The sequence below is a fragment of the Centroberyx gerrardi genome, chromosome 18, assembly GCF_048128805.1.
Source record: "Centroberyx gerrardi isolate f3 chromosome 18, fCenGer3.hap1.cur.20231027, whole genome shotgun sequence".
Lineage (NCBI taxonomy): Eukaryota > Metazoa > Chordata > Actinopteri > Beryciformes > Berycidae > Centroberyx > Centroberyx gerrardi.
The window spans coordinates 4,192,953-4,310,297 of record NC_136014.1 but is presented as its reverse complement, the minus strand read 5'-3'; the positions used below and the strand labels follow the sequence as shown (position 1 = coordinate 4,310,297).

General features: G+C 43.3%; 1 protein-coding gene across 7 annotated transcripts; it reads right to left on the bottom strand.

Moving 5' to 3' along the window:
- Positions 1-2,392: 2,392 nt before the first annotated feature.
- On the bottom strand, positions 2,393-99,146 carry afdna (afadin, adherens junction formation factor a). 7 transcript variants are annotated; one of them, XM_078289709.1, is made up of 37 exons: positions 98,897-99,146; positions 68,261-68,456; positions 67,885-67,997; positions 66,129-66,286; positions 65,735-65,895; positions 64,328-64,485; positions 63,086-63,170; positions 62,543-62,686; positions 58,116-58,210; positions 57,179-57,429; positions 53,915-53,984; positions 53,599-53,669; positions 53,395-53,456; positions 51,876-52,081; positions 49,618-49,638; positions 46,214-46,359; positions 45,307-45,401; positions 44,918-45,183; positions 44,654-44,797; positions 43,977-44,175; positions 43,367-43,473; positions 38,379-38,459; positions 27,583-27,648; positions 27,399-27,472; positions 25,234-25,352; positions 24,130-24,330; positions 23,270-23,361; positions 21,069-21,266; positions 20,675-20,846; positions 20,083-20,488; positions 19,088-19,347; positions 18,289-18,503; positions 17,506-17,685; positions 13,656-13,790; positions 10,153-10,705; positions 5,808-5,892; positions 2,393-4,394 (listed from the first exon to the last, which is right to left on the bottom strand). In XM_078289709.1, exons 1-37 carry the CDS (start codon positions 98,996-98,998, stop codon positions 4,238-4,240), a joined length of 5,844 nt encoding a protein of 1,947 aa, XP_078145835.1. In that variant the 5' UTR covers positions 98,999-99,146; the 3' UTR covers positions 2,393-4,237. The 7 variants fall into 7 exon arrangements, with proteins under 7 accessions (XP_078145835.1, XP_078145838.1, XP_078145839.1 ...); XM_078289712.1 differs by having other exon boundaries at positions 10,378-10,705; XM_078289713.1 differs by having other exon boundaries at positions 10,606-10,705.
- Positions 99,147-117,345: the final 18,199 nt, after the last annotated feature.

Below are 117,345 nucleotides of genomic sequence, written 5' to 3'. Positions count from 1 at the left end.
ACCTCGCTAATCTAAACCCTGTGGAAGAGAGCACATTAAAACCAGTTCAATATTTGGGGCAAAGATTGTTGATTGAAAAGAGTAACAAAACCCTGTAATTTGCCCTAATTGCACACATAATCAAGGAAATTTGAAGTACTAAACCAATCAACCAAATATTTTTCCACTCTCTTATTTGCATTTATAAGTAGTAGTAGCTGTAGTTTGGATAACTGAGGTTTGGATTCATTAGGTTCTTCTCTAGTACAATGTCTGCTTTTGTAAATGTGTTTACATTAATAGGGCACATATTCTGATTATGGGTAGTTAATCTAAAGTACAAATTCATTTTGTTTATAGCTCTGTTGGTGTGTACTTTAATGAGTGTTCATGTTGGATTAAATGGTTCGTAGTCCTTAGTTCAGATGAAGATCGACATGTTTTTGAAAAGGTTAACTAAATATAAAAAAAATCCTGTCAGCTTTCTTTGACATGATTCTGAAGCGGACATTTTTTTTGTTTTATACTTCATATGAATTCAAGAGACGAAACACTTTTTTTACGTGTAAATAGGCCTGCTCTCATTTTGAGTTGAAACGGTGACCTGTCACAGCAACTGCAATTTTGGTTTTCATTAAAATGTTATTCAAAAGAACACTGTTTTCAAACAGATGTTTCATTTCGGATTTATTGTGCTTCTAACTGTTTGGTTTGGTCCAGAATTAAGTTCACCTGACGTTTTGCTTAATGCCATCAGTTGAATAAAATTTGAGTTGACCAGTTGATCCTTATTGTGCTCTCACATACTTTCTACTGGTTTATATAAGGCAGCAGGGTGATGTAGTGAGTAGGAACCCCAAATAGAGCCACATTGGCCTACACACCCTCATTTGATCAGATTTAGTTCCAGGGATCATATGGGAAGATTTTAGTTGTTAATTTAGTATTGAATTGTAGAACTGTCTACACTGTATGTGGTGAAATCTAGGATTGCAGTAGTCACTCATACATTCTGTAACTCGGATCATTTCTAGTGAATGCAGTTTTCATGTTGCTGGTGACCTCCTGTAACCCTTTCAGTGACCACCAGGGGTCCCCAGAACTCAGTTTGAGCACCACTGCATAATGCAGCTTTAGTTTTTTCACTATTATTTTTTTCATGCTGAAAATAGACATAAATGAATAAATGGTGCCATTGATTTTCTCCATTGAATAGACGTTTGTGTGGAGAATAAATTAGATGATTTAGAGCAAGACGGTATGTTGATGTTTCAACACAGAAGAGAAAAGGTTTCTGTCAGAAGTGGGATTCGAACCCACGCCTCCAGGGGAGACTGCGACCTGAACGCAGCGCCTTAGACCGCTCGGCCATCCTGACTTATATAGACATTTTTTGACTGTGACTATAAATAGTAGTTCTATGATATGGTACGTTAAGCGCTCGTATATTACGTTAGTATGTACAAATGTCGCTGTTGTTTTATTGCTGTTTTAGGCTGTATTGTCCGCTGTAAACAAACAAGCATTATGCAGACCTACGGAAGCCCTTAGGAGAAAAAAAATCGGGGTTGCCCTCGCAGTATTTTCGACACATTAACTTCACTGTCTGTATGGTGTCACAGGTAAGTTACTGTATTGCCTCTAGCTCCATCGCTATACCCTTCGTATAATTTATTCATGTTTGTAAGGCGTTCATTATCTCACTTGTAACTTACTGCACGAGCTCCCAACGCCTTTCCCCTATCCCTTTTCTTGAGACGTTACATTTAATAACTGCCACAATTGCCATGTTGAAGTAGACAAAACACCTATTTTTAGCGTCCAAACCGTCTGAATCTCCTTTCGTAATCAGAATACAGTTAACAAGGCTTTCTTCTGGCTAATATCATGTTCATGTAGGACCGGAATGGGAAACATTTGATTAATAACTTATACATTTAAAACTTCCCACCACTATTTCTTCTTTCCAAGGATGTATTCTTTATTTTCAAAATCGTTCGTACACACGGCAAGTAAACATTCTCCAGCAACTCGGCAAACTCCTTTCCTTGTCTCGCTATCCGAGTTGGTTTCAAATATTATTTCTGTTTATTTTATTGTAAAGGATTTTTCAAAATAATGATACTGGTATATAATGCCGAGCATGCAGTAAAATGTGAAAATATGTCAACAAAACTGAATAAAATGTATGAGATGCATATCCTGTTTACTTCCGGGTCATTTTGTTTGTTACTGTAATAAAAATGTACATAGAAAAATAAGGAATACCTCAAACACTTCCCATTGCACCAAAATTACAAATTAAAGTATGATGGCAAGGCTAAAAAAGGAGACAATAAAATCCCATCTTGCTCTGCTTATAAAACCAACACTATATTTTTATTGGAATAAAGAAGACACCAGTTCCAGCCTGCACTGTTGAAAAATCTGTATTTATTAATGATTTACAAAAGGCTAAACATGAAACCATTTAAATGATTCAGTTCATTTTGAAACCTAAAAAGGAGTTGTGGGGGAGAGAGGGGGGACGTGTCTGTAGTGTTTTTACAGGTCAGTTAGAACAGCATCGCATCTCATCGTGTAGAATCAGTTTTTTTTTTTTTTTAATGGAGGCTCCTGAAAGAAACGAGATCCACACACAGGATGGAGTCACTCAAAACAAACTGCAGAAAAGCAATACATCTGAAAAAAAAAAAAAGATCACTAAGTGGATTTGAAGTGGATTCCTTTTCTACATCGGCGCAGTAGCAGCGGTGGGGGGGAATATGATTATGGAATATTTCTATAATCATATTTCTATAATCCTAAGAAACCTCTGGATCTCCCCCACTGCTTTGATGTAAAAAACAAATACATCTCTGTCTCTAGTGTTAATAAAATACAGATTGCCATAGTACAAGAAGTCCCAAATGTAGTCCATTTCTTACAACAGTTTGCCGATACATATTTAGTATTAAAAACAAAATTTGTGCAAGTATGTTTTTTCCACAAGGTTTTGAAATAAATATCTGTAATGCAAACTAGTTGGATTTTTCTTTTTTTTTTCTTTTTATTGTGAAAACCAACACTGAAGTGTATTCCCATTGTAAGTGACAGTGTTCCTTTTTCTGCCTTAAATGTAGTGTACAGTCGGTCAAATTCATCTCACACAACTCCGCAAAAAAAGATGACTATTCAATTCAAACAAAAGAAAAATTCAATAATAAAAGAGTTAATTAGGGGGGGTAAGAAACATTTAAAATACTTGTTAACTCCATAGACAGTGAGGACCAGAGGGAAGACAATCCAGTTTTTTGGCAGATCTTCCGACTTGGCTCCACTGAAAATGTAGGGAAAAAAATGCCCCTGTTGGACCCTTTTTGTCACCAAATGCTTTATCACATTAGTTCTGCGGGTTTTCTTTTTTATTTGCCAGGCGGGGTTTCTACAGTAGTAAAGAGTGAGACCCAGATATTTACAGTAATGTTGTGCACTTAAAAAGATCCATCTCTGGATTTAAAAGACCCTCCGCTGGAGAATCTTCCCGAGTTTAATCCGAAAATGACAGCGACAAAAATTTAAAAAAAAAAATTAAAAAAACCACGCTTGCTTGCTACGGAATGAAATAACAGTGTTTTCACTCACTGAGAATTTTAGTAAAAAAAAAAAAAAAAAAAAAGATTGGTCTGGAGCTCAACCTTGGGCATTGATGTCAACGAGAAGAAATGAAAAGCGTGATGCTGAAAAAAAAGAGCATAAAATAACACCATAAAATAGTTCGCATTTCAAGCTATTTAAAAAACAAAACAAAAAAAATGTAAAATGCGCAAAAAACTTTTTCCCCATCCCTAACCCAAGAACCATTTTACGAACAAAAATATATCCCCCTTCGTCATCGTGTGATTCTCAAATTTTCAGATCTCACTAGATATAATTAAAACAATTTTTTACAGTGCTTTACCATTATATATCTTTGATAGATAAAGGGGGGGGGGGGGGGGGGGATTTGAAGCCGTAAGTGTCTCTCCTATTGCAACGATACATCTACGTTGTACGTGAATGGTCCAGTTATTCAATGATTAAAAAAAAAAACACAAATTGAGGGAAAACAACACAAAAACGGAGGAGACGGTCAGCAGTGGGGGGGAAGTGAACGCCGGCTCTCTCGACTTAGGTGTTTCCCGGGAGCGTCTTAACGTTAACGCGGCGCTGGTGATGTTAGTGTTAAGGTGGTGTTCGGGGGGGGGGGGGGGGGTTGGGGTGAAAAAGGCTGAAAGGTCTACTGCTTGGTGTTGAGCTCGTTCTCCAGCTCCATGAGTTTGCGCGAGGCCTTGACCTTGTTGGAAACCTCCTTCCCCTGAGAGAAGAGACGCTGGCGCTCCTTGAAGGTCAGACTCTCCGGAGCTCCGCCGGGGTTCGAGTTCTCCTGCTCCTGACTGTGACACACACACACACACAAAGACACACACTTTGTTTCCAGCCTTTGAAATCATGCGGTAGGTAGGGTTAGACCAATATTTTGAGCTGATATTGTACTTTTATTAAAAAATCAGATCTGGTCCAGTCAGTGTCGTCCACCTCTGTTTTTATTTGTTTGGCCTCTTGTTGTAAAATGGAAAAGTGTGTGATGTAAATATGATAGGTCACATAGCCCGACACGATTATTGATGGGCAGAGTCGATGTTAATATAATATGTTGACACCATACACCTGTTACACACGAGTAAGGCATCGCCCAAAACGTCTGTGTGTTTCAGTGGATTGTTGCTTCACAAATAAAAAATATAATTGTAAGAAGAGAACTGTTAGTGCTCGCCTTACAAATTTATTGTATGATGGATATGATGCAGTTTGATTGATCACATATTTATTGCAGAATTTATCAATACTACACTGGTTGTATATGGGAAGACCTGAACCGGAACTGATTTTAGTGAGACATTTTGATTGGATTCCACACAAGTATTATTATTATTATTATTATTAGTAGTAGTAGTAGTAGTAGTAGTAGTAGTAGTAGTAGTAGTAGTAGTAGTAGTAGTAGTAGTAGTAGTAGTAGTCGAAGTAATAGTAGTAGTAATTAGCTATAGTAGCAGCAGTAGTAGTACTAGTAAGAGTACTAGAATCAGAATCAGAATTATTTTATTATGCCTATATTTAAGTATGTTTGCACATACAAGGAAAGTGACTTGGTGTGGTTGGTGCATAAGGTACATAAATATAGAAAAATACAAGAAATATCAAAATATTAACAACATATATACAAAATATATACGATGTATTGCACATGTTAATTGTAGCAGTAGCAGTAGTAGAAGTATTAGTAGTGGTAGTAGTAGTAGTAATAATAATAATAGCTTTAGCAACAACTAGTAGTAGTGGTTGTAGTACTAGTAGTAGTGGTTGTAGTAGTAGTAATAGTAGAAGTAGTAGTGGTTGTAGTAGCAGTAATAGTAGTAGTAGTAGTAGTAGTAGTAATAATAGTATTGGTAGTAATAGCAGTAGTATTAATACTAATAATAGTATTATTATTAGTAGTAGTATTATCCTGGCTTTCAGTGGAGAGTTTTAGTGTCTCATGGTCTAAATGGTTTCAGAGCCTTTCCACCCAGACTAAATAAAATCTGGAGGAAACACTTAATACTGTTTTTTTTCTAGAAATGTTTTTTTGGCATGAAAATTGTCACATTTAAAGATACTGAATATTGGGACAAGATATCAGTTATCAGGAGCTTCAATCCAAGAAATATCCATATCAGCCTTCCAAAACCTAAAGAGTAAAGAGAGGACATGAACCAAGAGGAGGGTTTAAATAGGAAGTGGAGAGGACAGGAAGAGAAGAGCCTCACCTTTTTGTCCATTTGTCTCGCGGGTCCTTGTAGACTTCTCCTGATCCTACAACTCCTGCTGTGTTTCCAGTGTACGAGTTAAATCCTGTCCACGGTTGAGGAGTCACAGCAGACAGACAGAGCAGCAGAACATTAGTCAGTATCATTCATCCATAGCTTGTACTCGCTAAAACATCTCATCTAGAAGCTGCTGGGTGCGAGCTGTAAAGATCCTGGTACTACAGCACTGGACTCTTGGCCTATCTTAGTTTGAATAACTACTAGAAACAATAGGGTTACTTTAATTCATAAACGAATTGCAGCTATGTGGGTTTGTGCATCTTCAACCGCACAGAAACCTAGGTAAACCTAAAACCAGTTAAAGCCTAAAACAGTATCCAGTGTCCAGAGACGCTGGTTACCAGTACCCAGCAGCTTTTCCAGTCTACATCACCAGAGTTCCCACAGACCAGCCCAAGCAGGAGGAAGGGAACGAGTGCTGGAGAAGCATTAGGCAGAGAGAACTGGGTTTCGTTAAACTAGAGCGGCAAGCCGAGAAAGAGAAAGAAAGCGTTAAAAAGCTGTTAAAAAGGGCCATTCCGAAGCAGCAAAGTGGTCTGTGGAAGTGTTGGGTGGGCTCCGAGGCCAAGGTCGCCGTCAAACATGCCTGGCTTCCACTGCTAATGATCTGGAGCCCCATTTGCCCTGAAGCATCTGCATGTTTTTATAGTCTTTGTTCAGTCATTACAATGGAATAAATATGAACTTGGTGGCAAAAATGCTTTGTGGAGGCAGGAACTCCTCGTCTTTTTCTCCATTTGACCTGCTGTTTAGATCCAACACTGGATTGAGTTTGTTGGAGCTACTTTTGGAAGCAAACAATCCAGGAATTCAAGATCGAATTCAAGGTAAAGTCTACAGTCTGTGTGTGAGGAAAACCCTGCACAGATGTAGATCCCTTAAAAAAAACACCACTGGGTGATATAGGGCTCCAATCCAAGCCAGTAGGACTATGATGAAGAGGCTGACCTCGACCTTTGACCCCAAACGAAATGTTACTCAGTTGGCTCACGTGTCCCTGTGTCTTTCCTGAGCCTGGACCCAACCACAGCAAAATCCAGGGCATGTCCAGACACAGAAACCTGGCTGGACCAAACCAGATCTGTTCCAGCGGTTCTCAATCATGTGCCACCGTAACCCAAGAATCTGCAGGTTTTTATTCCAACCGAACACTACCAAACAGCAGCCAAGTTCACTAGTTAGTTCCTCCTCTCTGGTTTAAGGTGTGCTAATCAGTGAAATCATCTGCTGTAGTGTTTGGTTGGAATGAAAACCTGCAGACTCTCGGGTCACCATACTAAACCCTCGGCCTTAACTCCACATGGTTGCGTTCCTAAAAACACAAGCAAGAGTCCAAACGCATGTCGTTTGATGTTTTTCTTGCGTTCTGGATGAAATGGAAAGGGGTCGGAACAGTTCAGACACAGCGACGGGGTGTGAACCCAGACGGATTGATCGAGCTGGCAGCGCCCGGGCCTTCTTTTGGTTTTTACAGAGCAAAAGCAAGAGATCAGAGTGTAGTTTGGGACGGGCCCAAGCTGGGTCCCACTTCAGCCCGAAACCACATAAACACAAACTGGCTGAGAACAAAGTAACCACAAGAGGAACAACCCTCTTTCAAGGCCAGTAACATTCTTCTATGAAGCCAAAGGAGATGTAAAATTATACTTCTGGCGCTGCGATTGAAAATTCTTCAAATTCACCAAGACGTTATCCAATGGTCTTTATGGATTCTCAAAGGTTGTGAATATTGTTTTTCTTTTACTCTGGTTCAGCTACTCTTGGAGGCCGATGGATCTCATTGGTTTTTCTGTACCAATACAAAGTTTTTTTTAGATCGGCCTCCAAGAGTAGCTGCATTTGTTCTTCCTTTCTAGCCTTCTCTAGTTCTTGCACCTTGGTTGTAAGGCAAGATAGCAACAGTTTTGTTTTTCTTGTGCTTTTATTCTGATTCAAGCAAAAATCTCTCGATTTCAAGAAGTGACCACATTTTATAGTCAGATTTGACCGTAAAATGTTCTTCGAGCTGCCAGCTGATCAAATCATCCGCATTGAATGTATTTGGTGGTTTATACATCAGGGAAGCCGGAGACTCAGGTGCCGCTTGGTCACCTGAACCGCCACAATGCCCTGTGGGAATTGTAGGAGGTTAGTGAAGCTGCAGCGTTAGACGACAGCATCACAACTACAGCAGACAGACAGGCAGAGGGAGAATACATAGTCTGACAGGAGAGATGAAGGGCAGCCAAATCCATTGGCAGAGCCGAAACAGGTAGACAGACAACCAAGCACATAAATGGGGGGGGGGAAAGGCTGAGAGGACGACTGACGCTATGGAAAGGCAGAGTAACAGACAGATCAACAGACAGGGTGGAAAACAGACAGGTAGACAAACAGCGAGCGAAGACACAAATAAGCACCAGAAACAAAGGAAGACAGCAGGGTGCAGCCTGGTGGAAGCTGAGCACAGGCAGTAAAAAGCAATAGACATCAAGCCGGTTACTGGGGGGTGAGCTGCTGGCAGCCACAGTGCAGTGTTGTGTGTCTATGGTGTGTGTGTGCATGTGTTGGGGGGTGGGGGGTGGGGGGGGCATGCAACTGTTTGACTGTTTTTTTATTTTGAGGGAGGTGGGGTGGGTGGGACAGGTGGTGGGAGGTTAGTGGGCTGTTTTCCCGAATTTTGAGTGAGGAATGCAACACAACGTTTCCTATGAGGCCCATATGGTGTTTTGATATTTCATATGCAGCAGGGAGGGAAGAGCTTTGGACTGAAGGTGCAGGCAGCCTGGACCTCAGGAACACATTACATTCAGACTGTGGTGCATTCGTGGCTCTGTTTATCTGTGGCTGTTCAAAGTAAAAAAAAAAAAAAGGTGACCCTGACTTCTAGGGTCCAATTCAGGAAACGGAGCCTTAATGAAGCTTGGCTGGGCCAATGGACTGAAATTAAATTTGCTTAACACTAGAAAGGCCAATGGATTGTGGATTTTTCTCAAGGAGGGATATAATTATTACTACGATTTTGAAAATCTAACAACACTGGCTTGTACAGAACGTGGATCTAGGAAAATAATGGATTGACATTTTTGAAAGCAGAGATATTTCAATTCTAAAATTCAAGACAGCCGTCAACTGACTGCAGCTTGGCCTCTCTGGTGTTAACTGTGCAGATGTCCCTTTCCAACACTGAGGTCTTCTGAAGAGAAATAAAGATACACATCTTGACACAACATTTGAGATGGATAAACCAAGCCATTCTCTTTTGCATATGCTCTACATTAAGACACACTACATTTGACCTCATAATAAACATGTAAGGCCTTTTGAGTTTAAACACTGTGATGTTATCACCGTTTTCTTTGCAACAAAGTATGGCCTGAGCATGACCTTTAGTTTTCCACTGCTAGGAAAGCTTCTCCAGTTAAATTTGTGGGGCTGTAACTGTGAAGTCCCAGTAGGGCCGACTGTGACCAGATTGAGTCGTACAGATGAAGCTCACAGTTTTATCTAGCTTGTTGCCTGGAAGACTTTAGCCAGAAGCCTTTTCAACAGCCACAGACAGACAAGACGCCTCTCACTCAACACATCGCTGCTGTGTGCATGTTTATATGTATGAATGCTGATTCCTTATTGGCCAAGTTGAGTGATTGATGGGTGTGTGAAGCCAATGGTGTGTCTCCTTCCCTTAAAGCCAACACCGCTAAGCAGGGCCACGGGCCGCCCCAAGCAGCAACCAACCAATCAGACACATAGGAGGCGGCGAGCGACAACACCAACAGTACTATGATTGGCTCTGATGGGTCTCAATCTGCAGCGAAAAGTGGTGGGGCAATTATCAATTGCTTTTACTGTCCGCTAGTGCTGATCGGAGTGATTGGAGGAAGATGAGGAGGAAATTACTGGGGACAGGAGTAGGTGTTCAAAACAAAACAAACACAAAGCTTAACACAAAAAAAAAACAAACGCAATCTGATTTGCTTGAGGAGAGGGAGTGAAAATTTCAACACATAAAACAAAGAACACAAACCGATGGGTGACAGGAAATTGAATTACAACTCGATTGGCAACTACAGAACAAAAAAAGGCGAATTTGGAGAAACAGAAAAAAGAGGACAAAGTAGAGGGGGGAAAATAGAAGGGCAGAACACCTCTCTACTGAAAAACAAGGTAAAAAGAAACACAAAATAGCACTAAAACCATGAAGGAGTGACTAGTAAATGAATAGATGAGTGAATGAGAGGGAGGTATGGAGGCTGTAGAGGGCGCTGTGGCGAGCCTGACTCCTCTCTCCTCTCTCTGTTTCTACCTTTATAGCCTCCTGGGGGGATGGAGCTGGGTTTGGCAGGAGGGGGGGGGGCTGTACTGTTGGAGTTGTTGAATGGCGGCTGGAACGAGCTAGACAGGAAGATGCCGTCAGAAAGAGGGCGGGGCTTGCGCGCAGTGGGCGGCGGCAGAGGTTTGCTGTGATTGGCCAAGGCGGTGGCCGGGAGGTCGCCGTACGACTTCCGGGTCGCCGACAGCTTCACCTGACCTGATTGGCTGCCGCCACCACTCCCTGCTTTGGTGAGTTCCTCCCCTTCCTCCTCCTCTTCCTCCTCGCCCGTGTAGGAGACAAACTTGGCGGTGTAGAGCGTGTCGGGGGAGGCGACCTGGGTTTTGAGGTAGGAAGTGTTTCTCTGTGGCGGGGGTGGGGGGGTGTTAGTGGGGTTGGGTGGGGCGGGGGGGTGGTATTCCCGGGGCAGGGGGGGCCGGTACAGACCGGCCGGCTCGTCCGGCGTCAGCAGCTTTCTCTCGGCCTCTTCGTGCTGCCGGCGCCGCTCGGCCTCCAGGCGGGTGTAGTACTCCTCCTCCTGTCTCCTCTAGGGGAGGGACAACCTGTTAGTAAGCTCTCATTGGCTCTCATCTCAGTAAGGGAAACCCTAATTGGCTATCAGCTAGGGACACAGCAAGGGACCCAACTGTCAGCAAGCTCCACCATCACTGCTTCTACTTCCAGTAAGGACCAGTCTGATAGGACACACAGAGCTCGTTTAACTGGTCCACGTTCTCTACCAGTCTCATGTCATACTGGTACAAAGACCTGGTCTACATGGTCCACCCTGTCTACCAGTCTGAAAGGAAACAGTCTACCTGGTCCAACCTCTTTACTAGTCTCATAGGTTACTGTCCCAAAGACCTGGTCTAACTGGTCCAACCTCTCTACTAGTCTGATAGGATACTGGCCCAAAGACCTGGTCTAACTGGTCCAACCTCTCTACTAGTCTGACAGGGCACTGGCCCAAAGACCTGGTCTAACTGGTCCACCATGTCTACCAATCTGATAGAACACTGGAACAAACTGGTCCTGGACCTGAACTGGATCTGCTCTAACTGGTCCACCATGTCTACCAGTCTGATAGGATACTGGCCCAAAGACCTGGTCTAACTGGTCCACCATGTCCACAAGTCTGATAGAATACTGGTACAAAGACCTGGTTTAACTGGTCCACGCTGTCTACCAACCTGTTAGGACACTGGTACAAGCTGGTCCTGGACCTGAACTGGACCTACTCTAACTGGTCCACCCGGTCTACCAGCATCTCCCCTTTCCCTCAACACTGGGTGTATGCATGTGTGCACACTATATGTGTCCATATGTGCCTAGGTCTCCATGTACGTGTGTACTTTATGAGTTGTGGGTATGTTTTTGATTCCAGCCCACCCAGTCCCAGTGGCTGAGCTCTGTCTACACTCCCAGCACATGGGAGAGGCCTCTGATGTTATATGAGCTGCATATACATAAAGCTAGACTGGTGGAATGTGTTTGGTTGTCTGGGTTTGGAGCCCAGCCAGTTGGCCCCAGTCAAATGTTCCTTGATCTTGGTGCTTATGATGTCAGATTGTCTTCCCACTTTTGGTCAATTTTGTTTGGGTAAGTCTGTTTTGGGCTGGATGCAGTCAAGATCTTGTCCTGTCCTCGCCCTGACTAGCTCTGTGGATAGCCTGCCCATTCTCTAGTGTTCTGTTTGCATCCAAGCTGCCTGTGTTGAATCAGTTGGAGTCTGGCCAGAACTGGGTGGGGTTAGTGGGTGCGTGGGTCTGAGTGGGTGGGTGGGTGTTTGAATATGCATGGGTGGCTGAGGGAAGGTATAGATTGCCTGTGTGTGTGTGTTTGTGTGTATACTCTGGTATGAACTTCATATAAAGCGGGAGGTTTTGGGAGAGGTGGGAGGGTGGGCGGCATTCCTAAATATAGTTTCTGAAGCGATGCCAGATGGAATGGTATAAAAAAAAAAGTAAATAAATAAAAAAAGAAAATCATAACTGCTTCCCAACAAACCTAAGATGCGTAAAATAAAAATAAATCTCCTGACTCACACTGACAATAACAACAACCAACAACAGCACGATGGGAGTCCCATGCTTAAGGTGGGTGGGGGCACATAACATGACACAGCAATACATCACGTAGGGTGGGGAGGTGGGGGGGCACAGGATGAGGACATGCAATTGGACATCTTTACAATAAACATTAATCAGCATCAGAATAATAATTGTAGTCATCACCATCGTCCTTAAAACAACATGTCGTCCTTTTCCTTAAAGACACAGTTTGGAAGTTTTTAAGGAAAGCCCTGTTGCCACCAAATATCTATATGTAACTCTCCATTAAAGATTGCACATTTTAAAAGCTATAGCTGAACAAGGCTCTCTGCAATGATGGGCTGTTCACAGAGGAGCAATAATGATTGTCCCTGTGCAATCCATAATAACGTTTAAAAATGTTTGAGAGGTGTTTCAGTGCTTAAAAACGTACAAACTGCATCTTTAGGTGGTGGCGTTCAAATCATCTCCAACTCCTTCCTAACAGGGTTTTTAAACAACCAGTGGTCTGACAGCAATGATAGGTTCACAGAACAAATGCACCAGCATAATGTTACCATGGTGAAATCAACGGATACAACACAGTGGTAAAACACTGGGTATGCTTGATTTAAAACACAGACAGAGATGGGTGGGTGGACACCAGCTCAGACCACTGGAAATGTAAAAATTCCCAAGTACAAAAACAGGTACATTTTAGCACTGGCTAAGGCTTCAAATATTTCCATATTATCACATTATAATTGTAAGACGTTGCTAGTCCGAATAAAGTCAGTAGCCTGGACAAAGAAAACAAACACTAGGCGAGTCATAGCATAGATTCTAGGGTTAGACCGATATATTGGGTTGATTGACATTTTATTTAAAAAAATGGATATCAGCCAGAATGTCATCAATCTCTGATATGATGGAATGAGGATATAATTTTACTCAACAGCTTCAGGAGTGTCAGTCTGTAAAACCTGCAATGAAACCTGTGTCACTCTGCCTTCAGGATCTCTAACTCTAATTAGTCTGGCTTTCAGTGGAGAGTTTTAGTGTCCCATGATGGTCTAAATGCTGTTTCAGAGGCTTTTCCACCCTACAAGAATAAAATTCTGAATGTAGGCACAAAATATGGGTAAAAATATTGTCCTTCAAAAACCCATATCGGTCGAACCCTAACAGATTCCCATCTTAAGTCTTTTCTAGCGCTAAGGTATGACAAGGCTGGCTCAGAATGGCTACAATATCATGATAGAAAATCCAACACATAATAGATTACTGTCTTAAGTCCTGTCTAGCACTAAGATATCGCAAGACTGGCTCATAAATGGCAACAATATTATGATGGAAAATCCTATACATCCTGCAATCGCTAGTTTTCACAAGCCCTGAAAAGGTATCTCTAGCCTCACAACTCCTGTACTTTCTATGACTATCAAAAAGACAGGCGGGCAGACAGACCTTCTCCTCGGTCTCTCGTCTGGCTCTCTCTTCCTCCCTCCACCTCCTCTCCTCCTCCTGCTTGGCTCGCTCCTCCGCCTCCCGCTTGCGGATCTCCTCCAGCTGCTGCTTGCGCCGTCGCTCCTCGTCCTGCAACTGATCACACATACAGACATGCACACGCACAGACAAACATATACACGCACACACACAGAACAACATGCCGAAAGCCAAGCAAAGACAGGCACGCGTTAGTATCATCTTAATGGTAGGGCAATTCCTACACCAGCTCTTTGCACGAACCCATAGCCAATGACTCCGTTCAGCTGATTGGACACTAACGAGTATTGATATGTTGCCTAAGGTGAGGTAGGTTGGATTTGTCTCACAGGACTGCTCATGAGGGGAGGAGTAGTGTGCGCTGCAAGCACACAGCACAGGCTGACACACTGCTGAACATGCAGATGGACACCAACAGCATGCAAGAAGAACAACAGCAATCACAATTGGGCAGGGCAAAAAGAGGACAGCCCTCTTTCAGCTACTTAGGGTGCACTTGATTTCATTTAATGTGTATTATAAGTGTGATAATAATAAGGTAATGGCCCCGCTGAGCAGGAGAGGAAAGCTAAATCAAGCATACCTGAAGTAACTGCAAGCTATGGGCTGCTGCAACAATATTCTGATAACAATACAAAATCCCACAACAAACACAAGGTCAAACCAGATGGAACATTGTGACACCACATGGTGAAACACAAAACAAACAGACCCTTTCTCTGGGCTGGACAGTTGATATAGATAGGGCATGAAGATGCTAAGCTGGTCACACATGAATTAATGGATGGATGGATAGATGGATGGATACCACAACATCATGATGTGGCCCCGTGCAGGTAGCGCCAGCGGCTAAGAGGCATAATAGACTCATGCATGGATCCTGACCTGGACACCCCCTGCGACACATTCAGCCATGCAGCCGCCACCTCGATCTGCACTCAAAACATCACTGCTGCCTAGCTTCATACCAACCACAGCTCTACTCCTCTACATGTGCGAACAGGCTAGATATATTACTACGGCTTTGATGTTTTGGGAAACACTGAGGTTTCGATATTGGGAAACAGTGGCTTCGCTTGCCGTTCCGCAGCAGTAGTTGTTTTGAGTGGACAAAGAGACGGACAGCTCCCCCAGCCAACCAGCATCAAGCACCCCAGGACGGCTCATCCATGACCGGCTGCTCCTCAGCTAATCATGGCTTAGTCCCGCCTCCAACCCCGACCCAAACCCAATGAAACGACAACAGTAGTCCAGATGTGAGGGGGGGGGAGGGAGGAGTCAGAATGAGCGAATTGGAAACACGGGTGGGTGGGCAGTCCAGACAGGAAACAGGAAAAAACAGGAAGTGATGTGGGGTAGAAAGAGGATATTTGTCATTAACTGGAAGAACGTACCAAGTCTAGAACAGAGATAGCTGGGACAGCAGTCTGCTGCTGAAGAGAAGAAGAGAATAGAACAGAGAGAGCAAGAAGGGAGGGGAGATAGAGGGTAAAAATAGAGAAAAGGAGGGAAGGAAAAAGGAAGACCCAAATACAGAAAACAAAGTAGTGGAAGAGAGGTGTCAATAAAAATAAATCAATGTTAGGAGAAAATAGGAGAAGAGCAGGAGGGAAGAGGAAGGAGAAAACAGAGCAAAAAAATAAAAATAAGAGAGAGCGGAGGATGAGAGAGAAGAGGAGATAAAGTGAAAACATTGCTGAAGGTCTATCTCTCCTCCGTTGGGCCGATTAGTAGCAGTCAGCAAATTCCTTAACTGGCCACATCGATCCACACACCCCTATATCGAACCACCTCCCACCACATCCAATCACACTCTGCCACATCCTCACACATCCAACCACACCAATCCACACTCAGCCACATCTGACCACACTATATCACACCCTCCCACATCTAACCACATTCAGCCACATCCGACCACGCTATGCTAAATCCTCATACATCTAACCACATCCAGCCACTCTCAGCCACATCTAACCCACATCCAATCACATACAGCCACACTCTGCAACATCCAGCCATATCTAACCACACAGCCCCATCAACCACCTAACACCACTTCCAGCCACACACCCCTACATCGAGCCACCTCCGACCACAACCAATCACACTCTGCCATATCCCTGCACATCCAACCATATCTAACCACACTTAGCCATCTCCCGCCACATCCAACCACACTATGCCACATCCTCATTCATCTAACCACATCCGCCACATCTAACCACACACCCATACATGAGGCCACATCCAGTCACATGTAACCACACTCAGCCACATCTAACCACACTCAGCCACATCCAGTCACATCTAACTACACTCAACCACCCCCCTACACGATACACTATACCACAACCTCACACATCCAACCACATCCAGCCACATCTAACTACACTACATGAGGCCACCTCCCACCACATCCAGCCACACTGTCACATCCGACAACATTCTGCCACATCCTCATACATCCAACAACCTCCAGCCACACCTTGCTACATCCAATCACGTCCCGCCACACTCAGCAACAGTCAACCACATCCAGCTACACTCAGCCACATGTGACCACATCCAGCTACATCCCCTTCCTGGGGCCACCTCACACCACATCCAGCACCATTCTGCCACATCCTCACACATCCAACAACTTCCAGCCACACCCTGCTACATCCAACTACATCCTGCCACACTCAGCAACAGTTAGCCACACTCCGCCACATCCCACCACACACAGACACATTCTGCCGCACTCAGTCGGTTTCAGAATTTTAACTCGATTGGGATATTTGGGACACTGACATTTGAGAGCCGTTTTGGTGCAAGAAGGGTATTTGGTCAGTCAAAAAGGATTCCATTATGATACCATTAATCATCAACTTGCCTAACCTATACATTAAAGTACAGAAAACTAGGATTCCTGTGATACATACGCACCAGAGCTCTAACCCTTGGTTGCGAAGCTCTTATACATCGGTTTCTAATTAAGGCACAGTTTGCGATCAGTTTGTAAAAATAAACAGAGCTGCACCTTAAGGATATAAAAGATATACAGATTGTCTCCTTAAAAAAAAACAGAGTGTGTAGAACCTTGATAAAATGGGACCAGTGACATTATGGTCATGGTTCGATGTTGCTATGCAACACAGCTCTTATGCTGCATTCACGTTATATGGGAAAGACAGCGGATACAAGATTCTACTAGAAAGATTTCAGGTCGTTTTTGATGGCATTTTGATGGCCTTGGACAAACACCTGAGCACTTCTAAGTTGTTGCCTCTGTCAAGTCAGACAGTTATTCCCATATGACATGAATGCAGCATTAACAACATCCTTGCCTGCCTGTCCAACCCCGCCATCCACCCCTCCAGCCAATCAGATTTAAGCAGCTCAGCATGGCGAAGCGATGACAGAAGCATGTTGCAGATGCACATTGCAGGACATTCATAGTGAGAGCGCTGCCATGGGGGAATCCATTTCCCCTTCTAGCATTTGAAAGTGGATTCTGGTTTTCCCACCAGCCTGGTTTCCTGTGGCTCGCCCTTCCTGCTGTACTTAACTACACATCTGACTCTCAGAACAATGGGCTATTGATGGGCAATATTACTTGAAAAACAGAAATCAGAAAGCTTTTTTTCCCCTCCCAAAACAGCCTTTAAATATTATGTGATATCCTAGCTCTCCTGTCTTTAAGCCTCTTCTAATGGCTTCAGCCCTTCCTGTAAATATGAAACATTTATATTCCATTCTAGATTAACTAGGTTTTTTTCCATTATTCATCTTGTCGTCCTCCCCCCTATCTATCCATCCAGCTCACCCTGGCTCTCTTCTCGGCCTCCAGCCTCTGCATGATCATCATGGTGTCCACATCCTCATCGTCTTCCTCCTCCTCATCTTCGTCGCTCTGCTTGGACTCCTGCAGTCGTTTCTGGAACTGCCATTCCAGCATCAGCTTCCTGAGGCGGTCGCTCTCCTCTGCCGTTCGCTCCGGCTTCGCCTGGGAAGGAAAGGATGTTTACAATGGTACTATCATCTTCTCAGAATAATAATAGCAACAATAATAATAAAACAAAAATAGGACTTCTGAAACAGACAATGCTTATAAACCCGAGAAAAAAAACACTGTTTTGCACTGAATTTGTCCGAGATGACCTGAGGTTATTTGTGCTCAAGGCGGAAATGTTGAATTACACATTTTTCATGTCAAGTATGAAACTTGACTTAACTTTCATTTGTCACCCCTAAACATGAATTAACTAAAATGAACTAAAGCCCCATTTGGAGGTAATTAGCATTATAAGGTAGCCAAGATAATAAAATATTAGCCACGCTTTTCTGTTATTGTACTCATTGCTTTAGATGTTTTTTAGGTGTGTAGTTTGCTCGGACGCAAACATCACTGCACACAAAGCCTGCTAGTCAGTTCCAAAACAAACAGCATTCGCCAGTTCAACATGGCATCCAAAAAGGGCAAGAAAATAAGGCGCTGGATCAGAGAGGAAACTCTTGCGCCTTATCTCAGTGTGAGCAGAGCCACATTTTCCCTAACTATCCTGGAGAAACCAATGGTGTACGAATGGGTCTTTAGTCTGTACCCTACCTGGAGCTCCTGGATCTCCTTGTCCAGCAGGTCGACAATGTGAAGCTGCTGCTGTTTCTCGGCTTTCTCGCGGGCGTCTCTCTTCCAGGGGTCTGGAGACAGGCTGTCGCTGGATGACAGCTCCTCTTTACTGATGGTGATGTACTGCAGGTCTCGCCTCTCGATGGTTCGCGGCTGCTGCTGGGGTAGCAGCTCCCTGATCACCGTGTCCATGCCTACGGTTACATTACATTTCATTTTAGGCATTTAGCTGATAGTAAGCAGTGCCAAAGCTACCAGGGTTCCTAGACAGTTTAAATCTCAAAATTCCATGCTTGTTCCAGATTCACAAAAAATCGTGATATTCGATATTATCGAATATCGTGATATTATCGAATATCGGCCCAAGCCTAACAGGTATGTAAGAGACAAATTACATATAGGTTCAAAATCGGCAAACTTATCCTTTAATCTTCACAGCAACAAATATCAGAATATATGAGATGACGGGGCTCTAAAACCACATAACATTTTTCTTTACGTTAGCAAACTATTTTTTCCTACATTTCCAGACTTTTCAAACCTGTGTAGAAACCCTGGGCTACAGCACCCAAAAAAAATATATGTTAACCGATTTTATTTAATGCAACACAAAGAATGGATCACCTAGCCTTAAAAATCAACATGATATTAATGGCACTATTAATCATTAAGCTACTACTAAGCTCGATAGATGTGAAAAATCTTAACTAGACTGTCAGGGTTTGAGGCACAACTTTTGAGGTGCAAAATGAAATAAAGACTGATTGAAAAGTGTTACCAGGGGGATTGGGGCCGCTGGCTGGGGGAGGCACGGCGGACCGAGGCAGGCTGGCCAGCTTCTCCGGCCTGGATGGGGGGGGCTGGGGCTGGGACGGGGGCTGGGGGGGGAGGTAGGGCTGGGGCGTGGCCACAGAGGATGGCGGGGGCTGGTGGTGGGGCGGAGGCATGGCTCCTCCGTTGTTGTGGGGCGGGACGGGCATGACGGGGTTGGCCCGGATCTGACCCAGCTTCCGTTCCTGCTCCCTCCTCTTCCTCTCCCTGGGAATCATCATCAGCATCAACATCATCATTGTTGTTATCACCGTACTCAATTAACTGTCCGATATAAACAACTTTAAATGTGAAGTACAACTGTAATACAACCATTTTCAAGTGAAACAATAGGGCCTGCTCCATTAGGGTGTGCCGGTGCACCGGTTTTGGCCCGGGTGTTTCCAATCCATTTAAAAACCACACATGCCAGTACTGCCTCTCTGAAGGCTCGGCAAGAACATCGAGGACTCATGGATAACGAAACAAAACCACACGTGCGGTGCGAGCATGGCCAGCAACAGTCAACTGATGATGTCGTTCGGGCGCACACACAACCATAACTGTTCTCCATGCTGGCAATTATGGAAATGTGTTGGTTCAGATTCAAGGGATGTCTCTGAGTCAGCTAGGCCAGCTACAACCAGGCTTTTCCTTTGTTTACTCAGCTGTCAAGTTTGCCGACGATGACGTGTTTGTCACACTACACCCCATTAAGTGGTTTTCTCCGCCCTTGCCACTACGTAATGAGTGGTGCACCGGCAAAACCCTAATGGAGCGGACCTACAGTAAACATGTCATCCCCCATCAGTGATGCAATCCCCGTTTAGACCAATCAGGAACAAGTTCTAGAAATGTGAAAAGGTCAAAGTTTCATCGTGGGGAAACAAAAGTCACTTTACAGCATATATATACACAAACTGCGTGATATTTGCGGAGGGCAGCATTTCAAAGAGACCCCACCTCTCCTCTTCCAGGCGAGCCTTCTCCTTCTCATACCAGCGCTGCTGCTCCTCGCGCTTCTTGCGGTCGGCCGCCTGTTGGGCCGTTACCGCGGTGACGGCGGGCGGCGGCGGGAGAGGCAGGTCGGGCTGGGGGTCGTAGGGATCATAGGGGTCGGGGTAGGGCGCCGGCGGCGGGGGCGGAGGAGGGGGCAGGTCGGAGCGGGAGGGCGGCTGGGCGGAGTGGGGCGGCGCGGAGTGGGGGGCGTTGGGTGTCTTCCAGCGGCCCGGCCCGGTCTTCTGGTTCTGGGTCTTGTTGGAGGAGGAGGACGAGGCCGAGAAGTTGAGGTGCTCCTGGCTGGAGGTGGACGACTCCAACGAGGAGGAGACCTGCTGCTGACCGGACCAGTGGTCAGCTCCACCCACACCTACAGACATACAGACTGTCAGTGGTCAGCTACAGACACACAAACACTGGCAGTGGTCATCCTATATTTTGGACCCATTTAGAGGGACCCAGTTATTACATTATCAGGTGCTACAACCCACTTTCCCTTTGTCTTTTCAGCCTCTTTAACCTCCTTCCTTCTGCTCCTTTTACCCCATTCCCTCACCTCCTGTTGGACCTCTCTGGTAGTCCAGGTCCCGGTGCTGGTAGTCCAGGTCTCGGTGTGGGTAGTCCAGGTCCCGGTGCTGGTAGTCCTGCTGGTAGTGCTGCTGGACAAGCTCCTCCGGCCTCAGACCTCCTGCTGGGGGGTACAATTCCTCCTGGGAGTGGGTCACCCGCTGACCGAGGGAGGGAGGAGATAAGGACAAATTAATATGTGAAACAAGTTGGAAAAAACATCCTGTAAAATTACCCATTAGTAAAATTCCCTGGAATTCCCCGGAGACTTGATCAGATTCCTTGACTTTCCCTGTCTGGAACACACCTCTCTAAATTCCACGATATTCCAGATATTCCGTGACCAGTGGGAACACAAGACAGTGTTTTTGACAGCGCTCTACCTGCATGCTGTTGTTGTGGAGGTTGTCGGCCACAGGGAGGCGCTCTCTGTCCTCCATGGCTTGCCAGTGCTGTGAGGGCCCCTGGCCGGGGCCCACCACCCGGTCCTGGCTCTTGGAGGCCGGGATAGTGAAGTACTCCCTGGGGTAGGTCTGGGTGGGGATGGGGTAGGCCTCTGGACGGGGAGGGGAAGGCTCATCCTGAGGGAGGAACGACACCAGAAAACAACTCTTACTCTGTGGACAAAATATTAGGGACACCTTCCTAATATAAAGAGGCTTCACGTAGCATCTTTAAACATCAATATATCATTGTCAAATTAACTGTGATGCCTCAGTGTAATTACTGTACCCACTGAGACCATGGTCGAGATAATTGGTAGCCTCAATCTCACGCCAGTAGTATTGTTAACGGTGGTGCATCTCAACATTAGGACCACATTTCCCATAACCCCCCACCCACACACACACACACACTCCCCAGTGTCTTTACTGAACAGGATACGCATGTTAGAAGTGATTTTTCCATTGGTCTTCCACTCCTTCCACTATCTACCATTACCAGAAACTCTGAATGCTTTTGGAGGCTGCCAATCTTCTCAGTGATGCTCTCATTTGTTTATGGTAATTATACTAATGTTTCAAAATGAATGTGGTAATGATACATTAATACATGTCTCGGTTGTTTCCTCTCCATCTGGCATCTGGCATCAGGCATTTCGCCTGGACTCACCTGCTCAGTCTACTTCATAGAAACTGTAGTTGGGTTTTTTTAATATTTTGTTCACTCAATATATACTGATCCATCTAGAAAAAGGGCTCTTGAAGTCCAATACCAATTGTTTTGTTTTATTTTGCGCTGATAGTCAAACTCTTTAAATTTGACCATTTTCATGCCAAAAGTATTCAGTGTTTGTCAGGTGTATGAAACTGACTGGCCAATGTCCAACTTTGAATAATAATCCAATATTGGCTCGATATGTGGGTACAGAGATATAAAGCCTAAGGTGCTTGCATGCACAGTGGACCACAAACCACTGTTTGACAGACTGACTACAATGTGCTGGTTATGGTAAAAACAGATCGAGACTTCAAAATGATGCAAATTGGTCATTGTTTTCTGATAGCATCAGCGTCTGATGGTAAAACTACAAAGATGTAACCACATGACCACAACTGATTAGCTAATCAGTGATAGTGGTTAGCGCTTTACTCCTTGATTAGGATTTATGACGTGGTCAACATGAATACGGCAGATGGAGAACAAGCCTTTGGCTTTAACCATGAATGATGGCTCATAATCTTACTAGGAGAACTGTTTCGGTTGAGTGTATTCAAAAAGACTGATTCAAACCAGCAGTTATAGAGGAGCCATTTGAGAGATACTTTGTGTAACCAAACCCATTTCTGCAGCTACATTTTATTAAATTACATTAAATGATGTATTCTACTAGAGCTACCTATGAGGAGTTAATCACATGTATGCATACTTTCCTTTTCACCTCTTGTCTGTGTCCACTACATGACATATAGAGGGCTGGCAGGTGGTTTCAACACACCATAGCTGGGAGTAGCTGATTGTATTTATAAACAAACGACCGTCTCAACTTCCATGGAATCTCATTATTTCATCAGACACGTTGATTTTGTGTTTAGATAATGTAATCTTATTAGCTAGCTAACCACAGTATCACTGTCTTGTTAACACATCTCATTTGCCTAGTAGCTAACATTACTAAGCTAGTACTCAGTAGCGGCTACTAGTTGCATGTTAACATTAACATTGGTTGCTTTGCTAAAATAGTTTGTCTAGTTAGCTAGCTAACAAAACCAAAAACCAACAGGTTGTTAGGTTAACTGAGCTGACTCTTCTCAAGCTACAACTCAAGAGTGTTTTGGAGTAGAGACTAGAGCTAAAGACAAGACAGTTTACTGTGTAACCTACATTTGAAAACATTTTTACTTATAACATGAAAAGGCCTACAGCCTCTCTCCAACAATCTTTTTCAGGTATCTCGCTATTTCTAGCCTGGTTGTTCTATATTTGGACATTATTTGTACACAGCCAATTCTCTAGCGGACCTCCATGATGGTGCCAGTGTCTAGACGCTGTCCTGGTGTGTTAGTGTCACTCTCTTGCCACCCACTCTACTGGTACATTCCACCCCAGGGTGCTGCCGAACCACGTTGCTATGGTTACTTACATCGGCACAGAGGTTGCCGGTGGAGACGGAGGTGATCTTGGTGCCGGGTCCTCCGGGGTACACTGCCTTGCCTCCAGGACTCTGGCCCTGATCTGGTGAGGAGGTAGGAGTCACGATCATTCAAGTAGAGTTCAGAACATTCAAGGCAGTACAACAATAAGTAAAAGATTCAAAAATACATATAATTTAGTTATGAATTAGGGATGTGCATGAGTAGACACATCCTCAGTTACCGAAAATGGGCAATGAAATCGACTTTTGACATGCAGATTTTTAAGAATGGATAATGCACAAGAATTACTTGTTTTCCTCTCAAGAAATTAGCTCAAACATAGTAAGCTAGGGTTGTGATTTTTTCGATTTCTTTATGAAATTTCTGATCAGATTTGGGATCCTATTGGGGTAATTTTTGTTGAGATTTTCCTTAGCCATTAATATTTGCTTAATTCAGATGGCCCTGTTATGGAGAGCATATAACTTACATTGCGAGACATTGGTGTGACAATGGATAAAAAGTGTCAATTTGATTTGACTCTAAAATTCATGTCACAAAAATGCCCATCCCAAATATGAATGAACGAATTGTTGGTTTGTTAAGGAAGTTGGCCGATCACAGCCATCAGTACAACAGCTTTGGGTCTGTTTAGTCTCACAGCATTGAATGAGACTTCGCATTGAAAGAGGCTCGAGAGTTCTGAATGACGTCTTGTTTCTCAACTTCAAGTTCACCAAGTTCAAACGGCTGCTGCATTTCTAAAAACCTCCAGCCGGCTCCCAATTTTCCCCCCACCAAGTAAAGACTTGTTTCATTGTCTTCCCAAGTGTTTCACATATCTAAAAAAGAAAAGAGGAGTGCTTACTGGCTACGTTGGGGCTGGAGCGGTGGTCGGCTCGGTTCTTGAGGAGCCGCTCCTCGCCGCTCATCTTCTTTGGTTCGGGGTAGGAGTCCCAGCCAGCCTGCGGGCTCTCTGGCGAGCCGTTCTGCACCGAGCTGTTGTACAACTCGAAGCCTTCGCTCTTTGGTCGCATCTTCCCGTTCTTCTCGCGGCCTCGGTCCGACGCTGGATAGAGGAGGGAATATAGAGAGGACAAAGAGAGTGGGAGAGAGAGAGAGAGGGAGTGACAAAAATGATGATTGGAGATCGGTGATGAATTAGAACTGACTTCTAACAGTGACTTTACATAAACCAGCTTAAGGCTGACTAGGGCCCGTCCAGTGTCCAGTGGTTACACACCACTGTCTGCACTGGAACGCACTGCGGTCTGGGGAATTTGGGTGGAACGCCCCTTCAGCGTCACACTGGACCACAGGCCTGCTTGGCCAGAAGACTTCCTTAATGAATATAAGGTCACATTCCAGCAGACAAAGACCAGCACACAGCCAGACACCCAGTAAACTGTGTGTGTGTGTGTGGGGACACACACATTCAGGCTCTCACACTCACACACAGAGCTAGCCGTGGACACAAACAGTCATTATACCCTCAGTCATGCTAGCTGGAGTTTTACTGCGCTACAGAGAAGACAACAAGGACACACTTTGTCTGGACAAGTCTGCTTCCCTTCCTCTGATATATCCTACCACGCACGCACGCGCACGCACGCGCACGCACACACACACACACAGTATGTCTGCAGTCATCCAGGACCTGAAAATGAGGTATGGTGGGTGTGATATGAGGATAACTTACATTTATTTGTCTTTTTTTGACATTTTTAATGAAACCTGGATTTGAAGTTAAGACAAATTTAATAACCAAAATAAAGAAACTAAGAATTAAATATATATTATGTATTATTATTATAGTATATACCCTATATTATAGTGGATACCCTGAAAAAATACACCAATATTTAGCAGACAGCCTATTAAAGGGCTGTTGGTTTGAATAATTGTGCCGGTAGGAAGTTTGGGTGTGCGTTAGTTAGTGTGTGCATGTGTGTGTGTGTGTGTGTGTTCTTACCTCTAGGCATCATGGGGCTGGGCTGGTTGAGGAGGGTAGCCAGGCCGTGGTAAATGGCTCCCTGCTTGGCCACCTCCAGAGTCACCACCGATCCCGTCCTCGTCATCAGCTCTGCCGCCCTGAGCAGAGAGAGAGAGAGAGAGAGAGAGAGAGAGAGAGAGAGCATGACGATCAAACTCCAGCATCACAGAATCCACCAAGCTTTTTGCTAGATTGTCCCATTAGTCAACTTAGATGTAAAGTGATGAGAACATAGACACCAAAATCATCCATGTGTGCCTGGTCATTTTAAGTGATATGTAATTTTAAATGATATGTGGCTAGGTCTGGTAATTTTGTGTAGACTGCTAAAATCGAATGGAAAAAATGGGTAATGTGTTGAACTACCAGGACCACTTTCCCTGTTTCCATAGCAAGTGAAGGTGATGGAGGATGGGAGACTGTGTACACCAACAAAATCGGCAGATGAATACATGGTTGCTCACCTGAAATAGTCCCAAAAATAAACCTGCTACATCAGCTATTTTGTGTTAATGATTTCATTTTTAAAATGTATGAATCTATAGGTCATATAATAGAAAACAATGTTTTATTACTAAAAGGTCAGTCTTTTTACTTTGGATAATACTAGTAGCCTACTATCACTGAACATAGTGTATGCTAAACACTATGTATGCATAGTGTATATAATGTATGCTAAAGTGTTAGCATGGAGCCTACTATCACTCAACACAGTGTATGCTAAAGTGTTAGCATGTAGCACCAGACCTAGATGTAAATGGTGTGTCAATGGACAGGAATTAGAACAGCTGGCCAAGTTGCAAAGTTGTTCATTACTGTCCTTAAACTTTCACTTTCTGTATGTATATACCGTATGGCCTTCTGTAGACCTGCTAATGTTAATTCAATGCACATTTCGCACATTATGTATATAAGCTGTAAATTCACTATTTGTTAGCTTCATATTCCCATAACTGTACTTTTCATTCATACATTTCTACTTAATGATAGTGACATGTTGGAATTGTCAGTTGCATTGTGCTTAATACCATATTTGCCATGTTTGTATTTATATTCTTTGCTGTATCCTATTATTTTGCTGCTGTGGGGCTCATTAAAATGTCATCTAATCCTATTTTAAAGCGTACAAATCAACATGAATTCCCTATTTTCACCAGTCACTATGGAAAAGCACTGTTAATGTTGCTGCCTATTGAGCTGGCATGCCAACAGGCAAAGTCCCTTGTTATGGACCAGAGGAGACAGGGATTGTAATTGTCATCGCCAGAGACCCACTTCACTCTAATTTGGATACAATCCTGCAGTGACATACACACGCGCACACACATACACACACACACAGCACCCATGTTAATTGCTAGACCACCACGTGCGCATGCGTCCACACAGCCCAGACTAAATCCTATAAGTGGTTGAAGGGCAGATCTAACAGGGTAATGAGCCATATGTCTTTGATTGAATGGGGCGCTGGGAATGTAACTTCAACTGGTTCCCTCTGCTTGATGTTGAGCAGAAAACAGCCTCCAAACCCACATTTGGAAACGTAACACGGTTTCAGCTTCTACATACATACACCAGATCTGAGTCAAATCACTGCAAACCATTCTTATTGTTTGTTATAGACTGCTAGGAGTAGTGGATGAGTGGTGTTTGCCACACAGGACGATACAACGACTGTCAAACTGTTAAGAAACTCACAGGAAAGTATCTGAAAGTCACTTAAACTGTTCTGTTTGAGAGTAAAACAATTAAAAGAATGATTTGCGAATCTTGTTGGACTCACAGTAGGCAATAACACTGAACACCAAGCCTGTACATGTTGACGGGGGAATAACACTGGATTAATCTGAGTGGGGCGTGAGCCACTAAGTACTTCACTGCGGTTTCCAAAACACACACACACCCTCTTCACCACCTCCACCAGCCACTAATGCTGCATTCCAGAGATGTCGGAAAATCAGAAATACTAGGAGAAATGAGTTTCAGCATCATATGACCTTAAATCTATCAACACACCTGTGTAGCAAATGGTTAAACATCTACATTTCCAATGGAAAGTTGCTCTTACAGCTGCTAGCTAACATAAGGATGGGTCTGTTGGTGTGCTGGGTGACCGGGGCGTGCGATTGGTCGGCTGTTCTTACCTCTCCTGTGATAGGCCGACCAGACTGCGACCGTCCACGCTCAGCAACTGGTCACCCGCTGCTAGACGACCGTCCTATACATACACACAGAGAAAGAATGAGTCATTGTGTATGTTGCTCCTCATAATTTCAGATGCTGTCATGGTTCCAGTATGTGTGTGTGTGTGTGTGTGTGTGTGCTCACCATGTCAGCGGCTCCTCCTTTGACGACAGACTTGATGTAGATCCCCAGTTTCTCCTGACCAGCACCCTACAGAGAGAGCAACAGAGAGTGAGTGAGTGAGTGAGTGAGTGAGTGAGTGAGTGAGTGAGAGAGAGAGCGAGAGCGAGAGAGAGAGATATGAATCTATGTGGAAGCAGAACCAGCCATGCATCCAATATATGAAGAACAGCTGGTTTCAGCACAGAAGCACCAGTAACCATCCAGTAGCACTGACTGCTTTATTACCAGCTGGACCATGGGGGGGGGGCAGCACTGCCAGGCCCCAGTCACAGCAACAAACACAAGAAACACACCTATTCAAAGGTGTTGACATCTCAGGTTACACACACACACAAACAGCACAAGATGAAGAAATTGTTTCTGCTGCACTATTTCAGTGCTACGAAAACCGTCAATTCTTGGCTCTGACAGTAGAAATCTCCCTCGAGTTTATCGATATGACAAACTGAAGCAATCCAGGACGTTACTGAAGACTAGCAGCGGTCAGACATCAAGTCAAACACATTTATAAAGTGCTTTTATGTTCCATTTTACTGTTTATAGTCTATTTTTCTGCTGTATCCTATTACTATTTGCTGCAACATCGGTCCAATTTCCCCACAGGAATCAATAGCAACGAAGAGCAGAAATACAGATAAAAAACAAGGGAGCACAAACACATTGCAATTTTAAGATAAAATGCCAGAGCCTGTGTGTGTGTGTGTGTGTGTGTGTGTGTGTGTGGTTTTCCTGTGAAGTGGGGAGGTGCAGTGCAGTGCAACAGACTGTTGGCGTATTATCAGACATATCACACACCCGCTACACCATCTTGACATGTTTATCCTCTGAGTGCGTGTGTGTGTGTGTGTCTGTGTGTGTGTGTGTGTGTTTGTGTGTGTGTGTGTGTGTGTGTGTTTGTGGACTGGTAATGTAGAAGAAGAACCAGAAACCAAGTATTTCAGCAATCTTCCTTAGGACAAACACTCTACTGTTAACTTGAAATGTTAAATGAGTCAAAAGGAAGAAAATAGCATCCTTTCAAAACACACTGAATGAAGCTGCAACTTCCTTGCTCTCTTCTGTCTTTAGGCACACACACACACACACACACACACAAAGCCCAGAGACATGAATCACAGCATGTCTATAAACTCGCTCATAAAGCTGTGGAGTCGATTAATGAGACTCCTAATTGCTGCCATTCGTCAGACCTGGCAACGTGGCACTAGGTGTGTGTGTATGTATGTAAAGACAGATCTCGTTAAGCAGAAGCAGGGGTTATCCTCAGGTTTACGGCTCTTGCTGTTTGCAGCTCAGATTTACGGACTGCTTCAACTTCTGTGGTGCACAACATCAAGAAACCAGTCCACATCAATAGGGAGGAGGAACCGGCTAGGCTGGTTATGGGCAAGATTGGTAGATCCAGTTTACCCCATGACACACCATGCCACAAAGTACCAGAAATTATACCAATATTCTATATCGATATAAATACAGATATTTTTTTTTATTTTTTTATCCCAGGTTTCTAACTCTCTATAATTGTTTCCCCCAGAATTGTATTCTTGTTAAAGCCTCTGAAACAGGACTTAGACCATCATGGGACACTAAAACAGTATGAGTTTTAACCAGCTAGCGTCACCTAACACTAGCAGTAGCTAGCAGACACAGCTAGCATGAACAGTTTGACTGTAACAGAAGTACCACTAAGGATATGAAGCATAATCTTAGCGTATTTCTAATACTAAAGATCAAGACTGTAAATGTTGATGGTTAATAAAAAATTCAACCTACTTAGCTTGGAGATAAATATAATGTAAACATCATGAAGTAGCTGACTGCTAACATTAGCTAATGTTATGGATCAACATCAATCCAGTTTCTGCAGCCTCTGATTTGGACCTTCTCCAACTCTGTGAATCTCTATATCCACAGATAATTACCAAATGGGGGCGTGGCTTTTCATAAACAGGCATATAACTTCCGAATGGATTCATGCAACAATATGAAACTTTATGGAAAGGTTGGTCATGGGGCAAAGAATTACTGATTAAATTTTTACACCGATTGGCCAAAGCGGGGCGTGGCAGCGGGCGTGGCTTCTCATAAAAAGGCATATAACTTCGGACTAACATATTCACGCATGTAACGGATTCACGTAAAACCATCAGACTTTGTGGCCTATCAGCAGACATAAGAAGAGGCAAAACCCTCCATTATTGGCCCAATCAAACATCACGGGGACACTGGAGAGCTCATTTCCAGTTTAGACATAACCGCTGTGCTAATTTTTCCAAAACTTGGTCCAGTGGTAGAAGGGCAGCACTAATGGCAACTGAACAGATATAGAGCTGATTGGCCATGTGGTGCTGGGATAATGAGCTAAAATGCTTAAAAGTGGCTAGAATTTGAACAGCAGATCTCATGTCCCATTTCAGGTCCAGTCATGAAAATGTGAAACAAGTTGGTAATGTGGCATGGATGAAATTATTAACTTTTGGTGAAAATCTGACATGTGGAACTGGCATATATTGACAATTGCATAGCGTTGGCGGAGGTATGCGCTCTACTGAGTGCCATCTAGTTCTAAATGTTTTGTCCAAAGACCAGCTGAGTTTGCCTCTGTTTCCATCTGCTTCGTATGACTGATATCAAGTATGACCGCCGTGTGAATAAAGCAAATGGAGTTCTGTGCTGAGTTGTGTGTGATCTTGAATCTGGAAATGGCAACAAACTCGACACGACTTCCCCCCGCCTTCCCTGCCACTCCCTCTACACTCCACAGGAAGTACTCTGTGTCCCAGTTCCTCCAGGACAGGAAGACAGTGTAGACATCAGGCCGTGAAACCATTTGACCCACAGTGTTTCAGCTTGCTCTGTACATGTGTATAATAGTGAGGCTGGATTCATGAAGGCTTCCTGTCTGGGACGTTCAGAACAGGAAGAAACAGTGAAATCATTGTGTGCAATTTATGTCTGCTACATATTATCGACCAGCCTCTGTTTCATATGGAGCTGAAGTTTCATGCTGTTATTCAGCGTTTGTCACACACACACACACACACACTCACAATTAGCCACCTGGGTGACAAATACTGAACACTAATGACAGACTTGTGTCAGCACCCAGGCAGACAGACAGACAGACAGGCAGGCAGGCTTTCAGCTGTCCTCTATATCACTGGTTGTCAAATTGGTTACTAGTACTTGACACATAATGTAATAACGTTATGCAAATTAGGTGATGACTGCCAAGAGATCACAGCGGACGAGGAGAAGCTGAAGCTAAAACTCACCTTCATAATGGAAGAACTTGCAGCCTTTCTCTAGTTTAGATCCAGGAGTCAATGAAAACAGTCTTTGTACTTCACCAATGTTCATTTTGGGCAGGTGGTGGAGCGATTTAGTGAAGGCCATAGTAGGGCTGGGCGATGCATGATATTGATATTGTGATATGAGGCTAGATATCGTCTGGGATTTTAGTTATCGTAATATTGTGAAATAATAAATGTTACTTCTTCAGAGTTATATTATAAGTGATACAATTTTCTGAATGTATTAGCCTGTTCTGGCTGAGTAAAATGAACAATGATTGGCTTTACCGGCTCATCATAACCACATTACTTATTACGGATTACTAAGGATCATTACTAATTTTAAAAAATTTCTTGGGTGTAAATATCTTATGAAAGCAGGAATGCTCATCACCAAAATATCATCATGTTATCCATATCGAGGTATTTGGTCTAAAATATTGTGATATTTGATTTTGTTACGGCCTATAGCTTAATTTTGTAACTTAATTCACTGGAAATGATCTCAATTGTTCTTATTATTTTTATTTAACCTTTATATAAACAGGTAAGTCCCACTGCAAGACTTTTGGAGTCAAATCAGTCAAATCAAATAAGCAACTATCTGCAAGAAGCTATCGCTTTTTATTCACAGCTAATGTTAACTTTGTTGTAGAAAGATGTTTTTAGTGAATTTATTTCACCTTTAAGCTCGCTTGTCAACAGCACAAACTGAATTTAAAGTCATGCTAAAAGCACGGCTCAATTGTTTCATTTGTTTTTTCTTATGCTAGCACCTTGGAGGAGCTTCAACGTTACGACAGGCTTTTTAGCCGTTTGTATTTGGGGTCCCCGACATGAGACATGAGAAAACTCGGTCTATATGAGCAGATGTCTATGGAGTAGAGCTGCTTAACCCTTCATTTCCTCTGGAATAACCGAAGCCTGGAGCTACAGCTAAGCTAGCGTTAGGTGAAAGACAGTTTTGCGCACATGCAAAACGGCATTCTAGACATGTATCCACAAATGTAAAAGACATAGGCATGTTGAAACACACACACACATACACCGCCAAACATGTATAGACAAACAACATGGGCATGTTGAAACATGCGCGCACACACACACACAGGTCTGTTGCTATAATGAAGCTATAAAACCAGTAGTTGAGGGTGATGGGGGGATGTGGGGGGGTTGAGGGTCTGGGGGTCAAAGTGAAACCAGATGTGTTGCTCGTCACACACTGTCGTCAATGTGATCTGAACGCACGCACACACACACACACACACACACACACACACAGGCTAAGCTCTAGCACACACACTAAACCACCCTGAGATATTACACTATACACCTATAAACCCTCTCGGTTATCTACATTCCTTTGAACACCACCCTCAATATGGACCAAGATTTACTGATGGACTTATTAGGGATGGGTGCAGTTGTCAGTATGTGTGTGTGTGTGTGTGTGTGTGTACATGCCTATGTTGCCAGATCCCCTATCAGAATAGCTGGAATACCTGAAGCAGCCTTGATTTACTGTGCGTTCAATGGACGGCTCTGTTACTTAAGGTGCCCCGACTTGACAGATCAAGCGCACATCAAAGCTGCCGGGCCGACATTTTGAGAGGCATGGCCTGAGGGATTCGGCTGCTTCAAACAGGCTTCCCACCGTGGCCCTGATGGAAAACTCCATGACTTTCCATAACTAACTCACAGTTAGTAAAAAGAATAAGAAGAGAAATAAGGCTAAAAACCTATTCATACTTGTGTGGAATCTGATCAAAATGTCAGGTTAAGGTCTTCCCACAGACAACCAGTGTAGTATTGATCAATTCTACAATAAATATGTAATCAATCAAACTGCATCATATCAGAGGTGGATGACACTGACTGGACCAGATCTGATATTTAATAAAAGGACAATATCGGTTATATATCCCTCACCCAAGTTCTGACCAGGAAAATCACGAGTCAACAAAAAATCCATACGAAAACCAAAGAAAGTGACACGATGTGACTAAATTCAAGTTACACAATGGGTTCTGAAGTGTGTCTTCCACCTCAGCCATTCTACCACTGACTGACACAGTTGTAAAGAATACGGTACATGCATCTGTTAAACAGGTCTAGACTGCAAGATGGAGAATATTATTCACTGGTTTGGCCCATGCAGAACCTAAATGAAGATGAAGTGGGGAAACAGCAGTGACAAAAAGCTGCAAACCATTCATGTAGAAGAGCAGACGACAAGTTGTTAACACAGAGATGGAAACAAAGGCAATGAACAAGACAAAGCGACTAATCATGTGATATTTCAGACTAATTGCAGATGGTTTCACAGCGGGGGGGGGGGGGGGGGGGGCTGTGTGAAGAATTCGACTAGTCCGGCCAGCGAGCCTGAGCACACTTTTAGGATTAGAGCCAAGATGGACACATGTTCTCTTCCACACACACCTTGTAAACACCTCCTGCCCTGCCTGCAGCCTTTCAGGAAAGCGTGTGTATGTGTGTGCGGTACATCCTCCCATTGTTCCAGCCCTCAGAGGGAGGTAGCTCTCTCACACTATTGTTCCACTACTGGTACTTATTCTTCTATCAGCTAACAAACACACACACACAAAATTTACTTCAAAAAACACACTAAAAACATTCCAAAACGTTTATTCTCAAATCAGAATGTCGTTTTATTTACCATGAGTATTGGGCTAGAAACATCCTAGCTCTGATACGTTCCATTCTCTCTCGCATGAACAGAACTCTACACCAAACTCCATTCAAAAATCTGGCAATTTAATGCTGCCTTGCTCATCGGCAAAGGCACATACCTAGTAGAACAAAACCTAAGAACTTTAACAACAGCACATTATTTCAATAGATATATATACACCGAATTGAAAAGTGGATCCTAACGATTTGTAAAATGTTTCAAGTGTTGTTCTACCATGTATATACATTTGCCAATAAGCAAAGCAGAAGTAAACCGCAACATTTTTGAATGCAGTTTGGTGTGAGGTTCTCTCTTGTATGGAATGTTATATCGTGGCTAGGAGCATTCTGAATTGGCTTGCAGTGCACCAGTTCAGCCGTAGTAATGAAATGATACTGTCACACTACAACTCGGCTCAGTCGTTCTGCAGCTGTAAAGAAGGAATGTTCAGTTCTTTACTGCGATGGAGGAACGAGTAAACACAGCAACACAGGAGGAGCAGGGCTGTGTTTCCTCAACTCCAGCTGGGAGGAAGACAGAGACAATACCATGAAACACACACACACACACACACACACACACACACACACACACACACACAAGCCCAGGACTAGGGTTCGACTGATATTGATGTGAAGGCCAATACTGACCTGTTTAACACACTGCACTCTCCCACTTTTCCAAGTATTCAATGTTTCAATTTTATTCTTGTCAGGGTGGAAAAGCCTCTGAAACAGCATTTAGACCATCATGGGTCACTAAAACCACCCCCGACTACTTATAATAATAAAAAATAAAAAAACATGCACGCATACTTGCCCGGGATCAAAATGTCTCAATCAATTCAGGTTAAGGGCTGCCCATATACAACCAGAGTAGTATTCATCAATTCTACAATAAATATGCAATCAATCAAACTGCATCATATCAGGACCAGATCTGATTTTTAATAAAAGGCCAATATCAGACCCATATACTGTATCAGTCTACCCTACCTAGGACATCACACAACGACCTTTGTGTGTATACCTTAGTTTAACCATTAGCAGAGTGGCCCTGAAAGCAAACATGGACAAGACCAACCAATAAAGCTTACAATTTAGGACACATGGCAGCTCGACGCTCGGCTACCATTAGTCACGTCTACAACAGTTGACCAGCTACTGATATTAACAGTTATAACTAGTGTCAGTTTGTTAGCACAGACAGTGTGGGAACCAAGACAAGAAAGAAGAATTCAATGTTGAAGTTCAATGGGGAAACAAGGAAACAGGTCCATCAAGAAATGATGTGAATGGAACATACACACCCTTTAACTGCGTTACACACACGCTTCGATTAATTTATTTATAGTATATAGTGTTGACGGCACACACACACACACACACACACACACACACACACACACACAGATGCTGTTACCTGGTCTTTCCTGCCCACCACAGAGAACCACATGTTTGCGGCAGCAGGTCGGTGTTGTCCAGTCTAGACCAGTTCACACTGGGACGTCCAGACTGGGACGTGCAAACACACACCTCCTTTGATCCCAGAGAACACACACACACAGCTTCAGCCTGCTAACATGCACTGACAAGTCCAAAACCTCCTTACAATTACAGTGGCTGGGAATAATCCGCTCGGCAAACCTGCTACATTGAAAACGACTACTTACTGCTGGAAACGTGTGCTAAAAAAGTTCTGTAACTTCCTACATGTATGCTAAAAAAGTACTGTAAATTAAAAAAGGACTGTAAATTTTAAAAGCACTGTAAATTCCTACATGTATGCATATAAAAGTACAAGAAATTCCTACACATATGCTAAAAAAACATATATACAAAAGTAAATTAAAAAAGCACTGCAAAGTCCTATATGAGTGCTAAAAAATAAGTACTGACATTTTTAAAGAGTACTCCCAATTCTTACAAATATGCTAAAAAACAGTACTGTAAATTCCTGTAGGTGTGGTGAAAAAAAAATTCCAGTAAATTTTAAAATAGTGCTGTCAATTCCTACAAGTACGCGGAAAAAAGTTCCTGTATAAAAGTTGCAGTAAATTCTGTAAGAAGTTCCCAAGTGCAGTAAATTCCTTCAAAAAGTTCCTAATTGCAGTGTGTTCGTTAAGGCGCAGCGAATCCAGTGGTGAAGCGTTTGGCTGGGATGCCGGCTAGTCAGACTGAGGTGGAGCACTGCTACAGCTCCGCCAGGCAAATACCACACACACACACACACACACACCCCCACGCACACACACACGCAGTTATATAACAGAGCGGAGAGCTCAGCCCAGTTTGGGTTTGCTGAGAATTCAAGCAGCTGCCTGTCAAAACTCCCTCTCTCTCTCCCCGTCGATATCTCTCTACCTCTCTCTCTGTTTTAACCCCTCTTGCCTACCTGTTTTCCCCGCCTGACACACACCCTTACACACACACAGCTTTGAAAATAAACATAACGGGGAGATTCCCACAGCACGTCCTTCCTTCCCATTTTTCCTCTCTCCACACACACAGGAAAACTCTAGACTTAAGCAGGAAACTCACTCCACTGGCGAGAGAAAGAGAAAGAGAAAGAGAGAAAAAGAGAGAGAGAGAGGTTAAGTTTTGCACAGTGAATGCTTCATCATCCACACCCATGCCGACTGCTAACAAACCTCAGCACTAACATCAGGAGAAGTTTACTCCAAAATCCATCTATTTGTTCATACAGAGCAGGGCTTCCCAAACTTTTCCATGTCAAGGAAGCCAAACAGACAGGTTTAACACCACCGACCCCCGTATGCCAACATGTAGTCTAGATTTGGCTTCATACGGAATGACATCTGGCCAGTAGGTGCAGGGTTGCCCGCTGTGGATTTCTTTGCCAACTCTGCTTCAAGGGTCTATGTGTCATTTCTGGTCCAATACTGGCCTCAATGGTTCAGCAATGTCGTTACAACAACAAATCAAGGCTCGGCTGCTCCTCCGCTGCGTAATTTGCTAATATGCAAGACAGAAAGAAATGGACAAATTTTTGAATGGACCTTGACCTGACGTTCTCGCTACAAACAGCGCAGAGACGTTAGCTGTAACAAAAGGCTAACGCTGAACACAATAACAAAATAATGAATTAGAAAAAGTGTAGGAGATTTTTCTAGTGAGGTTAGCCAACGTATTTAGTCATGGCAGAACTGTTATTTTCGTGCAAATTTGTTGCGATTGGTTAGCTAGACGGCTAGCTAGAATGCATAACATTAGTTTGCGGAGGACTGCGAGTCCAAGCCAAGTGGGGTTTTTTTGGGGGGGTGGGGGCGTGTGGTAGGAGGGCCTTCAAACAACAACAACAACAACAACAACAGCAACAATAACAACAGAGCGTACTAGTCATATTATGCTTCAGGAAAACAGAAATATTACACATTTAACCTTCAAAACATGAGAGAAATGGAGCTTGTTAGCCAACTCTCCATATCATAACATACACCTCTTTTAACACTAAATGCCTCCCCAAAATATTCTCATATTTTTATATCAAAAATACTTTTACTTCCTAGAAAACGGTGCATTTTTAGAGGTAACTCCATGCCATACAGAGAGAAAGTAGGCATACATAAAAATTCCAACCAATAATATGACAGATTTTTGTAAGCAACATGCAATGTCCTCCGACGTTCTCAGTTCAACACCAGCCTGGGACCTTTGTTGCATCTCATCCCATCTTTCCTGTCTCACTTCATTGCCAACTGTCAAATAAAGCCAATATCCGAAAAAGTAATCTTAAAAGGGTTTTGGACATTATGATGACATCATGCAGTTTGCTAAAGATGTTGCTGTATTCACCCAAATCACATCGCCTTGACTATAAACTACTGTGAGAAAACCTGAGGTGGGGAGAGTGAAACCTATGAACAAAACAGTCATCCTCATCCATAAAGATGAAATTGAATTACAACAAGGCAACAGTCAACATGTCGCCCCCCACCGATGACGAACTGTTAAAAAGGTCAAAGGTTCAAGTCTGTTATACAACAAGGTAAATCCATTTTGTAGGGCCATTTGCATTGTCTGCTAGTCGTTTCCTTCGTATTTGTGGTGCTGCATATTTATTGATTGTCCAAATGATGCAGTCAAAAGCCTTGAGGGGAGGGAAAACTTGTTTTCAAGAAACTCAAAAATCCAATATGGCATACATTGATGGTCCTGGAGATAAATCTGTAGAGCGATGTCCAACAATGTGTGAACAAATTCATGAATAGACCAATCCACAGTACCATTCAAATTCAAACCCCCCACCCTCTCCCATTATGTGGGAGAAGACCAAGCTAAACATCATGTTGTGTATTTTTGTCCGGGAATGATCCAGAACTCTCTTTGCAAAGTCATTGTTTAGTCTCTGTACTGATGTCAGACTCAACAGTGAAAGCAGTCCATTTAAAATAGCTGCCTTTTCTGTCAGCACCATGTCGCTCAGCCTAAAACACACACACACACACACACACACACACACACCCGACACAAATCCAATGTGCTCCGTCTCGTCAGCCAAGAGAAAAACATCCAGGTTATTTTTGGATTTCCTGTCAAATATCTGTCAAACCTTCAGCGCTCTGCTTTGGAAATTAAAAAAGAAAACTTCTGTCTTTAAAGGCAAGTTTTGCAACAAAAGAAATTCTTGAAAAGCTCAGACCGGTTTTTGGATGAAAGACTCTCCATACACACACACACACACACACACACACACACACACACACACACACACACACACACACACACCGACTTTCAAACAGTTTTTCCTACCTTGGCGGCCACGATGCTCAGGCCCATGCCGTTGTGCTTCTTCAGAGTTACCGTGACAACCTCCGGATCTTTCCTCATTGGCTGAAAAGGGAGATGGACAGGAAGGACAGAAGGTGTGAGGACCAGACCTCTATGTGTGCGTAGCAGCTCTGGAAAACTCAGTGAATGTTTTCTAGTATGTTCCTCTGTCTGCCTCTACAACACTATGAAGGAAAATAAGATTGTGGAGTAACAGAGGGAGGGATGAAGGAGGGAGGGAAGGAATGGAGGAGGGATGAAGGGGAAAGGGGGAGACCGCAGAGGAACCTGTGGTGGCTGGAGTCAAGTCAAGAATGAAAACCACATCATGGCTATACACACACACACACACACACACACACACACACACACACACACACACATACACTCTAGGGCTCATTTGGGTAGGGCTGGGTGACTGGGTGGGGAGAGAGAGAGAGAGAGAGAGAGAGAGAGGAAGCGGGAGAGAGAAAGACAGAGAAATAAAGGTTTCCCACACAAGGAGAAAATATACTGAGACTGAACAGTCTCAAACAAGTGCGTGTGTCAGAGTTGTGTGTTTGCAGTATGTGTGTGTGTGTGTGTGCGCACGCATCTTAGTTGTGTTGCCATCATTGTGTGTTGTGGGTCAGAACTCTTTGGTCTAGATGCCAAAGCAGTGAGTTCATTATTCTGCAGGAACACCCAGAACCTAACAAAACAACAACTACAACTACACTATAACTACAACTAGATCACAACTACAGCTACATGATTACAAATACAAGTAGAATACAATGACAAGAATACAGCTACAGCTAGACGACAACTATGGCTACAAGACTACACAACAACTAGGCTGTAACTAGACCACAACTACAACTAGATTACAACAATTAGACTATAAACAACAGCTAGAACTAGACTACAATGACAACTACATTACAACAACTAGGCTATAACTACATCTAGGCTATGACAACAACTACCGTAACTAGACTACAGAAAGACTACAAGTTACACAACTACAACTAATGGTGACCTTACACCAAACGACTTTTCAAGCGATTTCACTGTCGCAGTCAAATTTCCAATGTCGGAATAAAATCATGAGAGTTTTGCTAGAGTTGTGGCGCGTTCCCGTTATCTCGATCGTTTGGTGTAAGTTTTTGCTGTCTTAAGTCAGTCTTTTTCTCGTCTTGACGTTCCGATAAAATCAAACATGTTTAATATTATCGGAAGTCTTTAGTCTTGGCTCATGCAAATAGTGAAGTTCAATGACAAAGTATTCTAGTGTATGGTAGGCAGTCTTTGCAAAATCTTATAGTCTGTGACTAAAAACTCAGTGACTTATGACACATTGGGCCTCATGCAAGAACCACTCGTACGCACAGATTCATTCTTAAATCACTCGCACGAGCGATTTACGAGAACTTGCCGCATTCACCAATTTTCTCGTATTTAGAATTTTCTCTTAGGTACGAACAAAATTTACGAGTGGTCCAGACCTGTCGTACGAGTCACGTACAATCAACCTGCCGTTCTCCAAAGCAAAAAAATAAACTTCGTTGTTGACTAATGGATTGTATCTCTGTCACTTTGAAGGAATGTTGAGTTTGAATATATAAATGACACTGTAAAGTAATGTATAATCATGTTGAGATTAACCAGTACAGTGGTTACAGCAACAGGAAAAATAGCAAGGGAGTTGCTGTTGGCTTTTTCAAAAGAAGGTAGTGCGTAGCCTAATTTATTTTCCCAGAGCCGCATAAAATCTCATAAGTATCCATGCGGGTTACATAGTAGCCTATAAGTGCGCTCAATACAAAGACAAAACAAAAAACTCTAATAATTGTCAGGTTGTTTGACAAACATTCAGATGAGACAAAGGCAAGGTTAGATTGTATTGGGGAAAATACATTATAGAGGGAGATAAATCTGATTTCTAGGCTATTTTACTCCAGTTGATAACGTTAATGTGGGTGCAAGTGAATCTAAACTTTAAAAAGAGAAATGGCTTTAGGTCTTACCAGGTTGAGCTGCAAGTCGCTGTCCAGGGCGACATCGCTGGACACCTGACAGCTATATCACCAATTATGGCAGGTATAGGCCTATTCTTTCATCTGTCTGTAACGGAGAATTCCTCCTGGCCCTCCTGTTGCAGTCATGGGTCGTCTTGCTTTTTGCATCTAATTTCATGTCAAGCCATTTCTTTTTTTTATTTCTGTGACGGTGACCTAACGACAAATCACTACAGTCCTATAATATTCCTATAATACTCCGATATGGACTTAAGAGTGTCTGTGGTACTCAATAGTGAGTTTATAGTGACCTTATCATGGTATTTTTGTCTTCTGCAGTATCACTATAATATTCCTATAGGGAATTATAGCTTTGTTGGGATATTTATTTAGTATTCATCTAAAATGTATAGGAATACTATAGTTGTTTTTCGTAACAGACGACACTGCATTAACAGTTATTTTCTCCCATTCCTTGGCTTTAGCAGGACCTTTGGTTCCACTATTGAATTATATTAAATATTATATGCTTTGGTTGACTTATTTCTGGTAGTAGGACTTCAGTCTCTGAGCTGGTAGACTTCTTCTTAGTCTTCCTTGTCATTTTTATGAATGAAGCTTCCCGACATATGGGCCGGACGCCTAACCTTATATGGCATTATTGGGGCGTCAATTATGCAAATTTACAATTCTCATGAACGCGCGTTCATTTAGAACAGGTGCCATTCATCATGTTTACGCAGGTCATTTACGACTGTTTTCTGAAGATACGAGCGTTTGGTGAATCTGACGTGGCACACTCGTACGAGTCCACCTCACGAAAAAAGTACGAGAAATTTACGATAAAAATACGAAAATGTTCTTGCATGAGGCCCATTGTCTTTAGATGTGAGCTGGATGTGAGAGGGTGTCAGACTTTAGTCTTTTAAAAGTCTCTTTTCAAAGTCTTCTAGTGTATGGTAGGCATAATCTACAACTAAAACTAGACTACAACAAGGCTACAGCCACACTACAACTAGACTACAACTACAACAAGGCTATAACTGCATTACAACTGGACTACAACAAGGTTACAACTGCACTACAATTAGATTGCAACAAAGCTACAACTACAGTATAACTACAAGACTACAACTACACTACAACTATAACTAGACTACAACAAGACTACAACTACAGTACAACTACACTACAGCATTACAACTAGAATACAACTACACTACAATTACAACTAGACTCTAGATGAGCCTGGCCTCACCCTCATTAGCCTGCCACAACACACACCATTAATCACGTGTGTGTGCATGTGTGTGTGTGGGGGGGGGGGGGGGAGAGACGCCTGTCCTATGTCGAGACTGCAGTCATGAAATAGTAGAGCAGGGATAAACAGACCAATTATAGAGGAAGTGGCTCTGTGTGTGTGTGTGTGTGTGTGTGTGTGTGTGTGTGTGTGTGTTACGGTGAACAGAGGTCTATCATTTACTGTTCTCTGTTCACTAACTAACCTCTGTAGTGTGAATGGTGTTGATTAAATCCTGTGTGTTTGTGTGTGTGTGTGTGTGTATGTGTGTGGTCTCACAGTTGAAGGCAGTGATTACAGTAACTTGAGAAGGGGCAATTTAACTTTTCATAACAATCTTCGCTCACACACACACTGGATCCAGATCTCAACTCAAAGCAACTTTCAGGTTCAAAACCTTTCTAAAAACAGTCAAACCATGTCAGTCGCGCGGTAGAATTTTCTACAACTCAGTTTCTCCCCCCATCCCCCCACCCCCCCCCCCCGCCCCCCAAATTAGAGTTTTTTTAAGAATTTTTGGTCACGTCTTGACAATTGTAATTCTAACTAGCTTGAATTCTTATTGAGTGACAGCTATAACAGCCTTTATGTTTAGTAGGAGCAATATGCTAACATTATACACGATATCCTTAGTGCTGCTGCTGTGTATGCTAGCTAATGTCAGCGCTAGGTGACTAGCTGTTTAAAACTGCTGTTTTTTTGTTTTATTTTGGTGGGGGGGGGGGGGGGGGGGCTGTAAGGTTTCCCCAAAAGACATATAAATCAAATATATATCTATCTGCTGTGTGAATAAAGCAAATTTTTGAATCCTTTCCCCCATTTGTATTGGTACTGTCACCTGTCTGGAGGTCGAATATTGCCCAGCCAGTTTTGGTCGGGAAGCCAGGGTAACAAACGGTGGAAAAACAGAGGCAAAAATATTTTAGACTGTTTTATTTGCATTGCTGTGGTATCCTCTGCTTTTCCTGAATAAAAATACATAAAATCATAACCCAGCAGACCGCAAGTCCTACTGTTTAGTCCTGACGAGTTTTGGTTCAGAAGTCAGCTAAACTAGACTGAACATAGTCCGCTTTCTGTACATGAGAATGAATGAGATGAAATATTGAAAATGAACAGTCACGATACTATTTAACGGATCTTTTTTTTTAAAGAATGTTCGAACCTTTATCAAAATGCTCTTGGAAGACGAAAACCTTGTAAATCCAATTATGGTGTTTTCTTTTTTTGTCTTGTTTTATGTGAATTGAAAGGAGGGATATGAGTGTTAGAAGGCAGATTTAAAGCTAAAATAGTGGTACTAGGGACTAAAGTGGGTGAACTTAAATCAAAGAAAAGCCACTTCAATGTGACGCAGAGTGATCACTCTTCCCTGTAGACATCAAAGTTGAAAAATATATGGTCTAAAGTTATTCTGCTGTGATCAAAGATCCTGTAGCCACTTTTTTAGGCTCTCTGCTGTCATATCTATGCTTACGTTTCCACAGCCACGATGAGTCAGCATTACTAAATTTGACCAAAGTCCTCTGTGGCACTAACTTTACCCAGGATGCCCCAATGGCCAACACACACACACTTAACCACTTTGTGTGTGTGTGTGTGTGTATGTGTGTGTGTGTGTGTGTGTCTGTGCGTGTGTGTGTGTGTGTGTGTGTGTGTTAATGCCCTACCATCTCAGAATTGTCAGCAGCAGAGAAGTGGCTGTCACAGTCGGCTCCTTCAAAGTGGATGGTCCAGGTACCGGGCGAACGGGGATGGGGCGTTAACCGACAAAAACCTAGCAGAGAGAACACACACACACAGTGTCATTTACATGAACGCTGAGTCATAAATGTAGGTTCTCTATTGCGTAAATAAGAAAAAGAGCAGACTCTCAAAACACAAACCAGCTTGACTGATCGATGTTTTGATTGCCACTGTGCGTGTTTGAGTGGCAACATGGCTCTGCAGGTACGTTGAGTGGATCTGCAAGTATTTTAGGGGATTTCTAAGTACTTTGAGCGCATCTGCAGGTACTTTGAGTGGATCTGTAAGCATTTTAAGGGGGTTTCCAAGTACATTGAGTAGATCAGCAGGTACTTTGAGTAGATCTGCAGGTACTTTGAGTGGAACTGCAGGTACTTTGACTGGAACTTTGAGTGGATCTGCAAGTATTTTAAGGAGATTTCCAAGTACTTCGAGTGCATCTGAAGGTACTTTGAGTGGATATGAGGTACTTTGTGTGGATCTGCGTTTTTTTTGTTTTTTTGTTGAGTACATCTGCAGGTGCTTTGCTCTTACCTCTCTGCAGCAGCGGATCCAGGAAGTCCTGCAGGCCGTTGGGGAGACTGCGCACCACGTCGCAGGAGTAGCCGTCCTCAGGGAGGAGGAAGGGGAGCTGGAGGTCGGGATCCTCCTCCAGCTGAACCTCCCTCCCATCGCTCCTCGCCAGCTCATCTGCTGTGTTCTCTGCCACCGCCACCACGTGGTCTATCAGCTCCTATACACACACACACACACACACACACACACACACACATACCACAAGCAGCAAACAGGTCAGGCAAGGTGAAAGAGCTGGCGATGATGCTGGTCAGCTGCTGAGATAGGCTGGTTCACTAGAAATCTGTACAGCACCGGAAACTGATGCAACCTCATATGAGGAAGGAATGTATTCAATACATCAAATGTATTAACAAGAAGACAGTGGTGGTTACCTGACTAGATACTATGGTTAGCTAACAGATATTATCTTAACATAAATTCCATTAGATCTATCATTAATTTTGGTCGGCAGCGAAATCCAAACAGAAATTGACTGTGTATTCCATGCTGTTCAGGCCACCAGAGGGTGCATTATGTCAGCTGAAAACCCTGTATATTGTGTGTATGCATGTGTGTATGCATGTGTGTGTGTGTGTGTGTGTGTGTGTGTGTGTGTGTGTGTGTGTGTGTGTGTGTGTGTGAGAGTGTCGTACAGGCGGGATATAAGGCTCATCGGGAGCACAGTGGTAGTTGGTCATGAGGGCATGGAGCTGCAGGGAGTTGAGTTTGAAGCAGGTGTTGTGGATGTTCTGGACGTCCTGCATGGAGTATTTGTCCATGGTCAGCAGGGTGGTGGCCTGGAGGGGGACAAACAACACAAACAAAAACAGCTCATTCTCTATCCCATATATCTGCAAATCTATTTATGAGCCTAACCCTAAGTTTTACCCCTCCTTCCCTTGTTATGACCCTCCTACCTGTACGATGCGGCTGAGGTGGCAGTCGGCGGCCAGCTCCAGGCCCTGCTTCTCCGCCCAGGCCTCGATGTGGCTGAGCTGCTGGCGGAGGATGGCCCCCCAGTAGTGGCAGCACAGCCCCGACTCGGCCTCCGTCACCAGCTTGTTGAACAGCCACATGTTGATGAAGTGGAAGAGCTGTGAGAACAGCTGGATGGTCAGGGCGGCGTTGACCCGACACCGCCGGAGCAGCGACATCGCCCCCGTCAGGGTGTGCAGGACGTCCTCTGGAAAGAGAGGCAAGTATTACAAGTTTTGATTTGACTCTAGGTAGGAATTGTAGGTACTGCTTCTATGTCATTATTGGACCGTATTAGTGTGTGAGCGTGTGTGTGTGTGTGTGTGTATACCTATTTTGGGTCTCTGTGGGTTATGCTCCTCGGGGTCGTCCAGGAAGGCAGGCATGTAGTTGTTCAGGTCAGCCTGGAGACAGTGGACCAGGTACCTGCACACGCACATAACAACATTTCAATGACTTACAGGCTATGTTTCCATGCAGGCTAATAATGCCATCTTAACGTGATTAAGACAATGGTCTGAATGCGGTTTCCGAGCAGCATCTCACTGCGTCACATCCTTCTCCGTGTCAACTAACCCAACAATCAAATAAAGTCATGTAAACTCGCATTAATAGGGGAAATCACGTCACTTCAATCCCTGTAAACACTTCAATGGATCTATTGTGTTAATCTGATTATTCACAGTAACGGGAGTATTGTGTGCATGTAAACCAACGTTCAGCTGGCGGCGGTGAGGCGAAGTCCAGTGTGGATCGCTAATGTCGCTTAATCATTTTCCACTTAGCTCGTTAGCCTGATTGGTGTAATTTCCTATAGGCTAACATGTGGTTTCCATTAGCTGTGATGGCGTACAGGGAGACAGGGGACAGGACTGGGGCGGGCTTGATATTTAACTTTGGTAAAACTTTTTTCTTGAAGAGTTCATGAACCACCTACAGTAAAATGGCTGCTCTGACCCATAGTCACCTTCCACTTTAATTTAGTAAACACAGTCTATAGGTTATACTTCTAACACATCTACACATGACAACCTAGAACCAGGTAATGTTATTTCATTCTTTGTTCCTAGGTCATACTTCTCAAGATGTAATTTCGCCGGTTAGTAGTTACAGACACACACATGTCCTGACTTTCCCTGGCCGGAATACACCTCTCAAAATTCCATGATAGTTCCATGACCAGTGGGAACCCTGACAACCCCCCCACCACACCCCCACACACAACCACACAGACTGACTTGAAGGCCATCTGGACAAGGTGGGCGAGGATGTCCTGGGCGTCCAGCGTGACGCGGCTCAGGTCTCGGTCCTGCTTGACGAAGTTGAGGAGCTCTGAGGCATTGGCCATCCAGAACGCCAGCGCCCCCGCGATGTTCTTCTGCTTCTGAAATGCACCAATCACAGCCACACAAACACACACGGGGAGGGGGGAGGGGGGGGGGGGGGGGGGAGGAGAGGGGTTAGAGCAGCAGCAGCCAGTAGACACTGAGAGAGTTAGAAAAGAAGGGAGGAGAGGGGGTTTCTGTTTGATTGGCAGCCAGAAGGAGCAGCAGTTACTTCAGGGATAGACTCGTGCCCCGCCCACCCCTCTTCTTTAAGCCCTCCCAGTCCCGACAGGTGGAGTGGTCATCACTGTCAGTCACATTAAGACGTTTAGTGGAAGAGGTATAGCCTCTATAACTCTGTGTGAGGGAAGTGACATCAATGACCACTGCAGTTGCAACTCCCTTCACCAAGTCACCAGACACCAACCTCCTCTGGGAACTAGTCGGTAATGCCGACTAGATTGGATTTTTCCAATCCATTGGTAAGCTAAAACATACCGAAAAACTAGGGTTGGACGGATGAAGGCCGATACAGATATTTTTGGATGGAATCCGCCAAAAGACTAGTCTTTGTGCCAATATTCAATATCTTCAAATTTTACCATTTTCCCGTCAAGTAATTCCAAGAATTCATTGTTTCCTCCAGAACTTTATTCTTCGGGTGGAAAAGCCTAACCGCATTTCAACCATGGGACACTAACCGTGTGTTCGCACTGTGAGCAACGCGATCACCAAGTCACTGAAGGTCCATTCATTTCCTATAGAGCTGAGAGACCAAGGAAACTCGGCCAATGTGTGGATGGTCAACAGACTTGTCGGCTGAAAAAGGCTGGTCATGACCAAACTTTTCGCAATCATCAACAGCCAATCAGATTACCGACAGTTCCTTGTTTCCGATACATCTGCCTGGCAAGTGCAAAATGGACTATTCAAACTTCCCAGTTCTCTACAACTTTTATTTGAAGGACTACAGGAATAAACGTCTCAAAAACAATGCTTCGTTGGGGTCAATAGGTTTTTTCCATTAATGCTATCTAATCAACACTTGCTGACTAACCATGTTAACTCATCAAAACGATGTAACATTATAAAAGGCAATAAGAAGCATTGAAAAATATATGATTTGCCTGTAGACAGCTGTAGCTGCAGATGCTACTACATAGATGCAATCAGAGTCTCTGGCAACGGCCACAATCGGTCAGAAGTTGCTCACACTGTGAACAAACAGTGAAACCCAGGATAATAATGCTAATATCGGAGGATAATGAATAACATCATTATCATAAGTGGCCGACACGATCACATATCAGTTTTTTAATAAAAGGTCTTTATCGGCCCCATGTATCTGTCCAACCTCAGTGGAAACCAAGCGCTGCCCTAATATTTTTCTCATCCCAAGATCAACAGGGGGCAGGACAGAGCTCAGTGTCTGGGGAGCTGATTGGTTAATATCCCCGTCACTCAAAGGGGGAGGGTTGTGCGAGGCCCGCCCCTCTGCACTCGTCTATCCCCGCCTTGAAAAACAGAACAAATAAACGAAACAAAAAACAAAAATAAGGAACTCCCTTCATTCAGAACAGCCAGAGAAAGAGAAACGGAGCGAAGTGCATCCAAAAAGAACGATGACAAAAACATATCGAGAAAACCTTTAAAAACACAGACAGACAGACGGATGGATGGACATATTAAATCAATTTCCAAACAGACGAATAAAGCGGAGGAAGTGGAGGAGGTCAGTGGGGCGTGACTTGTCTCTCATCCACACTGTTGAGTAGGAGAAGCAAGACGTGATGTCACACAACATGGATGCCAGAATTAAAAAGATGGAGCCACGATGGGAAAGAGTGGTTGCTTTGGTTTTGGTTTTTTGGTTTTTTTAGTACCAGGCAGGTCCAGGAAGCTGAATGGAATTAGTTGGGTTGATGTTGCTGTTGTTGCTTAGTTTTCCAGCTGTGGGAGGACGCATTATTATGGCTTTATTTTACATTTCTGTTAGAATGGAGAAAAAGAAGCAGCAGCAACAATGGAGGGCTGGTAAAAAGAAGCAGACAGAGAGAGAGAGAGAGAGAGAGAAAGAGAAAGGTAGAGAGAAACATAGAAGAGAGAGATAGAAAAGTAAGAGGTATTTAAGTAGAGAGGGAGAGATTGATAGAAGGGTGTTGAGAGGTAAAGAGAGAGAGGTAGAGATGAGGGTGGACGACATGCAATATTCGATACCGCAGAAAATATTGCGATACTTGATATTATCGAATATAGGCCCAAGCCTAGCGACATGGCGAACTTATATAATCACTGGTTAAAATTTCTATCACAATTTGCCTTCAAAGGAACATCGCAGACATTGTTATATATTAAAGCTGCAATAAGTGAAATTTTCTGGCCACTAGAGGGTGACAGAAACCGCAACACATTTGTAAATAAAGCACAGCAAAGCCACTGCACTACAGAGGCCTTCTAAGGACAAACTTAGTAAAGCAACGTGCATAAAGGCTAATAGCTAAGCTAAACGTACCTACAGAGGAGTGTTGCCGGTTACCAGTCTCGCTTTGCCAGATTTTTCTCTCGCTGAAGGTTACATGTCCCACAATGACAAGTGAAGAGGCAGGTAGCAAGTTTACTAGTTTAACAAGTTTACTCGCTCGCTTCATTGATTCCGCCTTTACAATAATTTTTTTCAGGAATGGGAGGGGGGGAGCGTCGCTTTTAAACAGTGAGGGAGGAGACAAGCTAGTTTTAAAGAAATGAAAAGCTACTGAATGGACCGGGAGGAGCTTCATTCAGGAGCGGAATTTGACAACAAGCTTTAGAAAAGAGGTGAAAACAGCTCAAACTGCTATGCCACAACTGTACTTGAAATGACAATAACAGCCAACTTAAAGATCTAGCTACAATGTTTTACCACAATGAGCGATGTATGACCTAGTCATACTTCAGACTTTGGGTCTTACTATTCATTTCCTTTGTGACTGGAAGCTGTGCAGTGAAACTAGAATTCCTTAAAATACGTGAAAAAAACCTACTTAATTAACTTAACATTTCTAACTAATGCTGATGGTCTTTGTTGAAGTTACCTTTGTTCTTGTTGCATATACACTCACCGGCTACTTTATTTGGTACACCCTCCTACTAATTGGGTTGTAGATAGATATGTAACTTGCAACAAAACCTTAGAAAAGGTTTTTTGTCCATATCGCCCACCCATAGAGTGGTACAGTCAGAGAGAGAGAGAGAGAGAGAAGTAGAGAGAGAAAGATAGAGAGAAAGGTAGAGAGAGGTAGATGAGTCTGTAGCAGCCGTATCATGGTGTGCTATCCTACCTGATCCCCTTCAGGAATCTCCTGGATGAAGGGAGGAGAGGAGGAAGGAGGAGGAGGAGGAAGAGGAGGAGGAGGACACGTTCACAGGACAGAGAGAAAACACGTCAACAGCTACGGTATGGACACAGCTATGTAACACATACACACACTCTGAACACACACAGTCGTGGATTAGAGGGTAAATCAGTTCATCAACCCTCTACTATAGACAGAACACTGATGGAAGTCACATCAAATGTCACAAACATTACAGGGTGTCTGCAAATATCCTGTTCAACTTAAGGCTTTTTAGGACCTTTCCATGCCAGTTAGAATGGAATATAACACCAATTTCGCAACTGAAAAAACAAAAGTGAAAATGAAAACAGACCTGTCATAACATCAGGTCTGTGTGACTGGGCTGATTTCTCACGAGAAAAACAGAGAAACACCAAGAAACCACAGCATTCTTAAGACCTTTAAAACTGAATTGTAGATATTAAACCGCTTTATTTAACTGTATTTGAGACCGTCAGACATTTTACAACTTCTCCCAGCCCCTGCAGACACCCTGCATTAACTGCAAATATATAAAATAGGCTTTATATTTAAATAGGTGTTTATTTGTATATTTTACAGGTTTGGGGCAGTGGTAGTCTAGAGGTTAGAGAAGCAAGGCTGGCGACTGGAAGGTCACAGCTCAAAACCCTGGACCAACTGGGAAATTGTGGGTCAGCAAATTGAATGAGTAACACCCTCCCCCTCCCTCAGCAAATCACCAGTCACCAGTAGAAGACTGGTTGTACTACAACATAGAGGAGAAAATGAAGAGTCGATCTCCAGCATCTTCCAGGACTGATGCTCCCACACAGTGAAGCCAAACATGATCACTCCCTTTCCAGAGCCACATCGACATGACAGAGATACTCCCAAAATAGACTCTACTGTGGATTAGTCAATTCCCTGGTTTATATGTGGTAATTAATCTCTCTGTGACAATAATGGAAAATGCCCACGCCCAACACAAACACTCTAATGCAGATGATGAGCCTATTTGAAGTAGGAAGCTTTAACATTCCCACGTTCCTCTCAGCAGCTTAGGATATTTCCCCCGTCCCCAGAAAAACCATCAAACCAAAATCCTCCTACACATGGACTGAAATAGAGGAAGTCTTCCAGTCTGCAGTGTGTGTGTGTGTTGTCTTTCATAACTTCACTGCATGCCAAGGGCAATGAAATATAGTTAGCTGCCAGCTAAACTAATAAAAGTGAATGGCTAAGAAGAGATGGCATTTGCGTTTTATTGAGCCATAGTGGGGAAGGCCTTCGATGTGTGTGTGCGTGTGTGTGTGTGTGTTGTCTAAAAAGGATAACCACCTTTGGCATTAAGAGTAATACTAGGCTCCATGCTAACACTTTACCGTACACTATGCTGAGTGATAGTAGGCTCCATGCTAACACTTTAGCATACACTATGTTGAGTGATAGTAGGCTCCATGCTAACACTTTAGCATACACTGTAGGCTCCATGCTAACACTTTAGCATAAACTATGTTGAGTGATAGTAGGCCCCATGCTAACACTTTAGCATCCACTATGTTGAGTGATAGTAGGCTCCATGCTAACACTTTAGCATAAACTATGTTGGGTTACAGTAGGCTCCATGCTAACACGTTAGCATACACTGTAGGCCCCATGCTAACACTTTAGCATCCACTATGTTGAGTGATAGTAGGCTCCATGCTAACACTTTAGCATAAACTATGTTGGGTGACAGTAGGCTCCATGCTAACACCTTAGCATACACTGTAGGCTCCATGCTAACACTTTAGCATACACTATGTTGAGTGATAGTAGGCTCCATGCTAACACTTTAGCATACACTATGTTGAGTGATAGCAGGCTAAGGCCACTAGCATTATACAGAGTACACAAATATTAATAAGGCAAAAGCAGAAACGTGTATGAGAGAGGTGACACTATAAAGAGAGGGTCACCATAGACAGATATACACAAATAAACACACACACCATACAACTAGTGGAGCAGTTCATAAGAATACAGCAAACAGGGGGGAATTAAACAATGCAACAGACAATTTAAACATTTCAAAGGACACATCAAGTAGAAACGTTTGAATGAAAGTATGAAATATATGAATTACACCATCATAAAGGAAGGTATGCAAAAGTAACAGCAGTAGAACATACTGAGACGACGCAAAAAAATGAACGAGTGAGATTATGTACGATATGAAAACACCAAAGGATTGTACTGACCTGGATGACTCCTTCCATCATGCTCACCATCTTGTTGACGATGGCGATGACCTTGTGCGTGCGCTCCGACGGCGACATGTCGGGCCGGTAGGTGGGCGCCAGGACGTAGCGGCAGGCCATGTACAGGACGTAGGTGGGCGACAGCTTGAAGTGGACCGTGGAGCTGTTGGTGTAGTTGATGATGGCGGACAGGAAGGCGTCCTCCGCTGGACCGACAACACACACACGCACAAAATAGAAAGAATAGAAAGACAGTGACATGTGAGCTGAAGTGACATAAGAACTGGATTACATTCTATTCAAACTGGTAAACCCCACTCTGTCTGTATGTCATTGTCCCATATAGTCTTCCTGCCTCTTACAGCATATGGCTTCTCCCAGTGCACTGTGGGAACAGGACTCTCCGCTCTAGGACCAATCAAACCCTCCATCGGCTGGGCAAACAGATGAGCTCACACTATGACAAATATACACAGAGTGTGTGTGCACACCAAGTCAACAAACAGAGGTGTTGGAAAGACAGTGCAAGAGCTTAGAGCAACAAAGAGAGAGGGAGGGAGATCTCAGGTTTCAGAAAGCCAAATTTAAGACCGTTTAAGATCTTTTTAAATGCTACTTGGAATTCAATTTAAGACCAATTTAACAACCAAACCAACGAAACAAAGCTGGTAAAATGAGACTATTTCAGATTGAACATAGCTCATGAAAGTTCTGAAACTATAAATGAGACGTAAGAAAAAAGCCACCAAGAAATTAGGGAGATGAAGTCCAAAATGTTTGTCATATTGCATCAACCCTGTTCTGTATTAATCTAAGAGTGGAAAGGCATGTGGGTCAAACTTACTGTGACCAACTGGAAGTGAAAGCAATTTAATACAACATAGGAAAATAAAACCATCACTACTGCCGGTCCCATTCATATCTTTTGGTGAAAATACACAATTCAATGGCATTTGTCTTTGTGTTTGATTTTATATCACCGAATGTAAAGAATATGCAAGTTCTATAAGTTGATATGTCGCTTGAATTCAGCAAAACTAATCCCCATCTTGGGTATATATAAACACAATGTACAGTATCTCAACAATAGCGCTATTGCTCTGCCATTTGCTTTCAATGTAAATTTTGAGGCTTACTGTCTTCCATCTCACACAACACCTAGATATCAGTCAACATCTCATTTCAGAGCATTTCTGAGCCCTTTAAATTCTTTAAATGTGATATTAAAGATTCACTGGGAAATGTGCACATTTACCATTTTTCGTAGCACATTTACCGTAACATATTCATTGCATACCACTGCTGCCTATGCAGCCAGGCCAGCAGGCTCAGGCCAGTGCTTAATAATAATAAAGCTAGAGTAGAGACAACTTGGTGGGGGGGTCAATAGTTTCCAGCCATGGATTGGGATGGAGAGAGGGAGAGAGATCGAGCGAGAGAGAGATCGAGAGGGAGAGGGAGAGGGAGAGGGAGAGAGAGCGAGAGCGAGAGCGAGAGCGAGAGAGACACTAGTACTCACAGTTATCTCTGAACTCAATGCTGGCCGGCAGAGTCAACTCTGCTGCTGAACTGTCCTGAGACCTGATGAGACAAAATAACACTATGAGGACGAGGAGGAAGAGGAGGAGGAAGACGGGGACAACGAGTAGGAGGAGGAAGAGGAAGAGAAGGAGCAAGAGAAGGAAAAAGGACACAGGCGGAGGAAGAAGTGTGCGTGTCTGACCTGCCGTCCTGCTGCTCTCCTCGGATCATGGGTTTGACCATGCCTCTCTCCATCTCCAGCTTCCCTGAGCTCTGTGCACACACACACATACACACACAGAGGACAAACCAGTGGTTGTGAAAGGGGGTCCCCAGCAAAATGAGAATTTAATTTCACTATCATTTCATTTATCATATCATTAGAGAATGTAGACATAATGCATATAATGACTATTGTTATCCTAGGTTTCACCACTATTATCTCCACTGTATGTGCAGCTATAGAGGAGGGAAGTGATAACATAAAATCCTACTGTGTGTGTGTCTATGTGTGTTACCTTGCTGGTGGTCAGGGCGGCTCCACTGTGTACGTCTCCGTGAAGATCGAAGGTGGTTTCCGGTACGCTGCTGCAGAAGAGACAGAGAGACATGCAGTGGTTTTAGAAGAGGAGCGGTGTGTGTGTTCCAGAGGCGACGTTTCATTACCAGCAACAAGAGCTCAGACCTAATCCACACACACACACACACACACACACTCCTTGCTCATCGTCACAGAGCAGAGAGCTGCATCGGGGACGCGGTAAATGAATGACTCGCTCATACATACACACACAGTTTGCTTTAGACACACACATGCACACACTTGTATAACATTCTAATTAGATGCCAGTAGTTACGTGTCTGTATTTGTGTGTGTGTGTGTGTGTGTGTGTGTGTGTGTGTGTGTGTAAGTGAGTGTGACAGAAGTCGGGCTTGAAAGAGCGGCTTTTGCTTTTCACACCTCCTATGACAGGAGGGCATTGATGTCAGATCAACAGAGTACACACACACACACACACAAGCCATTTGCGCTCTCCCCTGCAGGCCTGTGTGAATTAGTGTGAATGCCTGTCATTGACTGGAGGTTTTTGTCACGTACACATTAGCTAACCAGCAGCAATGCAGACTGAACCACAACAGCAGCTGGAAGATAAACACTGGCTACATTTACATACATGGAGAATTCCCTTCTTTGAGAAGAGTTGGATTTGGGAAACACACTTGACGACCAATTGAATTTTGGGAACACACACTTGACGACCAGTTGGATTTAGGCAACACACACTTGACGACCAGTTGGATTTGGGGAACACGCTTGAAGACCAGTTGGATTTAGGGAAACACACACTTGACGACCAGTTGGATTTAGGGAACACACACTTGACCACCAGTTGGATTTGGGGAACACCCACTTGAAGATCAGTTGGATTTAGGGAACACACACTTGAAGACCAGTTGGATTTAGGGAACACACACTTGACCACCAGTTGGAATTGGGGAACACACACTTGACCACCAGTTGGAATTGGGGAACACACACTACCTGATTTCAAATGCCACACAACACCAAAATTTGAACTCTTACACTATTACAACACACAACCAAAACAAGCATGGAGGTGGAGTATGTTTCTTGCCAGAGTTCTTGTATAATTTCCCTTGTGGTCAACTCTAATTGGCTGTTGCTGGTCTCTGTTCCGTCTGTATGGTTGACCGACTCACAAAAATCAAAACGCATTTGAAATACCTGTCATGCTCCTGACTAAATCAAGAGGCAAGAGATTAAAGTTCTGAATCCTCACACACTACAAGATCGTCTGTACGGCCGCCAAAAACTAGCGCCAAATTGCTCTGATCTTGAAAATCAGTTGTGATGCCAAACCATGGCTATAATCGGCTTAAACGTCATGTAGTGTGGCCCCAGCCTGAGTGAAGTAGGTATCCTTGTAAGTGTGTAGGGCAGAGCATTGGAAAGCAGCCCAGACAACCAGCAGGATCCACATCCACAACTTCCAACTCCAGGCTTGAAGTCCAAAATGAGGCACTGCACTTCCCAGAGATCACCTGTCAATCAAACAGTGTGGGCGGAGCTTGGATTTTCTGTTGATGCAGTTTTGAGTTTCTGTAGGTGGCGTATCAATCAGATAAAGAGTAGCAAAACATACATTCATTTATATGAAAATGTTGCAGATTATTACTTTACACTCATGGGCTGACCAACTACCTATTTTCATAAATAAGATTTCAGACTATATAATCGGATGCATTTTTAGTCAACTGATTGTTAAACATCAGGAATGTGTTTTCTCTTCCTCCTCTTCCTTTCCATCCCAGCTCTTTTCTTTCATCCCTCTCTCTCTCTGCTGTATAATCCAGAGTGTGGTCAGGCGGTAGCATTAACTCTGGATTAGAGCTCCGTGGCAAGTCAATATATAAATCACAGCAAACAGACAATCAAATTATTGAAAGCAAAGAAGTAACCAGGTAGTGGTAAGAACGTTGCAAAAACTACCAAAGTATCCTACTCAAGTAATAGTACTGTGACTTCACTGAATTTGTACTAAAGTTGAAGTAAAATTAGTGGTGTAAAAATAAAAGTAAAAGTAAAATGACTAAGAGTGATGGAGTTCCTTTAAACAAAGTATGATCTTTCCCATGCAATGTAAAAAGGACAAGAGGACAATTCAATATGTGATAGTATTTGAGATTTTAAAATAACTGTCCATCTCCATTATTCAATGACATGACTCCATTGATGTGTCTTTTGCATTAGCCGTCCAGCTAGGGCTAGCAAACTAGCTAGACAACAAGAAGGCTAACACAAGCTAAGCTAAGCTACTATCATTGATACATTTGACATTTAATGTTAGTTAACTTAACATTACCTTCACACACTTGAACATGAAGTTTAGTGTTAGTTTCTGATGCAATTCTTCTAGAGACAAAATTTGGAGTGTGATTTAAAAAATAGCAAAGTCCAGTACTTCAGTCAAAACATGCTTAAGTAAAAGTTACATTACTGAGTTAAAAAAATACTCAAAAAAGTACAAGTACACAAAACAAGCTTCTCAATTACTGCAACAAGAGTAGTTGTACTTGCTACTTCCACCATTGGTTTTAAATCACTACAAAACACTAATTCACTCTCTCTCTCTCGCACACACACACACACAGAAGTGAGTGAGTTATGGTATTGGAAACTTACTTACATCACACCTCTCTTTCTCTCTCCTCTCTCCCTGTGTCGGTCGCCCACTGTGTCCGCTACTGGCTGGACTATCCAAACAACTCTTTACTCGTCCTTCACTCGTCCCCAACCCGCTCACACACTCCCTTCCCCTCTCATCTGTCGCTCTCTCACTCTCTCCTGTGTGTGTGTGTTTGAGTGTGAGAGAGAGAGAGCGAACGAGAGGCCACACCCCAGACCATACTGATCAGATTAGAGGGCTGTCTGCCTGCCATAACCCCAGACCTCCTCTCTTCTCCTTCATTCCCTCCCTCCATCCATCAAACCCCAGACCTAGTCTCTTCTCCTCCTCCTCCCTCTCCCTCCTTCATCTCTCGCTCTGCCTGCCAACCCCAAACCTCATCTTTCCCTCCATCTGCGATAACCTCCTCTTCCTTTCTTGTTCACTAACTTTAGATGACAGTGTGTGTGGAGAGGAAGAGGGGGAAGAGGAGCAGGAGGAGGAAGAGAACGAGGAGAATCTCACACACACACACACACACACACACACACACACACACACACCCCAAACACGCACACACCCTCCCCGTCTCACCCCGACTTGTGGCGGCTCCTCATCATGGCCGCCGGCTCTCTCTTCCCTCCCTGGTCGAACGTCGGGTCCACAAACTTGAAGACGTGGGCGGAGCCAAACTGGAGGGTGGAGCCTGAGCGCAGCACCGTCGTCTCAGTCACACGCTGTCCGTCAACGAAGGTGTCGGCGTCGGGGCCGTGGGGCGTCACGGTGACCAGGCCCTCACTGTGCATCAGGTTACAGTGGTGAGGCAGGATCCCCGGACCTAGCAACTACAGACACATAGCAACAGACACGTCAGCACCTAGCAACTACAGACACATCAGTACCTAGCAACTACAGACACATCAGCAACTAGCAACTACAGACACATCAGCACCCAGCAACTACAGATACATGATAACAGACACATCAGCACCCAGCAACTACAGACAGAAGACAGACACATCAGCACCTAACAAATATAGGCACATGATAACTGACACATCAGCACCTAACAACTACAGACACGATAACTGACACATCAGCACCTAACAACTACAGACACATGATAACTGACACATCAGCACCTAACAACTACAGACACATGACAACTGACACATCAGCACCTAACAACTACAGACATATAATAACAGACACATCAGCACCTAACAACTACAGACACACGATAACTGACACATCAGCACCTAACAACTACAGACCCATGATAACTGAAACATCAGTACCTAACAACTACAGACAACAGACACATCAGCACCTAGCAACTACAGACAACAGACACATCAGCACCTAGCAACTACAGACAGAAGACAGACACATCAGCACCTAACAAATATAGGCACATGATAACTGACGCATCAGCACCTAACATATGCTATGCTGAACAAGTGGCTGAAGCTCCACTGTTAACACCCTTGTATGTGTTTTAGTAGTGTAATTTGAAAATGCGCTTAGTTACCTGGATGGCTCCGTCCTCTGTGCAGTCTGAGCCAACCTCAGTGATGCTGTGTTGCAGCCGGTACAGCTTTGGTTTGTCCCGTGAGTCAGACCCATCTATACACACACATACAAACACACACACACACATACATAGTCAGCACTGGGTCGTACTCAGGTCAAATTGAGATAAAAACAACAAGCATACACATTCAAACTCACACACTCTCAAATTGACTGTCCACACACAGCTGGATAGCTAGAAGCCATCCATCAGTTCAACTGGAAAGAATCAATACCAGCTGGAGTATATTGGAATACATACTGTTAATGTGGAAAAAAAGGTTGGAGGGGGCTTGGGCTGCAATTATTGATCATTAGTAAACAGGAGTTTAGTAAAAGCAAAGCAGCACATTAGTTCACAGAAGATGAAGGTTGAAAACACTGGCTGTTCTGGGAAAAGCCTCACCTAAAACTGAACGGCTAGCACTAAAACCACACATTACCCTTTAAAAATAACATTGATAGTGATAGTAGGCTCCATGCTAACTCTTTAGCATACACTATGTTGAGTGATAGTGGACCCCATGCTAATTATTTAGCATACACTATGTTGAGTGATAGTAGGTTCCATGCTAACACTTTAGCATACGCTATGTTGAGTGATAGTGGACCCCATGCTAATTATTTAGCATACACTATGTTGAGTGATACTAGGCTCCATGCTAACACTTTAGCATACATTATGTTGAGTGATAGTGGGCCCCATGCTAACACTTTAGCATACACTATGTTGAGTGATAGTAGGTTCCATGCTAACACTTTAGCATACACTATGTTGAGTGATAGTAGGCTCCATGCTAACTCTTTAGCTTACACTAATCAAAACTTTGTTGCTGCAGGACACCAAAGTCGGAAACTCCAGCACTGCCAATGTAAATGTCACCGATTATTACTGTAAATCTAGATTTAGGAAGTGGAATGTGTTTAGTTATGGTAGCTAACATGGGGGGAGGGGGGGTCCCTCCATCCCCCCCAACAAGCTCACCAGCCACTGCAACAGACAGAGAGGAGGTGTGGTGGGTTTTTACCTTCATGGTGCCGATAGGCGTAGTAGGCATAGTGATTCCCTCGCCCTAGGCAGACAGGCAGGCAGGTACGGAGGTAGCAGAACACATGCACAAGGCCCCACGCACACACACACACACACACGCGCACACACACACCATGCCGTAAGAAGGTGGGAAAGAAAACAGACACACACATAGCAAAGGGTGAAAATGCGGCGAGGAGGAAAAATGCAGCATACCTTGTTACCCCATTAATCACATGCAGGCATACACACACACACACACACACACACAGACACACACTCACACACACACATATATTCATTCTCTAATCATAAACTAACCTTAAAGAGTAACTAAACCCCACCCAAATCTGTGGTGAAGCCTGACACCTAATGGTGAACAGTAGGGTACTGAACTGGCCATCTGCTATTGGCTGATCCTTGGTACCAGGTGATGTCACCTTCTATAGAGTACAACAGGTGGTGACATCACCTGGCACCAAAGACCAGCCAATAGCAGATGACCAGTTCAGTACCCTACTTTTCACCATTAGGTGTCAGACTTCACCACAGATTTAGGTGGGGTTTAGTTACTCTTTAAGCCCTTACCCCAACCTAGACTTGATCCTAATTGTAATGTTAACCCTAAACCCAAGTCCTATTCCTATACTAACCTAAACCCTTACTCTAATCTGAAGCTAACCCTGAATTTCCCCAAGGGGATCAATAAAGTGCTGTCTTATCTCTTATCTTATCTCAATCCTTATTCTATTCTAAACTCTAAACCGAAGTCCTAACCTAAACTAAGGACTGGCCAAAATTTCATCAGTCCGACTCAAACTAGTTGTCAGACAGGTGTACAAGCACACACATGCACGCACGCAGCACCCAAGACTCAGGGGAACCACCATAACAATTTTCCATCTTGACTGTTTTCCACAGCCAGTGACCAGTCAACCTGACAGTGGATGAAGCAGCAGATGGGTTAGTGCAGTCCTGGACCAGACCAGACCCATTGGTTCCCCCAAACCATTCCAGCACTACAATTTGAAACAGTAGTGATGGGACAATATATCGATAATTCAATATATCGCGATAAGAAAATGTGACAATACATATCGTGGGGCAGAAAAAGGAATTGCGAAATTAGCTCCATTTTATTCTGTTGTAGCAATCACTATCATATTGTGAGATAAGCATATCGTCCCATCCCTATGAGCCAGTGTGGTGCTGGGCAGCTTTCGGGTTACCAGCAGGCCCAGTAACTTATGGTACAAGGGAGCGAGAGACAAAGAGAAAGATGGAGAGAGGGAGAGAGAGAGAGAGGGATCAGTGGCAAGAAACAAGCTGTTAGGGCTGGACAATGTTACATTTAGAAAAACTCAGGGAGGGTTCGTTTCCCAAAAATGCTCCAGGTAGGGTTGGGCGATATCAGTGTTTTCATATGAGAATATTGTATCCACATAGTACTGGGATATAGGATTTTATCACAGTATTGTTAAAATAATGTCATAATGTCTTCTTTATACCACTGTAGATGCCTGCTATGTCGTTCACAGTGAGAATAGAAATAGTTTTTAATAAATCTATTAAAAATCCACCTCTTAACTGTTACGGATCATCAATATGCGATGTTCAGTGAGTTATTTTATGATGAAGTGGTGTAATCTAATTTTTTGGTGTGCCTACTTTCCCTCAACTGGCCTCGTCTACTTCTACTTCAGTTAGTGATTTCCTACGTTTCCCAGAATGTCTTTCGACAACCCCCAGAGAAAGGGCGTAAACTTGTTGCTTTCCATCAAAGGTGAGCGTATGGGCACAGAAATTTAGCTAGCAAGCCAACTGGCCTTCTGCTATTGCCTGGTCCTTGGTGCCAGGTGATGTCACCACCTGTTGTACTCTATAGAAGGTGACATCACCTGGCACCAAAGACCAGCCAATAGCAGAAGGCCAGTTCAGTACCCTACTTTTCACCATTAGGTGTCAGGCTTCACCACAGATTTGGTTTTGGAGTTTTGTGTTTTGAGTAAGGGGCATGTCTGTGATGGTGGCCACGCCTCTTTCTCAAAACACAACATGTCTTGTGGCTGCATTGCATTCTGGTCTATTGAGGCTACTGTGGGTGGAGAAATTCTGTTCTACGATGGATTTCTCCCTGTATGATTGTTGAATCTTGGTGCAAAATGGCCAAATTATGGTCCAAATCAACTTTCTGATATCACCTGACTGTAACCTGAAGAACTGTCAATGTGGTATTTAATAGAAAATGGAACATCGATGATATCAGGATATTGAATATGATACATTTTCCATTTTCAAATACCCCGGTGTACAATAATATCAGGATACCACCAAACCCTAGCTCGCAGCAGAGGGTGTTTGATGTTTCCCTGGCACAGCCAACACAAGAAATACACCTCAGTAAATAGAAGACTGAGGCTTGTGTTTATGTTATTAAATGATAATTTGGGTTATTTTCAACCTGGGCGTTATTTTCCTAGGTTTTCAATTATTTTGTCACTCACTTCACTCAAAAAGCGATTCCACACAATCAATTGTTGTGATGGCAAAAACTAGGAAAATATGGCCCAGGTTGAAAATAACCGGAATTATCCTTCAACAGTAGAAAGGCCAGGCTTTTGATCCCCGCTCTGAGCTCAGAGGCGTCAGGCCACCGCAGCCTTATAGACTAAATGTTATGACACCAGCACAGTGTTGAAGGAGGCTCTTGGCATTTCTACTGTAAAAAGGTGTTGCCACTAATAGGTATTTTTGGGAAGAGAAGCGTCAAACACAATGGAATAAAGAGTGATTTGGGGGTGCATTCTCTAAGGGTGCAGCTGAGAGAAGCTCTGTGCTTTAGACCGCTTTCAGCCTGGACCACAATACATTTTGTTCTGGAAGCTTCCACGATGCAGAGCGGAGCGACTCTCTGGGGCGTTGAATGGAGGACAGGGAGAGGTTAACATATCATCCATAAGTAAATGCAGCTACTTCTAAGCGCGGGCTCCGGTATGGATGTCAGCCATGCCACGGCTCCTGCAGCGGGTTTTAATATACTGAGGAAATCCTTCGCCGGTGCGACTGGAAACCGCCGCACGGCTCCGGTCGCAGGAACAGCTGGAATCCACGTTGCAGCCACGTGTGCGTCACTCACCTTGGTAGGGGAAGGAGACAGCCTGACCCCTAGTTGACCCTATTTACGGTAGCTGCAGTGCCCCCCATTGGCCACTGCATGTCACTACACTGATGCTACTAATATTTCTGCTGCAACAAAAAATACTGTTTCTACTAGTACTACTACTTCTACTAGTACTGTTGTTATGACACACACAAGTGGTTTCCCAGTGGTGTGTGTGTGTGTGGGACGGTCCTACCTGGGCTCAGCTCCACCAGGTAAGGCAGTTTCTCGGGCGGCAGGGAGCTGCCGTCCTTCCCCCGCTGGGCCTTGTCCTCCGCCTTCCTGCCCTTCCTCCCCTGGTAGTCAGGCGGTCTCTTCTTCAGCTGGAACACCAGCGCTCCTGACACACACACACACACAAAATCAACTTCTATGCCGTTTATGTGCAATATAGTGCAATTTTCTAGACATTGTGATCAGAAGATTTGTCCTCCTAAACTGCGCTAGACGACTTTCCAGCAAATACACGGCATCTCAATTAGCAGGGATGGGACGCTCTACTCTATTGCAGCGCCACTGTGTGATTTAGGCCGATAAGACAGGTGTGTTTCTACAAAACAACATCTTGCCTAGCAGAGCTTTAAATCATAAACGGGACATATTCAGATCAACCCCAATAGCAGAGAGTTGTAACGACTGTAAGGCACCAGGAGGGGGCAGCAGATACCAGGAAAAAGAGAGAGAGTGTGTGTAATTCTGAGGGGTTGAGTAAGTAAGTGTGTGTGTGTGTGTGTGTTACCTCTGTCAGCAGGCCAGTCCCTGAAGATCTGCAGCGGACAGTCGGCGTCGTCTAGAATAACCTCCTTGCCCGACTTGTCGTCTTGCTGCACGGGAAACAAGACAGACAACAAATCAGCCGGTTAACAGGCAACTACACACACACACACATATCGATATACACACACCATCTTCTGGCAGAGAACTGATGCTGCGCAGTAAACTGGGAAAAGGAGCACATGTCATATATAATGAAATGTTAATGTTTCTCAGTTGTCTTGGAATTGCAATTTTGTTGTATTTCTTAATATCACTTAATCAAACTGTACCTGTACATTCATTTTCTGTACATGTATAGCAATATTGATACTTATAAAATCTGAACCACTCATGTACATTTGGCCTGGGCTATATAGTATAGAAACACATGATTCCGCTTTGACTGTACTGGCTGTGGGAGCAGCTGTTGTTTCATATGATTGGCTATAGTCGGTGTCCATCTAAGAGGATAGAGATGGGAGAGAGGCTGTGGGGGAGGGCAGCCAAGGTCACCATGACGACCACACACACACACACACACACACACACCCCCACATAAATATACACACACACACACGCACACACACACACACACACACACAGAGCATCTGCTGCTGCTGTGGCACTCAGTCTGATAGTAATTGAATTGCATTCCTCCCAAAGGTTTTTGTGCCAAATAGCATTCTGTTTCAATCGGCCAGACTGGTGAAGTAAGTGTGTGTGTGTGTGTGTGTGTTGGTGGGGTCGTCACGGTGACCTTGGCTGCCCTCGCCACAGCCTCTCAGAAGCACGATGAAGGTGTTTAGTGGTGGGCTAGGAGGATGGAGGATGTGTTTAGTGGGAGGATAGGAGGATGAAGGAGGTGTTTAGTGGTGGGCTAGGAGGATTAAGGAGGTGTTTAGTGGTAGGAAAGGAGGATGAAGGAGGTGTTTAGTGGTGGGCTAGGAGGATGTGTTTAGTGGTAGGATAGGAGGATGAAGGAGATGTTAAGTGGTGGGCTAGGAGGATGGAGGATGTGTTTAGTGGTAGGGTAGGAGGATGAAGGAGGTGTTTAGTGGTTGGCTAGGAGGATGAAGGAGGTGTTTAGTGGTAGGAAAGGAGGATGAAGGAAGTGTTTAGTGGTGGGCTAGGAGGATGCGTTTAATGGTAGGATAGGAGGATGAAGGAGGTGTTTAGTGGTAGGATAGGAGGAGATAGGAGGTGAAGCAGGAGGTGGTGCTGTTACCCGGGCGATGCAGTACTCTCTGGGGTTTTCCTTCTCCAGGCCGTATTTCTCCAGCACCTCCACCACGGCGAAGTCGGCCATGTCTGTAGTGGAGAGCAGGATGGTCTTATAGGGGATGTTGGGCTTCAGACTGTCGGCATAGATCCGCAGAGTGCCCCCTACAGGACAGAACAGAAAACACACATACACACATTTTTATTACACATTGTACCTTGCTACAAACTAAATAGGACTTTGTTCCTGCTCATGTCCACATTCACCAGAGGAGTCTGAGCTAGGGTTCCATATGGGTTTTACATATACACAATATTTTTTTGTAGTATACCAACTTACTGTACATGTGCACAGCACAACCTTACTGTGCAGGTAGTATAACATGTAGTATACTGACCACCTTAATGTACATGTTACTGTACATATAGTATACACCTTACTGTATATGTAGTATACCACTTTACTATACATGTTACTGTACATGTAGTATACACCTTACTGTAAATATAGTATACCAACTTACTGTACATGTGCATCACCTTACTGTACATGTAGTATACAACTTGCTGTACATGTGCACCAGTTCACTGTGCATGTGTACAAATTTACTGTACATGTAGCCAATTTTACTGTACATGTACCGACTTACTGTACATTATCCCAATTCACTGTACATTCATACCAACTTGCTGTACTTGGATCCCAGTTCTAGCTGTACCATCTGTATATGGATACCAGTTTTGATGCATTTAGGCAAATCTGAACCACTGATGTACAGTATATTTCTCCTGAACTTGTAGAATCACTAAACTGAAGGGCCTGTTTCTACAGCTCATATGAATGAATCTTTGCTGACTGCCTTTGTGGAGGGAAAAAACCTAAGAGTGTGTGTGTGTGTGTGTGTATAGCATCAACTACAAATGATCACCTTAGTAAATCCCACAGTGGAAGCTTTAGCAAAGCAAACAGGATTTTCAGCAGCGTTACATAAACGGGGCTTTTTAAAATAGGACTTTCTGCTGGGAGAACGTCATTGTCTAACCACGAGCCATCCTGTCCCTGTGTGTGTGTGTGTGTGTGTGTGTGTGTGTGTGCGTGCGTGCGTGCGTGCGTGTCTACCGTATGCGGACAGTGGTTAAAGCTGTTTTTAGGGTCTATCGTTTGGTCAATCTGTCTGTCTGGCAGTGTGATTAGGTAATGCCTGAGTCACACACACAGTCCCACTATTCCTAACACCCACAAACACACCACAACCACACTGAACCAGCCAGTGTGTGCGTTTCATTCATTCAATGTCTGCCTCTGTGTGTGTGTTTGACCGCAGAATGTAAATTTCCATATTCATTTTCATCATATTGCTGTTGTTCTGATACTGGAAACCCCGCCCCGAACAAACGGTAAAAGCGCTCGTACCGGAGTCGGGCCTCCCGTCGCTGCTCCTGAACTCCTGCATGCGCTTCTCCAGTTTCTGCTGGCGTCTCCTCTTCATCACCACGTCTGGGTTGGAGATGGTCCTGGTGAAGCTGGTCTCCGGCATGTCCTTGTACACCTCTGCTGCCAGACGACTGTTCTCCCTGAAGTGCCGGATGACGTGGAGGAACGAAAAGAAAGGAAAAGGGGGGGAGAAGACAGGAGAGACGGGGGAACAAAAAGGTCAAAGTTTAAGTCACTATTTGTTCCTCATCTGGAGCTTTCTGCGCATTTTTGGGCATTAAAAAAAAAACAAGATCTCTCCAAGGACAAAGAGGATGCATGGACAGGACAGAAAGATGGATGACCATCTGTGTGTGTGAGTGTGTGTGGTTACCCGTCCTCTCGGTTGAGCGTCTGATCGTCCCCGTCGGGAATGCGGGCAAACTCCTTCTCCCTCTTCTTCTCTTTCTTCTTCTCCTTCTTGGAGAGAGTTCTCTTGAAGTTCTGGATCACTCCGTCCTTCTCCTTCTCTGGACCGTTACTCTGGCTCTTCTGATTGAGAGAGAGACACACAGACAGAGAGACAGAGAGAGAGAGCAATGAATTGCATGAAGAGACACTTGCTAAAGTGAAGGGGGGGGTTTTGTAGTGATACACGTTGCGGAATGAATGAGTCAATAAATTAATTAATTAAAGAGTAACTAAACCCCATCCAAATCTGTGGTGAAGCCTGACACCTACTGGTGAAAAGTTGGGTATTGCGCTGGCCTTCTGCTATTGGCTGGTCTTTGGTACCAGGTGATGTCACCGCCTATTGTACTCTATAGAAGGTGACATCAGCTGGCACCAAAGACCAGGGTTTGGGTTTCAGTTACTCTTTAAAAAGGAAAAATCCTAACAGTATAGGAGGAAAATCCTCCTATATTGTTAGGTATCATCAGCAAACAACAAAATGGGCCCAAAAATGTAAGCAGGGTTTCTGCAGGTTTCAACAAGTTAAATTTAAGACTTTTTAAGACCTTTTTAAGACCATTATGAATGCAATTTAAGACCTATTTCACATCCATACTGGCAAAAAAAGTACTAAGGATATGAGCATTTTTAACAATAAATAAATAAATAAATAACAATAAATATTGGGGCAGCAGGATGGACTAGTGGTTAAAGACACCATCCTTAAACCAGATGATTTGTGCCCCATGTCAGCAAAAAACCAAAGTGTCCGTGAGCAAGTCAGTGAATCCCTTGCAGCTCACATACACATACAGTTATTTATTATATTTATTGTTTATTGCATTATAGGATATTATAGATCGTGTGTAAAGTCCAGAGCACCTCCACTTTTAATGTTGGCGTAGATCCAAACGCTGTCCGGAGGTCGCTTACCGGAGTTGCAGGAGTTGCATGGGTCGCGCTGGGGCCGGACTTTGATGCTCCCGATGTGAAACCAGAATATTGGGTGATGGCAGGCGTTTGCTGCTGGCTTTTTACGGCGGCTTTATGTTTTTCAGACTTCCCATGCGACTCTAATGCCTTTATACCCAACGTTCTTAATTTCAGCGTTTTCTTGCACAAAGTGCAGCGGGCTTCAAATGTGTTTTCAACCGGCTTCAACCAAGCACTAAATTCGCTGTTCTCGAGCCAGATCTCGTTGAACTTGCACTTGCCCATTTTAGATGAAAGTAACGTTAGCCCACACACCACATCGCGACACACTAGCTGGGTGTGCTGCGATAAATTCTGACCGGGCTGCACAGTTTGCATTAGTCGTTATTGATTCCATGTTGGTTTCGTTTTGTAGTTTTGTTACAGCGTGATCAATACACATTTTTCCCAAAAACATATTTAAAAGCGAAACTGAAGTTAACGCAACTTCATAAAAGTAACGTTAACTTCATAATCCAATCAATTTTTAAGACCTGTCAAAATCGTATTTAAGACATTTTAAGACATTTTAAGGCCTAAAATTCAGATTATTGGATTTTAGACTTTTTAAGGACCTGCGGAAACCCTGTGTAAGGTACATCGCCAGTAGCTGTTGTGTTGAAGTGTTTTAGGTGGATTTTTCATTTAATAGATGACAAATGAGTGGATGGACAAGTGGACTGACTGGTTAATAGTCACACAAGTTAACAGACGGACCGACCGACCTTGGGCAGAATGTCATTCTCGTTCTTCAGCACGAAGCGTCCTTCTCTGTCGTCTTTGTTCCAGTTCAGCTGAACCACTAGAGGCTTCTCATCCAGATCCAGCTGACGCTCTTCTAACACACACACACACACACATACACACACACACACACACACACACACACACACACACACGCACACGCATCACATGTTATACACATGCCAGGGTTCAACAAAAAGTATAACAAACTAACTTACTAAGAACAGTGCTAGCTGGTTAACATTGTTCCAACTAGTTGTCGGTTGCATATTCCACAATTCAACCTAATCGGTTTGGTGTGATTGCGCAAGTTAACCTCTCTCTCTCCACCTCTCAATGTCAGTCTATGGGACTCACCCCCACTGACGTGGACCTCGTACAGGGAGTATTTCGGAGAGGAGAGCATCCTCATGTCGGGTCGGAACTTCTCGGCCAGCGTCTCGATGACGTCCTGCGTTGTCGCCGTGCTGGAGACTCTGATGCACTTTGTGGCAAAGTTACCGGCAACCCGGTCTTGGAAGTAGAACCGCATCACGCCATGGAACTCCAGGTCCTGGTCAAGAGACAGATAGGGGAATATTCATTATATATGTATAAACACTGTATACTAGTGGTGGGCGGTACAACAGTAAAAAAACGATACACCAGTAGAAATCTTTGCTAAGGTCAAGCAGTTTGCAGGTCGTGAAATTCCTGAAAACACGCTTTATAACATTGTCTTCCACTTCTGTATACCAACTTATTTTTATTTTTTAGGACTTTATCATCAGTTGCATGGCATAGCTCAGCAGATACTACTAGCCTGAAAACCAGCCCAACTAGAGTAGTCCAACCCTGACTGAACTGAAACATTGACTGAACAGCAATGACTCCATTGGGATCAGAGACATAGAGACACAGAGCGAGCATGTATGGGTCAGTGTCTTTTCATCTCATCACCATTATTATCTCTCTCTATGGTGCTTGCCTTTCCCTAGCTGGGTTTCCATCCAAGTATTTTATGCAAATTATCACATATTGAATTGGAAAAAGCCGAGATGAAAAGCAAATTTAACATTAGTGTATAGTAGGCCTTGTTAAGAGTGTATGTTAGCAGTAATGTTAGAGTCTAGAGTTAGTAGTCAGCAATTATTGGTGATTTGATTTTATTACATTATTTCTAGACACCCAAAGCTGGCAAGCATGGAACTAGTGCTAAGCTAGTTTTGGTGTGTTGAACACACTGCTTTTTTCTGGTGGATGGGTTTTTGTCTTATTTATTCACTTCAAGCCAAGTGATGGTTCCTAATTCACATTTGAGTTTTTTTTGGGGGGGACATTTGACAGTAGGACTTTATCATCCATGCAGGACTATGCAGCAACGCCATTGGCCGGCAGCCCTGTCCGTCATGGGACGGGAGAAGCACCATTGGCTGAGAGCCAGGAAGCGGAGTGTGTCAGCGTGTTGTGTGACGACAGGCAGAGAGGGCTGTTACATCATTCACTGGCCTGGCCTGCCAACATACACACACACACTCACACACACACCAACTTGTGTACACTCAGTCCCATTGACTTCCCACTGGCACTGCTCCTTAAGAAGAGGCAGCACATCGGATATGCCTCATTACTACCCAAGAGAGTGAGTGAGCGTGTGTGTGAGTGTGTGTGTACATGCAAATTTGTGGTCCATCCATGTCTCGAAGACACACACATCCAGTACTGATATAACTCTGCAATATTATGCTGACACAGCAACTCTTTGCAGCAGTGTGTGTGTGTGTGTGTGTGTTATAAGGTGCAGTGGTGAAATTAGCCTTAAATTTCATTCTAACTGGCATTAAGAATCTCTTGAAAAGTCTTAGATATTTACCTTGAAGATTGCAGACATCCTCAAACTGGTAAAGCTTGTGCCACTAATATGCAAATGAGCACATGACATCATCTGGCCCTCAGCAAAGAGTTTAAACCAGGAAAAACCCTGCACCGCGTCCGTGAAGGCAAAGTGGATGTTGAGATAACACAGCAAAACGGAAGCAGCGAGTTTGCAATGCAAGTTTTAAATAAATGAAATAGATACTCTTTTTCATTAGGTAACACAACAGATCACTGTTAATGGAACAACTACCTAAAAAAAGTCACAGCCTCATAACTTCATATATCCGTTAAAACTTGACTGAAGATATTTGACAGTGTAATCCTGCCCATTGCCCTACATGGCAGTGAGATCTGGGGCCCAGCGAGCCATCTTGATCCTAATAAATGGGACAAAAAATCCAGTGGAGATACTCCACGCCGAATTTAATACACCAAAACACAGCAAGCAATACCCTACAGAGCAGTTACATAGGAATCGCTCCAATAACACCTTGGTTAAGCAACAGCATTGCTTACCAAGAACCAATCTGAATATGACAAATTATCTGGAATGATTATCTGGAACATTGGTATAACCAAACAAAAAACACAAAACAAGCTTCATTATCTGGACCTAAAAATCATCTGATGATCTTCACTCTGTCTGCAAAATCCTGCATTTAAGTATTGCGGAAGATGGTAAAAACATCATAGTTGAAGCATCAATAACAACATCAATCGCAGCCAAATACGTCACATCTGTCAGAAAACTAGGAGGTTCTGACTAATTGGATCTAAATTCTAAACTTACAAAGTCTGACTGTGCAGAATTCTGTTTATTTCTGAGCCACAAATCTTTCCAGCGATGGCATTGGCTTGCTAGAATGTAAACAACAACTTAAAAATGTCATTACAAAGTGCAAACAATATAATTTGGATGGAGAGCTTGTGAAATTGTGATGGTCAAGCCGTCTCATTTGTGATTACTACAGCAGAATAACATGGACATGAACTGTTTTTTTCATGTGTGTATGCAGCATCTGTAATTTTCTTTTTCCACACACACACACACACACACACACACACACACACACACACACACACAGGAATACTGCTGCTCACTGTATGGGAGCCAAGCAGGCAGCGACCCAGATCCTCCACTGTCCAGGTACTGACAATCACACACACACACACTAACACATAAACAGATCCAGAAATAGATCATAAATCCTTCTATCAGTATAAGTGTGGATAGAATGTTGATTTACAATGATTGTTTCATATACCTCATTGATTTGGCAATACTGTTTTCAACATTCATGCCAACTAAGCTCATTAAATTCAAAATTGACAGAGGAGGGAAGGAGGGAAGAATGGATTAAGAAAGAAAGAGAGATTGAGGATAGCAGTAGGGTTGAGATACAGAAAAAGTTTTTCTTTCATGCAAAACAACCTCTCTCTCTCTCTCTCTCTGTCATCCCCCTTTCCTGATAGAGAGAAGCAGAGTGGAAACGCAGAGCGCAGTTTCGATAGGCCAGGGTGGAGCTGGGAATGTGTGTGTGTGTTGTGATTTACTGCTGGAATGTGGGTCACTGAGGGTTGCCGTTGTCAAGGTTGCGTAACCGTTGGTAACCGTTACCGTGGAGACACGAGTCCAGTTCAAACAAAAGCTGAGAGCCAGCAGTGGACGGTTAAGCGACTGCCCAGTGCAACCACAGCCTTCCACTGTCGGCTACTGGGAGCTAACCAGTGCAAACACAGCCAGGACAAGTCCAGTGTGTCAGCCTCACACCCCGGTAACTCCAGACTATAGTCCAGTACAACACCCCCGTACCTCCACACTATAGTCCAGTACAACACCCCCGTACCTCCACACTATAGTCCAGTACAACACCCCCGTACCTCCAGACCATAGCCCATCCCTACACCCCCATACCTGCAGACTATAGTCCAGTCCTACACCCCCATACCTCCAGACTATAGCCCAGCCCTACACCCCCATACCTGCAGACTATAGTCCAGTCCTACACCCCCATACCTCCAGACTATAGCCCAGCCCTACACCCCCATACCTCCAGACTATTAGCCCAGCCCTACACCCCCATACCGCCAGACTATTAGTCCAGTCCTACACCCCCATACCTCCAGACTACAGCCCAGCCCTACACCCCCATACCTCCAGACTATTAGTCCAGTCCTACACCGCCATACCTCCAGACCATAGCCCATCCCTACACCCCCATACCTGCAGACTATAGTCCAGTCCTACACCGCCATACCTCCAGACTATAGCCCAGCCCTACACCCCCATACCTCCAGACTATTAGTCCAGTCCTACACCTCCATACCTTCAGACTATAGCCCAGCCCTACACCCCCATAGCTCCAGACTATAGCCCAGTCCTACACCCCCATACCTCCAGACTATTAGTCCAGTGCTACACCTCCATACCTCCAGACTATAGCCCAGCCCTACACCCCCATACCTCCAGACTATTAGTCCAGTCCTACACCTCCATACCTCCAGACTATAGCCCAGCCCTACACCCCCATACCTCCAGACTATTAGTCCAGTCCTACACCTCCATACCTCCAGACTATAGCCCAGCCCTACACCCCCATACCGCCAGACTATAGCCCAGCCCTACACCCCCATACCTCCAGACTACAGCCCAGTCCTACACCCCCATACCTCCAACTTTAGTCCGGTTCTACAGTCACAAGAATACTTTAAGGACGCTGGACCTGACCTCCTTCTTCTTGGTTGCTTGTAATTTTAAAGCTTATCCTAGAGTGTCAGCTCAGTGTCTAACATGTCAAATCTGAAATGTAAATGTAGATCAAGCACAAACTGTTCAGTTTAACCTTGTGCGGCTTTCATTCTAATAATCCCCCAACAGCTTTTTCTTTGCCAAACCGCACACATGCTGATAGGAAACGCTCATGTAGCAGTATTTCACCACACAACAGCCTGGATAAGGCCTGCTGCACGCCGACACACACACACACAGTCACATATTTCCAGTCATGTTGAGGCAGAGGTATCAGCTAAGGATTAGGGAATTCTTTGATGTTGGACCACTTCTGTCAATGTGGGAATGTGGTGTGTGTGTGTGTGTGTGTGTTTCTGCTTTGTATAAGTGTGTACATGATATGTCCATATGCTGCATTTTTCAATGATCTTTTCACATTTCCTGTACTCGCTCACTTCAAAACACTCACACACACACACAGAGAGTGTATGAAAAAAAGGGAGCGTTACAGTACAAATTTCCTCTGAAGCCAAATGAGGACGAGCAACTATGACAGACATGTAGTTTCTCTCTCTTTCTTTCTCTCCCTCTCTTTTTCTCTATCCCTCTCTCTTTCTCTCTCTCTATTCTAAAATCTCTTACCATCAACAACACATTAGTCCATTACTTGTTGATAATCATTTTGTATTACTGTGTATTACGCCCACTATTTGGTGTGTGTGTGTGTGTGTGTGTGTGTGTGTGTGTGTGTGTCTCCAGTGTAATCCTCCTCCTCGGCTGTGCCAGGCGGAGACGTCAGCGCCTCCCGAGAAGGAATTCACACACACACACACAAAGAGAGAAGTGGAGGGAAAGAGAGCAAAGATATGCAAGTGATACCTGTGACTAAACTGGTAAGACTACGATTTATAACACACACCGGCAAAGTAGGCCAACACTGTAGATAGACGTTATCAGTTAGATAAAGCCTGGGAGAAAGAGGGAGAGAGAGAGAGAGAGAGAGAGAGAGAGAGAGAGAGAGAGAGAGAGAGAGAGAGAGAGAGAGAGAGAGAGAGAGAGAGAGAGAGAGAGAGAGAGAGAGAGAGAGAGAGATAAAGCTGCTGGCCAACACTGTAAATACATCACACATTCTCTTTTATGGCAGCAAAGAAAAAAGCCTTTCATCTACATCTAGCACTTGTCACTTTCTCCCCACCCAACCCCTCACACCCACTCACACACACACACAAGGTGAAAGCCTGACATTGTGCTTAGGTTGTACACAAATAGTAGCTGGAATATGTCTCTCTTTCTCTCTCTTTTTCTCTCATTCTCTCTCTGTCTCTCTCAGTTCATCTCAATCTGCTTTAATAGCATGAACGCCAGAGCTAAAATACAATTGAAGAGTCACAACAAAAAATAAGCAGTCCATAGGAGTGTGTGTGTATGTTTGTGTGTGTGACTCTTATTGAAGTAGGTCACAGGAGGGTAAACAGACTTTGTGAGAGATAACACTGGCTTCCAAATCCTCCCATCATGCTCTCTGGCGAACACAGAGGGTTCAAAGGTCTCCTAGGGGAGAGGTCAAAGGTCACACCTGTGTGTGTGTGTGTGTGTGTGTGAGAGAGAGAGAAAGTGGGTTCATTTCACTCTCTGGCTGTAAAAAAAGAAAAACAGCTCCCACCTGGCGTCTGTCTCTCAGGAGTGTGTGTGTGTGTGTGTGTGTGTGTGTGTGTGTGTGTGTGTGTGTGTGTGTGTGTGTGGTTGTAAACATTAAGCAGACTGTAGCAAATCCACTCAGTCCGGACTGGAGCTGGAGGTGCGCTTCATTTCACGGTTTACCTCCAGGTGGGCTGCATGGAGGGAGGGGTGGTGTTCTTTACCTCTACTCAAATGATAATAAACTTCTTGCTTTTGCACGAGCCAATCGGCATCTTTGTGGGCGGGACTAAAGTTTGAACCGTTCGCGTAACGGTTTTTCATTGCCGTTTCGGCAGAATAATATATTTGTTGAACTCACCCTCTTAACCCCCCTTATCAGTTCACCACCCATCACCATGTCTACTCTAACTACAAGCACCTCTCCCTATCTCTCTCCATCACTCTGTGTGTGTGTGTGTGTGTGTGTGTGTGTGTGTGTGAGTGAGTCAGGGAGAATGCATGGGTTATCAGGTGTTAAGGAAACTAACCAGAGCTCCGCTTCCAAGGAGGTAAACCGCTGCTAGCCTCCATTATGATGCTACTGTGCTGAGTGTGCTATGGAGTGGATTCTGGTCTGGCGAGACTTTTTGATCAGATTCCAAATTTATTCATAACCGTTTTCAATGTGTGTTAATTTAAAACTCACTTGCTCACTCACTAAACTAACCTAATTTTGTAATTCATCATGAAGCAACAGAATTAAAATTGCAAGAGAAGATTGCAATCCGCAGGATAGCAATATTCGATATCGTGGAAAATATCACGATATTCACAAAATAGTGTGATATTTGATATTATCAAATATCGGCCCAAGTCTACTGAATAGTGGTATCCTGGGTTTCAATGGAGAGTTTTAGTGTCCCATGATGGTCTAAATGTTGTTTCAGAGGCTTTTCCACCTCAACCAGATTAAAACTCTGTGGAAAACATTGGAAATTTGTAATATGTTGGAAATTGTTGGTATGAAAATGGTCAACGTTAAGAGGAGAAGGGAAGAGGAGAACTTTCTGGGTAACGGCTGTTTGAACATGAAAATAGATTCCAGGTGCCCTGCATCATCTCAGTCTCCTCCACACACACACACACACACAGGGGAATGCGAGCCTAATAAAATGAGCTGAGTTCCTGAGTCAATATTGTTGCAGCCCCACCTGCAGTAACACGGGGGATTCCTGCCTAAGCCGCGTTCTGGGGTCAGCCGGACGGAGGCTTTAGTTCAGACATGGGGAGGTAAAACTCATCCCAGATCAGATCCCAGCACAGACACTTCAAAGACAACGGACGCAGCGGCAGATCGAGACAAAGAGAGACGAGGAGGAGAGGGATGAGAGAATTACTTTCCTCTTGCTTGCAGAAACTAGCCTATTTCTGCTTGAACATATCTAATGAAAGTTGTGTAACTCAATGGGCTCAATAAGAAAAAGGACACTAGGAAATTCAATTGTGTTGAGTCCAATTGTGTTTAGTAAAGCAGATAGGATGCATATTGTACTACTGACTGATCTGTAGTCATCCAAGAATGGACAGACAGCACAGAGAAACCTCTTATTTCATGGTGAAAACAATAAGACCCCTAATCACTGGATTTAAGACATTTTAATACTTTTTAAAGGCCTTGAATTTTGATAATTTCTTTTAAGAATTTTTCAAACTTTTTCCGGATCCGTTGATACCATTTACTAGTAATAAAGTAACATGAACAGCTTCGCTTACTACAGAAGTACAGCCAGTTTCCTCGATCAGCGGTAAGCCAGACAGAATGATAACAGATCTCTGAATTTAGACTTAGAATTTTCAATATAAAACCCAGATTAACGGGCATATGTTGCAATAGTAATACAAAGTTCCAAGACGAAAATATAGAATATATGCAAGGAGGAATCTGTACTAGATGAAAATACAATTTCAACGTCGTTTTCATGTCATGAACCCCCAAAAAGACCCACATTACCCAGTGGTCTTCAACCGGGGGTCTGCGACCCCTAGGGGGTCCGCAGAGGTACTGCAGGGGGTCCGCCAATTTTTCGTCAAAATAATTTATGTGAAAAATTTAAAGATGTATTTTAGACAAAAATAATAATATTGAGTAAACTCCAAGTATTAATAGGCAATAATAAGATACTTTTGACAAAAACGATTTACAAAATGAATGATTCCCATGCAACCACGGTGCGTGATGCAGAGCCTACACGTGACCAACCGCCATTGAAAAAAATTTGCTGGCTTTCTAGCAAGCCAAGTGTTGGCTAAAACGCAGTTCGGTGCTAAAATAATTAATAACTAGCCTACTACTAGGTTAATATGTGAAGTAGAATGGATCGCTTTGTAACAGTAACTAGGCCTCGAGCTCGAGATCCTACCGTTACTCCTTCCACCTCGTCCGAGACAACAGGTGATGGGGCTGCCCCAGCAGCACCTGCCCCAGCGGCAGAGGTTAAACGCAAAAGAGAGAAGTCCCGAAAATATTCAGAAACCTACCTAAAGTTTGGATTTACCTTCAAAGAAACCGAAGGGTGTGTGTTGTTTGTTCAGCGACGCTCTCAAACGAAAGCATGAAGCCATCAAAGCTGCAGCGACACTTGGAGAAGAATCACGGCCACTTGCAAGATAAAACACTGGAATACTTTCAAGCTCGTCTGAACTCTCTCCAATGCCAACAGACAACGATGAGAAAATCCGCAAAAGTTGGAGAGCTTGCTTTGAAAGCCTCATATCAAGTTGCTCTTCGCATTGCTCAATGTAAAAAACCATATACAATTGCAGAAGATTTGATATTGCCCGCGGCCAGTGATATGTGCAAGACAATGTTTGGGAATGATGAATATGTAAATAAACTGAAGACTATCCCGCTGTCAGACACAATGATTGCTCGGTGAATTGGTGAAATGGCATCTGATGTGAGGGTGCAATTAATCAAGAAACTACAATTGGCGGAGGCGTTTGCATTACAGTTAGATGAATCTGTGGACATGTCCAAAGACGCACAGCTCTTGGCATTTGTGCGATTTGTTGACCAAAACGAAATGTGTGAGGAATTTTTGTTTTGTAAGAAGCTTCCTGAACGCACAACAAGTTCTGAAATTTTCAAAGTGATTGATTACTTTTTCAGAGAAAATGACATAATCTGGGCAAAATGTGTTGCGATTTGTACTGACGGTGACTGGTCAAAAAAGTGGACTGATTGCACTTGTCAAAAAAGTCGCCCCACAAGTTCTGTGGACTAATTGTCATTGCATGTTACACAGAGAATCTCTCGCTGCCAAAGAAATGAGTGCTGAATTTGCTGACGTTATGGACACTGTTGTGAAGGCTGTCAATTTTATTAAGAAGAGTGCCTTGCAAACACGTCTCTTTTCTTCTCTCTGCGATGCTACGGGAGAGGAACACAACGCGCTCCTTTACCATTCTGAGGTCAGATGGCTTTCTCATGGATCAGTATTGGCACGCGTGTTCGAGTTACGCACAGCTATCCACGAGTTTTTAGTTGGTCAAAACCGCGCGGAGCTGGCTGCAGATTTCAATGACAATGTCTGGGTCACTAAACTGGCATATCTGGCGGACGTTTTCTCAGAGTTGAACAGACTGAATAGTTCTATGCAGGGCCGCAATACACATGCCATTCAGCTGTATGACAAGATGGAAGGTTTTCTGAAGAAAACAAAAAGATGGAGAGAGCGAATCAGGGGAGGTAACATTTCCATGTTTCCGTCAATGGAGGAGTTGGCTGATTCTGCGGTGCTCTCGCCTGACGTGAAACGCGCAATTGTTGGACACTTGGAGGCACTCGAAAGTCAATTTGAAAAATACTTTTCTGAGGCTGAGTCCTGGAAAAGGGACAAGACATGGATACAGTTTCCATTCAAACACAATGCATCAGACGGCTCAAACTTGACAGCCTCTGAGGAAGATCAGCTGATCGACCTATCCACAGACAGTACGCACAAGAATGTGTATGAGTCAAGGCCTCTCATCCAGTTATGGATCTATTGCCAGAAAGCCTTCCACCAGCTGACAGCAAAGGCAATGGTGAGCCTTTTGCCTTTTGCAACAACTTATCTTTGTGAAAGTGGATTCTCCTCCCTCACCTACCTGAAGAGTAAATATCGTTCAAGACTGCAGCCTGAGGATGATATGATGCTCTGCCTGACAACCTCCATCTCCCCCAGAATAGACAAGCTGTGTGCCACTCACCAGGGTCAGTCATCTCACTGAGGTAGGCCTATGTGTCATCCTGAAGCTAAAGTTAAGCTAAATGTTTCATTGTAAAAAAAAAAAAAAGTATAAGCCTCAATCTATAATAAAAATAATAATAATCATCATAATCATCATCAATAATAATTATGTATAAACGTTTTAGCAACCGTAAGCATAATAACTGAGTATATAAATAGGTTAATGAGGGATTATAAATATGTTATTATAGGCCAGGCTTAAAATGCAACACAATTTTTTTTTTTTTTTAAATCTAGGGTGTCCCTGCTCTGGTGAGAGTGAAACCGAGGATTACAATACTTCACATGGATCCCAGTCCCCATAAACTGGTTGACCGAACTGGTGCCAGAAGCCAAATATGGAACTAGACAACCGACCGACATCAAAACAAAACCACTGTGCAAAAGTTGTTATTGTTTGCCGTGGTATCATAGTAGCATTTAATTTTTCAGACTCATTATTTGGTATTAGTTAGTATTGAAATTCTGGCATTGTGACAGCAGCAATCTGTACTGACTGAGCTAAACAACCTGAGCCGCCGTGAAAAACACAAAGGCAGCCAGCGGAGGCCTGTTGTAATGAATGAATGAAAAGGACCAAAAAAAGGAACACACTCCCCTCTGTGGCTGGAAAGAAAAGACCCTTTGTTTCAGGTGAGTTTCTGCTTCGGTATCGAGCCGTCCACCCCACCCCAACCCCCCCCACCCTCCTGTCATCCGGAGAGTGAGGCATTGTGGGACGGCCTGGTATAAATCGGCTGGCCACAAATCAGCCCTCCTCACCGCCGCAACACCTCCATAAGAAATCCACGGATCAAGGCTGGCAGATAACAGCATGGCTGGCCACTGGGAGAAAATCACTGTGTGTATGTGTGTGTGTGTTGGGGGGGGGGGGGTTAAGGACAGATGAGTCTGTGTCCCGTCTCTGTCACACACACACACACACAGTAAATCCCAGAGGAGATGTGAGACAGGATGTATAGCTGACATGGCTGTCAACTTGACTAACAGCAGCATTTAAGGTGTCCCATTCCCTAAAACCCCCCATCAGGTGTGTGTGTGTGTGTGTGTGTGTGTGTCCAACGTCTGTAAAGTAAAGTGAAGTAAAACATGTCAAGCTAACAGCCACAGTGAAGCTGCCAATAGCCGATATTCATTATGTTTCATTTTGACTATCTTCATACTATAAAATTTCAAAACATTCAAAGAATTTTATTCTTGTCAGAGAGGAAACATCTCTGCAAGGGCATTGAGACCATGGGACACTAAAACTCTACATTGAAACACTGAATCATGATAGTAAAACATTCATGCATACTGAATTCTACAATAAATATGTAACCAATCAAACAAAATCATCATATCAGAGGTGGATGACACTGACTAAACCAGATCTGATTTTTATAAAGGCCAAACACTAATAAAACTTCTGATCAGGACCACTTAATCCATCTTCTAGCATCGACCGGACACACACACACACACAAATCTCTGTGTTAATAAGTGGAGGCTTGGTGAGCATGGCCCAGGCTGACTGTAAACAAAGCAGCCATTGTTCTCCTATGGGACATCACAGACTCCGCTCTAAGCTAAGACACTGAAGCAACACCGCATGGGTCTGTTTTTCTAAGTTGGATGGACAGACGTATGGGATGCTGTCTTCAAAGAAACTAGCATCACTATCACTAGACTGATATATGGGTCTGATATTGGCCTGTTATTTACTGTAGAATCGATGAATACTACACTGGTTGTCTATAGGAAAACCATACCAAACTGATTCTAATGGGACATTTTGATCAGATTCCACACATCCCACATCATGTATGGTCTAGGGTTGGGCGGTAATACGGTAATACGGTATCCCGGGGTATTTGAAAATAGCAATGGTGTCCGTTTCATTACCGTCATAAAAAAATTTCTGGCAGAAGAAGAGGAGAGATGCCCAACCTGCACCCCCGAAAAAAAAGATAACTTTGGGCAGTCTCTTGCAAAAAAAAGCTGATGCGGCGGGCGCGGCAGGTCCCGTCGGACTCGGCACCACAGAGGAGCGAGCAGAATCAGAGATGAATGCCTATTGTCGCGAGCCTGTGATTCACGGAGAGGAAGATCCCCTTCTCTGGTGGAAATCAAATGGAGCCAGCCGCTTTCCGCTGATGTCGAGGGTGGCCCGAAAGTACTTGTGCGCGTGTGCCACAAGCTCACCATCAGAGCGGGTGTTCAGCACCGCAGGCGAAGTCGTAAGTCCGTTACGTGCCCTGCTCAAGCCGGAAAAAGTAAATATGCTTGTTTTTCTGGCGAAAAACCTAGAATAGGCTTGAAGAATAGCCTAACGTTGCGGTCTGTAGGATACGCTTTTATGCCCATTTTCGTTACTGCCGTTTTTGTTATTTATTGTTATTTTGTTATTATTTGATAAATTATTTGCTATAGGCTTTTAATTTAATTTATTTGTACTGTATTGTAGCCCATAGACAATTTGTTGTTAATTTCATTCCATTTGGTTGACAGACGCCCGAGAATTAATTTAATGTCCTTGCACTATTTTTTATTTACCTTAGGCTACCCGCTGTATTTGCACTCAAGTTTTATATTTGTTGTTAATAGATGACATGTTGTTAATGTTGTACATGTTTTGTTGTTATTGTTTCAATATTCTGTTGTAAATATGTAACGTTTGCTATTCCGTTTCTGATGTTGTTCAGAGAATAAAACTGGAACATGTATCACATTTTTGTTGTGTGAAAATCACAGTTGAAGTGCACTGCAGCCACCTTGTGGCGGAAACGGTATAGCAGCGACTACATAAATTCATCATTTGGAATTGGCGGCTCCCTCCAAGCCATACAATGTGATTTTTAATCAGATGGTAATACCGTATACCGCGTGAAAATTTGGGGAAGGTTTAACGGTGTCAAAAATTGGATACCGCCCAACCCTAGTATGGTCCGATTTAAAGACACTGATTATTGGCCATTAGCAGCTTCAACTAAAAACTATCGGCAATGGAAAAAAACGTTATCGGTTGAACCCAAGTGGAAACATTCAAACTAAGAGAGCCAAAGACTAACTGGATAATGAGAGGAAGCATTCACTTCTGCTCCATATTTTCTCCCTCATTCCAGGAATTACAAAAGAAGGAGATAAAAGAAGGAGGCTGTGTGTGTGTGTGTGTGTGTGTGTGTGTGTGTGTGTGTGTGTGTGTGTGTGTTAGGGCTGCACAATTAATCGTATATTAATCGCGATGTCGATATTGGCTTCCACAATTAATTGATTGTGGCCGCGGGCGATTATTCACGCTGGGTTTAGCTTGCTCTGGTGTAGGGCTGCAACAGTTAGTCAACGTAATCAAAACTCAAATTACTTGAATTTTGACCCAGTTTGCCGCTGACCTTTCAAAGTGCGTATAAACTCTTCCATTAGCTTGGATCCAAGTGTAGTATACAATGAAGCACGGGTTACGGGGTAAAATATTTCCTTTTTAATCTCCGACCAGAGAAGCGGTACACAGGCAAACGTACTACTTCCTTATTTACACTAATTCTCCCGCGGGTCCTTATGGGAAACTTCAAAATAAAAGCCCACAAACACCCAAATAGACTTCTTACAAAATAAGTGTCTTAGAATACAAATGCCCAAAAACTAAGGCTACAGAGGTGATGGTCCCGGAAAAAAAAACAACGGACCCGGTGCACCGGAATCACAGGTTCAAAGATTTGTACATTTGAATGTTTTTTTATTTATAGGTTTATAAAATACATTATGAATGTGAAGGCATTTCGGTTAACTAAGTGCAATAAAACAAAATGGATGAATAATCATGATAAATAATCGTGATCACAATATCGAGCAAAATAATCGTGATTATCATTTTAGCCATAATCGTGCAGCCCTAGTGTGTGTGTGTGTGTGTGTGTGTGTGTGTGTGCGTGCTACATAACCTATTTTACCAAGCCCAAGTCTTGGACTTGAATCATGATGACCTATGTCATATCACAAGGCCGGAAAAAAAAGACATTTATCTATAAAGCTCTTTTTACAAAGCAAATTCACAGTGTTAGTTCTTTACATCTAATGCACTCTCCAAGTTCATACTGCCCATGTCCTGTGTGTGTTTGTATACAAGAAAGACAGATCAATAGCAGCCTGCAATGGTCTTACAGAGGGGCTGGTTAAACACAGCATGTTGTGATCAGGGCTGTGCAAGTACAAACACACACACACGTGAGCACAAGTGTGACCTTACTAGGTGTTTCTGAAGGTTCTAACGTGCGGGGAATAGAGATGCACTGTAAGAATGCAGTGTGCACACACACACACACACACACACACACACACACACGCGGGGTGAGCCGTTGAATTATGCAGGTCCGCCCACCTCTCCCTCTCTCAGCCTTGGGGTGACTTTGGTGCAAAGCAGGAGGATGGAAGTACTGACAAACTATCAGACAGACCGACCGACCCGCACACCAAAACAGTCGGACCAACAGAGCCAAACAGTCAGACCAACAGACCCAAACAGCCGGACCGCCCAACCAACAGACCGACCAATCAGCAGACCAACCCAAACAGTCAGACCAATAGACCCAAACAGCCAGACCGCCCAAGACAGATCGACCAACCAACCAACAGACCAAAACAGTTGGATGGACTGATCGACAGACTAACCAAGAGACCTAACCAGTCCGACGAACCAACCACCAGACAGACTGACCGACCGAGAAACCAACTCCAACAGTCGGGCCAACCAGCAGACAGACCAAAACAGACGGATGGATTGACCGACAGACCTAAACAGTCGGACCAACCAACCATCACACACACCGACCAATCGACCAACCAATCGACCAACCGACCAACCAACCAACGGAGAGACAAACTCAAACAGTCGGACCAACCAACGGACAGACCCAAACATTTAGACCAACCAACCAACCAACCAACCAACCAGCAGACCCAGTTGACAGACCGACTGGCCAACCAAGTTGACTCCCAAAGCACGTGGCAACAAATTCAGGGTGTCTGCAGGTCCTGAAAAACTCTCAGGGTGTCTTGAATTTGATTACCTATACTGAATGCAGTCTTTCAGTCATTAATTCAGCTTCAGAGATCTTAAAAATGTTGTGGTTTCTTGGTGTGCATTTTTTTCTCCTTTTCATTGTCACAGGTATTTCAGTGGTGAAACCGGTCTTACATTTCATTCTGGCATTAAAAAGGTCTTGAAAAGTCTTAGGATTACCTTGATGAAACTTACAGACACCCTCAAACTGGTACGGGTGGTGCCACTATTATTCAAATTAGCTTATGATGTAGTCTGGTGTCATGAGTTCCATATGGGTGGGCTTTACTGCATCAGGACAGTACAGGAGTCAATAGTTGACTTTCAAAAACTTTCCTATGACTGTCTAAATTTCTGGTATTAAGTGAACCGCACCCATCTTTTCCTCCAAGCAGCACAAAAGCAGAACCAAGACAACTCCTACGACACCCATGGGTGCTGTAGTCCACTTCCACAGCGCTGCCTCCGAAGGCAAACAGCTGACAATTCCAGGAATAGTAGCCGCCAACAGAACCCGACACCGCCAAGCTACTGCGTGTTGCTATGGAAACCACCTCGGCTGGGTGTCGTGTTGCCACGGCACTGGGAGGTGAGCCACGCCCACTTCTCAGGTGACAGGTGGACAGGCAGACAGAGAGGAGGGCAGCTCTCTACTGCAGCACAAATGGTCCCATGTTCAAATGTCCCACTTTAAACTGCAGACAGGCACTAGAACTTTATTAGTTCTGCAATTATATTAGTGGTAGTAGATAGTGGGGAAATGACTCAAACCCTCCCTACTACTAGAAAGCATTGTTAACAGCATCTGTCCTTCCTCCTCCTCATCCTCTTGACTGTCCTCCCTTCCTCATCTTGCTCCTCCTCCATCCGACTGTCCTTCCTCCTCGTCCACCTCCGTCTGACTGTCCTCCCTCCCTCCTCCTGACTTTCCCTCCTCCCCGTGCTGACTGTCCTCCCTCCCTCCTCCTGACTTTCCCTCCTCCCCGTGCTGACTGTCCTCCCTCCTCCTCTTGCTCCTCCTCCTAACTTTCCTTCCTCCTGTGGACTGTCCTTCCTCCTCCTCTTAACAGTCCTTCATCCTCCTCTTGCCCCTCCTCCTCCTTCTGACTTCCCTCCCTCCTCATCCTCCTGCTGACTGTCCTTCCTTCTCCCAACTGTCCTTCCTCCTCCTCATGCTCCTTCTCCAGTTTAAACCAGGACAAGCCCTGGTCTTGAGTTCCATTGTGGGGTTTACTGAATCTGGGCGTTACAGTAGCACAAAATTGACTTTCACATACATTCCTATGATGGACTCAATTTTCTGGCATTTACAGTGTTATGAGGTGAACGTCACCCATCTTGCCCTAAGACTCATGAGCAAAGCCTACGACACCTATGGGTGCTGTAGTCCAATTCCACCTGTAGCGCTGCCTCCTTAGACAAACAGCTGACACTTCCAGGAATAGTAGCTGGGACACACACACAAACATATGCAGGTAAACATACACTTAGAGAAACTGACACACATTTGCTGACACACTGACAGACTTGCTAGCCTCCACGCACATATAACACATAAGCACATGCCTTAACACACGTAGAATGCATACACACACCAACACACACACACACCGACTAGTGGGAAGTGAATCACAGACAGACAAATACACAGTGTTTCCCTTCCCTGAGAGAGATCTACACCCAAACTCTGAATTCCAAAGTACACACACACACACACAGTCTTGGCTTGCGTCAGCGATGTCAGCCCAAGTCACTCGTCACCATTGTCCTGCTGCACTCTGTGTGTGTGTGTGTGTGTGTGTGTGTATGTGGAAGCAGTTCTTATGAAACCGGGTGGACAGCTAAGATCAACAAATATGAGCGGGTGGAGCAGTGTGTAGGGAAGTCCCCGGCACGCAGAGGTCATCCACACACTACTATTGTATTTCTGTGAGTGTGTGTGTGTTTAATTCCTCGACCAGGCCCTACCAGCTGGGTGGAGCTGAAGTGAAACGGGGCGAGGTGAGGGTGCAGCTCCATTAGGGGGGCCTGACAACAAGCAGCAGATGTTGGGAGTAGGGTGAGAATGGGACACTTTGAAACCAAGAAGAAGAAAGAGAAGACAAAGAAGAAATAGAAGAAAACATACTGATGAATACTTGCATAGAATCTGATCAAAATGTCTCATTAGAATCAATTCAGATTAAGGGCGTCCCATAGACCACCAGTGCTGTTTTGATGAATTCTACAATAAATGCATAATGAATCAAACTGCATCATATCCATCATATCAGTGGATGACACTGAGTGGGCCGACCTATAAAAAAAGAACTCCTGTCAAATATTTAAACTAGCTGGTGTGTGCGGATTTATCCGGCCAGAAAGTCCAACAAATGCTGAGGTGGACACCGGCTCAGTCACGCTCTATTTTCTATCAAATAGTGAAGAAGTGGAGTCCAGTTGAGTCCAGGTCCGCACAGCTGCTGTCTGCTCTCATTAGCTTGCTGACAGGCATGTTGATACTTTTCACAGGCCGACACTGCCAAACCACACAACATTTCAACACACACACACACACACACACACACACACAGCCAAATAGTTTGTGGTCCCTGTGTTACGGGTTCTGGAATCTCACTTGGGTGCTGTTTTTTTGTTGTTTATCGTATTACAGGGTGTGTGTGTGTGTGTGTGTGTGTGTGTGTGGAGGGCTTGTTGTGCTGGGTAATTCTATAACCAAACTAGGGATGTCAGTTTCGGTTAATTTTGCTTTCGATAGGCCGACACCCATTAACTGGTAACTAACTGGTTAATTTTTAGGAAAAAACACAAAATGACATGAAATACAAGAAAGTAGCACTTTCCTTTTAGTCCGGCGCTCCATTGACTCAACTAGTGCAGTGCCCGTTCACCCCGCTGCTGTACAGAGCGCTGTTCGCTTGTTTATTCAAAGTTTATTAATAATGAACGTGTCGCGTGTCCAAATTGCACCAAATCCGACACTGCACGTCCTTGGTCCCCAGCAATACACCCGCCAAGTGTGAAGTAGATCGGACGAACAGTTCTCGAGATATGCAAAGGACACACACACACTCACACACTCACTCAGACTCACAGTCAGACTCACAGACAGACAGAGATTCCTTGCTTTAGTAGATAGATGAGGTTTGGCGCCGCATTTCCAATCGCTGTCCATTTGCTGTAATTTGCATATAAATATCTGCACTTGTTATGCACGCCGCGGCATAGCCCATTTTAATATTAAGTGCTGACTCCGCCCACCTGGGCCAGTTTCGGCATACACCGGTAGCAATTGCAAGTGGACCCTATCCTACGGTCCCTGCTCTCAGCGGAGGGAGGGGGCTACGCTGTGTGTGGGAAACAGTGTGATCGTCAGAGCTCTCTGGATTAGACAAGCAAGTAGAGAAAACCGGCATCAGCCGAACCAATTTATTGCCAAACATTTTAACATTGCTTCCCATGGTCAGAAAAAGTCGCCAGATTTGTCGCTAGTCGCTTTTGAGAAATAAAGTCGCCAGGGGGGTCTGAAAAGTCGCTAAGTCTAGCGACAAAGTTGCCAAGTTGGCAACACTGGTGTATGCAAATTAACCTATAGACCGACATGCGTAACCGGTCAAAAATATTCTCGGTGGTTAACCGATTAACGGTTAACCATTGACATCCCTAAACCAAACTAAAGATAACACCCTGAAACAGCTTCTCTAGCCAGCTATGTTGGTGTGGCGGCGTCCCATGCCGCCCTTGACCATAACACCTGTCAGTCCAACTTGTGGTGTGGGAGATATTTGCTTATTTAAATTTTCAATTTCGACCTGTGATTGTAAACACCGCGGACGAAAGGAAAAATCCCCCCACCAAAATCCACCCTAACCCTGTATGATTGTTGAACGTCTCTTGGTGCAAAATGGCAGCTCTAGAAAGAAGCTCTCGCTCTTTGATTCTGAGGGACTGACACCAAAACCTGACGTTTACCGCTGATGTTTTAGATCCTGAAACATTTTCTCATATCAAACTCCATTGTCGCTGCACTGGAAATATCTCGATTACTCCCAGTTAGGGCTGCACGATTATGGCTAAAATGATAGTCACGATTATTTTGCTCGATATTGTGATCACCGAAATGCCTTCACATTCATAATGTATTTTATAAACCTATAAATAAAAAAACATTCAAATGTACAAATCTTTTAACCTGTGATTCCGGTGCACCGGGTCCGTTGTTTTTTTTCCCGGGACCATCACCTCTGTAGCCTTAGTTTTTGGGCATTTGTATTCTAAGACACTTATTTTGTAAGAAGTCTATTTGGGTGTTTGTGGGCTTTTATTTTGAAGTTTCCCATAAGGACCCGTGGGAGAATTAGTGTAAATAAGGAAGTAGTACGTTTGCCTGTGCACTGCGTCTCTGGTTGGAGATTAAAAAGGAAATATTTTACCCCGTAACCCGTGCTTCATTGTATACTACACTTGGATCCAAGCTAATGGAAGAGTTTATACGTTCTTTGAAAGGTCAGCGGCAAACTGAGTCAAAATTCAAGTAATTTGAGTTTTGATTACGTTGACTAATCGTTGCAGCCCTACACCAGAGCAAGCTAAACCCAGCGTGAATAATCGCCCCCGGCCACAATCAATTAGTTGTGGAAGCCAATATCGACATCGCGATTAATATACGATTAATTGTGCAGCCCTACTCCCAGTGATGAAACGAACGAAATGTCTCCACTCCTTGCATTTCCCTCCTTCTGCGTCACGACTCAAACACTGCTCTGCAGCAAAGCACCATGGGAGGTGGTGCTAAACACTCGCAGTCATTGGTCCTCTGCTGCTGTCTGATCCTGTGAGGTCACGGGGGGGTTACCTGCTGCGCGATTGGCCCACTGGGAGCCGAGCACGCTCTGCTTGACAGGTGGGAGAGCCTATCGGAGGGCTCCGAGGGCGGCGAGGACCAATGAGGGGGAGGGAGGAAGAGGGGCGGAGGGGGGGCGAGGAGGAGGTGAGCCGGGCCTCTGAGGGGATTAACGAGGTCTGACAGCCCGGCTGGGACAGACACACACACACACACACACACACACACACACACAGCTCTGAGGGCTGACTGCTCTGCTGAGCACACACAATACACTGCTTGTTTTAGAACGAGAGGAAAAAGAGAAAAGATAGATAAGAGAGAGGCCAGATCACAGAGAAGGAATGTAAGAGAGGGACGGAGGCAGAGAGAGCGAGAGAGGGAGAAATATTATAAACCACAGGTGCTTCCCAACTAATATGCCTCCATACAGAGAAAAACTCCCACTGTGTCCCTGACGTCAATTTCCATGACTTTTCCATGACTTTCCATAACTAAGTCGGAGTGCTTCCATGACCTACAACGTTCTTCCTTCCTGGTTTGTTTTTCAGTCTGGTCTCCACTCCAGCTGGACTGAAACCATCTAACGCAATGACTGTGCGAAACAAGCTGTAAAATACATTCTGCTGCATTCCTATAAAGTGATCCGTTTGGAAAATTCCCCGATATTCCCTGACTTCCCCCAGAGACATGATCAAATTCCCCGACTTTCCCCGTCTGGAACACACCTCTCAAACCTCCATGTGCATTCCAGGAATTCCACGAGCAGTGGGAATCCTGAAAACGACTGCATATTACCCAAGCTGACTCCCTGCACACTGCTCACACACACACACACACACACACACACACACACACAGATACCATGTGGATGTGTCATTCTGTATGCAATCACGCTGATTAGGGAGGCTCCTACCAGCAGGGTTTCCCATATATTGATCAGATTTAGAAAAATTAACAGCCTCCACAGTAAATCGTCTGCAAGATTCAAGTTAAATTTAAGACCGTTTCAGACCCTTTAACCCTGGAAACACATAAAACTGGTGTTCAAATCTCGCATTTCTCGTCATTTTGTATCTTACAAAAACAAAGATTGAATGTTGTCAAGCACTGAAACCCAATACCCAAAAAGTAGGGTACTGAACTGGCCATCTGCTATTGGCTGGTCTTTGGTGCCAGGTGATGTCACCTTCTATAGAGTACAACAGGTGGTGACATCACCTGGCACCAAAGACCAGCCAATAGCAGATGGCCCGTTCAGCCATCTTCACCACACATTTGGGTTTGGAGTTTAGTTACTCTTTACAAGAGTAAGAGAGTGCATGAACAAAGATAAGGTATTGCCCCCTATAGGGCTGTAACTATCGATTATTTTCATTTTCCAAAAATGTCAAATCAAGTGATTAAATCACATTTAAAACTGGATATTTTCCTAGAATATAAAACATAGTTGACTACCAGATTTTTCCATCCATTTCCTTATTTTTGACTTCTATGATGCTTCCAGTAACGACATTCGATTTCTGGTATGCACATCAACATGTACTGATATGAACCCACTTTATATGAATGTCTTGATTGAACTGAATGGTTTCACCTTTGACCCACTGACAGCATGTATATGGCTGACGTGGACCTCCAATCCACACACTGGTAGTAAATGTTAGTGATGAATGTCCTGGCAGTCCAGTGTGACCCCATCCTTCTACTTAACGGGCAGAAGCCAATTGGCCGATGCAAGCGTCATGAGTTACAGTTAATGCAGTCAGAGACTTTAGTGGCTGAACAAAGATTAGATACCGAATTGTTGATAAAAAAACAACGCTGAAAACTCAAGCATTTTTTGTCACACTAAAAACCCTGAAACCTAGCAGGGAGTGTTTAGAGGCTGAACAAAGATTAGAGATCGCTGAATGAAATGGTAATAAAAACTTAGCCAAACACAGCCTACTTAGATGTATATATTCATGAAAAATGAGATTTGAATAGTGAATAGAGGAATAAAGAACACCACCCCTCCCTCCATGCTGCCCGCCTGGAGGAAACCGTGAAATGAAGCGCACCTCAACTCTAGTCCGGACTGAGTGGATGAGAGTCAACTTACAAGCAGGAAAACTACAGTCGGGTTAATGTTTACAACCACACACACACACACACACACACACTCAACCTGTGGGAAACACTGTGTAAGGATGTTTTTTTTTTAATCATGCCTTACTCAATAATAATAATAAACTCTGTGTGTGTGTGTGTGTGTGTGTGTGTGTGTGTGTGTGTGTGTGTGTGTGTGATAGATATGGGCCATAACTCTGGGGCTGTGGTCATGATCTTTGCCCTGCTTTGTAATGAACAGCTAGGGAGCTATTACTCCGACACACACACACACACACACACACACACATACAGTATAGACGGCCTTGAAATGTGACATGGAACACATTTACAGCTTCATCTGGTTGGGCTGATGGGCGGAGACTCGGGCAGATGTGCTCGGCAACAGGGGAGACATAGGTGGACACACACACACACACTGAGCCCTAAGTCATCTTAGGCCTAGAGAGTGTTAAGATCCATCAGCAGGGTGACTGCAAGGTAAATTTAACACCTCAAGACCTTTTTAATGGCAGTTAGAATGAAACATAAGACCAATTTCACCACTGACATGAACAAGAAAATATATATCTTCCTTAAAAACTGTTTTCGCACAGTATGGATCTGCACGACTGGGCTGATTTTTCACCAGAAAAACAGTGCAACATTTTTTATAACCTCTGAAACTGAACTGAAGGCTGTATTTAACAGTATCAACCTGTGTGTGTGTGTGTGTGTGTGTGTGTGTGTGTGTGTGTGTTTTAGCCTTTATGTATCTAGGGAAAGTCAACAGAGCCCCATGCTCCATTCCCATCAACACCCTGCTTTACATTCATACAGTACACATTCACATATGCAAATACTATTTAATGGTTTGTCTTCACATAGGAGCCAGGTGGCTGGTGTTTGCCATGTAACACAACACAGTGACTACCAGACAGTTTAGAACCTCACAGTAAAGTATCTGAAAGTCACGTTACATTACTGTTCTGTGGTTGACAACTTAAACCCCCCCCGGCACTCCAAGTAGAGTAAAACGAACAATCCTGTTCAACTGAGGTCAGCTGCCACTGAGAGCAGACCGGCATTAAACTAAATCCTGGTCCAAACTGTTATTAGACTGGATCTGGATGACGAACGATGAGCTACAATCGCATGAAAAATACGCACAATTGTAATTATCGTCATCACTGCAGACTAAAATCATATACACACACTTCTTTCACAAGCCTGTCAAATGTGTGTGTGGCTGTGTGTGTGAAAGAGAGAGAGTGAGAGAGAGACAGAGAGGCCTGTTTTTTGCTGAACTCCTGTAGTCTGTGCTCATCATTGCCGGAGCGTTACCATGGCGACACAGCCAGCTAGCGGCCACATGACGTGATGAAAGAGAGAGAGAGAGAGAGAGAGAAAGAGAGAGAGAGCAGGCCTGATAAACACACAGACAGACAATGCAAACATAAATAGATAAATGTTTGAGAGCGGTCAGCTAGTGTGTGTGTGTGTGTGTGTGTGTGTGTGTGTGTGTGTGTGTGTGTGTGTGTGACATCATGGTATTGTGGTTGTGGCTGAGGCCAGCAGATCTGTTGGCCACGCCTCCATTGTGCTGCTGTCAAACACGCCACTACTATCACCACCACCTACTACTACAGACAGGGAGCAGCTTGAAATCACAACATAACTCCTGTACTGCAGTGAACACCACAGATTGACGATATATAACCGTATAAGAGGATGCAAGGGGGGATTTCTCCTTTAAGGAGCTGCTAACTAACCTAACAGAATTTCATTATCCTGGGTTTCAATGGAGAGTTTTAGTGTCCCATCATGGTCTAAATGCTGTTTCAGAGGCTTTTCTATCCTGACAAGAATACAATTCTTGCAATTTCAATACAACAATATCGGTATTGTATCAGTGAAAGCCTTCAACAAGCCATATCAGTCAAACCCTACTATAAACTGGTTCAGGATAATACAACCTCACCATAGGTGTACTGAACATCCTACTATAGAATGAGGAACACTCTGTCCGTCCATCCGTCCGCATCCATTTTGCTCCTCAACGGGTTGGCCAATCAATCTCAAACTGCACATGGGCATTGAGCATTGGCATAGGACTGACGGAGCTGATTTTTCAATTTTCCCAAATTTACGCTGTTTATGCGCCATTTTGGCAAGTCTGCACGGAGTTGTGGCGCGTGCATCCCCGGAAGTCTGCACGTAGTTGTGGCACGCGCATCCCCAGAAGTCTGCACATAGTTGTGGCGCGCGCATCCCCAGGTACGGACTAGTATAGTACTGAACAACTATACAACTTTTGGCTCATAAATAAATTAATGTCAAAATTCCTTTATTCATTCAAAAGTGTAAACCAATGGGATATCAGTTAGGGAGAGAAAGGCCGTTTTATTTGATGGGAGGGGCAGAGGGGCGGGACTGTTCAAAAATCTGTGACGGTTTGATTGGCTGGCACACAATGAACTCACCACTAGATTTACTGATTTCCAGAAAGTAAAAGTAATGAGATTTTGATATAAAAAAATACAATAATATATATTTTTTGGGTGGCCATAAATCAAATCCAAATAGGTGGATGGTATGATAGTTAGAATGAACTAAAAGGGCGAAAGTCATTTATCACTTCAATGACTTTAAAACATCAGTTAATTGCAGCATATGTGCTACCTGTTGTAGTGCATTCTCTATGTTTATTCAATTGATACAGCTCATTAATTTCAACCGGCACCATATTTCAATAGGCACTATATTAATGACTGTGTGAAGCAGTCTCTAGACCATAACACTGGTGCCACTGGTGGAAAAAAGTAATTCTGGAAATAACCAGTGAAAAAGAAAATCTGATCAAGCCGCCGAACTCCACACTCCAAACCAAACCACAACACAATCATTCCACCTAGACCACAGGAAACCCACTATCTCCACACAACACACACTTCCTGTCCCGCTTCCTGCTTCCTGCGCTGCGGGGGGAAAAGGGAGGAGCCGCTGATGTCACGCTGAGCCTGCTTGCATGCAGCATTCACGTCCCATGGGAAAGTTGGTAGATACGAGCTTCCGAATAGAAAATGCCATTCGCCTCAGCTTTAAGGCGGTAAATGCTACTTGGGAACTGAGCGGGTTTGGTGATGGATACCACATCATGAATTCATGACATCACCACCATGAAATAGTCAATTCGTCACTGACACTGTAGTCAAATGTAGGGAATGTTATGGCAGGACACAACCACTTGCTGGATTTCTGATATGTGGTTGACATTACAATGTTTGGTTTACTGTAGGCGTCTCCCTGGCTTCAAATTAATTTGAATGCATGAAAACTTCCAAGTGAACGGTTTTAGCTTTCCAGTCATTCCGCTGGGTTTTCCCCATGTGAAGTGAATGCAGCAATATGCGAGCGAGAGATCGTCCTGCACACCCATTCAGCCACTTCATGCAGCAGTCGTGTGTAGGAAGGTTACATGAGCCGCTACACTTCACCCTTACATGTGACTCGTGTCACTTGATCGCGCCACACAATGCGGTGACACGCAGAGACGCACAAAAGCTGGATTTGTCACTGCAATGCTGTCTGCAGGTTTCAGAAAGGCAAATTCAGAATGTTTTAAGAACATTTTTAATGATGCCTGGAATTGAATTGAAGACCAATGTGACAACCAAAACAAAGCTGGCAAAACCAGCCTATTTCTAACTGAACCTAACAGGCTAAAAGGGCAGTAGAAGAAAAAGGACACCGGGAAATTGAGTGAAATTGACACCAGGAAATTGAATGAATTGAATGAAAACAAAATCTGTTTGTCATAATGTATTAACCCTGTTTTGCAGCAATGCAATACAACATAAGGAAATAAAACCGACATAGCTGCATAACATTCACATCTTTTGGTGAAACTACACCAAATTTGCATTTGCCTTATTGTGTATGCCTTTCTTTCCCACTCTGCCTCAAGCAAACATCACTGAATGTAAAGAATCTGTCAATAACTCCTAATATTATAGGTGCATCAAAATGAAACTACATTAAAAATACACCTGTCAAGACTGTTTTTTAAGATATTTTAATTAAATTTAGATAATTTAAGACGTTTTTCTGACTTTTTAAACACCTGCAGATAGCATGCTATGGGATCCTCCAAGTCAGGAATCCACACAGACTGAAACACAATCCAGCCATAGTGTGAATGTATGATGGAGAGGAAGAGTGGGGAAAAACTAATGTAGATGCAGTTTGAAAAAAGCATAACAGACATTTGCAGACCTAATGTGGACTCACAAAAGCGGTCAACTAACATTAGCTCTGTCTGTGTCCAGTAGTGAGTTGATAAGACCTTGTTCCAAGCAGGATCAATAGAGAACTGGACTGAAAAAAAAAGCTACTAGACCCATTTTAAACCATAAGCCTCGCTGGGTCGCTCCGAAAAGAGCAAAAAACTCCTTAGGTCAGCACTCAGGACTAGCGGAGGAGCTTTGAAACCGTCTTCATCACGCAAATAAAGGCACAGGTCAACGGATTCAACTCTAAACATAAAGCCTTTCCTGACAAGAAATGTTACCCAGATTCAGGCTGCGATTTATGCGACGCAACGCTCAGGAAAATCATGTCTATACGGGGGGTGACCCCGTTTATCTTCGACGAGCTACAGCTTCACCTGCCAAAGAAAATGTCTACATGATCAACAGTAGTCCTCAGTTTGATTAACAATGCTACTGACATGTAATTATTAGGCTGTTAAGAGTTAACAGTATCACAGCCATTGCCTTAGGCCTAAATACATCTGCTAGCGACATACTGCCTGAATGCACAGTGACTTAATGCTGTAAGTACATTTGTAAGGCATCATGTATTGTCTACTGCAGTGATTCTCAACCTTTTTCATATCAAGGACCCCTAATGTAGTCCACATCAGGGCCCCATTTGACCCAAATCTGAGAATATTTTTATTGTCAGATATGATTTTGTCCAGAATTCCATGACTATCTGTATTGTAGGTAGAGAGATAACAGTGAAACTATGATCAAAACAGTCATTCTTCTACATTCTCTAATTGCGTTAACTTCTTCTAAATGAAATAATGGTGAAGTTTAACAATTCATCAATTTGCTAGGGACCCCCTGGAACTCCCTCAAGGACCCCTGGTGGCCCCCGGACCCCACGTTGAGAACCACTCGTCTACTGCATCTATCTTGCACTGTATGTGAAGTCCAGTCGTCCTGTACCATGTGTGTAAGTATGAACTGTTACTTTCCATCACACCTGCAGTGTTTCTTTGGTCTGAAACATAGTGGAAAGGTTTACTTTGTTGCTTTCAGGTTCACACTGCCCAACTGCAAGAAAACCAGTGCTTGTAAACAAAAGTGACATGGACTTACAAGTAGCTTGTTTGTTGGACAGGGTTTTAGTAACCTGTCATCCTACCAGGTTAGAGATTTTGGTGGTGGAAAATCTATCGGAAGGCATTTGACCTGCTCTTGACTCCAGGTTGTCCCTCAGTTCATTTTGTTATGCTACGCTTTCCACGCATGAGTAACTGCTGGCTATCACATGTCAACATCTGTCTCCTCATACCCATAAAACCTTGCGTTTTGGGGTCGTTTCCTGTAGTTGGTTCGGATTACATTCTCATTCCTAACAAGCCGCACCACAGTTCTCTTGGATGAGGACCAAGACCGTTATTTTCAGGCGTCTCGATGCAGATATTTTGTGCCACCTGAGCTGGAGGTATGAATGCAGCTTTTAGTTCGGTTTGTTTGGCCAGGTGAGAACAATGCCATTCAAACTGGGGTGGCACCAAATAACCGCAATGAGACTCGGTCCTCTTCCAAGAGAACTGTGGTGTGGGTCATTAGGAGTGAAAACGTAACCTGAACCAACGACAGGAAACAACCCCAAAACGCAAGGTTTCATGGGTATAAGGAGACGGATGTTGACATCTGATAGCCAGTATTTCCTCATGCTTGGAAAGCCTAGCATAACAAAATGAAGCGAGGGCAAACCGCAGTCTGGACTGATGCTCATATTCAGCTATTTCTTCATGTGTTCTTAACTGTATGAACACCAGAAAAGGTCAATTACAGCAAAGAGCGCAGACAAGTCCATCATGCTTTGCTAAAGCTACAGGGACTGGAATGGAATTTGTTTTGACTCCCCTGCCTCCGCTGCCAAAATCTCTAACCTGGTGGGATGACAATCAACGAGCTACTTGTGAGTCCATGTGACTTTTGTTTACCAGCCCTGGTTCACTTGTAATTAGGCAGTGTGAACCTAAATGAACCAAATACTAAAGTGCAACAAATAAACTTTGACTATGGTTCAGACCAAAACAAACTGCAGGTGCGATCGCACCCTAATTCCAGTACATTTATTGTACTGTACATCTTTCTAACCCAGTGTGTCTTCACTCCCAAAATGGGTCCCATGTCTCTGTCCATGGTGCGTCCCCACATGACATGGGTACCTGTTATGCTGTAATGAGCCTAAATCCCACGGCAAGACTTAATCAGTTTGGGTTGCAAGATTAAAAAGTTTGAGAACCTTTGCTCCAGACTACTCAGCCATCCGTGGCTAATCTAATCACACGAATGATCTCACCGCTCCCAATGGCAGTTTGGTCTGAATTCTGATACTGACTGGAAAATTAAACATTTCGAATTATCACAAATGCTGATTCCGTGTGGTAAACCAAGTCCATATTCTGTGTCAATCACATAGCGGACGATTTCATTTCAAACAGCAGATTTTCTGCACAGCTACTCTCACGACCAGTCTAGACAGTGTGAAGGGCACTTGTGGGGCTTGGGTGGGGGGGGCAGCTGACATATGGGGCGGGAGTGGCGTGGCAGTGATGGCCATGCATCTGCTCGCATTCGATCATGTTCTACCAGCCAAAATCCTGAGCAGCCTCCATCGGTGAATCGATGCTCCCGGGGCAAAGACAGAATTACAGCGAGGGGAACTTGTGGACCGGGGTGAGTCATTCCTCGCAGAATGAAGAGCTTGTATTTGCAGTACACAACCCCGGCCAACGGCTGGCCAGCTCCAATCCTGAGAAATTAATCGGCTCAAGGAGGAGGAGAGGAGACCCTGTGGCCCCAAGACCCCCTCCCTCACCTCCTACCCTTATCCAAGAAGAGGTGGGGGTAGGGGTGAGGCTGGCCGCCTAAAAACACTGCTGTTGACACAAACACAGTCACAGCTACAAATCAGAACTGTCAATCAAAGACAAAACTACTAGCAATTAGCTGCACCTGTTAAGACAGTCAGACTCAGTAGAAACACAACAACAAAACCCTAGCCGTTCTCTGCTAGCTTAGCTAAGCTGAAGCCTGCAATGGACTTTTCTTTCTGGTCATGAACAACGTTTAATTACAGCAACGCGCTCCTCTATGTGTTCCAGTGCTAAATTACTGCTGGTCAAACAAGCAGCTCCCATCTAGCTAACGTGAGGACAATACAGACAACATGTTGGGTGTTTTGCACTGACAGGGAGATTGGGGTTTGGCATGAATGCTGTAGCACCGGTGCTTTTTGGTAACCTACCTAGTGTTAGCATTTACACCTAGCTAGTTGCTAATGCTTTAAGCTCTTATCTATTTGTTCTGCGTATCAAACATCCTCACTGTGTTACTGGGTTTGTCAGCCATTGCAGGCACTGCTGCAGCCCGCTACACAACCAATACACACAGCCAACATTAACTTAGCTGGAGATAAAACTCAACTTTCATCTTCCTTTTACGTAGCAATTAACCATGCTGTAATGTAGTGCCATTATCCAGGGTTACCCGTGTTACTATTTCACATTTACACGGTTCACGTTTGCTCTACAGGTATTGGGCTAGCTAACTAGCTAGCTAGCCCCATTACGTGCCGTTCCCTCCTCTATTGGAGACAACTGTACGCCAAGCTCCATTCAAAAATCTGGCAGTTTAATGCTGCCTCGCTAATATGCAAACGTACACACCTCGTCGAACATAACATGAGGCCTTTTACAAAACACTAGGATCCACTTTTCAATTCGGCCTACATCTAATACAGAAAGCACCACTTATTTCAACATACTGTTAACTTTGAGAATTGGTTCGCCTGTTATTCCCACAATATCCTTCCACCAAAATGCACCGTGGTGGGCGTTAGCGAGCAGTGTGAACTGGTTAAAGGTGATATTTTATTTAAACAGTGTGCTGCTTGGTGGATTAATTGTTTGCCGACGTTACCAGTAAATCCAAATGATCTGTAAAAAGTCGTATGTCATGTTGTGTGTACGCAAGGACATAATACATTGCCAGATTTTCAATGGAGTTTGGCGTCCTTTCTCTCCATACACGAGAACTGCACGTATCGGGACTAACCACGGAGTAAACCATGTACACCATGCTAGCCACAACAGCTTGGCTTCCAACATTTCCAAGCAAAGTGTCAGACAGCGGGGGCTTTTCGCTCTCCCATTCAGCCAGGAGAGGGCCTGCGGGTCCGCGGCCTATCCTGCCTCTGTGGCCTGGTCCCCTACCTCTGTGGGCCGGCTGATCTCGAACAGGTCGAGCCGGTTGGCGTTCCAGTGGTTGATGATGTCGGCCAGTTTCCTCCTCTCCTCCTCCCTGCTCCCCGACATGGTGGACAGCCTTTCTGAATCTCTCCGTCCGCCTGTACCGATGAATAAAACTTCCCTCAGTCCACGGGAGAAGAAAAAAAAACGCCTTTGAAATCACAGAGTTCAGATCTGCTGGTTTTTCGCCAGTACTTTGTGTGGTCCGTCTGTCTCTCTGCTCACCGACCGACCTGCTGCTGTCTGATCTGTTTCTGGTTCCGCGTTCCCGTGCGCGTCTTGCCTCAGTCGCGCTCCCGCTACGCTCGGGACGCGCGTTCACGATCTCAACAATTCAACGTGCACGAGGCCTGTTAACTGTTTCAAGTCCAATCACGCTTCTTTCCTAAATTTTACCTTATCCATGTCCAAAAATGACCAAAAAAAATCTAAGTATTCAATGTTTCCCACAGAATTGTATTCTTGTCACGGTGGAAAGGCTCTGAAACTATTTAGACCATCATGGGACACTAAAACTCTCCATTGACCAACAATAACAACATTAACATTGTGCCCCCATCTCCCTTACTTCTTTCAAGTCTCCTCTTTAAACTTTTATTTTCAGACCTGCCTTCCCCCTGTCTTCTTTATGCTTTGATCATTGTTTTTCTGCTGTTTTAGAATAGAATAGAATAGAATAGAATAGAGTCAGAGCTGTAGTGGAGGGTTTAGCTTTTCAGGTTGACATGATTATTTATCACAAATTCATAGTATACTTCATAGTAAGAAGTATCATACTGATGTAAGTTAAATGTAAGCTAGGTCACAATTTAGCCTCCTTTTAGTTTACCACATCTTCGCTGAATAGAATAGAATATTGATATTCAAAAGCACCCTACAGTATGCATATCATTTACAGCAAGCATACAGTTTCATCATGTTTTGCCCTGTGCATTATCCACATATCAGAAGCCTTTATTTATTAGATGGTAGGAGAGGAGGACTCTTTGTTTTGTCTGTTTTCCATATTGTCTCCTAAACCAGTTCTAGCTAGCAGGTGCTGAATGCCACACAGTGCTGCCAATGCCTTCCTTCCAACACCACACACATATCTATTTGCACACAGTGCAGTGGCTGCCATCATCCCCAGAACACAACACTTGAGCCTCGGCTGGCAAGAAAGATAGAGACTATTTAATACTACTATTGACTTATTGGGAGTTTGGCTCATTGGTCACCTTACCCAATATCTTCAGAGAGGATTGGCACCAAAAAAAAGGTTCACATGAAAGTTCTAAAAATTGGACCCAAAAAAATGGTTAACATGAAAGTTAGTCCAATTCCATCCAAAAAGAACATTGAAACTAACTCCAGTGCAAAGAAACTATTCTGGGTTATTGAAAAGCATAAACCCAGATATTTCCAGTGAAGTTGCAGTTAATAAATGCAGCTTATTTACAGTTAAGCCTATTTACTGTTAAGCTTGCAACATAAGTTTCTCAGTTAGACCAACAATGACTGATTTGTCACAGGAACAAGAAGAGCAAATGTGTCATGGTTAACAATGTATGATATTTGTCACTAGGGAATCAGGGGTCAGAGTGCAAGTCAGAGGACACAACATAAAATGATGAGTCATGGTTCTGTGTGTGTGTGTGTGTGTGTGTGTGTGTGTGTGTGTGTGTGTGAATGCGTGTATGCATGCATTTACACACATCACAACCCCCACTCAGCCTCACCAAATGCATATATGCTATATAGATTATGCACAATATGGCGCACAGGCTGTGTGTAGAAGCCTGCCTTCCTCTATGAATGTGTGTGTATGTTTCCAGTGTAGTTCATTCACTGGTTGGTTTCCAGATAGAAGGAGCACCACTGGGCTTCTTCTAAGAGATCACACTCGACCTGACTGATCAGGACAGAGACAGAATACAGACTAAATCTCTGACAATGTAAAGAAAACTGACTTAATTATTGAAGACATATAGACTCAGAGTAAACAGAACACTGACAGTGCATAGATTCAGTCCACACCAGTATAGACAGAGGCCACAGTGGGGCAGTCCAGGGTGAATGTGACTTCTCACTGTAATGCACTGCGAGAGATATGATTTTTCTTTTTTTTTCCTAGTGGATAAAGTCATTTGTGTGTTTATTATATTATAATTATATATATTATTATGTTAATTTGTATGGTGAAATGTTGTGTTTTGTTAATTTGTTTTGTGAAATGTTGTTGTGTTTTCGGTTTTGTGAAGTGTGTTTTCGGTTTTGTAAAGTTGTTTTGTGAAATGTTGTTTTGTTTTGTGTTTTGTTAATTTGTTTTGTGAATTGTTGTGTTTTGTGATTTGTTAATTTGTTTTGTGAAATGTGTTTTCGGTTTTGTTAAGTTTTGTGAAATGTGGTGTTTTGTGTATTGTTAATTTGTTTTGTGAAATGTGGTGTTTTGTGTATTGTTAATTTGTTTTGTGAAATGTCGTTGTGTTTTGCACTTCAGGGCCACCAAAGTTTTGTAACAACAATTTTTTTGCTGAATTTAACATTCAATGTGTATGTCAGATTTGTTTTGTTGTTTTTTCATGTAAAATAAATATAAATATTATATAAATAAATATAAAATATAAACGACAAACTATATCAAAAAAAGCCTCTTTAAATTACCAGCTATTGTTAAGAAGCAGCAAGTCTAATTTAGTGGTCATATCTACAAATTAAGTGGCGCCTCACCTTAAGCTTGGCAAACACTGAATCTCTTTACTGCTGTGTTTGATCCCTGTAGACAAAATGGCATCTGATTCATATAGGTGAGCCACCTGATATTGTCTTCGCCTTTTTAAATTCAGACACTGAACTAAAGCAGAGCCTGCTGTTCTGCAGAGTGTTAGCATTGCATCGATCTCTGAGATGAATATGGATGACCCTGATCAGCCAATACATTACACACAAGCCGTCATCAATTCGTCTGACAGGCTGCCTGTCAGTCAAATGCGATGAATAAAACATCACGTTGGTGGTGATGCTGACAGCGGTTTAATGTGATGTCTGCCTGATCGGACTTGGCATCAATCTAAAGCATTTGTTCTCACTTGATAGTCTTATATAGACATGAACATGTTACGTACACCGGAAGAGAAAGAGAGATGTCTGTTTGTAGAGGTGTGATTCAGCATACACAGTACCTAGGCCTATTTCTATTATAAACCTTCAAGCCGTTTTTGTTCACACCTTTATATTAACACAATAAACTCTCTCCACCTCTCATTATATCCTGTGTGGCCACATTTCACACCGCAGCAGATGTTTCCTGTTGCAGTGTGTGGGAGAAATAAATGTTGCTTTTGGAATATGAGCAACCAATGGTGAGAATAGAACAGGAAAATAGAAGGTGTGTTGGTAGATAACACACTGAATCATACCACTATGTAATCAGACAGGCACATTTTTCAAGCAGCCATGCTGAAACATGGCCATCATGTTAGCTTAAGATTTGAGAGGCAATATAAATCATACAGAGAGGTTTGATTATATACATTTTGGGTTAATTCACATTTCTACATATGTAAAACGCTGGGCTAGTGATACTGATAGTTATCTATATAGGAGATGCGTCCAAAGCATAATACACTAAAGCATCCCAAATTTTTACATCCAAAATCACTTGAATGAAACATGAGACTTTGTAGAGTAGAGCTTAAAGGAATTACATTTTTGTTAGATTTTGTTAGTCCTGTTGGTCAACTTCCCATGAGTGACGAGCCAAAGTCATCTATGTGTCCCTAGTAGATAATTGGTTCCATGCTAATCCTTTGTGATAGCACTCTCTATGCTGATAGCACGCTCTATGCTAACACTTTAGCATACACTATGTTGAGTGATAGTAGGCTCCATGCTAACACTTTAGCATACACTATGTTGAGTGATAGTAGGCTCCATGCTAACACTTTAGCATACACTGTGTCGAGTGACAGCAGGCTCCATGTTAACACTTTAGCATACACTATGTTGAGTGATAGCACGCTCCATGCTAACACTTTAGCATACACTGTGTCGAGTGACAGCAGGCTCCATGTTAACACTTTAGCGTACACTGTCCAAGCACTTATGATGTTAAAGTTTGACGTTTTTGTTTCATATCTTTCTAAGTGGTCTATGGATAATCTAGGCTGACTTTAAATCTCCCTTGCTCTAAAATGGTCTCACTCTCATTGTAAATCAGTGGGATGAAAATGACGTCAGCGTGGAAAGTAGCTTGGGAAGGTCTGAGACGGTGGAATTTCAGTCTAAGATAAGGAAATATAATCTGCACTTTTATGTTTGCGATTAATGGTTGGAGGATCTGAGGGAGAGCAGGTGTTGACCTGGAGGCGCAGGTCGAACATAGATCATCGCATGCACTGTCATTTAAAAGATTTTTCATGCGACGCCCTCTGAGGTCAGATTCTCCTTGCTCTTTTTCTCCTTTTCTTTACACATGCTTTCACCCCCCCCCCCCCCCCCCCCCCGCTCCACCTCCTCCTTACTCCCTCTCTCTAAGCTTTCTATCTTCTTATTATCTCCTCTGAAGAAGCTTTTTTTTTTATATCTCTCCTCTGCTTCTATGTCCTGATCCATCCATTTTATTATCTGTCACACCTACGGTAAGGGCTTGTGTGTTGATCACCACCCCCATCCCAGTCTCTCTCTCTCTCTCTCGCTCTCTCTCAACCAAACAGTATTATTAATATTGGCTCTACAGCAGAGTATAGATTTGATGATTAAAATGGTGGCCGTTGACCATGAAGACAATAAATTCAATGCCCTTTAGATGACACTGCATACAGACACCCCCCCCCCACACACACACACACACACACACACACACACACACAGAAGATGATAAATGAAGGGGAGTGGCTTGAGATTGAGCAGATCTCTTGCTCATGAACACCTGATAAAATAAAAAGGCGAGAGGTCAGGTCTCTATTCAGCTCATTGACATGAATATGTTGAACATGAATGTGTTTCAACTTTTCAGAAATACCTAAAAGCACGGACTAGCAGCAGAGAATCAGAGCATAAACCAACATAGCATAAGACATAGACATGAATTCTGTTTTAGGATGGACTCTCCATTTATTATCCAGGTGGAAAAATGGGGTGGGGGGGCAGTTGGGTATCTCACTTAGGGTTATACCTAGTTCCCAACACCAAATCATTTCTAAACCCGCTATTGGTCTGGACAACATAAGGCTAAAGGGATGGATGACCATGTTGGCTTGAAACGGCCCACTCAGCAGTTCAGAAAATTAATTGTATCAGCAAACTGTAAGCATAATTATGTATAACAATTATACCAACAGCTGAGAATGGGGTATGACTTCTCACTTCTGCTACCATAGATATACCATTATATGATGTATAACTCCTGTCTTAGTCATGGAATAGACTTCCGTACTTTGTACCCCAATTGGTGTCCTTTCTTTTCAGTCAGGACCACTGGCTGATCTTTTCTGCTATTTCAGAAGCCTTTGTGGCCTGCTGTAATCTGCGACTATAATCTCAAGCTCATGTGGCTACAAATCCATGGCATCCAACTTCCATCGGCTGTTCAGTTCAAAGAGCACAAAAGGCACAAAGAGCATGCAACAATAGGTCAGGTCTTAGGCAGATGCTGACTTTCTCAATCCTCCTAATGTGTGCCTACACAATAAATCTTCTTCTCTCTTCTTGAATGAATTTCTGTTCATTTACTCTCAATTTCTGCTACCAAGGACATCGACACTTGGTTATGCTGTCAGGTGTATCATCTTTGAGCAAGACTATCTTTACATCTCGACATCACACTGTATGTCTAAGTGTCGCTGTTAATCTGAACACAGAGGACATGTGGGGTCTTCATCTAGCAACTGGTTGAGGGTTTGGGTGGGTTTGGTGATGGCAGCACATCACAGGTTGCTCCAATAATCAATCTAATCTTAAATGCCTCCATATTCCAAAGTTCTTTCCAACTTCTTCCTCTCTATACTTTCCACTTCATCCATTGTCCCTTCCTAGCTTGACAAACTGCTTCGGCACACTTTGCTGCTTCCTCCTGGTGATGTATTCGCTCTATTACCAGCTTCCTCTTTGCTGATGGTGTTGCTTTGTTCCATACAGGTTTGCTTGCACCACCCTGTTGTACTCGCCCTACAATGTCTTTGTATCGAACTGTTGTGAGTACTGAACTGCCTCTTTAGGGGTCCATTTCCATCCGGTTGCTAGAGAAGGTGCTACACTTCTTACTGTCATGTCAACTCCAGTCTAACTTATGTACTTTTGTATTCATCTAGGGCTACACTGCTAAGACATGAAGGGCCTGCGTCCATTTCCCAACTTGAGTTCATCATTCTCTCTAACTTTTGTACCTCATGCACTGTCAATGGCCACATCAGCCGGGGCAACAGACCAAACTGTAGACACCACAACAGCTTGTCACTCCTCATTAGAGTTCTTAATCCTGTAAAGTTCAGTTTGCAACCGCACTCACTACCAGAAAGATTCAGGTATTTACTGCTGAATTTGCGCGCGGATTCAGTTTGTCTTGAGTAGTGTGAACCAGAACCGCACTGGACAACTGGTTAAGTCACGTAAGACACAAGTGGGAGTGGGAGACAAAACATTGATTGAATTATTGAAGTATTTAGGCAGAGGAGGACATCCAAAAAAACAAAAAAGAATCCAGCAGGTGTTTCAAGTCATATCTGAAAAGCCGTTCGCTGAGGGTGTCACACAAAACGCAAAGCAACGCAGGATCGAAACAAAGACGCTGTTGGTGGCGGTTTGTCAGAACTTGATGGATACATTGCTGCCTCCAGTTACCAGTGTTGTCAAGTGAATTGAAAACACGGTCTTAACCACCAATGGCATCAATTTTACTATGGTTACAAACATTATTTATAGCCATCATGAGATCGGGGGAGTGGAGTGACTCCCTTTACTCATACACACTCCCAAAATCATGTGTGACAGTGTGGCCTATGCTCTCTAAACCTCTTACCACATCCTGCCTTGACCCCTGATTCTGCTCTTTGTAAGATTTGGCACATTGCTTGGATCCTTTGTCAATGCAGAACCTGCGAGAATCAGTGCGACTACTGTGCGGTGACTGAGGCGGTGATAGCATCGCAGATACAGGAAGCGGCAGGGTTATCTGGTGAAGATGGTTTCCTGTTGTGGTTTCTCGCTTCTGCTGTGTCAGACTGATACAAGCCACTACACACTCAGAGGAGGAGGGGAGGGACGTGTGTGTTGTTAGTCATTCTTATCGAGCGGGCGCCTCCCATCGCAGATATTTGGATGAAATAAAATCGTGTTGTGACTTTTGATTTCTCAAAAAAAGAGTCCCTGCAATGTTCTCAAGCTTCCTCTACCATGGACCGCACCAAATAGATTCTCATTAGATGTGATTACAGAAAACACAGGATCATAGCATATAGGAAAGAGTAGAGAAAATACACTTTCTCTTTTTGCTAGCATCTAATAAACCAAACAAGGACATATTATGGAAAGACCCACAGTGGCCATGACATATATCTATTTAATTGTCTGTTTATTTGAATGTGATCTCAGCTCGCTGGTTCCCTAGTTGATCAGTTGCCTTCATCTTGTATAGAGAATACAGCAACGTTAGTAAACATAACTTATACATATACATACATAATACATACATACATAGAAGCACTGCTTATACAGCAATAGCTGTATATATCACTATTAGGGATGGGACGATATGCCTATCTCACAATATGATTCAATACGTGATATGTGGTCCACGATACGATGTAATAAATAAAAGTTCAATGACAACAAAGTCTGACTGTTCAGAATTTTGTTTATTTCTGAGACACAAATCTTTCTAGCAATGGCATTGGCTTGCTAGAATGTAAACAACAATTTAAAAAATCTCATTACAAAGTGAAAATGAAGAAGATTATGGACAGCTAAAATGTAAAGATTTATAGTTTTATAGTCACATTTTCCCAAAAATGCAACTTTTACCTCTTTTTATGAATTAGATACTGCTCAATTAAGAACAGAGCTGACACACAACCTCAAGCTCATCACATCCCATCTGCTGTTGTTTTGACCTTTACAATGCAGTGTCAATGCTTGTTTCTAAACATGGGGGATGATGTCAGCTGATGTCATGATGATGTCATGTACTCCCATACACAATCTAGATTCATCATGAATAACTGTTTGGGAAATTCAGTAAAACTTTATTCATTCGGTACTGGCACATGTTATGTCACTACAGAACTCACTCATTATACACCAAGGCCCTCAAATTCAACCACATCATGACTAATGTGTTTATAGGAAGCAAGGCCACTTTGGTCACCATGTCTGGAAGAGTGGTGGGACGCCTAGATGACTATTCAGATTGCTTTGTTACTACTATTTGTTGTGTATTTGATCACCAATATGTTCCTGACATTTCAGGATCATTGACAGTTGTGTGTTAAAAGCTGGTTTTACATAGATACTGTTTACATAGATGGATCATTGTGTCATACGGACACACACAGACAGACACACAGACAGGCACACACACATAGAGACAGGGAGATTTTATTAGGGAGATTGTGGCCTTACAGGAAGGAAGGAATCCTGTGGTGGCAGATTATCACCTCGGTAGGACTATAGACAATGGGTCATCCATCACACACAGAGAGGACATGTGTGTGTGTGTCTGTGTGTGTGTGTGTGTGTGTGTGTGTGAAAGAGAGAGAGAGAGAGAGAGAGAGCTAATAATGACAGGGTAGTGAATATAACATTAGATGAAATTAATTAATTTAATGCTCCTTTAATTGGGTCTTTGTGACAGCAACTAGTAATAGGATACAGCAAAGAAAAACAGAATAGAAATAGAGAATAGAGCAATAGAGTCATGACAAATCATGCAACTGACAATGTGTCTACAGCATATAAGTAGAAATGTATGAATTAAAGCAGAGGTTCCCAAACTGGGGGGCGCGCCCCCTCGGGGGGGGACAGAGGAACTACAGAGGGAGCGCGACATAATACCCCCCCCCCCCATTGCGTTCACATTGCGGAGCGGTTTCCGCTCAAAACACCATTATTTCCTATGAAAGGGAGCGGATTCTGCGCTCACCGCCGACTCTGCGGCGGATTGCGGATTTTTCCGCCACGGATGGTCGTGCAAAGAGTTGAAAATAGTTCAACTTGAGCAGATAAGATCCGCGCGGAATGCATCACTGCTCCGCTTCGTTTCTGCCACTTTTTACAAAGCGTTGCGGGTCGCGAGTTGCAGATTTCAGGCGGAATTTCATTGCGGATTTCTCCGCAATGTGAACGCAGCTGACAACGCGACCACAACGACGGATAAAAAGGTAAAGTAAGGAAGTATGATGAGACAGTAAGCCCACATCAGTCATTGTTTGATATGTAGGATTTGTTTTTTTCTTGCACATTAATTCAGTTTGAGAAAACCTGCTGTTAAAAGTGGGGAAATCTAAGTTGTTGCACTGTTCCTAAGTTCAATTTAAAAATTTGAAGTTAATTTTACTTTAAATGTGAAAATATATTCAAGAATGTTTACAAGAAATATGTAGCAAAAGCACTGACTGAAAGCAATCTATACTATCATCTTTTTGGAAGTTGATTTTATTTATTCTTTTCAGTAAAACAAACTGAACAACTGAGAGGTTATATATTATAGTGCAATTAATTCACAACTAAGACGGTAGGCTGTGGCACATTTGGGGTCGGTGGGATGGGGTCGTCGCGGGGGGGGGGGGGCGGGGCTCAAAATGTTCCTATATCATAAAAGGGGGGCCTGACAGAAAAAGTTTAGGAACGACTGTTTTAAAAAGAAAAATCAATGAAAATATGTATGATAAGAAAATGTACAAAAAATAAAACATATGTGGTATCAAATAAGGGAAATTTTACACAAATATCAAGATCTATGCAATACATACAAATTAGAGAGAGAAGAAAATTAATTTGCAGCATATATACAATGTACAAAATGTGCATCACTACCATAATGTATTCACATTAGCAGGTCTATAGACGGCCATGCATCAAGTGTGTAGGTGTAAAAATTGATTTGCCTTATCAAGTATATTTAATTAAAGTAATAATCTGTGACATTTTCACAGTACTGGACACACTGTTTGATTGACAGTTGATCTCTGGGAATAGCAGTGCAGAAACACCATAGCAATGAGCGTTCAGCAACAAAAATGGAGACAAAATAAAATGACAGTTAATTAAAGATTCATCTAAACAAATCTGATCTAATCTAATCTAATTTAATCTAATCTAATCTAATCTAAGAATAACATTATAGTCAATTAAAGTTTCATCTAATCAAATCTGATCTAATCTAACCTAACCTAACCTAATCTAATCAACTCTAATGTAACCTAACCTAACCATATCTAATCTAATCTAATCTAATCTAATCTAATCTAATCTAATCTAATCTAATCTAATTCTATTCTATTCTATTCTATTCTATTCTATTAAGGGCACAGTGTTACAGACAGATCCATTGTATTAAATACTATAGAACAAGCCATTAAACAGCAACAGAGTGGAAGTGGAACATCTTTGTTTTGTCTCACTGCACTGCACAAACCGTCTGCAGTCCACTGAGACTCATTAAGTTTCTGTGTGCTACCTACACTGATATGAAGCAGAACGCGGGAAAGGAACATGCTAGAAGATAAGAAGAAGAGGTGGAGTGGAGAGAAGAGAGAGAAAAGAGAGGGGTGTCAGGAAGAGAGGTGGTGAAAAACCCATTGAGACGAGTTGAGTTTCACAGATGGTTGGAGGAGTCATGTTGGGCAGGATGGGCATGGAGAAGCATCTGGAAAAGTCATCACTGGCTATTGTTACAAGCAGGGAGAATTCCCATCTTAACTGTTCTGGGTTAATGCATGTAAATGTCATAACTGGGTTAGAATAACTAGGTAAGCTCATACTCTGATTATAAAAACCTGGTTAAGATGCCTGGCTTACTCCCATATTAAATACTGTGCCATGGAAACAATCAAATACTATGGCGCAGAGGTGTGACCAAGTCAACTTTTCTCGAATCCCAAGTCAGTCTCAAGTCTTGAGGCACAAGTCTCAAGTCAAGTCCCAAGTCTAAATGTAGAACAGCAAGTCAAGTCAGAACAAATCAAGAGTCCAGTATCAATTTAATATCTTAAAGAAAACTAAATATCTAGGACTTTTCAATGCAATATGGTTTTAATAGGATAAAAACTTGGTAAGAGCATCATGAGTTTGATTTCTATAATCAGTTTCAACTTCAATAAATTCAATCATTCCATACAAATTCAGAAAACAGAATTTAAATTCAGTCGTCTAGTGGAACAAAGACTTCAGAAACCTTTTCAAGTCATCAAAGTACAAGTCAAAGTCAACTCCCAAGTCACCAGAACTCAAGTCAAGTCTCAAGTGTTCTCTTCATGTATCAAGTCAAGTCTCAAGCAATTAAAAATGTGACTCGAGTCACATTGTGTAGGTAACATTATTGCTTGAGAACCTCAATGAATTTTATCAAATCTGGAACAGTGAATCTGGAAATCTGGAACCCTTACCTTCACTCTTACCTTAACATAAAAATAATAGTAAGTGAGTGTCCTCATCCTCTTTGGATGATTTTACTCATCTTTCTATCCTTGTGAGGATATTTGGTCCTCAGAAGTATCAAAACATAGACAAACACACACACACACACACACACACACACACACACACACACACACACACACACACACACACCACTCTCTCTGCCAGACAGATGGAAAGACAGTCAGCCTTCTCAGCCAGTTCTTATGTAGAACCTGGTTTACTGTTGTTGTTTCTCCAGTACAGTGTCTGGAAGTTAATTCCCTGCCCAGCAGAACTGTGGAAAGGCCTCATCTGAACTCTGCGGCAATCATTCAACGGTATAAACCAGAAGGAAACTACAGCCCCTCCCTGGGTCTCTGGCTCTCGGCCTGCATGTTGTGTAACTGGAATGAAGGTTTCCCACCGGACCTGGGTCAAATAGGACTTCTAAGTAAATCTTGTTGTTTTGAAACCTCCCTCACCTTGTTAACACTAGAAAGGCCAATGGAAGTTGGGGGTCTAACAATACGATCAACAACTCAATGGAAGTCCATTAATTTCCTATGCAGCTGAGCAACCAGGGAAAATCAGCCAAGAAAGTTGGCCACAGCTGAACTTTCCGAAGTCATGAGCTGTCAATAACCAATTCAATTTCTTGTACAAATAACTTCTTCAAACAGGCCTCACAAAGAAGAAGAAAGCGGGCAAAGCACAGACCCCCGTTAAGACAGTGGCACTAGGGTTGGGGTAAAGTACCTTGATCATGCATTCAAGACAACTGGAAACGTGGAAACGTCCTACTTCCGGATAGGAAAAATCCATTTGAACCGCTCTCCAACTCGTAATTCCGAGACAGAAACTTGGGACTGTTCTCTGAGTTTAGGTTCCCACCGATATAATACTTCCATGGTTCCCACCTCAACCTTGAACGCTCTGAGGTGGGATGTAGGAAATTCCAAGTGGGAAGTTTCCCAGTTCCCAGTTGTCTTGAATGTACCATTAGGTTCTGCCTCTGCTCTCTTCTTGCCAGAGTGCAGTTTTGTAAACTCAAAACTTTCAGGAGCTATTGAACCCCTTAGCCATCAGTCTTTGCTATTATCGAAAATGACCATAGGCTAATCATGTCGGACTTTGAGGAAGACCAGTAAGTTTCAGAGCCATATTTATTTGAGGCGGGAGCAGATCTATTTCCCTACTTTTGAGAGGAGCTGCTACTTGATCATGTAGACTTCCAGGAATTGAATTGACTAAGCTAACCATTCCCATTCTGTGACACGATCATCTTGCTGCACCAGCAGAAGTTTTGTTGGTTTTCAAAAATTTTCATGAAAAAAGTTTCATGATAATAAAACCAGTGGTGTAGTGTTAAATCAAAAGGAGACTAAACTATGACTTCCATTCCATGATCATCACAAGGCAAACAACCACCAAAAGAAACAAAAGCATTAATTTATGCTTTTTCCTGTAAAAGATTCTATCTTCACATCACTAAAATAATAATTACAATGACATACCCTATGAATTTCTATCAGAAAGATTCATATCAGCTTAAAAAGGTGGGTAAACTCTATTCTGCAAATATACAGGTGTAGCTTTATGGCATGGGTTTACTGAATAAAACCATAAAATAATAATCACAAAACATAAAAAAACAAAAAACAAAACAAAAAAACAGAAAGATGTTTTTAAAAAATATATATCTTGAAAAACAATCCTTGTGAAACGAGTGACATTTCTCTGTTGAAACAATGACCACCACAGACCACCCAGAATACAAACTCATTAACATATAAGGGGGAGGGGGGCAACATCATTCAGGTGGTAAAAGACTCTTTCAAATAAAAATTAGGTTAAACTGAGTTTAGATGAGTTTAGTTAATTTTTTTAAGAATCTTTTGGGGGCATTTTTTAATTTTTTTTTTACCTTTTATTACATTGAGCCACCAGGACGCCCCTTGGACAGAAGTATTGTATTTCACTGCATTGTAAATCACATCCATTACAGAGTACACATTTGGTAGGCTCTCCATAAGGACAGCATCATATCAATCGTGAATTGCATCATGGGGGAATTGCAAGAATTACATAAAGAGGGTACTGCTGGGTACCTACAAGTACTACAGGGTGCTATAGGGTACTGCAAGGTACCGCAAAGCACTACAGAGTACTACAGGGTGCCACAGGTTGCTATAGTGTATTACATAGTAGTTCAGGGTACTGCAGAGTACTGCAGGGTACAACAAGGCACTGCAGGGTATTACAGGGTACTGCAGGGTATTACAGGGTACTGCAGGGCACCCCAGGGTATTACAAGGTACCCCAGGGTATTACAGGTTACTGCAGGGTACCTCAGGGTACTGCAGGGTATTACAGGGTACTGCAGGGTATTACAGGGTACTGCAGGGTATTACAGGGTACTGCAGGGTATTACAGGGTACTGCAGGTTATCACAGAGTACTGGAGGGCACTACAGGGTACTGCTGTCCCAAACTGTCTGTGTTGGGCATCCTGCCTGGCATCCCTGATTGTCCATTGGCTTAGGAATGGGTCCACTGCGTGCACACACACACACACACACACACACACACACACACAAAAGAGAGAGAGGGAGAGAGAGAACCTGGATTGCTTTGTAGTTTTAAATACTGTCTCAGTTGAAGGAATGCAGTTTCTCATGCTCATGCTCAATCACTCCATGAGTACCTATAATATGTTTGTGTGTGTGTGTGTGTGTGTGTGTGTGTCTATGTATCAGCCTCCACCGCTCAGCACCACTCCATTAAGTCAGCCTTTGTCACCAGCAGACTGTGATAGAAGCAGACAAAGGCCCTTATAGAAGGAATCCTATTAAAGCAGAGTCATGGAGGCTGCTCTATGGCTCCTCACACACACACAGAAAAAGGCTTGATTGTACTGATACATTCACACTTGCGGGGTACACTTAACTCACTGCCAATGCTACCAGTCTTTCTGTATGCCTGTTCGCATTAAAACGCTATTAACTCTTACCATTCTATAGTCTGTTGACAGCAGAAGGACCTAAGTATGTAAAAGTTGATATAGCTGACATCATGGCAGGCTATTCAAATTGAATAGCTTCAAGAGGCCCATGTTTTGTACTGTATTTGTGTGTTACTGGGGAGAGAAAAAGAGAGAGAGAGGTTTGTCATGCCAGCTAGACTAGTTTCAAATATTCAAACAAGAAATAGGTCACAGTGTGAATGCTGCTACACCTGTCTGCCTGGAATCAGCTGATCTGCGTGTGTGTATGTGTGTGTGTGTGTGTGTGTGTGTGTGTGTGTGAGTGTGAGTGAGTGAAACCAGTTTGTCTAGAATCAGCTGACTGGCTCATTGCTGAGTACATTATCATTTTGAGCTAAACTTCTTTGTTGTGCAACCTTCCTGTCATCCTTTCAACCACATTATCATCACTTTATTTGTTCAAGTTCAAAAAACTTAAGCCATGCAGAATCAAAATACAGGATAGGTCAACAGAATTACTTGGAAGTTTCTGCCCGTCACATATTTTCCTGTGGAGTCACTGGGCCTGTTGTAAAAGTAATAATGCACACATCTATTCTATGGCTTGAATCTAAATTTACATCACAAACAGAGATGTAATGGAAGGTACATTTTTTGGATTATTTAATTTTAATTTTGTCATACATATTTTGAATTTTGGGCACATATATGGGAAATGAAACTGCAATTCTATTTAATGATTTAAATTGAATAATGTTACAGCTGGACTTCCATACATCAGTGCGTACTACGTATTTGTATTTCACTCAGGTTTGTTTTTGTATGTACAGTGCCCTTGGGTTCCTCGAAAGGCACTTTAATTATTATTATTATTTTACTTTCCTCTTCTTGCTTTTGTCAATTCCTGCTCTATTCCTATTCCATTATGTTCTATTCTTTTCTATTTCCCAGCAATCTTCCTTTCTCCTCCCCTGGAGTCCACCCCCAACAGTCTTCCACGGTGTTTCTCTGGCTAGTCCAGCATCATTACAGTAAAAAAGCACTTGAACAGCATGCATCTCAATCTGCAATTCTCAGCTACTTCCAAGCAAAATCATGACGAACCTTAAATCCAGCAACCCCTCTGATAAGCACTCTAACCATGTATTCTTTTTCCTTCTGCCTTTACAAATCCAGCAACACTCCTGGTCCTCTGCCATTCATGCAATAAAGGAAACACTTAAGCTGCCTATGTTTCCCACAGTCCTCAGCTGCAGGCAGGCAAGGCGGGCAGAGAGGGTTGTAATTTGCCTGTCTAATTACCAGGCTATTTAAAGTAGTGGGGGTGGTGGGGTGGACACAAGGCAATGCACTCTTACAGTTCTTACACACACACTCACACACACATACACACTACACAAATGCCCTGAGCTTCACACGAACACGAGTTCACAAGAATAGGCAAACACACACACACACACACTCACACACTCACGAAGGAGCTCCCAGCAGCTACAATAAAGCTGTCAGAGTCTGTACCAGCTTGGGGAAGAGAGCAGAAAAGGAACGGATTGAGAGACGAATGGAGAGGAGACAAAGGCAGAGTTGAATAATTCATGCAAGTTTTTCTGAAGGAGCTTTCCTTTGTCGTCATCTCTCTCTCTTTCTATCTCTCCTTTTGGCCGAGCAAAGCTGGCTATCTCCACCACACACAGGGCTAAGCAAGGAGGATACGTTCTTGAACTTGACTTTGTTCAAAACCTCGATAACAACTACAGTTCCTGTTGACTTTATGTCCTATCAAAGAAGCAATGATATCAGGTTGTTTGAAAATGTGCGCTGAGTGAATGACACCGTATGCACGATGTGTTCAGTTTTCCTTTGTGAAGTGTTGGTGTTCGTTTTTGCTCTATGCTCAAGTGAAGTTTTAAATGTTAAAAGTCTCTCCCTATCTTCTCGTTTCTCTCTCTCTTCTCAGTGTCTTGTGCTGCGTTCACATTATATCTAAAGAAGAAGAAAAAAAGAAAGAAGAAGAAGCAGGGTAACAGGATGACATCTCGTAGCTACGACTTGGAAGCGTTCATGTGTTGAACTCGTTTTATTCATGAATTTAAAAGCAACCAGAAACAAACTGCAGCAGATACTGCTCGATTGTATTAGTGTGAATATAACTGATAATTTGGATTTTCATTACCTTCGACTGCCGACATTGGTGGATTCACTGCCATGTTTGCTGTCTATGTTGACTATGTTGGTTTTTGTAACTCCAATATTAGCAATAGCATTAGCATCCTTTATACGCGGGCAGTCGTCCCACCAACCGCCACCTAAGCCCTGTCTTTGTGTAGACAGTGCTCTGTGTTTGTGTACATCCACTTCTTTACCTGTGTTTGTGTAGTTTCTGATATGGACATATTTCTGTATTTTTTCCCCCATACATTCTCTGGATATGAGTCGATACATATGCGGCCTCTATCTATAAATATGCCCAAATATGCACATGCCTCTTGCACATTGTCACTTTTTCTGTACGTTTGGTTCCTCCATCTGGAGTTTTGTTGATGTGAACAGCTGATAATGCACATATCCAAATCTGCGCATTCTGGACGTTACGTAAATATGTAAATGGAATATATTTGATAAGGTGAATAGTTTTTATATAGCTAGACACTCTCTGTACATATGTATGGCTTTCTGTAGACCTGCTAAAGTTAATATGATGCACATTTTGCACATGTATATAAGCTGTAAGTTCACATACTGTTTTACTCATATTGTCATATACCTTCTTATTTCTACTCAACATGTTCTTGTGTTGAAATTGTTGGTTCTGTTATGTTTAATACCCTCATTTGCTGTATTCTCATTTATATTCTATTTTTCTTTGCTGTATCCTATTACTATTTGCTGCTACAACAACCCAATTTCCCCACAAAGAGCATTAAAGTTTCATCTAATCTTATCCCTCACCAAAGGCACAATATAAGATAAGATATAAGATATAAGACAATGGAGCTTTTCCAATTCATGCGCTTCTCAGTCTTGTTTTCCACATTAGACATTTTAATGACCTCCCACGCAGAGTTCAAAACACATTGCTGAATGTTGGCAACTGGACAATTTAAGATGCAGCCACACCACCAGAAATTAATCTCCAGCCAGTTAAACACAAGCTATTCTTGGTCTCTGTACGTGATCCTAATTAAAAACTCATCTAACTTTTGCCCAACAATTATTTTCTCATCATTATTGCTATGAGTGAAAACAAAAAAAAAATCATTTGTTCCTCAAACTTCTGAACTCTTGTCCTTTCACTCCTTTTGAGACGCCTACACACACACACACACACACACACACACACACACACACGTGGTTCTCTCTCTATCTCTGTCTCTGCTGTGTTGTGTATGGGTGTGTTTGTCATTCAGCTAAATAAAGCCATGGAGTGTTGTGCTCAGCATCTCTGGACTGTCTGTTCATTGTGCTGCTGGGAAAGCAACAGTAACAACCCCGTGGATGCTGCACCATGTCAGCAAACACAAAACAATGGATGGTCTGGTCACACACACACACACACACACAGTGACAGTCACAATGAATGTTTTGGGAGTGACTCGCTGCTGTCACAAGTGAAAAAAAAACTATTTGCGCTATGTAGGCTACTAAAGCAAGACACACACACACACACACGCACACACACACACACACACACACACAACCAGGGATGGAAAGAGTAGCCTACCAAAATGTCCTACTCAAGTAGAAATACATTTTTTGCTGTCATTTTTGCTTAAGTATAAATAAAATTACTGCTGCAAAAATCTACTCAAGTAAAAGTAAAAAGTGGTTCATTTAAAATG

Excerpts from the sequence above, each read along its gene's own strand:
- afdna (XM_078289709.1), bottom strand. The coding sequence starts at position 98,998 with ATGTCGGGGAGCAGGGAGGAGGAGAGGAGGAAACTGGCCGACATCATC. Across the intron at positions 45,402-46,213 it reads CTTGTCCAGATGGCCTTCAA|GTACCTGGTCCACTGTCTCC; the intron begins GTCAGTCTGTGT and ends GTGCGTGTGCAG. Across the intron at positions 13,791-17,505 it reads AGGCCGAGAAGAGAGCCAGG|TTGCAGGACGAGGAGCGACG; the intron begins GTGAGCTGGATG and ends ATGTGTGATCAG.